Source organism: Oryza glaberrima, chromosome 2 (assembly GCF_000147395.1).
Source record: "Oryza glaberrima chromosome 2, OglaRS2, whole genome shotgun sequence".
NCBI classification, from domain to species: domain Eukaryota; kingdom Viridiplantae; phylum Streptophyta; class Magnoliopsida; order Poales; family Poaceae; genus Oryza; species Oryza glaberrima.
This window is the reverse complement of record NC_068327.1, coordinates 19850950-19993757: the sequence shown is the minus strand read 5'-3', so window position 1 is coordinate 19993757 and position 142808 is coordinate 19850950. Positions and strand designations below refer to the sequence as shown.

Genomic DNA, 142808 nt, shown 5'->3' with positions numbered 1-142808 from the left:
CGAGCAAGATAAAGAGAAAAACATTCGATTGCTTTATAAGCCGGTTGTTTCTAGGGCGAACTCCACTTAAAATAATAGTCAACCAATGTCCAAGATATTGATCCAGTTAATTTGGAAGCTACTAATCAGAATATGACTACAGTGCCATCATGCATTACAAGCTGAACATCAGGGACAGAAAATTGTAGCTACAGCATTTAAGAGGGATCACATGTCATCCTGGTAAACAGGCTGAAATATCTGTATCGACTTTTGTGTGTATTGGTTTGGATTGACGGTATGGTCCTCCCATTCTCAATTCCTGGCTTTGCCACTATCTAGAAAGTTAAACAGATAGGCCGTTGTACCACTTTAAGAGCAAAGAATTTGAAAGATAATCTGTTGTTAGCTCTTCTTGCTACAGATGATTGAACATATAGGATCAAAGTTTGAGGTAGACCCAATCACCACACTCAAACTCTCTGAAACTTCTCTTCTTATCTACCTAAAGTATCATCTGTTGTTGAGCCATCTATTGCTTTGGTACCAGTTTTTAGGATCTCGTAAGAACAGCACGCGAATTTGAAGCAACACGAATAATTTTACTCTCAGACATGACAGGATCAAGCTGTCATTGCATATGCCACCAGTAACCAGTTCATGATGTCTACAGTAAATGTTCTTTCTTTTAATACATGACACCCTCGCCTCCTCCTCACAATCTCTACCCCGGCCAGGCCAGCTAGATGTTACACGGCCAAGTTGCCCCATGATATTTGGAGTTTGGGTTTGGCCCATGTTTTGGACGTGACACCTTGCCCCCGGTTGCTGCTTACCTTCTCATTGCACAGCTTGTACATCTTGCTCGTCGTTCTCCCCAACAACACTAGTATCCAGGGCTTTCAATTTCGAGATTGGATTTTACGCCGGGGGTGACCGAAATTTCGGTAATTTCGAACATTTCTAGCCGAAATTATTTGAAAATTTAACTGAATTTGAATAAAATTTGATCAGATTCAAAAAAAAAAAAGCAAAAAACCAAAAATTTCGGGCGAGATTTGAGCATGCTGGGGGGGGGGCGAAAGTACCGAAATTTCAAAATTATGCTACTATCTTGATCACCGTTTCCTTTAGGCACGCCATCCTTCTCTGAATCCTTCCATTTCTCTAGGTCCTTGACAAAATTCAACCCAGTGTGGAGCTCGACAATAGCACAGCTGGATCTAACTAGATCGCTGATACAGCGTGGCAATGGATTTCTATTTGCCTGCCAAAAAGGTCAAGAATACTTGGCACCGGTGAGCAAACATCTTGCCCCTAATAGTAATCGACCAAGAGATGGCCTCCTGGTGTCTCCCATGCTTATAGCCGATTGCGAAGTTTGCAACTTTGCAAGCTAGCAAATGAATATGGTATGCAAATTTTCATAGAAGTTTCTTGTGCCAAAACAAATGGGAGACGTGTCTCATGAAGGTATATATGCGAACCATATATTGTGTCTCATGAAGTCTCATCCTTACCTGGTTCTTGTTCAACTATTGATACTCGCATTTGTCATTTTGAATTCAGCCATTACTCAATATCACTTCCCTGCATTTGTTCTAAATTGGTAGAACTGCATGCATACCTCCTTAGCCTAAGTCGTTGAGTCAGTTGACACACTTTAATTGAACCATATTCCAATCTTGTTAAAGTAAATGTATGGCCTATGATTCATGATGAAAGCTCAAATTTCTCTATCATCTATATTCATACTGTTATTTTGTTCTCGTATACATTTCCACAATAATATTCCTTATTTTCCAAGCATACGGCAATTCTTAACCAACCTAAACATTTATATGTTCACCGGCCCTCTCCTCGACGACTTGGTGGTTGCTATACATTTTAGCTGTCTTCCACACGTCCATGAGAGCTATCCATCCGCTCCCTTCTCTCCTTCAGATGGTCACTTTAGCTGGGAAAACCGTTGTCCTCATCTACTGCTCATCCCCTATCCCTCTCCTCTGCCAGAGAAATTGACAAGTCGGAAAGCACCAGATGGATAGAGTCTTTATCACAAAAACCAACTTGGTGGAAAGAGAGACAAGGAGATGGTCATGGGTTGATCCAAATCTCTGGCAGGCACAGCTCTGCGAGCGTTTCTTTTGGTTTGCAATTCATCTCAAGTATACTTGCATCCATGAGTAAACATAATGCCCTTACAAGTAATTGTCGGATAGGTGGCCTCCTGTTGTCTCCCATGCTTATATATAGTGCCTATATGTTGCAACTCATTCCAACTATGCACGATGCCATATAAATAGTAAACGAATGGTCCGAGAGATTTTTCTGTTCCAGTGGCATATAGTAAGTTGCCCATACAAGGCATGTGAGCTACTATATAACATGTCTCTCTTCCTTGCATAAAGTCATTGTGACATCCTGACCCAGTTCAGATTTGGCATGTGTGGCTCATGAGAGCTATGAGCGCATGTTTAGCATTACATTACTAGTTTAGCAAGGGTACCAACTTATAAAGGCTTATCCATATCATTTCTGGGTTACCCCTTAAAAAGGAAGCGAAAAAGAAAGTATAAATAGGATGGTATGTGTAAGTGTGGGTCCATCTGATGGGCTGCCTTGTGCAGTTCTGGACGGTAGGTTGTTACCGTCTCTCACCTATCTCCTTCTCAGCTATTGATTCTCCCATTAATATGTCGTTTGGTGTTCACTTCTACTAGCTACCTCCTTCCCCAAAAGTTTGACATTGGTTAGTTCAATTTTGAGCTAATCAATGTCAAACAAAACAAAGGAGAGAGTAAGTTATAATAAGTAGTTTGTTATGTATATATTATGCACTTCGAGATTGAAGCTTTTAAAAATAGCAGCTGAAGAAATAGGCTATAAGCTAGCGGTGATCTTAGGTATGAATATATGCAAATTAGTTCTTAAAAAAAGGAGAGTCGTATTATGTCGTCACCCATGTCAGGTTCAAAAGATCACTCTCATACACGCCAGTTGTTGTAAATGTATACTCGTTCCAATATAATGTTGATGATTCAACTGGCTATGAGCATGATATATATCTGCAGAGTTCACCAAATTCCGTGGAAACAGAGTAAAACATCATATCACCAACGTTGTAGAAGTGCCAAGAGTTTTTGTTCAGATTAATTACAGAAATCTTCAACTTTGAGGATGCTTGGATGACCAGGGTTCACTTTATCGGTTTAGGCCATTTGATCGGAGGTCACCAAAATTTCGGAAATTTTGAACAAAATTTAGCTGAATTTGAATAAATATTACCAAAATTCATGGAAAATGTCGGCCGAAGTAATATCGTATTGGAGGGGACCAAAATTTCCAACCCTGTGGATGACATGATAATTCCTGTATTTAATTAGGCCCAAACTAACGCTAGTGACCTGCCAAAAGAAAAGGAATTAATGTCATGAGATAATCAAGAGGGGAAATGACAGTTGGTCAGTATTGGTTTAGTCAGATTTAAGCAAAACAAAGAAATACCAGGGAACCATGAGCTTGAAAGCGTTGCAACAGGTAGCAGCAACTAATTAACTCCCACAAGAAAATGAAGACATCCTCAGATCCACTAACAATAAACGCATCACCGCTGGTCAGGCAGCAATTTATTCTTGAAGGGATGGAAATATGAAAGGATCAACATTAAGAAAACTGAAAATGATGACACACATAGTTTTCATCTTGAAGGACTGATAGTCGAGAAAAAGAATCTTGAAGGACTAGAAATATGATGTTTAGAGAACAAAGAACCTTAATCAAAAGTTGATTTAATTTGAAAATCTAGAAAGATGATTTTAGAATTAATTTAAGGGTCTTTTTTATTGCTTTCGTTGTCTAGCTTTCTTTTCATGGTTGCTAATGAGACATGCCTCCTTTCGATTGTAGGAATTCTAAAGAAAATTGGAAGTTTCAATTTCTATAGGATTGAGTGATACTATTTATCGCTTTGGATTGGAGGAAGAAGGGGTAGGGAATTTAGAGGATTTTTTCCTTTGCCTTGATTTCATAGGAATTTCAACATGCATTATGACCTTTTTTTTTCTTTCTTTTAAACACACATTAAGGAAAATAATAGTTTTGCTTTGTTCAGGAAGAATCCTATGTTTCAGTCTATTCTTATTGTGTTCCAAACGATATGTGTTTCATGTTTTCTGTGTATTTCAATCATGTGTTTTGCATATGCATTTCTATGATATTACTATGTTTTTCCTTTTTTTTTTGCATTCATGTGTTTCAAAGGAGACTAATAATTTTACCTAAAATTATCCTTAAAATTTAAAATTTAAAATATAGTAATATTATCAATTAATTAAAATCAAAAGCAATAGCATGCACACAGATAAAATTAGCTTTTTATTATCCAAGTTAACCTCTACCTTTATTTTTCCATAATAGAATGTAGCCCACCATCCTGACTATTTAAAAAACCATGTCCCTGATATCTTAGACCAAACTAAGATTGATATTTGGCCCCTACTCATCTCACTCGATGAATTAGCAAGAGAAGATGGACCAGCAGGCAACTTCGTGGTTGCTAATTACGTGACCTATAATCTATGATTCCTAGAGAGGTAGCATGTTATCTCATATATCTCTGAGATAGGTCACGTAGATAGGGAAAACCGCTATCCTCGTCTAGCCGTCGTCCCATCTACCTTTGGCAAAGAAAACACGGCGAACTCAACACAAAGCGTGATAGGGAGGCAACTGTGGCTCGATCTAGATCGCTGACAGCCATGACTCTGTCATGGCTTATCTTTACCAGCTAAACTATGAGCTCGAAAGCGCGTTTGTAACAACATGTACTCCCATAAGAAAATAAACCCATCTTCAGATCCACCAACTACAAATGCATCATCGTTGGTCAGGTAGCATGCAATCCATCTTGAATGAGTACAGGAAATGTGACGTTGGCATGCATTGTTTTTCATCATGCGATAATATATAATTACTGATTCATTATGCTAGCAACTGGTAGCCTTTATGTTTCATTTGCGATCACAATCTTTAATTTCCTCACATGTCACTGCAAAAGAATTTTACAGTGATTCAAATAACCTATTTTTTATATAGGTACTAAGCCCATCTAGTAGAGCTAGAGCCGCACGGGATCATCTTTAGGCCATGAAGCCATATGGAACAGAAGAAAAAGAAAGACAAGATGGACCGACGGCTTTCTCTTGGTCAGCCACATATCCTGCAAATACTTATCATGATGAGTAAACATCTCGCTCTTATTACTACCAGTCGTCCGCTAGATAGCCTCCTAGTGTCTCCCATGCTTATAGTCTATTGTGAAGTTTGCAGCTTTGCAAGCTAGTAAACAACTATGATTTGCAATTTTTCCGAGAGGTTTATTGTGCCGAGACAGATGTTCACAGCAGCATGTAGCACGGTTCCTACACAATGAATATAAGGTTTTATAATGCGTCTCGTATATTCTCTCACCTGGCTTCTTGTTGAATCTCATTAATGCTAGCACTTGTGGTTTCAAATTCAGTCATTAATTGATAATTCATTCGTTCAGTGCACATGGTATTGGTAGAGTTGCATATACCTCATTCTGGCCGGGTTGCTGAGTAATGACACACTTTAATTGAACCATATTATAATCTTGTTAAGGAGATACCTTAATTATAGACATTTTTTTCACCATGCAAACTAAAATTCTCTATCAAATATTCATGTCCTATAATGAGCTCTCCTATCGTACATTTCCCACAATAATTTTCGTGAATATTCAAGCATTGTATTCTAAATCAACAAACACCGATCGACACTTGGTTGCTAATTACTGGTTCGATCTTCAATTCTTCATCGTGGAGTGCACGATTCCTAATATTTGAGCAGCCAACTGAGTAGTTACTAATCATGTGGTATCTTCCTTGCATTCGCACGAGAGCTGGCCGTTGGTCTCCCCTCGTTCTTGGATGGTCAATTCAGAGGGGAGAACCGCGTTGTCCTCCCTGCACATCATCCCCCCTTCGTCTATGCCAGAGAGGGTGAACGAACTCAGCGCAAACAGTGACCGAGAGACAGTCATGGTTCGATCCAGGTCGCTAGCAGGCACGGCTCCCAAGAGGATATGTCTTGGATGATGCTTGCACCGATGAGTAAGCATCTCACCGTTGCTTAGAATCGTCGGATGTATGGCCTCCTGGTGTCTCCCATGACTATAGTGCCTGTTGCAACTTGTACTCAGCACAAGCTAGTAAACGAACGGTTAATTTGCAATCTCTTTCTGTGAAGTTTTTTTGCAGCAGAATGTAGCTAGCAGAGTTGTCCATACAGCGAATGCGAGCTATATAATGTTTCTTCGTTCCTTGCATAAGGACTCTACGTACCTAGCTCTCGCTCAACTATCAATAATTGCATTTGTCATTCAACACTGATGAGCCATTACTCGTTCATCACTGCACTTCGAAATCTAAAGGTTTTAAAAATAGCAGCCAGCAAAGTAAGCTAAGCTGGCGTATACGTATGGTTCTCGATATGAAAATAAATACTTAGTTTTTCATGACCAAAAGAGCCATGTTATGTCATTATCCATCTCAGCTTAAAAATTACTCGTAGGTGACCATATTTCATACTCGGTTTGACCCGTTCAATTCTCACAATTCAACTAGCTGTTGCCACATGATACTTTGGCAGACGCCATAGATCATTTAAGACAGTAAAACGTGTAAAATTAAATAGTTTTTTATTATTATTCTGTGATGAACAATTGGCATTGGAGATTATTTTTTTTAATATTTGTATTGATTTGCGAAGTGGTTTTGGAGATGATTGGATTTACATGTGATATACATGTACTGCTGGATATGTGGTCCGGTCAGACCAGGCATGTGCTGCCGGTCAGACCGGCGTGTATTGCGGTGTCAGACCGGCCAGCCCGTGGTCTGACTGGCCGACTCTATGTCGGTTTCGGTTTCGGGTTGTTTAGTTGGATATCCGTGATTATTTCTGGATTATGGCTTCTCGATGGATGCTATGCATATGTAATATTGTTGTTTGCTACTAACGAGTTAAGTTGGAGATAGCTTGGTCTCGGAATATGGTTTCTTTGTTTGATTCATGTGTAGATGACTTGATGCCTCGGGAGAGTATTGCCGGTGATGGATCGGGAGTTGGCTTGGGGATAAGACGATGTCCGTGACAGTCAGATATCATGCAGTTGGTGAAGATTCCATATGGCATACGATGGATGTATTGTGTGCGTATGGGATGCGGAGTCAAATTTAGAAGGAGTCCAAATTTGGTATGATTGGAGTTTGTAAAGTTTGTTTCTTGTACAAGAAGGTTTCCTAGGTGGATTAGGACTTCTAGTATGAGTTGGGTTCGTGGCTTTAGGCTGCCTACCTCATGTATAAATAGAGAGGGAGCATGAGGCTTCCCGGTATCACTTTTGAGAGCAATTGAGTTGATAGTTAAGTTAGGGTTTGGAGTTTAGTCGAGATTTTTGTAAGGAGTGCTATTGCTGCACTTTGTAAACACAGACATAAGTAATAAAGTTGTCATCTACTTTGAGAGTTCTTCGATTTGTGTTTTCTCAGGTTCGGCGGTCTAACCGGCGAGACACCGGTGGTCAGACCGGCGGCATCGCGGCGGTCAGACCGGCGGAGCAACGACGGTTAGACCGTCGGCAGCGACAGGAGCTGTTTCGGCGGTTCGACCGATCGATCTATATCGGTCAGACCGACGTGTTTCAGGCGGTCAGACCGGCGCTACAACTTCGGACAGACTGCGATTCGTCGAATTTGAGGGTAACTTTTAATTCCGTAAAAAGTTTGGGTTTTTGGGTATTTCAACCATTCACCCCCCTGGTTGGCTTAGTTCTGGTGTTTTGATCCTACAAACATCCTAGCAACAAGTGTAGGTTTGGCCAACTAAGGGGACTTAAGACCACCTTGCCCCCTCTGCGAAAATCACCCCCATACAATGCCCACGATGACGATACACACATGAGTCCGCCTTAATCATTACACTTCATTTTCGAATTAATTAAGTCTGTGTTCGCAAGAGCTAGTTCCCAACCCAAACACCCGCACAGAATACAGAGCGATCCATTAGCACGTGATTAATTAAGTATTTTCTATTTTTTTAACAAAATTGATCAATATGATTTTTTTTAAAGCAACATTCGGATATAAACTTTTAGCAAAAAACGCACCGTTTAGTAGTTTGAAAAGTGTATGCATGGAAAACGAGATTACGGAGTTAGGAACCAGCTCTTGCAAACAGAGCCTAAGGCATTTTCATGGCTGCTACAGGTTCATCCACTGCACGTGTGGTGGCGTCGTGGGGAACTTCCCATTCATGGCGACAATCTGTTTGACCCAATGGTTTGCTATTGATTGGGCAGGTATTTTCCCATCCCAGTTGACTGATTATTAAACCACATATGGTCATTTTTCCAAAATAATGTTACAATAATGATCAGCTTATTTTAGTTAGTAAGCCCATCTAACACAAGTTATAGCCATCTACGTGCCATGCAACTAGATAAACGGAAGCTGGTAAGTACTAATATTTACTACACGAGCTTTCTTGCTCGCGATTCCACCGATGGCTGCCAGAGGAATGCCCAGCAGGTACAGTAGGCAGAGCAAAAGGCCTAGTGGTTACGGCAACTGCTCTCTTTAGGGCCCCTTTGAATCGCAGGGTAAAAAAAACAGAGGAATAGGAAAAACACAGGATTCTGATAGGAATTGAAGTGTAAAATAGAGGATCGCAAAACACAGGAAAAACGTAGGAATGGTCGTTTGATTGGAGCATAGGAAAAATGCAGGAATCGGATGAGAGAGATAGACTCAAAGGAAATTTTCCAAGAGATTGGAGCTCTTGCTAAATTTTCTCCAAAATCCACATGCAATATGCCATTCCATAGGAATTTCATAGGATTTGGAAAGCTTCAATCCTTTGAATCAAAGGGCCAAATAGGAAAATTTACTATAGGATTTGAATCCTATGAAATTCGTACATTGATTTAAAGGGGCCCTTAGCAGGGAAAAAAACCGTGGATCTCTTCTTCTCATTGTCTCACATCCACCTCAACTGGAGAAAATTGATGGGATCTCACAAGAATTCAGATGAATTTGAGGCAACACGAATGATTTTACTCTCATATCCGATAGTTATTGTAGCTAAAGTGCACAAGGAAATCGTGAGCACAATTCCTTGTCCTCCTAAGTGGCCTCCTCCGCTGAACAACCTGAGTAATAGATGATTACCTTTCTTGGCCAGCTAATAGTTGAGTAATTATCAGACAAATTTAGCATATATTCATAGAGATCGGCAGTGTAGAAGTAACAGATGGAGTGAAACCACCTCCTGCCCTATATGAGGACACATGGAACACGGGATTATATATACAGGAATGCTCTGGCACAAGTTAAACAGATAGGCGGATGTACCCGCTTTAGCTACCACCAGGTAAGGACCAATTAAAGAATTTGGAAGATAATTTGTCGTTAGCTCTTCTTGCTATACAGATGATTGGACATAGGATTGGAGTTTTAAGGTAGACCCCAATCACTACACTCGAACTCTCTGAAACTTCTGTTCTTATCTAACTAATTCCTTTGTTGTTGAGCTTGATTAAGATTTGTTGCGTTGCCAGACCATCTATTGCTCCGATACAAGTTAAACAGATAGGCCATTGTGCCTGCTTTAGCTACCACCGGGTAAGGACCAAAGAATTTAGCAGATAATTTGGCGTTAGCTTTTCTTGCTACAGATGATTGGACAGAGGGTTGGAGTGGAGTTTTAAGGTAAACCCCCACTCACTACACTCGAACTTTCCAAAACTTATGTACTTATCTAGCTAAACTTTCCTTTGTTGTTGAGCAAACATATCGCCTTTACTAGTAATCGACCAAGAGATGGCCTCCTGGTGTCTCCCATGCGTATAGCCAATTGCAAAGCTAGCAAACGAATACTATTTGCATTTATTCTGAGAAGCTTCTGTTCCAAAACAAATGCTAACACTTCAGCAGGATGTAGCACGTTTTCCCAAGGCTAGCTCTTGTTCAACTAATATTCATATGCTCGCATTTGCCGTTTCAAATCCAGCCATTACTCAATATTCGTTCCTGGCATTTGTTATTGCTAGAACTGCATACCACCTCAGCCTAAGTCGCTGAGTCAATTTGACACACTTTAATTGAACCAAATTCCAATATCTTGTTGAAGTAAATGTGTGGCCTATGTTCTCATGATGATTGCTGAGATTTCTTTATTAGGTTCGTTACTGTTAATTTTGTTCTCATATACAATTGCCACAATAATACTCCCTTCGTTTCATATTATAAGTTGCTTTAACTTTTTTCGTAGTTAAACTTCTCCAAGTTTGATCAAATTAAGCAACATTTACAACACTAAATTAGCTTCATTAAAATTGACTCATAATATATTTTCATAATATATTTATTTTGTGTTAGAAATGTTGCAATATTTTCTATAACATTGGTCTATCTTAAAAGGGTTTGATAAGACAAAGTTAAAACATTTTATAATATAAAACGAATGGAGTATCCAAAATTATGAAGAACACAATTCTTAACCAAAACATTTATACCCCCAACCCACCACTTGAATGAGACTTGGTGGTTCCTGATTTCGTGGCCTATATCCTCTAGGATTCCATGAGAGCTTGCCATCGATTCCCCTCTCTCCCAGTCAGTTCAATGGGGAAAACCACCGGCCTCGTCTACTCCTCATCTCCCATCCCTCCTCTGCTTGAAATCAACAAAGCACAAAGTGCCACAAGGAGACAGTCTTGCACACAGAAATCAACTCGGTGCAAATAGGTATAATGGGATAGTCAGACTGTCAGTGTCGACATATCCATATTGATGGTCAGCACTAGGGTTTTCACTTTCGATTTCGCTCAAAATTTCAGCCATTTTGGTAGCACCAAAATTCCTGAATTTTCAGATCAAAATTACTTGAAATTTTAACACAATTTAATTGAATTTGAATATATTTTGATCGAATTCACAAAAAAATAAGAAAAACAGAAAATTTCAACTGAGATATTGCCTTGCCGATGAGGTCTGAAATTTCTAACCGAAATTACATTTACTGGTAAGTACAGCTCCACGAAGGGTCTCGAGCATACTTCCGATGATAAGTAAATTTCATGCCTTTACTAGTAATCGCAAGATAAATGGCCTCCTGGTGTCTCCCATGCTCATATTTAGTGCCTATTTCAACTCCGCGTAGGCTATATTGTAAACAAATGGTTTGAGATTTATATAGGGTGTCTCTCTTTCTTACATAATGTCTCTCACCTATATATCTCTTGCTCAACTATTGATGCTCGCATTTGTTATTTGGAGTTCACTTATTACTGGTTCGTTCACTGCGCTTCGTGAGTGAAGCTCTTCAAAACAGCTGCAGCTAGAGAAATAGGCTACATATAAGCTGGGATCTATGATTCTTTGTATAAATACAAGCAAATTAGTTCTACAAAGAAAAGTCTATTCTGCCTTTGTCCATCTCAGGTTAATTAAAAATGATCTAAGGTAGATACTTAGATAAGTCCTATTCCCTGAACCGCGGATACAGATCCTAGACCCCGAAAATTCATTCGTTCACTGCACTTTTTTTGTTGAGAACTCGGTTCGCTGCACTTGGTATTGGTTATTAATCATGTGGTATCTTCTTTGCATCCGCACAAGAACTGGCCGTTACAGAGGGGAGAACCGTGTGGCCTGCACATCATCCCCCCTTCGCCTCTGCAGGGGAGGCTGTACGAACTCAGCACAAACATTGACCGAGAGGCAGTCATGGTTCGATCCAGATCACTGGCAAGATTGGCTCCCAAGAGGATATGTCTTGGATAGAAAATCATCTCAACGATGATTGCACCGATGAGTAAACATCTCGCCCTTGCATGGGATCATCGGATGTATGGCCTCTCGGTGTCTCCCATGACTATAGTATAGCGCCTGTTGCAACTCAGCACAAGCTAGTAAACATACAGTTAATTTGCAATCTCTTTTTGTGAAGTTCTTTGCAGCAGAATGTAGCGCAGTTGTCCATACAGCGGATGTGAGCTATATAATGTGTCTTCATTCATTACATAAGGACTCTACCTAGCTCTCGCTCAACTATTAATGCTTGCATTTGTCATTCAACACTGATGAGCCATTACTCATTCATCACCACACTTCAAAATCTAAAGCTTTTAAACATAGCAGCCAACAAAAACAAGCTAAGCTAGGGTATACATACGGTTCTCGATATCAAAATAAATATTAAGTTATTTATGACCAAAAGAGTTGTATTGCGTCATTATCTATCTAACAAAAAAAATTACTCATAGGTGTTCATAGTTCATACTCGGCTTGACTCATCTAATTCTCACAATTCAACTAGCTCTGGCCACATGATACTTTGGCAGACGCTTAAGACAGTAAAACGTTCAAGCAACAAGAGTAGGTTTGGCCAACTAAGAGGGCTTGACCACCTTGCCCCTCCGTGAGGATCACCCCCACACAGTTCCCACGTTGACGATACACACATGAGTGGCCGCCTTAATCAGTACACTTGATTTTGGAATTAATGTAAGGGGTTTTTTATCACTACTCCATTGTATAACTACTCCCTCCAATATAAAAATATAGAATAGGAAGGGACGTTTCATAGTACAACGAATTTAGATAGGAGGTATGTCCAGATTCGTTGTACTGTAAAATATCACATCTTATTCAAGGTTGCTATATTAGAGGATGGATGGAGTATTTTCATGGCTGCTACATGTTCATCCACTGCGTGCCGACTAGACATTACACTGCCCAGGTTTGCCCATGATATTTGGAGCTGGATTTTGCTCATGTTTCGGACACGATGCCTTCCGGCTGCTTGGCTGCTTACCTTCTCCGCCTCACCAGCACAGCTTGTACATCTTGCTCGCCGTCCTCCTCGGCGACACGCCAACACGAGCATCTTGATCATCGTTTCCTTCAGTGATGCCATTGTACTCTGGATCATCCCGTTTCTCCAGGTCCTCAACAAAAATCGACCCAATGTGAATCTCGAGAGTTGCACAACAGCAGAAATGGTGGTTCAATGTAGGTAGATCGCCGACAGAGCACGGCTTGGCAAAGGATTTCTGTCTTCTTGCCATGAAGCTCGCAGATACTTTCATCCGTGAGCAAACATGTCGCCTTTACTAGTAATCGACCAAGAGATGGCCTCCTGGTGTCTCCCATGCGTATAGCCAATTGCAAAGCTAGCAAACGAATATTGTTTGCATTTATTCTGAGAAGCTTCTGTTCCAAAACAAATTATAACACTTTTGCACCAGGATGTAGCCGCTTTCCCTACAAGACATATGAGCTATACATATATCGTGTGTCTCTCATCCTTACATAAATGTCTCTTAGCTAGTTCTTGTTCAACTAATAATATTTATATGCTCGCAGTTGCTGTTTCAAATCCAGCCATTACTCAATATTCATTCCCGGTATTTGTTATTCGTAGAACTGCATACCACCTCAGCCTAAGCCAGGGAGTCAATTTGACACACTTTAATTGAACCAAATTCCAATCTCTTGTTAAAGTAAATGTATGGCCTATGTTCTCATGATGATTACTGAGATTTCTCTATTAGGTTCATTGCTGTTAATTTTGTTCTCATATACAATTCCCACGATATTACTCCCTCCGTTTCATATTATAAGTTGCTTTGACTGTTTTTTTTTCATAGCTAAACTTTTTTAAGTTTGACCAAATTAATAGAAAAATTGACTAACATTTACAACACTAAATTATTTATTAAAATAACTCTTAATATATTTTCATGATATATTTATTTTGTGTTAAGAATAACATTATATTTTTCTATAAATTTGGTCAAAATTAAAAAGGTTTGATAAAAAAAATTAAAGCACCTTATAATGTGAAACAGATGGAGTATCCACCATTATGTAGAACACAATTCTGTACCAAAACATTTATATGTACCCCAACCTACCACTCGAACAAGACTTGGTGGTTCCTAGTTACGTGGCCTATCTCCTATACGATTCCATGAGAGCTTGCCATCGATTCCCCTCTTTCCCAGTCAGTTCGACGGGGAAAACCACTAGCCTCGTCTACTCCTCATCTCCCATCCCTCCTCTGCTAGAGAAATCAACAAAGTGCAAAGCATCACAAGGAGACAGTTGTGTACGCAAAACTCAACTCGGTGGAAAGCGGTATAACGGGAAATTCAGAGTTATATCCATATTGACGGTCAGCACCAGGGTTTTCACTTTCGATTTCGCTCAATATTTTGGCCATTTCGGTAGCACCAAAATTCCTGAATTTTCGGATCTTGAAATTTTCACACAATTTAACTGAATTTGAATAAATTTTGGTCAAATCCACAAAAATTCGAGAAAACCCGAAAATTTCGACTAAGCTATTGCCTTGCCGGTGAGGTCTGAAATTTCGAGCTGAAATTGCACACTGGTAAGCACAGCTCCACGAGGGGATTCGAGCATACTTGTCATGATAAGTAAGCTTCATGCCTTTACTAGCAATCGGAAGATAAATGGCCTTATGGTGTCTCCCATGCTCATATTTTGTGCCTATTTTAACTCTACATAGGCTATATTGTAAATGAATGGTTTGAGATTTTTTCTGCTCCTGCAGCCTGTGCCTATACAATGCATGCGAACTACTTTATAGGTGTCTTTCTTCCTTACATAATGTCTCTCACCTATATATCTCTTGCTCAACTATTGATGCTCGCATTTGTCGTTTGCAGTTCACTTATTGCTGGTTTGTTCACTGCACTTTGAGAGTGAAGCCCTTTAAAAGAGCAGCAGCTAGAGAAATCTAAAGACTTCAAACAAGACCCAAACTGCTAGCCCCTCAGCATTTTGTGCTGGCATGGCCATTGCTGGGTCGCGACACGTCAGCCGGCGCTAGAGAACGAGTGGATTTCGCGACCTCTCGTGTGTCCGCCCTCTCTTTTATAGGCTACATATAAGCTGTATCTATGATTCTGGGTAGGAATATATACTAGCAAATTAGTTCTAACAAAAAAATCAAGTTATGCCCTTGTCCATCTCAGGTTAATTAAAATTGATCTAAGGTAGATACTTAGATAAGTCCTATCTATTCCATAAACCGGATACAGATCCTGTACCTCGAAAATTCATTCGTTCCCTGCTTTTTCTTTTAGAACTCGGTTCGCTGCACTTGGTATTGGTGGAGTTGCATACTACCTTAATCTAGGTCACGAGACAATCCACACTTTTGAACAAAATTTCAATCTTGTTGAGGAAAGACCATAAATGGTATGTCTTTTTCACGAGGCAAGCTAAAATTCTCGATCATATTCATTTACTATAGTGTTTCCCGTATATATACCTTTCCCACAATAATATTTGTGAGTATTCAAGCAGACCCTTGGAAATTCTAAACCAACCTAATACCTCTCATCGTTTGCTCTATAGCTAATAAGCCGTCAAGAATGAATGAAGCAACAAAAACTAATCTATCGGTAAAACTTTTGTTCCAGTGTTCTTACCGATTTAAAAGCCAATACTAGAAATAATTTAGGGAAATTTTGCTACAGGACACTGCTATTATGTGGTTTAGCCCTTGGACACCGCAAAAACTAACTTTTGGGGAAAACACTCCATGATCGTCGTATTTTGCCCGTGGACACCGCACCGACTAAAATAATAATTTCCGGTTGAAGAGGAGAGAGAAAAAGCGTGAAATATCAAAAACGCCCTTAGGCCCACATGTCAGGTCTCCTATATTGTATATGTGGGGTCCACATGGCAGTGACTTAGCGCGAGGAGAAGCAGAGGTAGCGACGGTCGGCGAACTTCTCGCCGGTGCCGGCGGTGAACGACGGGGTTTCACAAGGTGCGGCCAAAAGAGGATTTGTAGAGTGGAGGACTGCGAAGCTAATGGTGGTGGTCTCGTGCACAGTGGTGCTGGAATCAGTGTCGGCGGTGGCGCGAGCGGCGGTGAGCTTCGGCATGCTAGTCAGCTTCGGCGCAAGCTTCGCACAAGATGGTGGAGCCACCGCAGGCTGATTCCTCTCGCCGTCATCTTCTACTTGAGTTCCTCTCCACTTTCCCTCAAAGACCCTAGCTTGAGGCGCAAGGAACGAGGAGATCGGCCCCCAACGTTCTCAACTCCAGCCATCATTTCCATTATTGATCCCTCCTCCTCTGGTGAGAAATAACTCGATTCCTTGCGCAAGCACTGTACCCAAGACCTAACTAACCTCGACGATGTCCATGTATGTCAACTGGTTGACTGGAACGACGTGTCGCCTTCTTCCCAAGAAGAAACACCGTCGCTGAGGAGATCCACGAGCCATCGTCGCTGGCCTCTCACAGCCACTCGGTGAGCAATCTTGAGCCTAAAAGACCCTAGCTTCGCCGTAGGCTCCTATTTATTTTCTTTGTTGGTGGCAACCCTTCCCGAGCCATCATTCACCGCCAGCGCCGACGAGAAGCTCTCCGACTGCCGCTGCCTCTGATCCTCCTCGTGCTGAGTCACTGCCATGTGGACCCCACATATACAAGATAGGAGAGCTGACATGTAGGCCTAAGGGCATTTTTGACATTTCACGCGATTTCTCTTTCCTCTTCAACCGGAAATTATTATTTTAGTCGATGCGGTGTCCACTGGCAAAATACCACGATTATGAAGTGTTTTCTCTCAAAAGTTAGTTTTTACGGTGTTTTAGGGCTAAAACCACACAATAGCAGTGTCCGGTAGCAAAATTTCCCAATAATTTATTAGTAGAACTTTTGTATCAGTGTTATTACCGGTTTAAAAGTCGATGCTAGAAAAAAATTGTGATGGAAAAATCTTTAAATCAACTCTGAAATTAAGTTTTAAAATTTAAATTTTAGCAATTGGCTGATAAGCCGGCAGGTTTGCTAATCATGTGGCCTATCCCACTTACATTCGCATGAGAGCTAGCCCATTTTCTGCAAGCACTTACACGGTTACTTCATCACGGAGAAATGCCTTCCTCGTCAGTCGTCTGCGCATCATCTCCTGTTCGCCTCTGCCGGACAAGATCAACTCGACGCACTGAGATATGATCATGGTTAGATCCACATCGCTGGCAGGCACGGCTCTGCGGAGCATCTCACTGGTGGAGAAATGCTCTTTGCTCCCGGTTTTCTAACCGAGACTACGAATCCGGGACTAAAGATCGCTATCTTTAGTCCCGGTTCAAATAACCGGGACTAAAGATCGATCTTTAATCTCGGTTGGTGTTACCAACCGAGAGTAAAGAGGGGGAATCTGTTACCAACCGGGACTAAAGAGGGGAAGCGACAGTTCCTCGAGATCTTTTTTTTATTATTATTTTGTTGTTGATTTGCTAATGGCTAGTGTTAATCTATGTATTTTCTCCCGAATCGAATGAGATGCACATCCCAAATCAACATCCCAAATATTAAGTTACTTATACACATAAGTTAAATACATCACAAATCCTACACACAGATCAACAGCATCACACATCCTAAAAACTGCACACAAATTAAATACATCACAGATTATACAAATTATACATCTTAGATCTATGCGATGCAATGAATCACAAAATCTAAAAAATTATACATCCAGTGAAACACAAATTATAAAAAAAAAAAACCGAGCCGGCGCCTGGCCGCCGCCTGCCCGCACGTAGCCACGGCCGCCGCCTGACCGCGCGCAGCCGCGGCCGCCGCCCGCCTGCCCGCGCGCGGCCGCGCCACCGCCCGCTGCCCGCCTGCACGCGCGCGGCCGCGCCACCGGCCGGCTGATGGAAGACGGAGTAGAGGGGAGGAGGAGGAAGGAGAGGGGAGGAGAAGAGGAAGGGGAGGAGGGGAGGAAGAGAGGGGAGGGGAGGAGGAAGAGGATTGGATCTGAGAAGAGCAAGAGAGGGGATGTTCCAATCTTATCTAAATATCTGTCTGGGACTTAACCGATCGGATGTGGGAGAGAAATATTTACTCCCGGTTGATAACTCCAACCGGGACTAAAGATCGATCTTTAGTCCCGGTTGGTATTACCAACCGGGAGTAAAGATCACTCGATTGGTTGGGACTAAAGTGGTAATCTTTAGTCCCGGTTGGTAGTATCAACCGGGACTAAAGATTCTCGAACCCCTGATATACATCTGATAGGGGATAAACCGGGACTACAAATCATCTTTTGTCCCGGTTGGTGACTAAAGATCAAAATTTTTTAAACCGGGACTAAAAATCATTTTTAGTCCTGGTTTTTAATGGAACCGGGACTATTGTGAAATTTTATCGACCGATCAAAGATGGTTTCTCCACCAGTGTCTCCACGATGCCTGCACCAATGAGTGAACATCTCGCCCTTACTTGATATAGTCAGATAAATGACCTCCTAGTGTCTCCCATACTTAGGCTGTGTTCGTTAATAGGGATTGGGAACCCATCTCTCCGCACAGAAAACGGAGTAGTCCATTAACACGTGATTAATTAAGTATTAGCTATTTTTAAAACAAATGGATTAACTTGATTTTTTAAGCAACTTTCGTATAACAATTTTTTATAAAAAAACGTACCGTTTAACGGTTTGAAAAACGTGCGCGCAGAAAATAAGAGAGAGGGGTTAGGAACTAGAAGTTCCGAACACGGCCTTAGAAGTTCCGAACACGGCCTTAGGACAATAGCAATGCAGCTCCTCATTTGCTGGACCTCATCAGCTATGTTTCAAGCGTGATTTGAAGAACCGCGAGCGCAGGCAAGTAGCTACAAGGACATGACCTCCACAGTGCGGCCAGATGCCTCTCCCCACGCTGCAAAACCTTGTTTGGCCTGAACCGTGTGTTCCTCACTAAGCTACGACTCACGCGTAGGTGGCATGGAATCACTGTGAAAGCCCTTACTATTGCAACTCTCTGAACAAACTAGTAAACGAACTGCCGGTTTGCGATCTCTCTGAACTTCTTTTCCGAAACTCATGCTCGCACTTCGCAGCAGGATGTAGCACACAGTTGCCGAGCATATATAATGGGTCTCCCTTCCTTGCATGCCTCTACCTAGCTCCTGGCTCAACTATTAATGCTTGCATTGGTCATTCGACACTGATGAGCCATTACGCTTTCATCACTGCAATCCGAAAACTAAAGCTTTTCAAAATAGCAGCCAGCAAAGTAAGCTACGCCCCATATACGATTCTCCAATACGAAAAGAACTAAGTTATTTGTGACCAAAAGAGCCGTATTATATCATCATCCATCTCAGGTTAAAAAATACCCGTAGGTGACCGTAGTAACAAATGGGTACACTCGTTCCAGATCGTAAAGTTCCAAATGGATACTCAGTTCGACTGGTCCAGTTCTCACGATTCAACTAGCTGTAATGGCCATGGTACATCGGCAGACTGTATTTCACATGTCGGAGCTTGCTGCGCAGAAGACTTAGCTTGGTGGATATAGTTCATCCTCACTAGCAAATTGCTGCCTTGACCGTGTCCAGAACTACTGCCAAGTAGCACAATCTTATCTTAACACCCAGCTCCTTGGTTCCAGTTAGGGTTGAACTTGCGAACATCTATCCTTTTCAATCCTCTCTGCTTCAAAAATAGATGAATTGGAGAATAATGCCACATAAGCAATGTTGTCAGGATATGAGTCCAGCACAACAGCAATTCCCACTTTTAGGTCCAAACACGAATGGTGCCATCAACAGATGAAGTTAACATGCAAGCCCTTGTTGGGTGATAACTGACGCTAGTGACCTGCCATAAGAAAAAAATATATATATAGTATATGACATGGTTAAAAGCAAAAATGACAGAAAACAAGAGAAAATGTCATTTAATCAGTAATAATGGTTTGGTCAGATTTAAGCAAAACAAGGAAATACCACAGAACTATGAGCTCGAAAGCTTGAAATAACAGGTGCATCCACTAACTCCCAGAAGAAAATGTAACCATCCTCGGATCCACCAACAACAAATGCATCATCGTTGGTTAGGCAGCAATCCATCTTGAAGGACTGGAAATATGAAAGTTAAAAGTTTTAAAAACTGATAATGATGAGATGCATAGTTTTGATCTCGCAATAATAGATTAACCGACTCATTATGTTAGCTCGTAGCTTAAGTATTTCATTCACGAACACTAATTGCAAGAAAAAGTTGAACAGACTGGTAATGTAAATATGAAAATCCAGAAATTATGACTACAGAATCACCAATGCAATGGAAGCTTATTTGAGAGATACCTTGCATATATGCCCTTTGTATTCTTGTAACAGTTCCCCAGTGGACCTAATCAATGCAACAAAAGATAAATGGATCAATCACCAAAAGAAACAATTTAATGATGAAGGTGCACTTGCAGTGGGTTAGGGCCCTCCACATAGCATTTTGTAAAAATAACACCCACGAATTCTACAAAATAACATGGTCAGAGTCACAACATCCCCTGTTCAGTCAGTTTTCATAATGGAAACATGGTAGAGTTTTTTTTTTTCTTTTGGTCTGAGTCAGAGTTGAATTTTGTGGCAGCATGTACCACAAGTCCACAGCATTAAAGTTAGTGATGCACTCTAAGGACTTGCTAGGAAATAATTAAAGGATAGAAAAAACCACCCTTTACAACCATAACCTCTCCCTTCAAAAAACAAAACAACCATAACCTCTTACATTCCATATTGTACTATAACAGAAGCAGGTCTAACCTATGAATGACAGACAGAATCATAATGCAGACACTATAAGCAGTTAAGCACAAGTGCACAACAAAATCATCCAAAGTAGCCAGGTCACGTGGACCACAAGCAAACTATGGCTCCTAAACCGTGCTGTTGGTATGGATTTGTTCACTAATACATGGTGTGGCACAACAATGGCACATTAACTTCACTTGGCTTGACATTTGTTGAAAAGACCAAGGACAATGGTCCATTTGACATTAAAAAGGTAAACAGTTCCATAACACAAGTTAACTTGAAGCTTTCTTTTCCACAAAACAAAAGTAGTGTCTAACCAGATTTTGCAATACAAACTCCCAAATTGTTTCTTTAAAGGAAACTGCAGATGCAAAAATGAAGTAGCTCCACAGGCAACAACACCAACAATGTTCAGCACAGATGCAAAATATAGTTGTTGAACTCATTCTACTTGCTCTTGGAAAGCAAATTTTGCTAGCATGTTTAAGAGGAAGATGGCAGATGAGATCACTGTTGTATCAGAGCCGAGCAAGAAAGCCCCCACGGATTGACTAATTTAATAAGGGAAACAGCATGTTATCCAGTAAAGGAATGGAGGGAGCTCCCTAACTGGTGAGAAAAGTAACTAATATGTGAAATTAGTGTTAGCAGAAAATACTGTTATGTCGTCTTCCAAATTAAAAATTGACAGAAGGGTGTTGTTTTGTCACTCTTTGAAATAGAGGAGGGACTGCCGATGTTGAAGTATAAAGTCAGCTTGCAAAGAATAGTTACTTGTCTAGAAGCCTCACAGTAGAATCCAAACAATTAGCTAATAGGCAATTGCGGTCATTTGACAAAGATATACAGTTGACAGGATGCCCCAAGTTGTCGACAGTCTCCCTGTTATCAGCAAGAGGGTAACAGAAGCATCAGACACAGTGAATAATCTGTTGAAGCATGGATAAGCATCTGAATACTTCTATTCAAAAAGAGAAGCACCCAAAGTTCCATTTAGGAAAGCAAAGATAACAAATGAGAATTGGTTGAATATTGATTGTGAAATAAGAAAAGTACTTACCTACCCATGCGAATGTCAAATGTGCGGACAGTACCATCAACACTGCCAGCAATTATTTCTGTGTTGGTTAAATTAACTGACATTACACTATCTTGAAAAGTATCAATTGTCTGCACCAAGTGAAAACAATCACCAGAAACCCAGTTACCCAAGTATATGAGAAACAAAGGGGAAATAATACTACTAAAATCAATGGGTCCATGTTCTTCAACAATAATAATAATACCTGAATAGGGTCACTGCTCTGTGATCTGCAATCAAATGCACGCACTGTGCGATCATAGCCAGCTGAGACTACAACCGTGTTAAACTCATTAAACTTCACTGAATTGATCTATGGAAGACAGAATTGAGGTATGTAAGCAATATTATCAAGGATCAAAAACCTGTCACCGAGGTTGTTCTTGATCTGTTTTCAGTATCCCAATAATCATATTGACAATGTGTAGTGCTAGATTTAAAAGGAAGTATAACAACAACATTACGGAGGTATCATTACAACACACTCATTTTCACACAAGTTGCCCTGCAATTGACTAGCTGTGACTAGATCGCTAATGCTAGAGTACTGGTTTCATGGCGTGCTCTGCATAGCACAACAGCATAGACGTTGTTTGATTATAAACAGTGTGAACTGCTCTATTCCACTACAATCTCAGTCTACTGCTAATCCTATCATAAACAACCGTGCTCTCTCTGTATAGATAAAATCAACACTAGTATTGAAATAGCTGCGGCGCTCTACACACTGATAGTATGGTGCTGAAACTGCTTAATAGTGCAATTTTTCATGAGCACTTCTCACTTGCTCAATCCAACCGCGATCACCAAACAATTACAACAGCGCGGTCATCATCACAGTGAGAATTGGATCCATACCTCGCTGTTGTGGCCGCGGAACTTGCGGATGACACGGGCAGATGCGACATCCCAGTAGAAGACCTGCCTGTCCCCGCCGCACGACACCAGCTTGGCATTGTCCCTGCACAAGACAGCAAGCAAAGGATCCTCAAATTCCCCACTGGTGCGCTCCTCCAAATCAGACAGGGGAAGTTGGTGTGGGGGGAACGGAATCGCAGCGAGGAAGAGGAAGCGAAGTGGCTTACGAGGAGGAGTTGACGTCGCGGACCTCGCGGCCGTGGGACTTGTAGGGCTTGACGAGGGCGCCGGTGTGGGGGTTCCAGAGGCGGATGATCCGGTCCTTGCCGCAGCTCAGGCAGTAGTTCCCGTCCCGGTTGAATCGCACCGCCAGGACCGCCCCCTCGTGCCCCGACAGCACCCTCGCCTCCGTCCGCGGCAGCCGCGCCGCCGCCGCCGCCGCCATCTCCCCGCTTCCTCCTCCTTCCCGGCGTCGGTGACGGCGACGAACTAGGTTTCTTTTTTTTCTTTTTTTTCTTTTGAGATATAAACGGCGACGGGTTCCCAACTTGGGCTGGCCCATGGGCCGTGTACAGTGTACGAGTCGGATTCCCCCGAGGCCCAGACTACTATCCATCCGTATATCCGTACGCCGGAGAGCCCCGCCGTCGTAGACGCGAACCGGCGAAAACCAATCCAAGGGCGACGGCGGCGGCGGCGGCGGAGGGGAGAGGGCCACGGCGCGTGCGCAACACCTGCATCTTGGCGCACGTGGACCACGGCAAGACCAGCCTGGCCGACCACCTCATCGCGGCGAACGGCGGCGAGCGCCGGGTGAGCGAGAGGATGGCCGGGAGCGCCCGCGTGATGGACCACCTGGAGGAGGAGCAGCGGCGGGCCATCACCATGAAGTCGGCCTCGATCGTACTCCGCCGCGGCGGCGGCGGCGGCGGCGGCGGCGGGGGGTACGGGGACGGCCACCGCGTCCACCTGATCGACTCGCCGGGCCACATCGACTTCTGCTCCGAGGTCTCCGCCGCCGCGCGGCTCGCCGGCTCGGCGCTCGTCCTCGTCGACGCCGCCGAGGGGGTCCGGGTCCAGACCCACGCCGCGCTGCGCCAGGCGTTCGTCGAGCGCCTCCGCCCCTGCCTCGTCCTCAACAAGGTGGACCGCCTCGTCGCCGAGCTCCGCATCACCCCCGCCGAGGCGCACGCGCGCCTCCGCCGCATCGTGTCCGAGGTCAACTCCATCTACTCCGCGCTGCGGTCGCGCTCCTACTTCTCCACCCTCGACGCCGCCTGCGCCCTCTCGCAAGAACTCCCCGACCACGCCGGCGACGACGACGACGACGAGGAGGACGCGTTCCAGCCGCAGAACGGCAACGTCGTCTTCGCCTGCGCGTGCGAGGGCTGGGGCTTCCGCCTCGTCACGCTGGCCAAGCTACTAGCCCCCAAGCTCAGAGCCGACCCCGCCGAGCTGCTCAAAGGCCTATGGGGGCTGAAGTACTTCGACGAGAGGAGCAGGACGGTGGTGGGGAAGGAGGCCATGGCGGCGGCGGCGGCGGCCAACCCGAAGCCGATGTTCGTCAAGTACGTCCTCGAGCCGCTCTGGGGTCAGTACCACAAGATGACGCGGAAGCTGCGGCTCGCGGAGGCGGTGTTCGACATGGTCGTGGAGTGCACTCCCAACCCCATCGCCGCCCAGGCCACCAGGGTGGCAAGGCTCATGCCGGCCAAGACCGAGCAGCTAACGGCGGCCGCGCCGTGCCCCGCCGCTGTCGCCGCGGAGGTGGAGAAGGTGAGGAGGTGCGTGGCGACATGCAACGCGAGCACCAGCGCGCCGGTGGTGGTGTTCGTGTCCAAGATGTTCGCCGTGCCATACAGGTTCCTGCCATCCAGGGGCGTCAACGGCGAGCCCCTGAACCACAAGGGATCATCCAGCGCCGAATCAGGGGAGTGTTTCTTGGCGTTCGCGAGGGTGTTCAGCGGCGTCCTCCGTGCTGGCCAGAAGGTGTTCGTCCTGTCACCCATGTACGATCCACTGAGGAGGGGACGACGCAATGCAGCAGAAGAATCTGCAGGAGGTGGAGCTGCAGCACCTGTACCAGATGATGGGACCTGACCTGGAGATCGTCTCCGCCGCGCGCGCCGGCGACGTGCTCGCGATCGAAGGGCTCGGGCATCACGTGCTGAAGAACGCCACGCTGTCGTCGACCAAGAACTGCCAGCCGTTCTCGGGCATGATGTTCCAGGTGTCCCCGATGCTCAAGGTCGCAATTGAGCCCTCCAACCCATCGGATTTGGGCGCCCTTGTCAAGGGGCTCAAGCTTCTTAACCAGGCTGACCCGTTCATCGAGTACACCGTCTCGGAACGCGGCGAGCATGTCCTCGCTGCAGCTGGTGAGATACATTTGGAGCATTGCATCAAGAATCTTCAGGAGAGGTTTGCAAGAGTCCAGCTGGAGGTGTCGAAGCCATTGGTATCGTTCAAGGAGACCATCCAAGGAGAAAGTGCCGGTATAATGGAGAGCCTGAAAGCTTCACATGAATTTGTTGAGAGGACTACTCCAAATGGGAGATTCACTGTCAGAGTTAAGGTCTTCAGGCTTCCCAATGCTGTCACTAAGGTCATTGAGGATAGCAAAGAATTGCTTACTCAAGTAATCGAGGGGGATTCAGGAAATAGTAATGGTGTGTTGAATTCACGGTTTTCACAGGATGGCGGTGATTCTGCATCAACACTTAGGCAGCTCCTCATCAATGCCATAGACAGTGATCTCGAAGCGCTCTCTGCGCAGTTGGATGATGAAAAGACTGAGAGTTACAGGAAGATGTTGATTGGGTACCTTCAGAGAATCTGGGCACTTGGTCCTCTGCAAGTTGGACCAAATTTCCTCCTCTCACCTGATGCAAAATCAAGCGATGGTGTGTTTACCAGCCAAGATGGAAGAGAAGGTATTCTCGTGCGCTGTACATGCCATGTTTCTGAGAGGTTAGGGCTTGTGAATTCTTCTGATGCAGAAACTACAATGGGCATCGACGGCAGTCAATCATCAGCAGACGTTCCTGACCTTGAAACAGTGAAGAACAGCATTGCATCAGGATTTCAGATTGCAACCAATGCAGGACCATTATGTGGTGAACCTACTTGGGGCTTGGCATTCCTTGTTGAACCTTACATACTTCCGGATAGTGCAGATGCTAGCAATAATCAATCTGACCATTACAGCACCTTCAGTGGTCAGATCATTACAGCGGTCCGAGAAGCATGCCAGGCAGCCATCCTCGAGAGCAAACCAAGGCTTGTGGAGCCAATGTACTTCTGCGAACTGACCATACCTACTCAGCAGTTAGGTTCCATGTATGCTGTTCTTGGCAACTGTCGGGCGAGGGTGCTGAAGGAAGAGATGCAGGAGGGAACCTCATTGTTCACGGTGCATGCATATTTGCCAGTTGCTGAGAGCTCTGAATTCTCAAAGAAGCTCAGGAATGCAACTGCAGGTGCTGCCAGCGCGCTTCTGGCCTTCAGTCACTGGGAGACTGTTCCTCAGGATCCCTTCTTTGTCCTGAAAACTCGAGAGGAGATTGAAGAATTCGGAGATGGCTCAAACATTGGCCCAAACCTGGCAACGAAGCTCATGAATTCTGTGAGGCGAAAGAAAGGGACTGCACGTTGAAGAGAAAATTGTCGAGTATGGCATGAAACAACGAACTTTAGCTAAGAAAGTATAGTTATGTTTACTGGTATGTAGGAGCTAACCTGTTGTTTTGTCCTGGTAAATTGAGATATGTTAGTATACAACCAAGTATGCATTTTACATGATTATACGGCCTTGATGTACCAATGATTTTATAGTGACATATGTATAGGTGACAATCACATGACAAAAGAGTAGCAACAAGATGGTAATTTGCCGGAAACTCCTGTATATATACGTTGAAATTGTTGGATTATTCTGTGTAATACTGTCAGCTGTACGGATGGATAATCTTGTGGGTTGGGTGTATTTATGAGGAGAAGAAACCCTGCTATATTTTTTTTAACTTCCTGCAATGGTGTTTTCTCTGCTCTTTCTGCTTAGGCCATCTTGCCGGTTCCTGTACAGTATAGTTTCTTGCGATTACTGCAACAATTATGCAGTTGATCCATTATCTCTTTGCAACAAACAAAACAAACTTTCAACGTGCTGTAGTACATAACTTGGTTTATGCAAAAGACTGGCAGGATGGTGCTTCTCATTCTGCTGACTGCTGCTTCCTTGCACAATGTAGATCAGCACGACGACAATGGTGATCGAAATTCCAGTGAGAAAGATCACTAAGCATTCCACAAATTAAAGAAGTCCTCTATGTATAGAGTTTTTCTCCCGGCCTTCCTTTTGTAGCACGCGGTACTGGTACTGTGAGGTAACAATCTCCATCCGGCCGTTGATTGCTGAGGGGTACGATGGGTTTCGCGTGTGGTCCAAATAGCGTGTGCGTCTCGATATCTCTCGCTTTCCCTTCTCCTTCTGCATCTAGCGCTGCCGCAGGGCACGTGAGAAAAAAGTCGAGGTGAAGGTCGACCCCATCGGCCGCACCGCCGCAGGCAGACGCAGCAAGGGCGACGGCATCCGCAACCGTCCCGGAATCGTGGCCGCTGCAGTTGTCCTCGCCAGCGCTTCAGGAGTTGTCGCTGCCGCACGTGTCATCGCTGCAGCCGCAGTAGTCATCGTCGCGGTCGCAGGAGTCGTCTCGGCGCCGCTGCAAGGGCCGTGGCTGCAGTAGATCTCCAGGACCCCATCCGCCACACGGTCGCAGGTGTCGCGGCGTTGAGAGGAATGGATGAGGCGCCGCCGCGAAGGGGAAAACGATGGGACAAGGGGAAGACGCCAGCATCGAGACCAATGGATGCCGCCGCCGCCGCCGCCGTATTGTCCGCCACGCGCCGCCGTCGGGAGGAAGCCTAGGGTTTTGCTACTCTGCGGCACTTCCCCAAACAAACCACCGATCCAAACATCCTACCAAACGCGAAAATACGATTATACCCTTCTAATGTGGCTCACTCGCGCTTGCTACCCCACGATCAAGCTGGTACCCCGAGGTACCATGTAATCGTGACCGTTCGATCTGCCATCATTAACGGACGGGATTTTAGTACCTTGCGGTACAAAAAGAAGGACCGGAGCGATGCTCCTATGTATATATCTTAAAAGGTTTTCAGCGTGGATTGATTGGACAGATAAATTATCGTTCCGCTCTGATTTTTTTTTTCATTTGCAAAGAAGACAGATCCCCAATAACTAGTAGTATACGGTATCATCTAGGTTAAACTTCTACCAGTAAACTTGCAAACTAGATTGGAACACATCAGAGCATTAATAAGAAATCTTCACTAATGTATTAATACTAGTTCAGTACTTCAAGTTGATGAAGTATTTGGATGCTTATGGGGAGAAAAGGCACTTTTTTTTTGAAAGGAACGGGAGAAAAGGCAAATTCCAGTATGTATTATGATGATCAACTTGGACTTAGCAAACTTGTATTGCGCGTAAATTCTAAGAACTACAGAATTTCCACTTATGTTTGGACTACAAAGTGTATAAATACATCCATTTGCGTAAGCTCTTTGCATGATCAACTTAGAGGACCATATTACCATTTCACATACAGTGGCAGCAATAAACAGAACTCACATACTAACAAACTATCGTTTCCAGTCATGTGAAATCTTTTGAGACCTAAATCAAGAGAGTAAGTGTCATAGGTAGTGGGCCGAGGGGTCGAGGCCCTAGGGATAAGGATAGAGTCGGTTGGATAGGATTAGACTGGGTCCTCCCTCCATCTATATAAGGATGGTTTGTATCGTCATTCTAATTAAGCAATGAATCAAGATTAGTCCCCCCCCCCCAACCTAAGTCCCCCTCTCATCCCTAGCAGCCGTCGCCGCCCGGCTATCCTCCCGGCGGTGTTTACCCCCTATGAACCCCAACCTATAACAACTTGGTATCAGAGCCACGGCTCTCGATGGGGGAGTTATCCGTGTCATTGTGACTCGGGTGCTCTATCCCGTGACCGAAGAAGTACTCCATCAGGTGTTAGATCCTTATGGTGCTGGTGAGAAGATCTTCGTAGTTCAATTTCCATCACATGTGGAGGCCTATGCCACGTTCCTATCTCGAGCAGCTGCGGAGTATGCTCGGGACATTCTCCATGGTCAGGCAATCTACAACGATTGCTGCTGGATTGACATCCAGCTCGAGCCGCTGATTATGACCAACGAGGAGGATGCGACTAAGGAAGGGCGCACAACGAGAGCATCGCCGTCTGCAAAAGCCTCGCCTCAGCTCTCTCCACCGAAGGCCGTCATCTTGGTAGAGCAGGAGGCAGTAGGCATGGCGGCACAACATGATAGTGCGTCACTTGTGCCTGCATCGGAGGTGCACCATCAGCCCGAGCCAGTGGCAACCACCTGGGCAAAGCAGCCATGGCACACAGTGAGCCACGACGCGCCACCGGAGCCAGCAGCGGCTTTTCCCGTGATGCTGTGTCATCCCACTGCGACCTCCACAACAAGGCGACGACCTCCGTAGCGCCTGTCGCCCCCAGCGGGCACATGTTCCCGTCGTTGGTCTTGGCAACGGCGCCGTCATCGCTTCCCTCAATGTGGACAGAGGCAGGTGTGAAGGCTACGGATTCCTCGGTCAATGCTCCGATCCAATCCGCAAGAGGCACGATCTCTGGAGGTTGTTGGATTGGCGCAGCTGCTGCGTGGGCCAACCATGGCTCGATCTGAGCTTACGGGAGATGCGCTAATGCCCCGACAGTTGTGGGTGGCGCGATTTCCGCGAGATCATGATGCGGCAGCTTCGGAGCTGATTTCGGCGGCGGTGGTTGGTGTGGTGGATGGGCGGTGCGGTGTTCGCGGCTTGGATAAGAAAGAAGCGCAGCAGCGCCGTTTTTACCGTGTCATCGTCAATTGGCTATGTTGCAGCAGAGAGGAGCTGCGGATAGGGTGTTCGCATCTGTTTTAATGGGCCAACATAACCTTTCTTTTGGGCTGTTCCAGTGGACTGGGCTTCAAGTGCGGCAGCCCATGTCTTGGCTGTTGTGTTGGCCAGGTGGAGCTAACGTTGGAAAACGGAAAAAGTCCACTTTGACTCCCTTAATTTGTCACGAAATCTAATTCATGACCCTTAACAGCAAAACTGGGTAGGATGACTCCCCCAATTATTAAAACCGGTGCAAATGGACTCCCATGGCAGTATTGTGGGCGGTTTAGGATGGCGTGGCACCTTGACCTGGTCAGCAATGCTGACTCAGCGGTGGGTAGTTGGGAATAAAAGTGTCTGACAGTGGGCCATCGTGAGCTGAGTCAGATCCGAATCGGTAAAACCCCGCGCGTGCAGCTCCCCGCTCATTTTTTCGTTGACCGAAACCCTAGACCTGTGTCCTGTGAGCTTGGCGACGAAGAGGGCGATGGGTTGGGCGGCGCACGGGGCGTGTGGGCCGAGGTGGAGCGCGACGGTGGTTTTGGGCGACCGCAACTGGAGCAGCACAAGCTGGTGAGTCTACCCTTTCTCCATCGAGGTTCCCCATTGAGATTTAGGGTTCGAGACCGATTTGGGGGTGGATTTGTTTGTGTGTTAGATGTGTACTGTGCCCTCGGATTTGGTGTGTAGTTAGCATTGTTTATGTAGAACAGCAATTGGTAATCTCAATTTGAACATATTATATTGTAGGTTACCTCTCTTTTTGCTGGGGATATGTAATCCTAGTATTTTATACTATGGGGAAGTGATTTGTTTTTTCCAACTTCCATGTTAGGTTCCATGGACGTATTGAACACCCTTCCAGTTAGGTTTCACTTCAATGGAGATTTTGTTGTGTCTGGGAGGGAGAAGCTCTACGTAGGTGGAAGTGAGGCAATGTCTTACCTAGAACGGGATAAGGTATCACTGCCTGAAATAGTAGGACATTTGCGTGACCACTGCAAAGTTGGTGAAGGAACTATGCTGCATTGGTTGTTTCCAGGGAAAGATCTTAATTCTGGGTTAAGGGCACTATTGGATGACAGCGTGTGCCAATACATGAATGAGTGTATTGTGGATGGAGGGGTGGCTGAGGTGTATGCAGAGGCATCAATCTTAGTTGATCTGTCAGATGAGGATGATCAAGGAAGTGATTATGAGCTGGAGATGGAAGAGGACATGGGAGATGAATCAGATGGGAATGAGGTTGAAGAAGTTGGCCTGGAGGGTGAAAATGCAGAGGTGAAGCAAGCTGGCATGGAAGCTGAGGCTGAGGCTAGACAAGTTCAGCAAATTGAGAGAAGTCTAGTGCTGTACAGACAGCATCCTGAGACAGAAGGCACTCAAGCAACAGAAGGAGAAGAGGAACCTGAGCCATTAGCCACTCAAAGTCCTGATGCAACACATGAAGCTGAGCATTTGGGTACTGAAACAATTGATGGAAGTGAGAGTGACAGTGACTATTTTCCTGGTGATGACTGTCCATCAGATGATGAAGAAGAGGCAGTCAACATAGAGAAGAAGTATAGAGAGTTGAAAAAGAAGATCAAGGGTGGCAGGATAGTTGATTTAGATGATGTAGACATTGGTGGGAGTAAGGGCACACCTTCTATGCAAGCAGGAGAAGAAGTTGGTAATGAAACCCCATATGAAGAAAGTGACTCTGAGCAGTCCATAGAAGAAGTTGGCAGTGAAGGAGAGGTCACTACTAAGACTAACAAGTTTCCTAGATACAAGGAGAAGCCAGGTGCCCCAACATTTGAATTAGGGATGAAGTTTGGCTGCAAGAAGCTGTTCAGGAAGGCAGTAACTGCATATGCTCTAAGTGAAAAGAGGGTTATCAATTTCATAAAAAGTGATCCAAAGAGAGTTAGGGCCAAATGTGACTGGCCCAATTGCCCCTGGGTTTGTTTGCTGTCCAAAACAACCAGGACTGACAGCTGGCAGATAGTGACCCTAGATAACTTGCATGCATGCCCTCCTAGAAGAGACAACAAGTTGGTTACCTCAAGAAGAATAGCTGAGAAATACGAGAAGTTTATATTAGCTAATCCTTCCTGGCCTTTGGCTGCAATGAAGAAAATAGTGCAGGAAGAAATGTTTGCCAATGTTTCTTTGTCCAAGCTTAAGAGGACCAAAGCCTTAGTGATGCAAAAGGCCATGGATGAAACAAAGGGGCAACACTAGAAGCTATACAACTACCAGCTAGAGCTACTTAGAAGTAATCCAGGAAGCACTGTTGTTGTGAATAGAGAAGTGGGTTTGGAGCCACCAGTCTTCAAGAGGATTTACATCTGTTTGGATGCACTCAAGAAAGGCTTCAAGGCTGGATGCAGGAAAGTTGTTGGCCTTAATGGATGCTTTTTCAAGGGTGCAACCAATGGAGAATTTCTTTGTGCCATTGGAAGAGATGCAAATAATCAAATGTATCCTATTGCATGGGCAGTAGTAGCCAAAGAAAATAATGAAGAATGGGACTGGTTTTTGGATCTACTCAGCAGGGATGTAGAAGTTGGTGATGGGGAAGGATGGGTGTTCATCTCAGACCAGCAAAAGGTAACCTCTGGTTTTTGTTAATATAGTTCAATACAGTTGATGCAACTCAGCTTTGTTAATTACTGTGTGCTGTATTTTAACTTGCAATGTGTGCTTTATAAATCTGCAGGGCATTCTCAATGCAGTTGAGAAGTGGGCTCCAAGGGCAGAACACAGAAATTGTGCAAGGCACATATATGCAAACTGGAAGAAGAATTTTCATGACAAGAGCTTCCAGAAGCACTTCTGGAAGTGTGCCAAAGCCCCTTGTAGAATGTTGTTCAATTTGGCTAGGGCAAGGCTGGCTCAACTGACACAAGCTGGTGCCCAGGCAATACTGAACACTCACCCACAACATTGGAGCAGGGCTTGGTTTAAGGTAGGCTCTGACTGTGACTCAGTGGACAACAACATGTGTGAGTCATTTAATAAGTGGATTTTAGAAGCTAGATTTAGTCCTATTATCTCCATGCTTGAGAAAATTAGGAGGAAAGTGATGATTAGGATCAGTGATCAGATTAACAAATCTGCTAGATGGAACACACTCATCTGTCCTGGGATCCTGAAAAAATTGAATGTTTACATAAATGAGTCTGCCTTTTGCCATGCTATATCCAATGGGTCTAAAAAATTTGAAGTAAAACATCATGACAATAGGTTCACAATGTCAAAGAAGGAATGTTCTTGTAGATACTGGCAGTTGTCTGGACTACCCTGCCCTCATGCAATTTCATGCATATTCTTCAAGACCAACGGTCTGGATTCATACATTGCTGAGTGCTATTCAGTTGATTCATTTAAGAAAATATATGAACACTGCTTGCAACCAGTTGAGGGCATGAACTGCTGGCCAGAAGATGAAAGAGAGCCCTTGTCTGCACCTGGATACATCAAAATGCCAGGCAGGCCTAAGAGAGAGAGGAGGAGGGAACTCCATGAACCTGCAAAGGCCACCAAAGCTTCCAAGATTGGCACAGTCATGAGATGCATTAAGTGCAAACAAGTTGGGCACAACAGGTCTACTTGTGATAGGCACAACACAGGATGCAGTAGCAACTCAGCTCCTCAGCCCAACATCATTGCAGGACACAATTTGGTGGTCTCAAGCCCTCCTGGAAGCAGTGTTCAGAACAGGAAGAGGAAGGCACCTACATCTGCTACAACTAGTGCAAATCTGTCCAAGACATCAATGACAACATCAACTAGGGTTAGTCATCCCATGTACTTTGAATTGTTTTGAAATCAATTCTTCATCTAATACAATCTTTTGCAGGCACCAATGGAGCAACTTCAAATGGTAAAGGTCAATGCAAAAGCAAAAGTGGCAACACAGTAGGGTGGGTCTGCATCTGTCAACCTGCAAGCAATTGTGCCACACTCCCAAGCTTCTATAAGTGCATCAATCCAGATAAAATCAGGAAAGGCTTCTATTCCACTGTCAGCTCAGGAGCCAGCACAGAAGGGAAAGAAGCAACAGCATGTTCAACCAGCAAAGAAGGCTAAAAAAAGTGCCCCTGGACCACTCCTGCTGCTCCCCCCTTAGCAATCTGACAAGCTATGATTCTGTTTTAATGGAAACTATGTGTTATGTAATGCCAGACTCTAAGGCTCCCACTTTCAATTCATCATATCAATGTTGCCAGACACTTAGGCATTCTATTATGCTTGTTTGTGTGCTCTATTGCCAGACTCTAAAGGCTTGTCTCTGTGATGTCCTAAAACTCTTAGGCTTGTCTACTTGTAATGGCATGACTGATTTGCCCAATGTTATATGATCTATGTGACTGTTGTGGCAAAAAAACTGAGAATCTGATTGGTTTGGCACAAAATTGATGTGTGACAAAATCAGTACTTTTTTTAATTGCCACTTCTGCTTTCTGAGCAAATTCTGAGACTGACTAAATATGTGTTTGCTTGTTATGAATCTCATTCAGATTGCCATATTGCAATATTGCCAACACACTTCCAGATGCAAAATGCCAAATTCCATATTGCCATTGTGCCTGATAACAACATGCTAGATATCACATATTTAGGTTCATTACATATCACATTGCCTGATAACAACATGCTAGATATCACATATTTAGGTCCATTACATTATAAGACATATCCTCACATTGGCTGTTAACAACATACTACATATCCATTAAATTCGGAGACATATTGCAAGCCAGGATGAAGCAAATCGCACATACCACAACCAACAATGAGAGAAGCACAATTCTCTCATTCTCTAACCTACAGTTCCTATCCTTCAACACAGCTAACTTAGCTTCACTCTCATTTGCAGCAGTCCTCACTGTAGCCAACTCCCTCCTCAATGTATCCAACTCTTGTGTGGCTTCATCTAGCTCTAATGCCTTCGACCTTCCATCCTCCACAGCAATCTGAAGTTCGTCCTTCTCCCTCCTCAGATTAAAAACTGCTGCGCGCAAATCATTCAACAAATCTCTGATAAAACTGCTAGTCGGTCCTTCATACCAATCAAAGAAATCGCACCCACCACTCTGCAAAACCAAACCCTAGAACTCAGCTCAATACACCAAACTTAAACTAGCTACCAAAACGAAATAACTAACCCTAGCATTTGCGCATTTGTAGTATCGTCGACCGGGGTTGTCCACGCTCCACGAAATCCACCTCGCAGCCTTGGTCCCGCACCTGCACAACACCGCCGGATAGTAGTCGAATGGCCCAACTCGGTAAGGGATGGGCGAAGCAGATGTCCGCTGGGAAGATGCAGACGACCCCTCACTCCGTGAGCTGGCCATCCCTTCTACAGCCTCCCTCCCTCTCTACCAAGCCGCCACCGCCGCCGCCTTTGACCTAGCCGCCGCCGCCCGTGAGCTCCTAACCAGCTAGATGGGGATTAAGAATGAAGTTTGTGAAATAAAACCGGGAAGGCGCCCAACACTTTTATTCCCAACTACCCACCACTGAGTCAGCATTGCTGACTAGGTCAAGGTGCCACGTCATCCTAAACCGCCCACAATACTGCCATGGGAGCCCATTTGCACCGGTTTTAATAATTGGGGGAGTCATCCTACCCGGTTTTGCTGTTAAGGGTCATGAATTAGATTTCGTGACAAATTAAGGGAGTCAAAGTGGACTTTTTCCTTGGAAAACAGATCAGATATGCAATCAAGCTTGCAACGTGCTGTGGACTTATCCTTTCTCTCAAAGCTTTTGGATGGGGTCCACCTGCATGTGATGTCAGTGAGATAGCATGGCAGTGCATCACAATCTTTGATTTATTTACCCTTTCAATTTTTTGCAATAAAGTAATAAGCCGAGATGTAAAAGGCTTAAGTCATGTTAGGTTTTACTTAGAAAGTCGTATGAATAAGCCTAGTAGTACTGCAGCTCGAGGGCGAGCTGCTCGAAAGGAGGGATGTAGTGTCATAGGTAGTGGACCGAGGGGTCGAGGCCCTAGGGATAATGATAGAGTCGATTGGATAGGATTAGGCTGGGTCCTCCCTCGATCTATATAAGGATAGTTTATATCGTCATTCTAATTAAGCAATGAATCAAGATTAGTCTCCCCCAACCTAAGTCCCCCTCTCATCCCTAGCAGCCATCGCCGCCCGACTATCCTCCCGGCGATGTTTACCCCCTATGAACCCCAACCCATAACAGTAAGATCCAGAGATACAACCATGGATGATGGAACATAGTGTTAAAAACCTTACCAGAACCACCAAAAGGATTACCAGTACCACCACAACCTGAAATCAGAAATTATGGGAATCCAAATTTGAAATATTACCAATTCATTACAAATGCACGACAAATATAGATATGTGGAGCTGGAGATACTCCCTAAATGTTTTAAAACATGGAAATCATGTAGTAGGTTCACAAATACTGTAACATCTAGTAGTAAACATCAGTAAACAATTAGCTGACAAAGATTAGGTAACACTTTTTTATCCTTTCCACATTGTTTTCAGTATCAACAGATTGTTTGCAGAGTTAACTACAGCAGTCAGACTGCCTAACAACGAAATGAAACTGCCATGCCAATCTTTTTCAAATTTTTGGTTCTCATATTCAAGCATTGATGTAGCGTATCAATTGTCTGCACCAGGTGAAAACAATCACCGCAAACCCGAGAACATGAGAAATAAAGGGGGAAAAAGTACTACCAGAATTATATCACTGCTCTGTGACCTGAAATCAAATGCACGCACCATCCATTTGGATAAGCTATTTGCATGATCAACTTTGAGAATCATATTATCATGCATTCTCATACAATGGGAGTAAATCAAACAGAACCCACATAATCATAATGATTAACCAGAAATTAGAAACTGTGGAAGTCCAAATTTGAAATTGCTAACTCATTACAAATGCACTACTAATATAGCTATGTGGAGCTGGAGATATGCCTTACACGTGTTCAAACATAGAAACCATGCAGTTGGTTCAAACACTGTAGCATCCAGGAACAAAAATCAGTAAACAAATACTAACTGAGGAAGATTAATATGCCTATTCATTCCTAAATGTGCACTGTCAATATCGCAACATGGTTTCAGAATTGAGTACAACAGGCTAGACTGCCTGACAATAAAATAGAGCTATCATGCCAACCATTTTTCAATTCTTTGATTTACATATTTCAGGCATTGAACGTGCAGACTAATAATCAAATCAAAATTTGATACTACTTTCCTTGAACACACAACTAAAGCTTGGGCTTGGCAATTTTCAAAGCATACGTATCATGTGCAATGCAACTGATAAATCACTGCAAATTTCATGAAGCATACATTTCATACTAATTGGTAAACTCAGTCAGCATGGCAGAAGCCTGAAATAACTAGTAGCTTCTGCCTATGTACTTGTGCTGTTGTGCAGATTATGATAAACAAACAAGACAAACAACAAAGGATGCAACACTATATATTGTGGTGAACAGTGGTTAGCTTTTTCATTCAGTATTTCAGTCTAACTGAAAATTCAGAAATTAACAGAGAGCATCTGTATCAACATGAATCCCAACCAGCATGCTTGCTACTACATACAAAATGTCCAAATGACTAAGCAACAGCAACAAACCAATTCTGTCGAATCCATTGCCACAGGTAATTTCAAGCTTCTTCTACATCTACGGAAACTTGAACACACATCTAAAGCATAGTTTCAGCAGATTGCAAAACCTGGTTGCTATCTAGCAGATTACGGACCTTGGAAGAACGGCGGGTCGCCGTCGATTGCATCTTCCTGCCGCATCGGAAGGAACGCATGCGTGAGAAGGCTTTCTTGGAGCATATATCTGGACAGGACGGTGAGGTGTCCGGCGAGGGAGTAAAACCTGAGCACGTTCCCCTCGGTGCCGCACTGGAGCATCATCGCGGGGCACTGTGCCAGCACATTCCTCTCCTGGGACACGGCGAACACTGCTGCGGATACGAAGCCTTCGTCGTCGTAGCCACCGAAAACGTTGAGCTGATCCACCGGCAGCGAGATCTGCTAATGGTGTTCCCAAACCTCCCCTTCCTGAAGAACCCAGACATCCACGGTGGTCTGCGAGACGAGCGTCATGGCGAGCGTCCCGTTGATCTCAAGCAGCTGGTCTCCCTCCACCGGAATCATCTAATTGCCTTCCTGTTGATTCGGAGGAGGTATCCACCCGAAGGACTCGGCGATCGTGTCGAACACCAGCACGTTGCGGCTGTCCGCCTGCGCGCGCCAGTGCAGCCTGTGCGCGACGGCGACGGGCGGCATCTCGTAGGAAGGGGAGATTCCCTCGGCGAGCACGTCGCGGACGGCCTCCAGGTCGGCGGGGCGCCCGATGTCCCTCGGCGGCTGGTCCGGGAAGAAGCTCAGGGAGAAGACCCAGTAGCGGCAGCCGGGGCGCGTCGTGTGGTACAGCACCCTGTACTCCCTCTCGTCGATGGCGCCGTGGCCGTAGAAGCCGACGATGACGTGGTCGTCGTGGAGCGGCGGGAGGCGGCGCCACCGGCGCGTGGAGGGGTTGCAGGCGTAGAGCCTGGTGTGATAGGAGGAGGATGCCGTCGCAGGAGCCCTCGATCGTGAACACGCGCGGGTCGGCGCTGCGGAGGTCGGCGTCGGCGTGGGAGAAGCGGATGACCGGGTGGGTCTCGCGGGCGGCGACGTCGACGGCGCGGAGGTGGACGCGGACGCGGTCGGGGAAGGCCCAGTGGTCGAGGCGGTAGAAGAAGAGCGGCATGGGGTGGCGGGAGCGGTGGCGCTGGTGGCCGCGGCGGAAGGCGTCCGTGGCGATGAGGTCGCGCAGACGCCTGCAGACGCCGCTGCAGCGGGCCACCTCGGCGGCCGGCATGCGGAGGAGGACCTGGTGGAGCGCGTCCACCTCGACGCGCCGCAGTTCGCGCGGGGCACGAATCCCTGCTCCATTCGGAAAGTCCCCGTTCGCCTCCTCGTGTTCCCCTCCGTTCGCCGCCGTTGCTGCCTGGTCGCCTCCGTTTGCCGCCGCAGCTTGGTCGTTCGCCGCCGCCTGGTCATCTCCGTTCGCCACCGGCTCCTGGTCGTCCCCGTTCGCGACGATGGCCGGAGGGTGGTGGTCTCCGTTCGGCGGCGCATCCTCGTGGCCACCGTTGTCCGCCATGGCCGACGAGATGAGGCGAGATGGGGGTGCGGGTGGAAACGACCGTTGGTGGTGGGAAAAGGAGGGAGGGGGAGGAAGAAAGGGAGGGCGAGATTTGCGGTGGGGATTTGGTGGAGGCGGCGTGATGAGCTGGAGGCGACGCCGCGTGGGCTTTTTGTACTACATTCGGTGAGAGGAATAATTGGACCGGATGGATCTCTGTTTGGGATTTTACTTGGGCCACAAGTATAAGGCGGTTAGGCCTTAGGCTGAAATGGCACTGAGCTGAGCTATCGCCTGCGAACGGATAACAACCATCTCCACCCAAAAATGGGGATAAGTCACTTTGACTCCTTTGACTAATGACTGAGTATCCCTAAACCGCAATACTAGATATCTCGACCCCCAACTATTAAAACTGGTGCAATTTAACTTTTGCGACAGTTTTGGAGGGAGATTTCGCTGACGTGACGCTTTGACTTGGTCCATCCCGCTGAGTCCGCATATGGGGCTCACATGTCATTCTCTTCCCTTATTCCTCCCCCCCCTCTCTCTCTCATTCCTCTCCCCATTCAAGCTTCAGCCCCCTTCCTTCCCGGCCAGCTTCACCACAGCGGCGCGGTGGTGCGACAACGACGGGAGCAGCGGCGGAGACGACGGGGCTTTGCTCTCGCTTTCACCTCGGCCCCTTTCCCTCCCCTCTCTCCCCTAACATTCTTCTTGACTGCAACACCACAGCAGCGCGATGGCGAGGATGCAGCAAAGCTATGGCGAGCGGCTTCCCGCCACCGACGCCGTCAGCTCCTGCCCCCGACGAACGAGGACGCCATGGCCACGCGAGTGCTAGTCGTGTGACGGTGAGCGCCTCGGTGTCATCCGTCTCCCGCACCATCAGCAGCAGCAGTATAGGGGGCACGACTCATCGATGGTGCGACGGAGGAGCAATAGTGGACGCGCCGACCTCGACCTTCTGGATTAAGAAATCAAGGTAGAGATGTGCAGCGGCTGCCTCCTCCTCGCCCATCTTGGAGGCCAAGCATAGTGAGGCCATAGCGAAGGAGGTTGGGCGACGGCGGAGTGGTGTGTGTGGAGGAGGCTAGGAGAGGAGGAAGCCTGCAATGGCGAGATGACGATGGTCCAGCCCGAGCAGAAAAAATCGACAGTAAATTGAAGGAAACAAAGAAAAAACCCAAATCGAAAGCAAGCTGGGGGAGCAGCAAGTCCGAGCTGGACCGACAGCTCGGCGGTCGCTCCTACGTTAGGGTGACATGGATGGCGGGAAGCCCACAGAAAACTGCCCTGGTAGGGAGTCGGAATGCATCAGTTTTAACAATTTAGAGGACAATATATCTAGTATTGTGGTTGAGAGTCACAGATTAGATTTGCTCCACTTTTCAGGGAGACAAAGTGGACTTACGCCCGCAAAATGGCCCAAGCATTCCCTTGAAGAAAAAATGCCCAAGTATAGGCTATAGCCCCCCAGCCTTCCAGGTGTCCAGCTCAATTACTTTTTGAGTAAATTTTCATAAAAATGTAGTACATATTTGAACAAAATTATTGTAAAACTGTGTATTTTACTTATCATAGCACGAAATAGAGGTATTAATAGAATTCATCACAAAATTACATGTTTTAAATTCTACATCATGACAACTGTGCTACTTAGAAGAACAAGAATATTGCGTCTTACCACTACAATTTTACCGGTACATTTATGTGTTTACCCGTAACTATGCCTTAAGTGGTTCTAAACCATGTTGAAACTGTTGGTTCTAATAATAGGAAATTTAAGCATCGTGGAATGGTAAATTATTTTGTTCAAATATATCAATATTTTTTTGGTCTAATTTGTTAACCATAACCTATCTAAGATCGAAAACTATAGTTACTTTTAGTTTGTTATAACCATCTTAGCTATGCTCGCGAATTTTTGTGTACCTATTCGATCAATCACTACTAGAAAACGCATTATCGCCGGCGGTGGAAATGGGTCTTCGCAGGTGGGGCGGCCGTCCGCCTGTAAGCAAACGATTGTGAAGATCGCCGATCTTTGCAGGCGGGGCGGCCGTCCGCCTGCGAAGATAATTTTCGCATGTGGACGTTAGCTAGTCCGGTACACCTGCGAAAATAGGAAGTGGCCGCCTGCAAAAAAAAAACATCCACTTACGAAGATAGGTAGAAAATTTTGAAATTTGATAAAATAATAATTTTCCCATAAATTACTTTTTAATTATTTAGTAGAAATTCTTGCAGGTAGATTATTATGTACATATATTGGAAGATTATCAAGCATTTGGTACTGAGAAATTTACATATATTGCATAAATCAAAAGTGTTGCCAAAATATATATATATATATATATATATATATATATATATATATATATATATATATATATATATATATATGATGGGTTGCGTTGTATTAAACCGCAACCCACCCCCCACCCCACCCCCCGGGGCAACCCACACCCCTACCCCCACACCACACCACACCACACTAGCACATCCCTGTCCCCCTCAATTCCCGTAATGGTGTTACTAACGGTACTATCAATTTCTACTGAGTAATTGTTTTACTGGTAGTAGTGTTTAAATCGTCGTATACATGTAGTTGGTCCCACACCGTAACTAACCACTAATCAATTTACCCTTTGTTTTTGGATCTATAGAGGCAGGAAGCCGACTCGGCAGCTGTGGCATCAGGAAGCGGAGGCGGCGGCGATGGCGATGGCGTGCTATAGGGAGGAGGCGGCGTGCTGGATCTAATGGGTTAGGCGGCAAGAACGGGCATGTACATGTCTGGCGAGGAGGCGGGGACGGTTTCGCTCTCGTTTCCGTGGTTGTCGTCGGCTCCATCCCTCAAGCGAGAAAAGCAAGAAGCGCGCGGCCTCCGCCAAGGCTGCCGACGAGGCCTCCACCAACAGCACCCGCGCTACCTCCCGACGCCAACTCCTCTGCTGGATCCCCATTGTTGTATCGTTCTCCTTGGTGAGGTGGGGACTTCTCTAGGGTTTGGGGATTGGGGGATTTATAGGGTTCCTCTGCCCTCCCTGCGTATAGGGACGAATCAGAATTTGGTTTTTCTTTATTTTTTTCTTTACTTCATGCGATGGGATTTTGCATGGTGGTTCTGCTCCAGATCTGGAAGCTTCAATGGCATGGGTATCATGTGAGAAGCTCCTTGCTGGTGGATGCCCCTTGTTCTTCTGTTCCAGATGTACATGCTACAGGGCGACACGAGCTCCTGCTTCCTGCACTCCATAGGTTAGCCTGCATCGACGAGGAATACTTGAGGACGCCAGGGGTGAAGAAGGGTGTAGCCTTTGGGAGCCTTGCCGCCAGATCCGCCGTATCCAGTGGCCCCGCGCGTCCCCGACATCCCTCTTGTCGTGGTCTAGGGTGCTGCGATGTCGTCTTGCCGTGGTCTCCATTCGGTTTGTTCTCCATACTATTTTAATTGGACATAGTTTTTTTGAGTGCTCAGACTGTTGTGGGATCTATTCAATAAGCTGTAATGACTTGTTGTCTTTCCAATTGCTGAAATCTTGGAGATTTTTTTCAGTTAATTTGGCTGAATAACAATGTTATGCGATGCTGTTTGTGCTTTGATTCTTCAGGTACTAATTAGAGATATTGGAGCCATTGTTTAATTACTTTACGAGCAGTTCAGGTACTTTACTAGCAATTCAAGTGACAAATTTGGTTCACTAATCTAGTTCTAGCAGTACAAACAATTTCAGCTTTTCCTAGTTTTAGAGTTTTGATTCTGGCATGAATTGTATGGGGAATATGATTAGTTCCTGCACACTTTAGGATGAAGGTCTGGTCTCATTTCACTTGAGCAGTTCTTGCACTTCTTTTCTTTCAATTGCGGGAATGTTCAGATCATTTTTTGCTTAAAGTACCTGATTCGTTCTTAGTTTGTGTGTTTGTTGGCCTAAATCTTTCTTCCAATTGCACAGCTCTGGAACTCTTGCTGAACAGAATAGCACGAATGATTCTAGTGTAGGGAAGTTCTTATTTTTATTTTTTGTTGGATCATGGAATTCAGCACTAATTATAGGCTAACAGTGTTCTTGAGTTTTCAGGCATATCTCTGATAGGCTAGTGTTATATGGTTATTATGGGGCTCATGAGTTTTGAATTTTGGTCACGATTTTCAGGACTGCAAAATATGCAGTGAGATGTGTAAACTCTGAGATATGTCATATTTTTGCAGCATGTGTACAGTATTCGTCGTATTTTTCTGAAATTAGTACTGCATGTCCTGATTCTGAATTTTCGGATAGATGAAAACTCAAAAAGCTCGATCGGATAGCAGTTTTCTAAATTTTTGTTGTTCAAAGGAGCACATCGATTGAATTTTTTTTTCTGAACTTCTGACTAGACATGTTCGCTGTTGAACACACCCTTTTTTCTCTGTATATTTTTGACAGAACAGACATCTTTAGACTAAGACTAAGGTCTAAATTTTACTGAAATTATTAACTTCTAATTCTTGCAGGCATCAGCATCTACAGTGTGCACTCTTGCAGGTGGATTCACATCTTGATGGTATGGTGGTTGGTATTTGCTTTGTTGAAGATGTACATGTTCTAATTTTTTTGGTTGCTCATCTATATCTGAATTTTCTTTTTAATTGTGAATTCATTTGTGTTCAGGAAACTAGAAAAGAACATGAGAAGATTATGCCAGTGGTGGTGGTGCCACTGGAATGCCATCCTCGACATGTCCTTCATCAACGTTCGTCGCCGGCGGCCAACACAAAGTGTCAACCCAGGATGACGACACCACAATTGATGACAGGCTTCGGTGGCAGGCGATGCGATGCCCTCTGGATTGTGCTTTTTTTTTTTTTGGTACCGAGTGTATATGTGTTTGTAACGATGATGGCACGATCAATTGTAAAAACAAAGTCCATTATACCCGTATTCGTGCAGTAAAATATTTACTACCTTATATATCAGGCCCAATCAACTAGTAAGTAACTTTTTTACTCCCTCCATGATTGGATAATCCCAATACATATCAGTAATTTTTTTTATTCCATGAATATGTTGCTTCTTATCTATTAGTAAATCATTTACTCATGGGCTGAGTCTCTATTAGTAACGCATGTACTCATTGCCAATACGAGATGTGGCTAGCAAACGATATTCTTATATGTTAGTAACTCATTGTGGGCCAAGTCTCTGTTAGTAATGCATTTACTCATGGGCCAATAAGGGAAGTGCCAAACAAATGTTACTCTTATCTGTTAGTAACTCATTTACTAATGGGCTTTGTCTCTGATAGTAACTCATTTACTCGAGAATAGTAACTCGATTACTTATCGAAAACATACTGATAGTAAATGAATTACTAAAGTCACACATATTATTGTTGGTGGCTGGGCTAGCAAAAGGTGCGGGATTGATACATCATTCAATTTTTACGTATAGTAAATATGTTACTTATCGTATATTGCGCCACAAACAATCATTTAGTAATTAATTTACTATACGTTATTTCTAAAAGGTGCGGGGTGAGGGATGTGGGGTGGGTGCGGCTAGGGGGGTAGGGGCGAGGGTGGGGGTGGGGGTTGGGGGTTGTGAGGGGAGTAGTTTAGTTATAACGCACCCTGGGTGCGGTTTAGCGCATCCCTATATATATATATATATATATATATATATATATATATATATATATATATATATATATATATATATATATATATATATATATATATATATATATATATAGGGATGCGCTAAACCGCACCCAGGGTGCGTTATAACTATATATATATATATATATATATATATATATATATATATATATATATTACAATATTTTTTTACATTGTCACTTCAAATACGCCATCTAGTTACATTATGGCATAGCAGTGCTCCACTCCCGAAGTTGCTTGAATTTGTCACTTGTAGCTAGGGCACCCTCTGGATCGAAGAACTCTCCTTTCACATGACAGCACTCATGGTGGATGAAGTGGCACAGATCGCGCTGGACATTTGTGATGCCTGTATCGTCAAAGCTTGTTCGACGTTCTATCCTTGGCAACTGCATGCATTGAAGATAAACAATATATTAGTATCATAAATATGTGAAGCTGTCTAGTGCATAGTATAGAGACTTACATCCTCCGTGTTAACCTTGTACCTCCCATTAACCCTAAGGAATTCGCACGCGAGGGAGGGCTCCATCCATAACAGATATAGCTAGCGCACAGGATCTCCCTTCTGCGAACAAAAGGACAAAAGAGCCGGGTTGGGCGTTGATTCGCCGTTGCTATCAGTCGATCTACTCGTGCATGCTGCTTACTTTCTCGATCGATGGAATCGGAGATTCGAAAAACCTAACATCCGTAAGGAGTCTCAATCGTAGCTCACTCGTTGCCTTACTCTCCCACAAGATCACACTAAATACAATAGGTGCCTTTTCAAAAAAGAAGCTATGTCGCTCTCCTAGTTGCTAAAGAATCCGGAGCTCTCTACGCAGCTCTTTCCTCTCAGGTCTTTTCATACTTGTGAACTTGAAGCCAGAAGCTTGATTTCTTTGCAAACTGCGAGGCTTCTATCTAGATGGCGTAATACCCGTAAAGGACAGTTCCTCTAGGTTGCTTGTGACACTTCAGGACATATCATAGGAAAAAATAGTTAAATTTTGCAATTAGTGAAACAATAGGAATACATTAAGTGAGTGGAGTATTACCGGCCAATATGTATGTACCAGCAGCTTCTCCCTTGTTCGGGTCTGTTCTCCACCCTTGAACTTGTAGTAGTTGTACGCATTGTATGGATGTCGTACCGTTTGGCATTAAGGAGGATATTTAATTATGAAATATTCATATAAAAATGCAAGAGTCAGAATCACTTACTACTGTAAGATCGTTAGAAATTCTTTGTATGACTGGTGTCTATAATCGAGAGGGTCCAAGACTACCACGGTTCCGTCTTTCGGGTGGATGAGTAAAAAGATATAATGATCGCTACATATTAACAACAGCTTAGTTAGTTAGTACCGGCTAAAATAAGACATATGTGTAGAAGATAAATGTACCGGACTTACTTAAAATTATAAGTGGCCATGACGACTCTCTTATTTTGAAAGTGCAAGAAGGCTCGTCCAATGTACTTTGCGACAATAATCAATTTCTCCTTGTGCAAGCCTTCTTGTATTCAGCTATCTCTTTTAGAGTCTTGCCCTTCAGCTGGTCTGACCCTGGTGCTAGCCTCACGGTATGTTGTGTTTGACATATCCGAGTTGGATCCAAGAAGCCGATAGGTTCATTTTTCTTCTTAGCATCCATGTATTGCATCCTACAGAAGAAGTCTGTTAGTAATAATCACATGGATTTGTATTGTTCATATTTTTCATGTAATTAATTAAAACTCATACTCACATGCACCAAACAGCGACATAGTTAGCGTCCATCTTGTCCCGACGATATATGGCGTGGAGATCTTCGAAATCTATCCATACGTAACCTTCGCCGCCGAAACAATCTGTCGGTGATCGAGCTGTTATATTGCCCAAGCCTTTCTTGCTGGCATCCATGTAGAAGGTATGTAACCTTCTCATCTCCCATGGTCCTTCGTAAAGTGCCCAATCCGGCAAGAGTGCTTTCCCATATTCGTATTTTTCCGGGCAATCATCAGTTGGCAAGTATGTTGGCCCGACTAGTGCAGCGGCCTTCTAGGGGTCATCATCTCTGAGTTTGGCATATTCCTTACCCCCTCTGAAGATGGTTACCATGAACTTCTCCTTGTTCTCATCTTTCGACTTAGAGTCGTGGCTCCTAAGCACTTTAGGCACCTCAGAATTGTCAGTGGCCTTCTCAGGGACCAGGCTTTCTTGCACCTCGGGGTCTTTCGCAGGAGAAGGGTCTTCAAATATTTCTGGCTCTGTACCGTCCCATTCCAATCATGGTACTTCTTCTATGTCTGTCCCGACTGATGCCACAAATTGCACCTCTGGTTCTGCCATTATAATCTCCATTGCGACATTCGGCACTGCAATCTCCGGTGGCACTTCCGGCACTGGATTTTCCTTATGCATCTCGGGTTCCTCCGCCTTATCAGTCACCTGCCTCTTCAGAGGAGGTCTCGGAGGTTTTCCCACCCCCGGTTTTGGCACCACGGGTTTTCGCGTGGCGTCGGTACCCAATCGAAAGGATATGTCATTCTTGTGCCAGAGAATTACAAGATCGACCGCATCCCCAAGTACGAATACACCATCTGGAGTATGGAAGTCTATGTCGTAGGACTCAAGCCCTTCGTGGACCACTTGCGGCTGCACTTTAGCATACGCATCGGGTATGAACTCTTCATTATATGTTCTCCTAGGGATAGCAATGGCTGTAGCGACCTCAAGAGTTTTCCTGGAGCGTCCAATGGGAACGTGCAATCTGCTTCTCCTCAAGGTCATCGAATGGGTAATCTGGCTCAGGTTCTTTGGTTGCGGGGGCAGGCAAAAGCATGTGCTTGACGCAGAAATTAATCATTTGTCTTTCAAAATCCGCAGCCCCTTCGTCTCTTAGTTTATCCTTGTACGCATCACGCTTCTTGTGGGGTCATGTTTGAAGCCTTCCATCCAACTGAGCTTGGACGACACACCTCGAACCCTACCCTCATGCTCAGGAGTACCCAGTGCCATACTTAGCACATCTTTCTCCCTCTTAGGCTTGAAAGATCATTTCTTCTGTGCACTGGATAAAATCTCTATTTTATCGACAACGCCCAGCAGCTCCGGGTCTTCAAACGATACTTTGCCTTCATCCGTGATCTTAGGAGTTCTAGCTCTTACCCAGTTCCTTGATCTCTGTGTCCATTCCTCCATTGGTACCGGAAGCCCCGCCTTCCTCATTTCCTCCTCCTCTTTTGTCTACTGCTCCACCTTTGGTGCGTACCCCGCGGAGCTTAAGCAATGAGGAAATCTGTTCTTCTTGGCCAACTCTGAGAACTTTTTGCTCCTTTCAATTTCTTCCGGGGAGTTCTTGAACATCACAAAGTCGTCCCACTGCTTCGGGGTTATGTTGGCATACGTCGAAAATGGTGTACGGCCCATCTTCACGAAATTCTTGTTCAAGGTGTTTTTCCAACCACTCCAGGACTTGTCCATTGTTTGCAGTGCACAATTCCTCACTGGTGCCTTTCATCCATCTGGGAACTGGAAGATTTTCTTCAACTCTTTCCATAGGACTTCCTTATCCCCATCCGATACATGATCCCAGTCCTTGACCGTGTTGGGGATCTTTTCCCTTACTATTATGCCGCACTGTGAACTGAATTTCGCACGTGCAGTCTTAGGGGCTAGCGGCTCTCCTTTTGGCCCAACTTCGGTAACAACTTGAAACCCTTCATCTTTTCTATTCATGCTTCTCTCGCCCCTTATTTTCTTCGCCTTTACTAATGGTTCGCTTTTCTTTGAGCCAGTGGTCTTAGTTGGGACCTCGTCGTCTTTCGACTTATCTTTTTTCTTCGGCTACCGTTTTGATCGCCGTAGCACCATTTCCTACGAGAAGGTATATATTAAAGTTTCGAATTAGCTCGGGCTAATAGTTATCAGTCGAACAGTTTACATATTAAGTGTACTTACCCCTTCTTTAGGGGGAATGTAGTCCTTGTCGCCTTTTTCACCCTCGCCCTTTTCCCTTCTCTTCGGGCTTGGACAAGGATCACTTGGCGACGAGTACTCATCGTCCTCGTCAGCTACGTCGCTGTCGGAACTATCTGCCGGCGGGACCGTTGGTTCCGGAGCAACCACAATAGGAAGGGATGGCTCTTCCTCCCCTAAACCGTTCTCTTCATTCCCTTTAGTGCTATCGGCCATCGTTTCGAACTTCTAACATAAAAAATAAATTGTATATTAACAATCTGTCATATGAACAAATTTAAATTCTCTGAGATTGAAATATATTAACACTCTGCGAAAGTAGTTTTAAAAAATGATAAGTAGTGTACTATGACATAACTTATCATATGTTATATTAAAAACTTGTGTATATAATTGCAAAATATTATAAATTAGTACAAACTAACTTGCTAAATTAGTACAAACAAATTTGTACAAAATTTGATATGTTATTATTAAGTAGTGCACTAATTCAGAAGAACATTTCATCGACATGTTGTTTAAAAAAAATTAAAAAGGCAACCATATCCTCCACATGTTATAAAAAAAAGATTTGAACATACCCTCCCAATTTCATTCACATATCACCCACATTCCCAAATTCACATTAACAATCAACATATAACCCCTCATTCACATATCACCCACCGCTCATTCCCATTCACACCCACATGCACACACATATATACCCCCTCACAGCCACATGCACACACATATAAAAAGAAACACCCACATGCACACACGTCCGTGGACGACGAACGGCCGACGACGAGGTTCGGTCGTGGACGACGAAGGAAGGGCCGAGGACGACGTTCGGCCGTGGACGACGACCGGCCAAAGATGTCGTTCGGCTGAGGACGACTTCGCTCGTGGACAACAACCAGCCGAAGAAGCCGTTCGGCCGAGACCGCGACTGCGAGAGAGAGAGAGAGAGAGAGAGAGAGAGGTGGTGCCGGTGGTGGTGGAGCCGGCGGTGGAGCGCGTAGAGGCGCGGAGCTCACGCAGTGAGCGGCCGGCGTTTGAGCGCACAGCGGCGCGGAGCTCGCGCAGTGAGCAGTCGGCGGTGGAGCGCACGGCGGCGTGGAGCTCAACGACTGGCAGTAGAGGACGACGGTCCGGAGCTCGAAGGCCGGCGGTGGCGCTCGGCGGTGGAGCTCGACGGCCGGCACGGTGGAGCGGCGGCGCAAAGCTCGACGATCGGCGGAGGCGGAGGACGACGGTCGGAGGGCGATGGTCGTAGGCGGGCGGCGGCGAAAAATTTGGCAGCCTAACGGCGGCGAAGATCGTTTTTACTATCTTCGCAGGAGGACGGTCCGCCTGCAAAGATGTAAACCCTACTCGGCATAACAATCTTCGCAGGCGCACCGCTCGCCTGCGAAGATTGTTACAGAGCTGACAATATTTATTTGAAAATGTTTTTTAATTTATTTTTGTAATTAGAAAATGTCTACAATAGTTGTAATAAAAATGGTAATTGTACATATAAATATACAAACCTTAATATTGTTACTTTTCAAATGTAAACCTTACTTAAATGTTTGAAACATTAATATTACTACTTTTATTTTTTAAAAAAGTTTTCAACCAATTGGAAGTGCACATAAAAAATTGCTACAAAATTTTGAAACCTCTTTTAAAAAAACTTTTAAAATATAAAAAAACTGTAAATTTTTCCCTACAAATGGTAATTGCACATAAAAATTAGTACATACTAATATGCAAAATGTTAAGTACAATTGTTCGTCAATTTGCAATATGAGCAAACATATCCCCTTACATACCATCATTACATAAGTAAGAACTTCTTATATGCTTACATGCCACTCAACAATCATTACCCTTTAACATTTTTGCCCACACCGTTCGTGCACATGTAAGGCTTCATGGTCTTCTGAGTAGATGCCTCGACATGCTTAATCTTTTGTACAAACTGATTATAAAGTGGCATACTATCGTATTGATTGTAATCTTCGATATCTTCGACCCCATCCATTCCCAATATCTTTTGTTTTCCTGGTAGCACTATCGCTTTCTCAAATTTGAAGGGTCTTTCACATAAAACACTTGTGCCACGCGACTGGCGAGTACCCATGGGTCATCCTTGTGACCCACACTCGCAAGGTCAACAACAGTAAGATGAAACTTATCAACATTGACTCTGTTCGGGTATTTTACCCACTGGCACTTAAATATGGCGAATTGCATTGTGTGTCCATAGTCGATTTCTCATATTTCTTCAAGAAACCCGAAGTATGATTGTTTTTCCCCCGCTTCATCAATTGCCTCCACACAGACACCGCTGTTTTGCATACAGGTCTTACTATCTCGGGCTCTTGTACTAAACGAGTATCCATTAATGTCATATCCCTCCCAAGAATTTACTGTAGTTAATGGACCACAGGCAAACCGCTTCATAGTTATTTCATCGGTAGTTTGTCTCTCATGTAAGTCTAGGTCTCGCAACCAATCTATGAAGAGATGCTTGTGTTCTTTCATTATCCACTCAGTTGTGCGACCCTTATTGTTAGCTCGTAGTAGTTCGATATGTTGATCGATGTAAGGCTCAACGATAGCAAACTGATGAAGCACGCTGAAGTGAGCTTCTTGAAATGATTTGTGATCATGGGTGACAAATCTCTTCTTTCCTATGGTTCCCCTGCCACTCAATCTGCCCTCGTGTCGGGGCACAGGTACTCCAATTGTATTTTCATCTTTGAGGTAATCAATACAGCACTCGACAACCTCTTCAGTACTATAACCCTCAACGATTGATCCCTCTGGATGTGCATGATTTCGGATGTAACCCTTCAAAACCGCCATGTAACGCTCATATGACCACATTTGATGGAGGTACAATGGGCCGAGCGCAACCATCTGCGGCACTATGTGAACAGTGAGGTGCTCCATTATATCAAAAAATGACGGAGGGAAACACATCTCAAGTTGGCACTGTGTCTCATGTGTGTACGGAGATATGCTAACTCTTCGTGACTAATGACCTTCTGTGACACTGCGTTGAAAAAGTAGCACAACCTTGTGATAGCAAGCTTTAAATGTTCCGGTTTTATGGCCCTTATTGCAATTGCAAGAAACACGGTGAGCAAGACATGACAGTCGTGTGAATTATAACCAGATACCGACAAATCTTTCATGGAAACTAGTCGACTGATGTTTGATGAGAAACCTATGGACACTCTGACATTGCAGAGTGATTTGCAAAATCACTTCTTCTCCTCAGGTGTCAGTGTGAAACAGGCTGGTGGAAGATATACTTTGGCATTATTCTCTCCTTCTTTAGGGTGTAACTCTTACCTGATTCCCATCTCGACTAGGTCAATCCATGATTGCAGACCATCTTTAGTCTTCTTCGGCATGTCCAACAATGTTCCAACTATGTTGTCAAACACATTCTTCTCTAGATGCATGACGTCTATGGCATGCTGAACCTCCAGATCTTTCCAGTACGGGAGGTACTTAAAGAATATGGAATGCTTCTTGAATGGGGGAGGGAGTTTATCATCTGGCTTCGTACTATCATCTGGCTTCTTACTATCCTCTGGTTTCTTAGTCTTCTCGGGTTTCTTGCGTTTTGTCCCCTTTGATGGTTTCTTCGTCACTTTTCCAAATTCGCAAACAATTTTCTCTGTCATTGCACACACTTTTTCCCCGGATGTAGGTTTTGGTGTAGGATCACTCTCTTCAGTGCATCGAACTCCGCCTTCATCTTGCGGTACTTGTGATTTGTGCGTAGGAACCGCCGGTGCCGCATGTACACAAGCTTGTTGGAACCCGGGAGATACCTATAGTACGTTTCATTCAAGCAGATCACACATCCTGTTTTACCTTTAATTTGAACAAAAACTGAAAACATTGCTGGATAATCGTTAATGCTCACGAAGATGATGGCCTTCACTGTGAAGCATTCTCTTAAGTACTCGTCCCACACTTTCAATTCCTCTTTCCATAAATAAGCCATATCTTCCAACACTGGTTCAAGAAATACGTCAATATCAATACTAGGCTGACGGGGTCCCTGTATGAGGATACAAAGTAATACGTATTTTCGCTTTTGACAAAGCCAGGTAGGAAGATTATACATGGTGAGAAGCATTGGCCAAGTACTATGTGAGCTGCTCATGTCTCCAAAAGGATTAACTCCATCAGTACTCAGGGCAAACCTAATATTCCGTGGGTCTTGAGCAAACTCTCTATACTAAGCATCAAAGTTTATCCACTGACAAGCATCTGCCGGGTGTCGAATCATCCCATCCTTCTTGCGCCCTTCTTGATTCCAACGCATTAGTTCCGTATCTCGCGGATTTGAGTATATCTGTTTAATGCGGTCTTTGACAGGAAGGTACCACATCACAAGCTGCGGGATTTTTCTCAGAGTTCCCTCAGTTGTGTCAGACGGTTCTAGGCCAGTATTGCTATTCGATTTGTAACGGCTAGCACCGCATGTTGGACATTTATCTAAAGAAGCATACTCTTTCATGTACATTATGCAGTGATTAACACACGCATTAATCTTTTCCCCACCAAGTAAAGGGGACATATGAGTTTCTTCGCTTGATATGTGCTGGATGGTAGTGAGTTAGGCCTCGGGAGTATTTTCTGTAGAAGTTCTAGCAGACTGTCGAAACTACTATCAGACCATCCATGTCTCGCCTTTAACCTCATAAGTTCAAGAACTGACCGTAGTGTTGTGAACTCACTGTCACAGCCCTTCGAGTCATCGTACAAAACTTCCTTAGCTGCCTTCTGTAGAACTTCAAAGTTATATAAACCTCTAGCCGACCCCATCAGCACCTCGGGTTCTGCATGACATAACATTTCCTCTAGATCGATTTTGTCCTCACCAAAACCATCGTCGTGCACCATGTCTTCAACTTGTGTCGCAACTACATTTTCAGGCCCGTCCACTTGTTCTTCGCCATGGCGTGTCCATATTTCGTACTTCTCCACAAATCCACGAGTTACTAAGTGCTCCATCACTTTAGAAGCATCTTCCCAGGCTATTTCATTCTTACAGTCAGCACATGCACAAAGTATCTTCCTCATATTCTTCTTTTCAGCGTGTGCCTTCGCAATACCAATAAATTTAGACACTTCATCCCTATATGGAGCCAAAAATCTCAGCCAATGATACATTATCATCCAATGCCGCCTTTCCATATCTCTAAAAAAAATTAACATAAAAGATTTGCACTATTAGTACCAAATTTGTAGGGTTTATTAAAAAAGCATATCGCTATTCAAAACTAACTGAAGGTGAATTATAAATTAATAAAAAACAAAGTTTATTTTAATTTTTTTTACACAGACATGCCAAATTAGTATATTAGGAAAATCTAACAAAATCATACCATCGGCGTATTAAAAATAATACAATTATTTTTTTGATTAAACCAAATAAATAGACATTAAAAATTTTGTTCTCTCTCATATATATATATATATGTATATATATATATATGTATATGTATATATATATATATATATGTATATGTATATACATATATATATGTATATGTATGTACATATATATGTATGTGTCTATATATGTATATGTATATGTATGTGTATATATATATGTATATGTATATGTGTGTGTGTGTATATATATATGTATATATATATACATGTATATATATATATATAGGCAACATATCCTATGCACACATGCCCTCACGTGTACACACGTGCACACCAACTAAAAAATGTCACCAAAAAATCTAGAAAAAATCATACACATATTTTCAATTGTATTACACCTAGGGTTAAAATCTTAACGTCAAATTCATTATATTTTAGCCGTAACAAAAAAAAACAAAAAATCTGACAGTTTTAAGGTTGCAATTTTGTCAGAATTTTATCTTTTTTGTTATTCTCTATGTAGAATGAATTTGAAGATGCGACTTTGCACGTAGATGTAATACTATTGAAAGTACATGTATGAATTTTCCTAGAATTTTTTGTGATAATTTTTAGTTGGTGTACATGGTGTGTACACGCGAGGGCCTGTGTGCATAGGATACGCTCCCATATATATATATATATATATATATATATATATATATATATATATATATATATATATATATATATATATATATATATGTCAAGATCTAGATCTAGATCTAGGTGGTGGATGTGATAGCAAAATAAAAAAAAAAGTTGAGAATTTATGTTACCACATTAAACCACTACAACAAGAGACATCAAGTATTACACATACATCTAACATTAACATATCAAAAGAAAGTAAATAAAAAAAACATGGAGCTTTTCCTTCACAATTTTGCATGCATAGATCCATCACAAATTGAGGTCTAAAAGCTTAAAAAATTGCATACCTAGGGTGGAAATGAGTAGATCTAAGCACCGTAGAAAAAAAAATCCCCTGAAGATTTGAAGTTCAAAACCTTCCCCCTATATTTAAGTCACTTTAGGAGAGAGAAACACCGGATAGAATGAACTGGGCTCGAGGTGAAAGAAGACTATATAAGGGCATTATCGCAGGCGGACCACATAAGCGGCGCCTACGAAGATCGATCTTCGCAGGCGCACGTCACCTGCCGCCTGCGAAGATCAATTATCGCAGGCGAACCACATAAGCGGCGATAACCTATCTTCACAGGCGGACCGCCCCCTCCTCCCCGGGTATCGTCTTTGCCGATGGGGTTTTGCCTCCGAATGCCACGCCTGCCTGCGAAAATGGAACCCCTACATTGCCGATAATGCGTTTTCTAGTAGTGAATAAAAGATATTATTTTAAGCAAATACTGCCCACTTCACTCTTTTTCAATGTACCAGCATCTCACTCTTTTTCAATAGGGTACCAATTAGGCAACTAGCAAAATGGCCCATGCTTCGCGATGGCTGAGAGCAGCCTACCACCAGTGTTGCAACTTGCAATCGCATCCGTACGATACAGACATACAGTACGCAAAAGTGAAAGAAATGACGGCCATTCATCAACATCAGAGATACCCCCTCCGTCCAAAAAAAAATCAAACCATGAGTTTGATTTTTTTATAGAGTAGTAGAAATAATATGATAACATTTGCGTATATACGTATATATGGGACGACTGCAAATCGAGCATCTTTTTTTTTTCTCAAAAATCAGGCAATGTTTAAATGCTGCTAGGAAAATGTTTCGATCACTAAGAGTTTGTTCGGCTGCAAGGTACAGCACCTGCCTTGCAGCCGAACCGCAGCCTATGGCTGCTTTGTTTGCTGTATGTTGTAAGTCGGCTGGCTGTATGGTAGCGCTGCGATAGGCAGCCGAACGAAGCCTATATTAAAAATGTGACTATTAAATGATAAAACATAATTTAGTCATGATAGAAACATATCATTCTCACAAATGAAACATCAACAAATTACAAGAGTCATAAACAAATATATAAAACACCATCGAAGTATCAAATGTAACATTTCGATCCAACCCAAGAAATATCCAAACACATCTATCTATCTATTATATACTAAAAGTCCATTAAATTTCCTATAAACGCTCTCAAGCCGCCACGTGTCACTTCTACAAACGCTTCTAGACCGCCACGTGGCAATGTCTAACCGATTTTCACTTAAATCGGTGGACCCAATAATTTGGACCATTAGATTAGATTACATGTATTATATATTTAAAAAGAAACAAATACCTGTTCACCAGAAAAAAAGAAAACAAAAGCATATGTACTCCATATATCCATATATAGGTACGTACGTAGTATGCAAAGACTAAAAAACAATCAATAATCTTACCTACTGTTCATTGTAAGGAAAAAAATACACACAGACTTACTATAATAAAACAATAAAGCAAAAAAAAACGTACGTACGTACTACCATTAAAAATCGATTATTTTTAAGATAGATTTTTTTCGACTATTTAAAGATAAAACCTATTACTCTATAAATTTAAGCAAATATAACTGTCGATTTTGACTTAAATGGGTGAATCTAATATTTTAAACTATTAGATTAGATGTATATTATTTTAAAAACTAATACCTTATTATTCTGTGTACGTAAACGGGAGAAATATGAAACTGTTAGGCTAGAAAAAGAAAGAAAACACATAATCTCATCATCGTTTTTCACTTAAATAAGTGGACCTAATAATTTAGACCATTCGGTTAGATTAGATGTATTTTATTTAAAAATAAACTAATACCTTACTGTTCACCAGAAAAAGAAAAAAAACAAAAGTATATACTCCATATAGGTACGTACATACATAAGACTAAAAAACAATCAATCTTACCTATTGTTTATAAAAAAAAACTATGCACAGACTTACTATAGAAAACAATAAAGCTAAAAAAATATACATACATAGTACCATTAAAAAATCAATTATCTTTAAAAATGGAGTTTTCTACTATTTAAATATAAAATCTATTACTCTATAAATTTAAGCAAATATCACCATCGATTTTCACTTAAATTGGTTAACCCAATATTTTAGACCATTAGATTATATGTATTTTATTTTAAAAACACCATATTACTCTGTGTATATGTATACGGGAAATATAAGTAGTCAGTACGTGCATATAACCTGGGAAAAGAAACGAAGTTTACCTACTGTCCTTCGGAACCAAGAAAAATCTACTCACGGTGGTTTTCTGAAATAGTATTTTCTAAATCACTTACTATAAAAACAATAAAAAAATGTGTATCATTGGAAAAAGATCGATGGTCTTTTGAAATAGTATTATCTACTATTTGAAGATAAATATATTGCTCTACAAATTTATGTAAATATACATAGTTAAACTAAATTTATATTATAAATATGAGATATCCCATCAATGATCTTTATTCGTTCTATCTTAACATATGTCAAATATCACTTGATGAATATACAACGCTAATTTAAATCTACATTTGTAAAACTGAAAACAACACAATTTAGTTGTTTCATTTTACACCATTAGATTAGATTTATTATTGACAAATAATACAGCTCTCCTATATACGGATACATGAAAAATATATGAAAAATATATAACTGTTGACTGGAAAAAGTACTCCGTACGTAGAGATGATTGAAAAAAAAACAATAATGCTTACATATCGTCTGACGGAAGGACAAAAAAAAATTAGTACTTATGATAAAGTAAAACAATCGAAAGTCTTTAAAAAAGATTTTTCTACAATTTAGGGATAATACCCCTAAAAAACAATTTAAGGATAAAATATAATAATCTTCAAATTTACACGAATGTAAATTTAAAATATCCAATCAATGATTTTAAGCGTTCTATCTTTTAAATTATTTTAAAATTATATATCCAATTTTTGATTCAGTTGTATTCCTTTAAATAAATAAACTGTTACTCCCTCCTTCCCTAAATGTTTGACGCTGTTGATTTTTTTAAACATGTTTGACCATTCGTCTTATTCAAAAACTTTTGTGAAATATGTAAAACTATATGTATATATAAAAGTATATTTAACAATGAATCAAATGATAGAAAAAGAATTAGTAATTATTTAAATTTTTTGAATAAGACGAACGGTCAAACATGTTTAAAAAAGTCAACGGCATCAAACATTTAGGGATGGAGGGAGTAATATCTATAACCCTAAATGCATCACAAATATGGAGCCAACATGTAATAATTAATGTTATGATAATAATTTCACATCACATTTTAGTGTAAGAAACCACTTGACGAATATATATCGCTAATTTAAGTGTACATATGTATTATCCAAATTACTAAAGGTGTCTCATGTGATTAGAACAATAGGTGCTGAAAACAAAACAGACACTGAACTAACATGCACTACCCTATAGATATTTGTCAAAGTATGATACGTACTTTGGATTATCGTGATAGTATTAAAAAAAATCACTTTCTCTCAGTTACATATAAATTCTTCTATTATTTTGGAATAAAAGTTAACTCCTTCGATTTATGTGATGGTGGTAATATAAGTAATATAAGTGTATGTTTGATTAGATGAAGTAGTATCATTAGCTGTATTTTTAATAGTAAATATCTTTCATTAATATATAGTAAAATTAAAATGTTACTTAAAGTCATCTATAACATACACAATAAAAAAAGTTATATAGAGTTGGGAAACTCTAGAAATTTAAAAAAAAAGAATCACACATAACACAAATAGATATGAACTAACTCCATTATTGTAACATATTTTTTCTAATAAATTTAAGGATATTAACGCCCAAACCAGTTATTAACGAACATACGTTTAAAATAGAGTCAAAAAATATTTTAAAAATATGATCCACACATAAATATTCGTAATAAAAGTTCAAACAATATTAAAAAAAACATGCCCGCGCATACGGGCTACCTTCCTATGACAGAAACTTCGAAAACTCATAAAATTGTATCTGTACGATCTGGTATCTTCCTCCTAACCGAGACATAACCCTACTAGTCTATCGATGTGGGTAGCTGCTGCTCCCTAGGCCTTCTTCACCTCGTTGTCGTTGGTCCCGAGCCCCCTCTCTGTGCCATCTTAGCTAGCGAACGGAAGCCACACGCAACCTCCAACTCCACATGGGGTCATCATCTTCGATTCCTCCAGCTGACCGACGATTACCAGAGTACGGCGCTGGCGCTCCACACGACCCCATAACACATGTGCTTCCCGAACTGCTGCGCTACCTTGTCAGAGGCCACCCCTCCTGCAGCCAGCCATGCCACTGCATTCATTGCGCCGAAGCACGTCACGGCAGTGCCCGAGGCCTCCATAGACAAGCGGAACCACTTGCCGAAGAAGTCATTGGACCTCGCCGGAGATGCATGGTGAAGGTGCCCCAACTGCTCACAAACAAGGCGAGAAGATAGAGAGAGAAATGATACGGAGAGAGGGAAAGAGAGAGAGAGAGAGCACAGGAAGGAGGAGGGGAATGGATAAGGATGTAGAGGGAAAGAGATGAGTCGAGAATGAGTTGGAGAGCGCCATCCCGTTTTACAGTAGTTTTGCACTAGTAAAAAACTATTTTTCCAGACGGGCTAAAGTGGTTTTTACGCCGTCTGCTTGAAAGGGCCTCCAAAAATCGCTCTTTTTCCAAGCGGATGGCGCAGCCATGCACAAAAGTGTGATTCTCACGTGAGGTGCTTATGTTGTCCGCACGCGAAAATAAAAATTGCAAAAAAAAAAACTAGCCACCACCACCGGGCGCGCCCCCCGCCATGCTCCGTCGTTGCCGCCCGCCGGATCCGCGCGAGGGAGCCACCATCGCCTCCTTCAATGCGGGAGCCTGCCGCCGTGCTCCATCGATGCCACCCGCCACCCGCCGTGGACCGTGCCGCCCGTCGCGAGGCTGGCGGAGGCGGATCGGCCCGCCACCTGTCGTCGGTCGCGCAGCCCGCCGCCTGTGGATCCAGTCATCGTGGGCCATATTGAACTAAGGATTGGCTAAGAGCACGTAAAATAGCAATCTTGTGCGGAAGAATGAAGAGTTACGCATTAAATCCGAGAAAATCATTAAGATGATAGGTTGTTGGATTGAAATATGTCTATCAAAAATAAATTTTTCAGATCTAGCAATATGATAGATGAAGGGAGTATCTAATAGTTGGCTATATTATTAAACTTGCTCTAAAAGTGACAGGAGTAGCTAAGAGCAAGTTTAATAGTATAGCTCACTACTAGCTTTAAATCATCTATAGCCAATGTAATAGCCAATTCATACAATAGTTTACCATATTATTAATACCTGGTCTCATTTGTCATACACACATTATGTCTTAGAGTCCGTGCTGCATCTGGCTATAGATATGTAGCCCGTTGCTTTTTTCTCTTTTTTTATCAATTTAAAATATTTTTATTGTTGACTTATAGCATGTTATTGTACCTGCTCTATCGTGACAAGAGTAGCTGTAATGAGTGGCTCCTATTCTACTTGTTGGCCTTTTTCGTGGAGCACTCCCATTCCATCCAATGCCTGTCGACCAAGCCGAGCAGAAGGCCTCGCACTCTTGACCCTCTCCAGAAAGTGGACTGCGGGACTGTCACGCGTATATCTCCTCGTTTGAGCCTCGTCGATTCGTATCAGAGTCAAGTGTCGAACATACATACGTACTATTATGTTACAGTTTAGAATATAAAGTTATATTGATATAATAATAAAGTAAGGTTGCGTTTAGTTCACACTAAAGTTGGAAGTTCGTATGTGTAGGCAAATTTTGATGTGATAAAAAAATTGGAAGTTTGAAAAAAAACTTTGAAACTAAACATGGCCTAAGAGTTGGACTCTATTTTAGAATCAGAGAGACGAATTTGTTGCAAGTTGTAACCGTATGACAACTTAGCATACCGAGAGGGAGCGATTGCCAGCAATGTCTGGTCAAGGGTCTTCGTAACTTTGATACGATGTAATATGCTGTGATTGGAAAAAGAGCGTCCGTAACCAGTGCTCCAAAAATATAGGCTATGGCTAAATATTGTTAACAAATATCGTGTCTCCCTGGAGGGGCATTGACTACTGCGACGGCGGACCGCGGCGACAACGGTGGCGGCGGATAGGATCGGTTTTGGGGATTTTTATTATTTTTTCGAATTTGCAGGCGGCATAAGGGACTGCATACATGCGGGTGTGCTGCCGCATGCAAAAGTGCCGCTTTTTATATACTCCCCCGTTTCAAAATATTTGACGCCGTTGACTTTTTAGCATATGTTTAAACGTTCGTCTTATTTAAAAAATTTAAGTAATTATTAATTTTTTCCTATCATTTGATTCATTGTTAAATATATTTTTATGTAGGCATACAATTTTACATATTTCACAAAAATTTTTGAATAAGACGAACAGTTAAACATGTGCTAAAAAGTCAACGGTGTCAAACATTTTAAAACGGAGCGAGTACAACTCTAGGCAGATAGATGGTCCAACCGTACGAGAAATCAGTTTTATTCTTATGAAAAGATTATTTATTTAAAGTAGTGTAGCAAACCATAACGGCTTATCGAAGAATATTAAGGGGAGCATAAGGAGCGGGTGCTCGCGCATGTCACGTCGGATTTCGCTACGGTAGCTACAGTATGCGAGGGTTGGATTTTTGCGAAAAATACTTTATTAGGATTCGAGGATCACATACATCAAGAAATTAAGCTGAGAGAAAGAAAATACACAATTAATAGAGACATATAAGTACTGTCGCCGTCTTCATGCATGGTAAATTAACACACAAACACATGTACTCCCTCTGTTTCACAATGTAAGGCTTTCTAGCATTGTCTATATTTATTTAGATGTTAATAAATCTAGACATATATATATACGTATGTGTTTAAATTCATTAACATCTGTATATATGGATAATGTTAGAAAGTCTTAAAGAACATGTGAGTAATAATAATCGATGTACGTATCGAGAGAGTCTAGAATAGTTTCTCCTTGTACGACCTAAGCTGTTGAACGAAAGCGTCGATGCACCTGTCGTCGCACTCCGCGTCGGCGACCACCTCCTGCAGCTTCCTGGCGTTGGCGGCGAGCACCGCCTTGCTTTCCTCCTCCACGACGGCGGCACGGACGGCTCCGGCGACGCCGTGCCGGTCGAAAGCGCCGTCGCCGGCCACCTTGCCGCCATCCCTGGGCACCTGCACCCCGGCCCTCTTCACCCCTTCCAGGTAGCTCGCGATCGCGAAGTGGTCGAGGAACAACGGCAGCATGACGAGGGGGTGGCCGAACCGGAGCCCCTCGATGACGGAGCCGTAGCCGCAGTGCGTCAGGTAGGCGCCCACGGCGCCGTGCGCCAGGATCTTGAGCTGCGGAACCCACCCGGTGTGCACCGCCCCGCGCCCGCGCGTGCGCTCCTCGAATCCCGGAGGCAGGAGGTCGTCGTCGGCGGCGTCGGCGTCGCCGCCGCCGTGGGGCTTCCTCAGGGCCCAGAGGAAGGGCGCGCCGGAGAGCTCCAGCCCGAGCGCCAGCTCGCGCCGCTGGTCCGGCGTCAGGGGTGCCTCGCTCCCGAGCGCGACGTAGATGACCGACTTGGGGGGATGCCCGTCGAGCCACGACGTGCAGGCTGTGTTGTCGCCGTCGCCGGCAGCGGCCGCCGCGTCGAGCTGCGGCGGGAGGAGGCCGATGGGGACGGCCGGCTTGCCGAATATCCCCGACAGGAGGGGCACCGACTCGGGCTCGAACTCCACGCAGCTCCGCACGGCGAGGAGCTCGCATCTCTCCAAGGCCGACACGAACCGCCGGGCCATGGCGGAGGGGAAATGGTCATCATCCCCCGCCTCCGGAACGCCGAAATGCGCGCAGGTCGCCGCCGAGTACGGCATCATGAGGACGCAGGGGACATCGCGGTCGGCGGCGGAGGCGGCGGCCCAGCAGAGGAGGCTGTCGAGGATGACCCAGTCGACCTTGCTCCTGCCCGCGGACGCGTCGTCGAGGAAGGCGGAGAAGGGCGCGGCGAGCCCATCGGAGGCCTCCCAGAACGCGTCGAACTTGTCGGCGGGGACATCGGCGGTCGCCTCGGCGCCGTCGGGGAGGCCGTCGACGCGCGGCAACGTCAGCTCCACAAAATCGAGGCGGTGATGGTCACGACCGGGGAGGCGGGCGATGTTGCGCGGGGTGGAGACGAACGACACGTGGTGGCCGCGCGAGGCCAGGCGGTCGGCGAGCTGGAGGCCAGGGAGGAGGTGGCCGAACGCCAGCCACGGGAAGACGACGACGTGCAGCGGGGAGTCGGCGTCCATGGCGGGCGCGGTGCAAGTTTTGTGTAGAGAAGAGTTAACGGCAGTTGGTTGGTGGCAGAGTGCAGATTGCAGCAGCAAACCAACCAAGGGATATACTCCTATATCCTTTGGATTGGGGAAGAAAGCCCTATGGGTTCCCTGAATCGCTTTTAGGAAAAGGTAGGAAAACGACCATCCATTCCGAGCTTCTCTCTGTTTTTTTTTCTCTCGAACGCGTGGGATCGAAGAAATCAAGGTACTGTTTGGTTTTGGGACAGTGTGGGATGGGCTATCCCTATTTTTTGGTATGGGATGATTCTGTTTTTTTGTTTGGTTGTAAGGACAGAACGAACCCTGTTTTTTTTGTTTGGTTTGAGAGATATAATAGGATGGAATGATCTTATATATTGTTTGGATGGAGGGATAAAGGTGGGATGCTTGATAAGGTTACCTATTGATATTAGTTGGTGAGGTTACCCCCAATATGAACACTTGCAAAATTATACTTAAGTCATGAACACCACTATTTAAAAATATAAGGTGAATTGCGTTTGTTCACAAACGATCAAGCTCCATAAGTTATTAAAAAAAAACTCCATATATGCCCATACAGATTGCGGGCCTTGCGGCCCATCTTGCAGCTTTGCTGTTCACACATATGTTGTTGCTCTTCACAAAGGACATTGCGCCAGCAGCAGCAAGGCATCATGATTTGCACCAGCAGAAGGTTAACAGGGATGGAGAGGATGAGGATGAGCAGCAACCTCGCTACTGCCTTGCGTCGTCTCTCGCCTGCTCGCGTGCCGCTTCTCCCTGCACGCGCCGCCGCCTTGCCCTTCTCGCGCCTCAGCTCGCGCAGCCGCCTTGCTCTGCTCGTGCGCTGCCGCCTCGCTCTGCTCGCGCGCCGCCGCCTCGCCCCTGCTCGCGCCTCCGCCGCCGCCACTAACCCTAACCCTAGAACATACTCGTGAGGAGGAGAAAAGAACGAAGGGGAAAGGGACGCGGTGAAAATATGGGTGGGGCGCCGAGGGTTACCGCGCGAGGCGCGTGAAATCTCGGGCGCGGAAGTGGGATGGCGCCGTCCGCCACTTTTTCCCAGACGAAACGATCCCTTGAAGGAATATTCCCTTGTGGAATCATCTCATCCCTTCTAGTCTCTCAACCAAACACATCTAAAAATAAGATCATCTCATCCTATCCCGGGAAATCCCTCAAACCAAACACTACCCAAAATAGCTGATCCAGCCTCCTGCTACACGAGGCCGCGAGCTCCTGCAGGCCGCCGCTCTTGACGGGACGTCCGGACATTTAACTAATTGCAATAATTAAGAATTCGTCGCTCGCGGTTTGTGATATGTGGATTTCCATAGATAGCATATGGGTTTAGTGATAAATCTTTTAAAACTATTTGTAAGAGTGATAAATACTTTATTCGTTTTATAATGTAAGTCTTTTTAGCATTTGCTCATATTCATATAGATATTAATAAATCTAGACAAATATATGTGTCTAGATTCATTAACACATATATATAAATATATGTGTCTAGATTTATTAACATTTATATAAATATGGGTAATACTAGAAAGTCTTACATTATAAAATGGAGGGAGTAGTTAATTATTCCACCCTTTTGACAGCTTGAGCTCCGTCGTGTGGTGTTTTATTTAGGAGTTTGTGGTGCTGCGCTTGCTTCTCTGACTGATTGGAGGCTAAGCTACTTTGTTGCAAGAGTGTCGGTGACTGACACTATTTGCACTGATGCTGATTATGTACTTCCTTTGTAAAAATAATAAAAAAAAGAGTGCTAGAGCATGTTATCTCGTCGAACCGTATAGTCTTGAGTAGCGTTATTTTTCTCGGTGCAGAAACCCACGTGCGGACCATAGCTAACTCCATGTGGCCATGCCTCGTCCCTGCATGCATCCGCATGGCACGATGGGCCATGCCTACTGCATGTAGAAGTAGCTTGCAAGAACCACCATTTTGAACTGCTGGGGATTTTCTTTAGTACGTGTCTTTTAAAAGAGTGGACAACTTTTTACTACTTACCACTGTCAAATATTAATGTCTTTGTTCTAAAAATTTGGTGGTACATTCATAATAGTACTAGGTACTAGTGATGATGCATATAGGTACCGGTGACGATTCGGAATTGCTAAATAACTGTCGAATGGTTTTTGAGCCTAAAATTATGCAGATTACTAACCATGGGATTTGCTTTGCGATTCGTGCTTCGGTGACCTTAGCTCTTCTCCTCCAACTCCGACGACACCTTCTCCAACTCCGGCAACCCCGACAACAGCAATGGAATTAGGGTTTAGAGACCCGGGTTGGGATGGGGGTGGGAGAGGGAAGAGGGGGGATCGCCGGGCTTAGAGGGATGGCCGTGGGAGGCGGAGGACCGGCGGTGGGCGGTGGACACGGGCGGGCACGAGGTGCCGGTGGCGACACCGAAGCCGCGGGGATGGAGGAGGGCGGTGGGCCGGCGTCGGCGGCGGGGGCAAACGGCTAGGAGACGGCGGATCCGGCGGTTAGTGGTTAGGAGGCTGTGGCTAGTGGTGGCGAATCCGGCGGCGGGATCGGAAGCCGCCGGAGATGGGGAAGACAGCGGGGCAAGGGCACTCGCGCCGTCCGTTGGGGAAGAGAGGGGGTAGGGGGTAGGGGAGGAGGCCGGTCGGGGGGAGGGGAGGAGGAGGCTTGCCGGCGCCGTTGACCCCTTCCAGCCAGCCGGCGAGTCCGGGCGGCGGCGCGTGAGGCGGCGGCGGCCTGGAATGATGAGGGGAGGGAGAGGGGTTAGGGTTAGAACTGCAGCACGAATCTTAAAACGATCCAACGGTCTAGAATTCGCATGATTTGTGAGGTGTTTTTCTGTCAAATGCCATCTAGACAGCCCCTTAATTCTAAATACTAATGATAATACTAGTACATGTTAGGCACATGATAGATACCTCTTGCAGGTACCGAAGTTGATACCTCTCATGCCGATGACACTTGCATGTACCAGTAATAGTACCTCTTAGGTATCATCACCAATGATAATACATGATAGATATATTTTAGGTACCAAGTGATGATCTCTCTTAGGTACCGACGATGATACCTATGTGTACTGGTGATGATACCTATAGATAAATATCAGTCATGATAGCTACGTGCAATCTTACTATATTCTTATTTTTTTATTCATAACCCTCCGATTTAAAGCAGATATTAGTGGTGTTGCAAAAGAGTGCTTTGCAAACAAGTTTCAAAGAATAGAGGGTGGGAGGAACATACCCCTCAAGGAGGACTGAGAGCCCCAACATCGCTCCGATGGGGTGACAAAGCCTAGCGGTGCCACATCCTCATCTCTCTTCCTCTCATCCCTCGCCGCTGCTAGAGCAACACGGTGGGAGCCCGTTTGGCTGCTAGGATACCGGTTGTCAGGCTCTTTTCCTCCTCTCGAACTCCACCTCATAAGGCAACTCTTGTAGCTTGTAGAGAGGTTGCTGCATCACTAGGGACGAAGCAAAAGGGCAGGGGATCCGGAAGATAGAGGAGGCAAAACTGCTAGTCAGGCAAGGCGTGTGGAGAGGAGTCCAAAACGAAGGGCTAGTCAGCGGGAGGACCAAATCCAACACATCTCTGGTTGGATTCAACATCCCTTTGGTTGGATCTGGCGTTTCCCAACAGGATCAAAGTAGCACAGAAGGGGCGGTGGCCTGCAGCGAAGAAGCTCGATAGACATGGCGGCGACCGTCGAGGAGGCAGGACGGGCTCGTTGTTCATCAGAGGTGGGTAGCTTGTGTTTGGGGTGGCCAAGACATAAGACTTGTCACAACCTAGTTTTTCAGGTTTCTCTCACTTTGGCACCCATTCTAAGGACTGTAACCCTCATGTACCCCAAGCACTTTTCTCTACCTTGAGCTGGAGGTGAGAAGAGTCTTAGAAACCCGTGTTATCTTGGCAATTACAAAATATATACTTAGATGCATTTTAGGATTTTTCATGGCCTTTAATTATTTCGATACCACACTACATTCATAACAACATTCATTTTAATAGCAGAACCAACCGTGACTAGGGTGCCGCCCACCTCGGGTTATCTTATCAGCCAGGTCTATATTCATTCGAGAAATGCGGGGGTTATACTCTATTTGTTTCCTACCTTCCTTTCTCGATCGAGGTCAGGGAGGAGGTGGCCAGCCGAACGGGAGGAATGGGAAGACGTACGACGACGACGTGGAACGTACGGGGAGTTGTCCCTGGCCGCGCTTGCAAAAACAGCTTGCGAGCGCAGTAGCGTGGAGGAGAGTCCGAGCTAGAGAGAGTAAGAGACAGAGCTCACTGCAGCAACTAAATAAAATGTTCAAAAAAGGCACAAAAAGTATTTATTAATAAGTGGTCTACAGCGTTGATACTCGCCTTGTTCCCTGAAAGCATGTGTTGGAGAGGAGAAAAATGGAAGATAGACAAGATCCGTAAAATAAAATTAGCTATTATTGTATTATTAATTAAGTATTAATTATTTGAAATTTTAGAAATACATTAATATTATTTTTAAAAATAATTTTTCTATAATTTTATTAAAAAAATAACATTTAACAGTTCAGTCAACGTGCGCGAAAAACAAGGTATTTAATTAGGTATTTCTTCTCCTTTTCTTATAAGGAAGGAACACATCTTAAAAATCAGAAAAAATTCCATGGGCACCCTCTACTATCTACTATGGTTCTATTTGTTTCTCTTTAAGATATAGGTTTTACATCGGTTTTTGTTAGCACATATTTTAAACTGTTAAATAGAATATTTCGTGCAAAAACTTTCTATATATAATTTCTATATATAAGTTACTTTAAAATATAAAAAATATTATTTTTTAAGTTTGTAATAATTAAAAATCAATTAATTATACGCTAATTGTTTTATAATTTTCCATGTCCTAACTCTTCATCTTTAATTAATGCAAATGAACACCACCTACATGGGGGACATATTTTGGTCAATTTTGCTACAGAACGCTATAACTTCATGGTTGTAACTCCCAAAAAGTATATTAGGAAGGTTGCTGGTGGACCGTTCATGAGTTACAAATCACAGCTTAATGAAAAACAATAACTTATACAGCACCAGTCTAAAAACAGTAATAAAATATACTATTACTAAATATGTACATTACCCTTGTTTTCACTTAGCAGCTTGTAAAGTTGCATTTATTAGTGCCTGTTTAGGTGGTAAAAAAAATTTTGCCCCTCATGTCACATCAGATGTACAAATATACATTTGAAATATTAAATGTAGTCTAATAACAAAACAAATTACAGATTCCGCCAGAAAACTGCGTAACGAATTTATTAAGCCTAATTAGTCCGTCATTAGCAAATGTTTACTATAGCACCACATTGTCAAATCATGGCGCAATTAGGCTTAAATGATTCGTCTCGCAATTTCCTGTCGAACTATGTAACTGGCTTTTTTTTTCTAGATTTAATACTCCATGCATGTGTCTAAACATTCGATGTGACAGTGCGAAAAATTTTGTTTGGGGAGTAAACAGGCCCTTAGTATCTTTCTAAAAAGAGAATCCGAAATTCGCTACTGCATTTATTCAATGTGTGAAAGGACATGTAGTGTGGTTGCAGTGATCTGAATAGCACCTTAAGATCTTGAGGTCAAATGTCTATAGGAGGGGTTAAGTTTCTAATTTAAAAAACTGCATATATCCGGTTGGATATAAAGGGGGTGAAAAATACCCTTGTAAAAAAATTATGCAGTGACTATTAATAGCAAAGAACAGTTTGTGCATCTCTCCCACTCGACTCCAACTCGTCCGGCCCATGAATCCCATGATCGAGGAGCCTAGCCCCTCCCGGAATTCCCGGCCATGCCGAAGCCCAAGGCAAAGAGGCCCACGCCGCCACGGGCTCACCGGCGATCCCCCGCGGCGGGCGCGGGCGGGCTGGGCCTGGCGGCCGCGGCGTACGTGGGCGTGGACTACGCGCGCCGCCACCTGTCGCCGGCGTGGTGGCGGTGGCACGGCCGGCTGCAGCCGGCGCTCTGGGGGGCGCTGGCGCTGGCCGCCGCCGCGCGCGCGCCCTTCTACCGCAGGTGGCACGCCGAGCTCCGCGCCGCGCCGCGGTTCCTCGCCGCCATGGCGCTCATGCTCGCCGCGTTCCTCTGCGAGGCCATCTCCGTCCGGTTCGTCTCCACCGTCCTCGGCCTCCAGTGGCACCGGTCAGTCCCTTCTCCCTTCTTCTTCTTCTTCTTCTTCTTCTTCTTCTTCTTCTTCTATCCGGCCGCAGCGAAATCAACGAGGGTTCTTTCTTCTTGGTGACATCATTTGTTCGCGTTTTAACGCTAATCATCATGGAGCCTGTGGATCGCGGTTGTTGTGATTAGGATTTTTCGAAGAAGGATGCTCTTGCAGCGGTTACTCGTTAGCAATGTGTAAACCTGAGCATTTATTAACTGTGGTTCAAATGCTTGATTTGGTTACCCGCCAATAAAAACCATTTTGGTGAATTGCTTGCTGGTAGGATTGGGTTTTGTTTTCGTTTATATTTTCTTTATCAGATGATTTGCAAGACAGGTACTTTTTACCTCTGGTAACGGATTGGTGTGAGAACTGAGAACTGTAGATAAGACATCAATTGTTTCTGAAATCTAACATAAGAGTTTTCTTATGTGGGTTAGTGCATTTCTACTAGTTCGTGAAGATTAAGAATCTGTTCTTAGTCCATAATGCTTCGAAACTTAGAGTTTTATGGATCCTAGTGGTGCTTTGGATAGGAAATAGAATGGTTCTTTTAACTGTTTATGGGGAAAACACAGAAATCTACTAACTGTTTATGTGCATTTATGCAACATTTTGTTCCATATATAACCTTTTTCGCCTTGTTAGTTAAACATGTAGTGAGGTTATCACCTTCATTTTTTTTTCATTTCCATTAATGGTATGTGTTTTACTCCGCCCATGAAATTGAACTACCACTAGAAGATATTACTAGTAGTGAGGCAGTGACAACTTTATGTCCTGACCAACTTCCTCCCTTTTTGCTTATGCTTATTTGACTGCACTGTTTATTCTGCACTTTTGTGCCATAAAAATCTTAACAAGAGATAAACTAAGACTGGTCCATTTTTTTTCTCCACAGATCTACAGCTCCTCTTCCCGACACTGGGCAGTGGCTGCTTCTAGCATTGAATGAGAAACTTCCGCAAATTGTGGTTGATCTCCTCAGAGCACCCATCATCAGTCTTCATCACTATCTGATGTTGTTTATCATGCTGGGGTTTTCAGCTCTGTTTGACTGCATCAAAGGTCCTGGACTTGGAATAGCTGCAAGGTATATGTTCACAATGGCAGTTGGACGTTCGCTGCGGACTGTAACATTTCTTGCTACGATTCTACCATCTGCGAGGCCGTGGTGTGCTGAAGCTCGATATCGAATACCTGATCATCCTCATCCTTGGGCACAGAAATACTATGCTCCATATGCTTCTGATCCTGATGCGATCCATAGGGTCATACAAGAGGATATGCCATATGGTCAGCACATCCAACTTATAACCCTTACTGATATGGCTTCTTATATTGGCCTGCAGTAGCTAATGTTCTTCCTTCCTAATTATAGCTTTCGTCAAAGAGTACCCTGGTGAGTATAGACCTAGTTGGGGACATATGAGCTTCTTAGTAGACATTTTGAGGCCAACTGTTGAAGAGGGGTCCTCATGGTATCATTTTCTGAAGAAGGCAAGTGGTGGCTGCAGTGATCTTATGTATAGTGGGCACATGCTTGTTGCTGTCCTCACCGCTATGGCATGGACGGTAAGCTATGGCTATTTTGTCTTCCAGTTTGTCACAAGTCACGACCAAGATGCATTCATTTATTCTTCTTATGCCCTGCTAAAACCAAAACGGAATTAATTGGCTGCACGTTAAATCGAAAGAATGTTATACACTCATCAAGCCATCCTTGCTATATGTTATTTTAAAAAATGCACATGGTTATGCCTGCTTTTATAGTTTCATGGCCTGTGTCAATGCATCATTAATTGGACTTATTTCTTTGCAAGTGACATCATGAACCAGTTTTAAGCATTCCCTAACATGCTCTGTGATAATTATTGTTAAATCAATCAAGCACTACATTTATGTGACAGCTAGGACTCTTGCGGTGAAGAGTTCAGTTTACCCTTGTCTATTTTCTTTTCGTAGGCATGGCCCTTCCTCCTGATGATAACTCCATCTTGCTTAATTTCTGAGTTGGTCTGTTACTTACTGTTCAATTATCATAATAGATCCTTTTTCCATCGTCACAGGAAGCATATGGGGGATGGATCTCTGTTGTTATATGGTTTCTTGTCCTCCACAGCGCTCAGAGGGAGATACGGGAGCGCCATCATTACAGTGTTGATTGCATCGTGGCAATCTACGTCGGAATCCTCTTGTGGAGGATGACTGGTTTCATTTGGTCTGCGATAGACAACAGTCATGCCAGAAGGCTTGCAAAGCTCGACAAGGTTCAGAACAGACTATTTCAGGCTGCAAAAGATTCAGACATGGATGAAATAAGGGGTCTGCTGAACGAAGTTGAGCTGGCTGGCCAAGAGAGGAAGGGCTTCTCGCAGCGCATCATCTTGTCTTTCTCCTCAGCTATGATAGTTTTCACCCTCTCATGTGTTCTCCTAGCATTCACACTAACCAGCGATGGATGATTTCTTCGCAGCCTTCATACTTTCAGTTTCATATTGGCAGATTGAGTTTTACATGATCCCAGCACTAGATTTTTTTGGTAGTGTAGATTGAGAGATTACGTTGATGCTACTTACCTGGTAGTTGAATTAGCAGTGAAACTTGTTTCAGGGGTGCTCTCTCTTGGCACTAAATTTTTGTTGATATCTGTAGCAAACAAAATGTAGATACTTGTGAGGAAAATAAGGATTATCTCCTGTGTTGCAGTTGTTGAGAAGCCCTTTGCTAATGAAATGAGATGGTGATGATGATAATGGTGGTGGATGTTTTAGAGAATTAGTGATGGGAAACCATGTGAACCATTGATGCAATAATGCATTTTAATTTGTTTTTTCAGTCCAAAGAAATGGTTCTTCCCATGGCAGCCTGACCTGGAACATGGAAATGGACCAATGACTCCACGAGAATGTGGCCCGCTTGTCACCAAAATCATCTAATAATATGACTTGGAAATATATGCTATATTCTAGACTTAGTCAAGCTAAGCTGGAAATTTTATTTCTAGACTCTTATTAAGCTGGAGATGTCTCTGTCAATTGATCGTAATTTGGTTTGAAAGTCAGCTCATTTCTACATCGTCAGACAAGTATTAATTGTAGTGCTTCTGGTGATGAATTTTGTGAACCATTTTGAAGGAAAAGGAAAGGGATAAGTTGCAGTTAACTTGTAAATTGCCAGACTGATACACATATTATCTATGCGCGCGGGAGATGATTTCATACATATATACGAGAGTATTTTACAACTGAAAAATGTCAAGTTTCAGATATATTTACTGTGAGTTGTTGTTATCTATTGATCGTAATACAGGCAGAAACTAGTGGAGTTTTCTTTTGGACAACTAATCCTCGAACGTGCGCAAGGCGTGCATTCAGACCCTTGACAGCGTCTCAAAGTGAACGAAAACCAGGGAAAGGATGGCTAATGATATCTACTACTCCCTCTGAATCCAAATGGAAGTTACTTTAGCCTTCTCAATTCTTTCCTAGATGTAAAATGTAAATCATGTTGAAACTCCTTTTTTTAATATTTTTTTTGCCAAATAATTGTTATCCTCCTCACAAATAAATTGTTCATCTTTTCTAATATGGTCAAATAAAGGGCAAGAAAATTCTTGTGTACAAATCAGACTGAGTATACCGTGTTTTACGTAGACGGTTCTGTGGTTTTGCATCGTTCCCGCGGTTACTTCCAGCAGTAGTTACTTCCAAATCAGCATTCTGAATTTCCGAAGCCGTGAGTACTTCCAATTCTTCGCTATGAGTTAGTTTGTAGTATTCAGATTTAGGGATGATTCTGCAGAGACAGTGTACCTGACCTGACACGCTTTCGATCTGCCTGGTATGCATGATGATCTCTGGTTTCAGAATTGGTCCAAGGGGCTCATTTCAGAGAAGTCTTGAAATTCACGTTGTCATCAAAGGAAAATAGGACGGTTGGCCACTTGGCATAAATCACACTGTGGGGCCATGAGTTGTTGATCTAATTAACTAGGGCCTGTTTAGATGGGACTAAAACTTTTAAGTCCCTATCACATCGGATGTTTGGATACTAATAATAAATATTAAATGTAGACTATTAATAAAACCCATCCATAATCTTGGACTAATTCGCGAGACGAATCTATTGAGCCTAATTAATCCATGATTAGCCTATGTGATGCTACAGTAAACATTCTCTAATTATAGATTAATTAGGCTTAAAAAATTTGTCTCACGAATTAGCTTTCATTTATGTAATTAGTTTTGTAAGTAGTCTATATTTAATACTCTAAATTAGTATCTAAATACAAGGACTAAAGTTAAGTCCTGGATCCAAATACCACCTAGGTACTGGAATTTGCTAGGGGTTAAGGTACAAAAGTGGTTCGGCGGAAATATTTTACTCACGATAAAAGTAGAACGACTTGAAACAAAAGAAGAATTTGTAGTTTTGAACCCACAGGTGCAAGTTAAAAAGATGTGCGTGAACAACTCATGCAGTTTTACTGTTCATTTTCTGAATCTTATTTGTATCCTTAGCTCTGAAGAAATCAAGAAACCGAGTTCAACCTACCTTGTCCTGTCGGGCTGTCTCTATCCGGGCTGATAAGAACCGAGGGAGTGTGACAAAACCCAATCGGCCAATCCGCGTGTTGATTACATTTCCAAATCCTTGGTCGACGCTAACAACCATTGTCCATGTCGATGCTTAGCTGATGAATCTTGACTTTGTTTGCATGTCCTTCCACCAATTAAGGTGAAGATCTAGCAGATGAGCTGTAATAGCCATCACACGGCTTCATTCCTGAATGACAATTCAAGCAGTAACAAATTAATGTACATCATTGTACTGGGTACAAACAACTAAACGTATTCCGTAATTTCAGTAACTAGGTTTCTGAATAATCATGGCAGTTAATTAGTAGTAGTAGAAATGATGTATCTTAGGTCTCCAGCTGGCACGTCCCATTCGGATAATTGCAGTGGCTGACTAGCTCTGGTTAATTAATTAAGTGGTGATCGATCGAGCGCACAATTACGCGGTGAGTGACCATGAACAAGTCTTTATCAAATTAAACAGACCATTCGCTAATTAACCTAATTAGATGGATATATCCATTATTCCAAACAGTATATCTCTCTCTTGATTCCTTGAGACTTTTGAGGGTTCATAGTTCATACCTGCAACAACAACTGCGCGTAACACACACCACACGCCCAAGTACGCCCTCCCCCTCTAAACTGAGATTTGAGGCCCAAACTAATGTTATTAGCAAGTAGCTGATGCTAGCCGCTCCTTGCTATAAATACATGTGCTTTGCTAGTTAGCTTTTGCACAGATCAACACCGGCAACCGACTAACTCTGTCTGAAGGAAGCTAAGATTATTAATCAGTGAGTAGCTAGCCATGGCTGAGGAGAAGAAGCACCACCACCTGTTCCACCACAAGAAGGACGGGGAGGAGGAGAGCTCCGGCGTGGTGGACTACGACAAGGAGAAGAAGCACCACAAGCACCTCGAGCAGCTCGGCGGCCTCGGCGCCATCGCCGCCGGCGCCTACGCTCTCGTAAGTCATTAATTAGTACATTTGACCACCACTATCACAAGAAAATCGATTTTCGCAGACGTATATGTCCTCCCCCACTTTAACTAACCTATATGTTTTAGCCGCTTGAAAAAATCGATTATGTAGTGGTGAACTATGATCTAATGATAACTACCTAGCTATAGCTGATTAATTAAGAGATTATTAACGGAGAATTGATTTGTGGTACGTCGTTGCAGCACGAGAAGCACCAGGCGAAGAAGGACACGGAGAACGCGCACGGGCACAAGGTGAAGGAGGAGGTGGCGGCGGTGGCCGCGCTGGGCGCCGCCGGGTTCGCCTTCCACGAGCACCACGAGAAGAAGGACGCCAAGAAGCACGCCGCCGACCAGTACTAGATCGATCCCGATCGAATGAACGAAAGAACGAACGATTTATATGCTTAGTTACTTTTTCCCCATAATTACATGTACACGCATTCATGTGGTTGATGGCTTTGCTTCTTCTTGTTCGTCGTCGTCGTCGTCGTTGCTTGTACTTCGTTCGTGTTCATGTACATTTCTGTATCCGCACTGAGTATTAAATAAGTGCGTTTAAATTTGTGCTGCACACAGAAAATTTGGTTTCATTTCTTTTTTCTTCTTTCAAAAGAAGGGCGTAAGACACGGCTAAGCTTGTGAAATGTGCAATATCTCACATTCTCACCTAGGCTCTCCGGCCTATTAATTTGCATGGTTGAGAACTTAGAGATCAATCAATACGGCGCGTGTCATTTTCAACGGACTGAATTTGCATGCATGGCATGGCGCTAGCGATATACTGACTGTTATGGAATATTATTTTCGAACATAAATTCATTTCTTGTGAATCAATTAAGTCAGAGTAGAGATAAGATTTATTTCTCTTTTAAGACACCTCTATATACAATGTATAAGGACAGGGTAAGAAATTTAGCTGCTTCTACTCAAGAACGGATCAATACTTAAAAAAAGAGCTACACCCCATATCTATGTCTCTTCTCAACTCATGTAATGTTTGTGAGAGCAAAGAGAAGGACACGATCTAATACTGTAGGAGGAAAAGAATTCGGTGATCCACTATTAGGCGTGTTAATTTAAACACTGGCCAGGCACGGTTGGTGGATCGATTGTCGAACGATGGGCCGGATGGTGCCAGCAATGGGCCCCTGTAATACTAATGAATAAGCCACACAACCCACATATGAGATGTGATTGAGCTAATTCGTCTTGGCCCAAAAGAGACAAAATCCGCCCTTCGATCTTCAGTAGGTGTAAGTTCATGTAGGTCAATTTTTATCTTTCAACTAAAATACCAGATATAATGGATCCCTCAAATATTAAAACCGGTGTAATATAGGTCCCATGGCAGTACAGCGGGTGGTTTTGTCTGACGTGGCAATTTAAACAAGTCAACAGTGTTGAGTTAGCGTGGGTCCCACGTATCAGACCTCTTTCACCTCTATCCCTCTCTTCCTCCCTAGTTTCCATCTCAGCGGCGGCTGGTGAGGAGGACGGCGGGCTAGTGGCGGGTAGTGAGGCGAAGAGAAGACGAGAGGAACAACATGTCACCGGCATCAACGTTGGGATGCAGTCGGTGCAAAGGAGGAGGCGACGAGGATGGGAATGGCTTGTCAACCATCATCGTCGCCACGCTGACCAACGACCTCCCTCGGGAGGTTTTCCTCCTGCTCCCTACCGGCGCCAACCTCATCCGCTCCTCTCTTGTCTGCAGGCCCTTCCTCCGCGTCGCCTTCCTCCACCGCTTCCGCCGACTCCACGACCCCCTCCTCCTCGACTGCCTCATCCACCACCCCCGCCACACTGACCAGCTAGCCTCGGTGTTGGTCCCCTTCTCCCCCGCCGCCATCGTTGTTACTAGGGCTGGTGATGTCTGGGATGGCGACTTCTCCCTCTGCTTCCATCTCTGCGATGGTTGGTTGGGCGGCGGTGGCACTGGCGCCGTGGCGGTTCTTGGACTGTCACAATGGCCACGTCCTACTCACAGGAGCTCGTCATCGCCGACCCATTGGCTCCCCCCCCCTAATTGCTCAGCTTCGACACCATGGAGAAGAGGGAGGACGGCGGCATTGGACATTCTACCTGCTCACCATGCGCGGCTTCTGCGTCGAGGTGTAGGCTTGCACAGAGGGAAGACATCGCCTACATGCTGACATGGAATGCGGGTGGAGCTCGTCCATCTCCTTCCTCTTGGTGTCGCGGCGCCGATGGTGTACCGCGAGCTCCATCACGGCAACCCTCCTCGCCAACTCCGATGGCTGGGGCCTAGGGGCCCTCCTCCGGCCTCGGCTCTGGACTGCCACCGTCCTCCTCACCACCCGACGCCAGCTGTTGTCCTCCTCATAGGGGGGGTGAAGAGATAGAATTGAAGAGGTGACATGTGGGCTCACACTAACTCATCACTTTGGATTTGGGTAAATTTGCCAGATGGGACAAAACCACCCCGCTATTCTGTTATAGGATCTATATTGCACCGGTTTTGATACTTGAGGGACCCGTTATATCTGGTATTTCGATTAAAAGATGAAAATAGAACTCGCTAACAAGGTAAGGGACCTAAAATGAACTTATTCCTCTCCAGTAACGCAAGCACCACACGACAGAGTGAGCCCAGTGGACCACCACCGCTAGGGGGTGGGCAGAAAAATACCGAACCAAAAAGAACGAGACCGAGACCGAGAAATTCGGTCCTAGGTAGTGAAAAACCGAATTTTGTTCGGTCAATTCGGTTAGTCTCCTCGGGTAACCGAATAGACCGAATTATCAAAAAATGTCTAAATACAACCTCCAATCCACTATGTTTAATAGGATTAAACTCTAATTTTCACATCCCTACTTCTTCTAGGCATCCAACCTAATAAGAGTCTTTACTCATAAGTCCTTACGAATTTTTTTTGTGTGATTTTTGTGTTGAAATTTTCCATTATTTCTTTGCATATATGAAAATGTTATTGAATTTCGGTCAGGACCGAGACTGATACCGAAAAGACCGAGACCGAATTTGTCGTTCCTGACATTTTTTTTCACTGAAATTCGGTCTTCACTTTTCAAAGACCGAAAATACCGAAAGACCAAAGACCGAGACCGAAATTTTTGGTTAGACCGAATGCCCACCCCTAACCACCGCACTCAGTGCACGGGCCGATTAATCGTGTCAAAATTGATTAACTATTTTCTTCTGAAAAATAACGCCATAGGGAAGGATTTTTTACACTCCTATGAACTTTTTTACATTGCATAAATGATAGACGCGTACACCGCTGCACAATTGTGCGCACAGGACTACTGGTGATTGTGCATCGCAAATCCGTAACATTAAAGGTAATGTTTAACTTTAAGAAATGTGGCTATAAGGATTTTCATTAAATCCAAAACTAATGTCACCTTAGTACCATAAGTTAACGGAATTTCTATAAAACGTTCGATATTTTTCTCCCCAAAACTTCTAAATTTATGACCACTTGATGGCTTTGTGATCGTGCAACTATGAGGAAAAAAATTCGCAAACGCTCTTGTCCCTACCGCGATGACCAGTTTTGTTCAGTTATATGCAAAATTACGATAAAGTTTAGTTACAATGTTATTATACTTCAATTACGCTATAGTTATATTTAAATTTTATTAATATAATCATTTGAAAGATTTATAAAAGAAAATGTTCAATGTTGTATAGCTACTCCCAAGTTAAAACCTAGCTTTACTACTCTAATCATTCTAAAATATCTATTCATTCTAAAATATATCAGGAATTTTAGGGTTCGAAATTTATACCATAATATAATTATTATGTATTTTGGGGACGTTGAATCCAATACACAGAAATCCATATATTTTTAGCCATTTAGATATTTGGGAGGAGTATAGGCATTCAAAATTTAAAATTTTGATTGCATAGATGATTGAAAAGATGGTATTTTCTCTTAACCATATTATACTTGCAAACAACATAGAAATGCTTTTATTTTAGAACGAAGAGGTATATGAACTACCTCCGTCCTAAAGTTATTTGGGCAAAAACTCTCGTATTTTAAAACAGATATATTTTATTGATGCAGATTTCGGTAGTTTATTTCCTTCCGTGAAGAGAGATCACTGAAGTTATACTTCCGTGTTATCTAAAAACTAATTGACAAGGCCACAAGCTAGGTTTAAATTTTCGGAAAAATAAACACGATATTTCGTGGTTTCGATATGGGATGAAAGTAGATTCCGAGTGCAAATTGAAATGGTTTTTGAGAGTTCAAATTTCAAATAGTAAAATTTGACCCAAATTCAATAAAATAAAAAATCATACCGCTTTCAGTTAAAATCCAGTTCTCCATCGAAAAGTTGAACCTGGTCACATGCATCCTAACTCCTAACTCCATCCCTCCAAGCACATGATGGTTATTATCTCAGTTTCAAAATAAATTCATTTTTCACCCATCTAACACATCCTTACAAAATCAAAAACTATAATACCCCTACTTTATCAAACCTTAATACAGCTATTACTCTACCTCCAATACAGTTATTCCCTACTTTCACTAATTTTGATGCAATGATTGCTCTAAACATGAACTTATTTGGGACAAATGGAAAGAGCTAAGAGCCCCTTTGAATTGTAGGAATAAAAAACATAGAAATAGAAAAAACACAGGTTTTTATAAGAATGCAAGTGCAAAACAGAATATTGCAAAATACAATAAAAATATAGGAATGCCTATTTGATTGGACCGCCAAAAAACACAGGAATTAGATGAAAGAGATAGACTCAAAGAAAAATTTCAAGAGGTTGGAGCTCTTACTAATTTTCCTCTAAAATCTTTATAGAATTATTCATTCCATAGAAATTTCAAAGGATAGGATATGATTTAATCTTTTGTTCAAAGGCAAAAATTTTCAATAGAATTATAATCCTTTAAAATTTTTATGTTTTCCCTACAAATAAAAGGAGCTCTAAAATCAGACTTATTATGGGATGGAGGAAATAGAAGTCAGCACTACTCCCTCTGTCCCATTTTAAACGTAGCCACGAGTTTTCGTGTCCAAGTTTGATCGTCCATCTTATTTAAAAAACTTTTAGAAAAAATTAAAAAAACACAAGTCACACATCATAAAGTACTATTTATGTCTTATCATCTAATAACAATAAAAATACTAATCATAAAAAATTATAAATAAAAGAGGGCTGCTGCAAAACGGTATTCTGTTGCAACGGGATAGATATATTAACTATTCTCTTGCACGAGTATCACATGTATCAGGTCCTAGGTATCACAGGTACCGGGTAACAGGTATCACAGGTATCATGTACCATGCAGCTGGTACCACAACAGGTATCATGTATTGTCTTATAGAAGAGTATCTCGTTCCAACGGGATACCGTTGTCTAGGTTTTCTGTAAATAAAAAGATGATCAAAGTTGGAGACTGAAACTCATGGTTGTGTTGGGACGGAAGGAGTATTAAACAAGACGATGCAATGATTTTGTTTTGTCCGTCCGATTACAAGCGCATTATTACCATGGTAATCCTCACACCCGCATCATGGCACCATGATTGAGTCCCTTTTCAGGCAGCTTCTTCTCCCGTGTCCGCCTCTCTTCTCACACGCCGGCTTCCATCCGATCGTGTATACATCAATCGTAACAAATGTACTAATTTGACGATACTCCGCGGGCTTAATAATTAATCCCTCTGTCCTAAAATATAGCAATTTGAGAGTGGATAGAACATATCCTAGTCCAATGAACTGTCCAGATTCATTGGACTCGAATATATTACATCCAGTCATAGATTGCTATATTTTGGAACAGATGTAGTAGGAGTTTTTGCATTGCAATTGGCCTGAAGCCATAGACCGTCGTCATGTTTGGCACAACTCCAGCTCTAGCTGTTGTTATTGGATCTGGAGCTTAACCGAACAGTTTTAGACTACTTTCAGCACCTAAAATAGAGTAAGAGCGAAGCTGAGTGTAGCACTTTCATAAAATAAACAAGTGATGTGAAGCTGGATTTTAGCTGCTCCACAATTCTACTCAAGACCCACTCTTGGAACTAAGGCTCTGTTTAGTTCCCAAAAACTTTTTCTCAAAAACATCACATCGAATGTTTGGATACATGTATGAAGTATTAAATATAAATAAATTAAAAAAAACTAATTGTACAGTTAGAGAGGAAATCGCGAGACGAATCTTTTGAGCCTAATTAGTCCATGATTAGCCATAAGTGCTACAGTAACCCATATGTGCTAATGATGGATTAACTAGGCTCAAAAGATTCGTCTCGCGGTTTCTAGGCGAGTTATGAAATTAGTTTTTTCATTCGTGTCCGAAAACCCCTTCCGACGTCCGGTCAAACGTCTGATGTGACACCCAAAATTTTTTTTTTCGCGAACTAAAAAGGCTCTAAATTTTAGAGTTGTAGCTCTACCCACGGTTGATGACTGATGAGACAGCCGAGTTGACAGTTGACAGCGGCGGTGCGCGTGCCGGCCATTGATGTCGCAATTATCGGGCCCCAAAAGCGTCGTCCTCGTACTCCACGCGCGCATCGGAATCCCACGCCTCTGCCTGCCTTGGGTCCCAACTCCCAATCACACCCAATCACCCAACCCAAAAAGTTGAATCCATTCCAACCGCGAGCACTGCACCATCTCCGCCCCCCGTCTCCTTGTCTGCGTCGTCACACTCCCACACTCACACACACCTCTCGATTCATTATTGATTGATTAATTACTCGGTCACTGCAATCCAGGAGAGATTAGAGATTAGTGTAGCCGCTCCTAAGAGCAAGCACAATAGCAAACTATAAATCAGCTATAAATAAATATCAAGAAGAGAGAAAAGCAGTGGGTTATAGATTTATGGCCAGCTACAGCACAGACTCCAACAAACATAATAACAGGTGGTACAATGTAATAATAATGTAGTATACTATTTATATGTAACTATTGTATAGATTAACTATTAGAGCAAGTTCAATAGTATAGCCAACTATCAGCTCCAAAACAATAGTCAATACATACAATAGTTACCTACTACACTATTGATATTTGGTCCCACATGTCATACCCACATTTCGTCTCGTAATTCGTGCTGCAGCTGGCTACAAATCTGTGGCTCGCTGCTCTTCTCTTTTATCTTTTATCTTCTCGAAATGTGTCTATAGTTGGCTTATAGTCTACTATTTTTACCTGCTCTTAAGTTAACTATAGTTAATTTGTGTTAGTAGTTGGCTATCCTATTAAACTTTGCTCTAATTCACATGGAGACGAAGAAGATGATCTACCGATGCGGGTCACTCAGATCAGCGAATCCAGGCCGCCGATTAACATAACCCTTCTGCCCATCATGACGGCCAGAAAGTCGCAAAAGGTGTCACCTCTCTCCCTCGCTTTTGTTAGTTTGCTACAGGATTTACTTGCTCGGCTGATAGCACACTCTGCCCATTGGGCTTTGGCCCTTTCCCTTTTTTTTTTTTCTCTCTTTCTCCTTTGCTTGCTTTTCAGCCTGTACACCAATACATCCACGCACACAAGTCGCTGCGGTGTAGTGAAGCGCAGTGCATGCGCCCCACCACCTCCTGCCTCCCTCCCTCCCTCCTCCTTACTTGCTTACATTGCCGCCACCGCCACCTCACAGTCTCACACTGCCATTGCCGGAGAGGAGGAGGAGGAGGAGAAGAAGAAGAAGGAGAGCACGAGGTGACGAGACGAGGCGGCAATGGCGGCGGCTGCGGCATTGTGCGGCGTCGCGTTGCTGCTGCTGCTGCTGGCCATCGAGGTACGTTACGTGCATAGGGTTGGTGGTGACAGGTGATCGCGATCGATCACGTAGTAGCAGCGCGAGCTGACTTGCTTTTTGGGCGACGTGTTTGTTGCTCAGGTGAGCGGTGGCGGCGGCGGCTACGGCGAGGAGGAGAAGGTGCCGCTGTCGGCGGTCATCGTGCCGGACCCTTCCCCGGAGCTGCGGGAGCCCACGTCGCCGTCGCCGTCGCTGGCGCCCTCGCCGACGCCGGTGTCGGGAGCCGGCGGCGGCGGCGGCGGCGACGACGACATGCGGCCCAGGCTGCCGACGGAGCGGTGGCGACGTGGGAGTGGGAGTGGGCGTGGCGAGGAGCGACACACCGGCGGCGGCGGCGGCAGCCACCACGCGCACGGGCACGGGCACGCCCACGCCCACGCCCACGCCGCGGCGCCATCGCCGTCCTCATCGTGGGCACCAGCGCGCGCCCCGTCCCCCGCCGCCTCGTCGGCGTCGGCGGCGGCGCCGGACCCTGCGGCCCCGGGGCAGAGCGGCGGCACGGCGTTCATCACGAGCAGCCCCGCCGTGCCCGTCCCGCGCGGCGTCACCGACACGGCCACCATCCTCCCCATGCCCACGCCCGGTGACAAGCACCAGGTACGAGTACAAGCTATGTCTGCCATGCCATGCAATGCATCTCTCCTCTTCTCCTTCTTTCTGCCAATCCTTTTGCCCTTTCTATTTCTCTCTCTTTCACTTTTTTTTTTTGGTATACAGTATAGCTTTCGAAATGGCACCAAAGTTTTGAGCATCTTTTTAACTCACCCTTTTTGCAGTCTTCCGATCCACATTTGCTGAATTCCAAACACCATTCAAGTTTTTCTTTCTTTTTTTTTATTTTGAACAACTAAGTTTTTCTTTCAAATGTAGGCGTATACGTTTGCCTGGTTGCTGAATTTGTGTGTGTTTTAATTTGCAGGAAGTGGGGGCAGCAGCTGCTTCTGCTCGAGCCGGTATGGCACCGGTTGTGGTTGGGCTCATCACCATGATGGCGTCTTTCTGGGCATTACGCTAGTTGTTCTTTATCTATAGTAGCAGCAGCAGCCGTAGTGAGGGTAGTAGTAGCAGAAGAGAGTATCAGTGATAAAAGCTTCTTTGTTTATGTATGTCCTTTCACTCATCTCAGTTTGTCTTTCTGCTCTGATCATCTGTAAACAAAGCTCGCCTTCCTTTACCTACATGGCCACGTTCTTGTCTTCCTTTTTCCGGATTAGCAATGCGCACTCGCAGTAGTCACAGAGAGGAACTAAAAGTTGGGTGTGGTTGTGGCTGCTTTGAGAGAAAGCAAAAGCATTTGCATGGTACTAGTGCTCACTTCACAGTATATACTGAATCCCTGCCGGTATAGTTCTCACCACTCAATTGCACAAACAGCAGTTGGCACATGCGCGCGCTTTCTACTTCATGTCATGGGGAATTCGGTAAACTAGAACGCATTTGGTAATTGATTTTTTCATGCACTCAATGTATTATTAGAGTATCTCTAACAGAGTTTTTAAATGGTTCTTCAAGTCAAAATTGAACAATTTTAATCAAAATCCGGTCTCCAACAGCCTTCGATGGTCAAGCCATCCGGCTAACCAAATTGCTTCCTTACTTGCCAAACTTGGAGAGCCATTTTGCCTTGCCATCCGTGAACCCCACCACTACATCCCATCTCCTGTCTCTCGCATAGGCCTCCGACGTCTCTCTATCAATAGCGTTGCAAGATCCACGGCTTGCGAGGAGCGAGCAGGGTTAGAGCTCCGGCCGACGACGAGCCAGAGCATGCGCACGTACCTTGAAGCGGATGGAAATGCGGTTGACAACAAGGCCGACCACGTTGAGGACAAGGTAGTGGGTGAGTGCGGAGACATCGCAGAGGACGGACATGATGAATTGAGTAGTCAAGAAGAGAGTAGAGGCTGACATATGGATCATGTTATATTTCGAATAAGATGATTGTTAGAGTGAGAGTAACAAGTCTGACTTATCAAATCAGTTGGAGAGCTAGCTATACGGGTGTTTGGTGAACCTGATATAGGTAAGTTGTTGGAGACTTGGAGTTGCTCTCAGTGAATAGGACTAAGAATAGTCCCAGTGCAAGGCACTATCGGTGTTTTTTCATATTCCTGTCACCTGAATACCACTAGTACTCAATTTCGCGTGAACAAGTCTAAAACAACTTTACATTTAGAGGAAGTAATGGACAGATCAAACTATAGCAGCAACCCAATGGGCAATGGTGGGCACCTATCAGCTTCAGTATTAGTACTCACTCGACAGTCGACACTCTACAGCAAAACAAAGTAGTAATAGGAAGAAGAATGATCAATCAATTCGGTCACGGACGCCGGGCGGGCCGGGTGGATGGGGCGCGTGGGCGGAGCAATGAGCCCATTTGTTCATACAAAGGTGCGGCCGCATTACTGGTGCTAAAGTCCACACACAACATCACCGCCGAATAAATTCGGCAGTAAATGATGTTTGTTTGGGCTGAATTCGTTGATTGGTTGGGCCGCCAGGCCGGCCATAGGCGCCCCAGCTCGAACCATGTTAAAACTGAATTAAATATCAACACCGCTTATGTGTTCTTTTTTTCTGTTTTGTTTTGGGCGTGAAAGAACAAAGGAAGTTTTGTTAGAATGATACTTCTTCCATCATTTGACATGTAGAATCTGGTAAGAAATTTGAGACATTAACTTCTCAATTACTTAGTTTTTTTATAAAAAAAATGTATGTGTATATTTACCTTGAGAAGTTGTATGATGGTCAAAATTTTAAAAGTTTGATTGAATCCTATCTTAGACATGTAAATTATTTTATGACCGGATGGAGTGGACTTTCAAAACTTTGAGTCAATAACTTCTCAAATACTTAGTTATAAATAAATTGTACTCCTATGTGTCTATGTGCCTTGAACAGTTCTACTATTTCTCGTCCAAATAAAATTCTATCTGTTTTAATATATACTCCCTCCATTTCATATTATAAGGCGTTTGATATTTTTCCTAATCAAACTTTGTTAAGTTTAATCAAATTCATAGAAAAATTTAGCAACATTTAAAATATTAAATTAGTTTAATTAAATCGAGCATTAAATATATTTTTATAATATGTTTGTCTTGTGTTAAAAATACTTATATATTTTTCTATAATCTTATTCAAACTTAAAGAAGTTTGACTAGAAAAAAATCAAACGACTTATAATATGAAACGGAGGGAGTAAAACTTATTGTCAAAATTTTAAAAGTTTGACCAAATTTTCTTAGACTTGGAGATTAAATATTTATGACTGGATGAAGTATTTTTGTTATTAAAAGAAAAGGAGACGTGTTATTTTGAGGCTTTGGAAGCATAATCCAGACTAGCACATTTTTTTTAGATAAACCAGACTAACACATAAATTGGAAGTCCAATCAACACATCTCTAAAATAATATAGAGCTAGTTGCTAAATACTAAATAGTGCATACAACTGGGTTTGTATGTCTAAATTGAAGTTAGGCTATAAATTTGTAGGATGGTACATGCATGATGCGTGCCAAGTTGCCAACCATGCTCTCAATCACCAAATTTCTCAGTTTGTTCACAATTGTTTCAGCAACAATTAAGGGTGCACGAAGCTCCTAAATTAGAAGCATCTACTTCACTCTGGAGTAGTAGTATTTTCTAATGACAAAGCTTCAACTAAAAACTCATGCACTTTCCTGGATAAGAACGAGCTGTTCTCCACAGAGTGCCCTGCTCCCAGATTCTTGCCTAAGTACTCCTACTGTGTAATTTCAGCATTCACACGCTCCAAATCACAAGCAGTATACTGAAATGTTCAATAAACTGAATACAGATTGATAAACTCACCTAGGACACAAAACACAAAAAGGAAAGAGTACCAAAACTCTCAAATATCTGTGCAAGCAAGCACGATATATTTCAAACAATCTCAGACAATTCAAATGTGCATCCAGGCAGTTTCAAACAATCTCAGAAACAAGAGAAAGGGAACAAAACAAATATGCCTTGAGAGTTCAGAAAACGCTGAACTCGCGGAAGCAGAAGCGCAGAGGCGTCAGTTTTCATCAGGCGCCGCTGGAGCTGAAACATCACCAGCAGCTTCTTCCTTGCTCCTCTCCTCCTCATCATCAGCTGATGATGATGGTGGTGGTGGTGTTGATGATGCCGCGGCGGCAACCTGAACCGAGCCAGGATCCACGCGCTTCTCCTCTTCCGCTACCTCCTGCGCGCCGCCGCCGCCGCCTTCTTGGCCAGCTTCTGCTTCCGCTGCTTCTCCGGTTGTCTCTTGCTCGGACGCCGCAGGCGAGGAGGGATCAACCACGGTGACTTGCACTTGCTCCACTGCAGCTGCTGCTGCGGTTTCCTCTGCTTCTTCTCCCGCTGCTTGTTGCTCGGGCGCCACAGGCGAGGGCTCAACCACAGTGACTTGCTCCTCTTCTGCTTCTGCTGCTGCAGCTGTTTCTTCTTCTTCTTCTTCTTCTTCTCCGACGGCTGCGCCTTGCTCGGGCGCCGCAGGCGAGGTCTCAACCGCCATGACTTGCTCCTCTTCTGCTGCTGCTGCTGCTGTTTCCTTTTCTTCTTCTTCTTCTCCGGCTGCGACTTGCTCGGACGTCGCAGGCGAGGGCTCAACCACCTCGGCTTTCTCCTCTTCTGCTGCTGCTGCTGCTATTCCAGATTCAGCAGCGGCAGCCGGAGATTCAGTTTCCACGGCCTTGGTTGCCTCTGCACTTGGAGCTGGAGCCGTCTCTGATCCCTCGCTCTCTGCATCCTGCGAGAAGAAGAAGAAGAAGAAATCTCAAGCTCAAGCTTGCTACTGACGCACAACGAAACGGGCAGAAACCGAGCTGTTGCTTACCTCCTTGAGCAAGTCGCTGAGAGACCTCCGGCGACCGGCTTCAGCCGCCTCGCTCTCCACGGCGACCGCCACCACCGCCGCCGCCGCCGGAGCCTCGTCGACGTTCTTCTCCTTCTCCTCAGCGGCCGGCGACGGCGACGGCGCCACGGCGGCGTCCTCCTTGACCACCGGCGCCTCGCCGCCCTTCACCTTGAGGTCCCCGGGCTTCGTCGCGCACGCCCCCATTGCTGTGCTCCCAAGAACCAAACCACCACACCAGCAGCTAGCTCACCGGAGACAAGGGAGACGACTAGACTAATGACAACTCCGACGATGTGATAATCACGGAGCTTTAGGCGTGCATATGTACTCCAGCGAATGTGCTTTAGCTGGTGCTATCATCGAGAAATGCAGAGTTTTTTTTTCTTCTTTTTGGGTCTCTCCGACAAATCAGACGCCATGGCCGGGGGCACAGGACCCAGGAAAACCTCAATAAACAAAAGTCGCATCACACACGCTATATTCCTTAAACCTTATGGTCCATATCATATTACTGGCAGTACAGCGAAAATCTGCACACCATGGAGTATAATACAGTGGTTACATGTACGACAGTATACGTACATGATTGCAAGAAATAAGATGATTGGCAGTGTGCAAAGCCGTTACAACCAATCCATACTCGAATTATTCCTGGGCCTTTTTCATCTCTGGAGTCTGATGATGGATGGCATTGGCATGCAAGGCCAGTCGTACATACATGTCGGACCTGAGTTGCATCATCAGTCGCTAGAATTAACAAAGCACTGCTCTCTCCTCCGTCCCATTTTAAGCGCAGTAATAAGTTTCTATGTCCAACTTTAATCATCCAATTAAATTTTCTTAGAAAAAAATTTAAAAAAACATAAGTCACCTATAAGTACTATTCATGATTTATCATCTAATAGCAATAAAAATGCTAATCATAAAAAAAAATTAAATAAGACGAACGATTAAAATTGAACATAAATAATTAGTTGTGCTTAAGATAGGACGAAGGGACTATTAGCAAGCACACACGCTTCATCCATGTCCATGGCAGGGTTTCCCTTTAGAAAGCTGCTATACGTACGATTATTTGCGTACGATATTTGTAAGATGTAACGTTTGCCAGCCAAATCCCATGGCATTTTCTGGCCGTTTCTAACAAAGCAACACATGACATCCACAATCTGTTAGCAATCATATGATGATCGTCCATATAAATCGTACATATAGTATTTTCCTTTCCGTTTATCATCGGTTACCATATAGTTATCGCAGTAACCATGACTTACCATCGGTGCGGTAATGGTAAGTGCCCAGTAACCTTAACAAATTTATAAAACGTTAAATGAAAATTTAAAATTTTCTCATTGTTCAACATGGTTGCCATGCTTATCGCTGGTAATGGACACCTTCTGAACACTTTTGCTCATCCAAATAGACTCAAAATTTGTACGAATTATGGGAAAAAGAAAATGCCCCAAGCCAAGATCCGAATCATTTCGGACGTTACGGAGTGCGCCTCAACTTTGGGACGAGGCAGCCCGGTTGGTAGGCTTTTCTCCTCACTCTACTTCTACTTGTTCCAGTTCGTCCTCCAACTGCTGCCCTGCTTCTGCTGGGCATCTGCAGGACAAATCACCAGAATTAACTGACACACAACACACCTGGGTTCATGTGCTCCCCTTGAGCTTTCGCATATGAAAAAACAACAGCAACAAAAAAAAATTGGTGCCTTTCCTCCGTGTTTTTATTCTGCCAAACCAACGTCGCATTCGTGTGTGGTGCTCCATGGGACCTTTTTCTGGCAATGTGATGGCCAAGTGGCTTCCAATTGTTAAAATCTTCCTCCCAATCATGCGCCTGCACCAGCATTCCAGCAGGTCTCCTGTCTGAAAGAATGGTCTTTGTGATTCCTTTGCTCCACAGGATCATTGAATCATTGATGCAAATGGGTATATATAATATACTATGTGAATGCATCATTCGTGCCTGTATTTTCTTTTTGGAAAATGATCACTCTCATGACTCTAATTTGCTGCTGTGGTAGTAGTAGTTGTTGACAGGAAAGTCATTTATCTTGGTAACAATCATGAGCAGCTTGTTTCTCAGCTTGCACTATTCAGTTTCAGTCAACAGCAAACAGAACTGAAAATAAAAACCTGGGGGACTCAGCTTCCTCTTTCAACTGATGATGATATGATTCACAAATTACAATGGTGTGAGGTAATTTACCAATTCAAGAATTTCTCAGACTTTGCTGGGCATATCACACTTACCTTACATGGCTGGAGAAAACAGCCAAGAATTTCTCAAGCTTGCTGGACGTATCACACTTACCTTACATGGTTGGAGAAAACAGCCGCAGTTGGAACGGAAAGGTGCCACCTGTTCATCAGTTTTCACTGAAACCAGGCATTCTGTCCACCACATCAGAAACCAGAATGGGATTATTATTATTACACAAAAAGACCACAATCGCATCAACAAGATGCCACAATCTGACCACACACATAGAAAACAATACTGGTACAATACAACTAGATTAGTGTTAATTTAGAATGGGAGAAGAGCTGTAGTCCACCAGTTGCCACAAATGCAGAACCTGCATAAATGGTAGTAGCTTATAGAGCTGAATTGCGGATACTGGTTGCCTTGCATGCTAATTCAGAAATATGGTTGATATAAGGATAGGAGTAGAAACTGATAATATCCTAAGCATCTGTGAAACACTTCTCGGCGACTTTCAACCACCTTAAATAAAACCAACCTGGAAAGTATGGTGAAGATAGACTTACTGATGTTCCACAAGTGCATTGTCGTATTGAGCCATGGCCTCATGTTATCACTCATCACACACCATCTGCACAGGCCATGACAGAGCCCCAACAAATTCCATCCAAAGTAATAAGAGCAGCAAAATAAAAGTAAACAATTTGAAGAAAAAAGACTCAGAGGTCAATAGCAACACACAAACAACTGCAGAAAGTTAACAGCAGGCATGTACAAGGACGGCTTAAACATTTATCATTTGAAAGGCCAACTAGTACCAAGTTTAAACACTTAACAACTGGAATAGCCATTCACTTGACCGATTGCAGTTAGCTAAGGTAAAATTCAAACAGGGACACAGATCAATGTATATATAAGACCCTAAATCTGCAAGCTCCTGCAAAAGACAAAAGGATCACCAGCAACTCTAACCATTTCTAGTTCTATCATTCCAAGGCTTCAATCACTAAAAATCTTCTTTGGTTTGATACCCATCTCTATTTCTTTAAGCTTCAGCTCCAATTCCAACCGCTCATTCTCCAGTTTCATCTTTTCATTCTCCAGTCTCATCTTCTCCAATTCCCTGTCCTTCTCCTTGCTGAACCTCAGCCACTTGAAATGCTTCTGCTCAATTTTCAGCATCTGAGCTTTGATCTTCAGGCGGCGTTTTTCAAGTCGAATATCACGCATACCAGGGGTAGAGGGACTCTTTTCAGCAGTTGGACCACCAGATCCCTCAGAGAGCATTTTGTTCATGTCAATAACAGCAACTTCTGACAGATTAGACCCAAAATGCGTCTCCTCCTGATCATGCTTCAGCCTCTTGGCACCATGAATTCCATGGTGATGATCTTCAGCGCTGACCTCCAGATCATCGAATTCTTCATCTTCGTCGTCATTGTCAGAAAAATCCTCATCATCATACCCAAACGGGTTCTTCTTTGCATGCTCCTCTCCACTCCTAAGCGCCAAACGCAATGACTTCTGAAGGGCGGGATCATCAAACAGACACATTTTGTTCCTGTTATGGTACGAGCACATCTCCTCATAGTGCAGATGCTTTGAGTTCAGGTGCTTCCTAGCCTCCTCTTTGAGCTTTCCCGAGAGCCGCATCCCTTCAAGAAGCTCGGGGTGCTCGACGACCTGGCACGCCGTTCCCCGGCCAAGGATCTCGGTCATCCTCTTGTACCTCTTGTTGAGATCGTTGAACTTGTCCTCGCACTGCTGCGGCGACACCGGGAAGCCCCTCTCGGTCATCGCCGCGGAGACGAGCCTCCACTTCCCCTTCCTCTTCAGCATGGCGTGCTTCCTCCTCGCGGCGCTGCCCGTGCCGTAGTCCATGTCGACGTCCTCGTCGATGTAGGCCACGGCGGACACCAGCAGCTTGACCATGCCACTGATCCACTTCACCCGGTGCCACTGGGAGGCCTCCTTACCGCTGCCGCCGCCGCCACCATGGTGGTGGCCGTCATCCACGTCCTCCTCGTCGCTCGGCGAGGTCTTGACCACATTGCCCAAATCCAGCATCGGGTTCCCGCGGACGGGGACCATGCCCTGGTGGTGGTGGAGGTGCGGATCCTGGGCGAAGTGGAACGGCGGCGGCGGCTGCATCGTCGCCTCCAGATCGAAGGCGCCGACGCCGCCGCCATGGCCATGGACAAGGGCTCCTCTCGGCGGCAAATTCCCCTCCATCTCTCCCACTGAGCTCCCTCCCTCCCTCACTCTTTCCCCCACAAATTCCAAAGAGAAGCTCACACGAACCGCGCCTAAAAACCTCAAGCGGCCTCCGCGAAATCCGCCCAAAAGACGCGGCTTTTCTTCAACCGTTTGCTGCAGAAAGGCAGAAACGGCCGAAGATTACAGCTTTTTCTCCTCCTTGGTGATGAAGGGGTGCACTCCACCGGAACGAACGGATGGCAGCTGTTGCAATCTGCAGCACGGCAAGAAGCCAGTAGAGGCGACGCCAAGAACAGCCACAAAAAAAACAAAAAACAAAAAAGGGTTGGCACCGGAATAGTGTTGGGGGGAAGGAATCCACCGCGTGACAAAAATCAACCCGAAATCAGATCATACCACGAGAGATTTCAACCTCCTCGCAGAATCAAGAAGCAGCCTGAAATGCGATGCGAGCGCTCGAGCACAGGAGGAGGAGGGGGTGGTAATCTTGGTGGGAACAAAAGCGGCGGTAATGGCGAATCTAAGCGAGGGATTGCTGCAAGATTTCTCCTCCTCTCTCGCTCTTCTCCCCCCCTGGGGCTCTGGCTGGTTGGTGGCAACTGGAAACAAACAAACAAACACAGAGAAAGGAAGAACGCGGAGCAATAAAGTTTGCAACTAAAATACGCACAAAAGATGTTGGTAAAAACCAAGATATTTTCAAGATTGCACCAAAAAGGGGATAAAAGATAAATAAACAAACTAGGCCAGAGAAAATCGACATGGATTTTTATATTATGGTTCTCTTCTAAAACTTATTTTATAAACAAGCCTTAAAAGTTATGGACCTATAGTTTATCGTCGGCGAGCTTGGTGCCGAGATTTCATGTGTTGTGTCAGATACGTTGGAGCCAAAGCCGGTGGTGATGCAAACATGGTAAAGGGGTCGGTGTCAGGTTGCTTGGCGCCGATGTCGAGCTAGTGCCGGCGAGGGCCGAGCTTCAAGACTGTGTGGTCAGAGGCCGAGCTTGGGACGAAGGGAATGGATGTCGACGCGGACCACCAACTGGACGACCATCGCTAGCGGCGATGCTAGCCACTTGCCTTTCTCCTCCATGAGCATGCCAATGTGATTTGACGCAAATGATTTTGATTTTAACTGCATCCTCATTGAGTATGTCCACTAAGATTGGCACCTTCGTGGTTTGCAATAATGCGGCCTTCGCGTCGAACCCCTCAACATGTGACGTAAAGGGGCCAAGAAGCAAGATCAATATTTGGTCACATACTGGTAAACGGCGGTAAGGGAACACAACTCTTAGAGTACACGTCTAGTAACGAAGGACTAGCTACCGTGAGATGTTGCACTCTCTTATGTCTACCTGGTGCACAGTGTCACGGGATCTACCATGGGCTCAAGCTAGATCGGGTATGTCGGCACCGCCTTGTTGAAGTCGGCCATCATCTTCCTCAGCTCGTCATGCTGCTTCCCTCCGTGATAACACTCTCTCGTGGCCCATTTTTTTGGTAAGGGGATAACTCTCGCTTTGATCGAGTGCGACGTTTGCGACGTGGCTACTAACTAGAACAAGTACAGGACGATGTCGTACCAACCATGACGTGCCGTTGATGATCCCTGCAATGCAAACTAGAGAACACTATAAGAACAAGATAATGCAATCTAAATATTGCGAATAGGTGACTAAGCACAAATAAATAGTTGCGATTGAAGTGGTAGATCTAATCCCGGCAAATCACCAACTATTGGGGGCTCTGAACCTATAATCGCTGACTAATCGAGTGAGGGACTAGAGACAAGTTGAATGACACTTGGCAAAAATTCAACTAAACAAAACTTAATTGTTCTAGAGGGTGTACATAGGCATTTATAGATAAAACTAGAGCTAGGGTTAAGTGCTAATTCGTGGAGGTGGAGGGAGACACTTTCGAGATGGGTCTAGTCTATTACAAAGCCTAAGCCCCCAAGTTCGGTTTCAGCAATAACATTATCTTGTTTTAACGATTCCCGTTGACTCAATATGATTTTGGATATGAGATAAGATGCGTTTGAAAGGTGACGAGGTATGTTTTCCATCAAGTCCAAGATCACCTAAATAGGAGTTAGCATGAAGGTGCTAGGTTCGTTTGAAGTCAGTACTGTCTCCAGAGACCGAAATGGACTCGGACTCGGAATTATCATTGTAACGTGTAAAATTGCGTGTGTATCCGAGGAAGTGATGTCCTCATCACTCCGTCCCTCGCTACAGAGTCCTCCAGCTCTGGGAAGAAGTACGGTACAAAGGCGTCCATCGACGAAATGCCGCCCACGCTGTTTCAAAGCTTGGCCTCCGCCTGCACCAGCTCAATGTCGATGCCAAACAGGAACAGCCCGACGATAACACCTTGGAACATCAACGCTAACATCTCCAGCATACGCACATGTATCATCGCGCCAACCTCGCTAACACCGAGCTAGGGATCCGTACCCGAATCGGTTTCCTTAGGGTCTACTCCCTCTGTCCCTTTAAACTTGACATTCTAGCTTCTGGTGAGAGTACCAAGACAATGTAAAAATAACCTGTACTGCCCCTATACTTCTATCATTACTACACCTTCATGTCTGCTGGTTTGGGGTGAGAGAGCAGTGAGTGGTGTGGCAGAACGTCAGACTAGCTGAGCTCTGGCAGAGTAGGTCTGAACTACGAAGACAGGCTCCCAGCGACACTCTTTGCGGGACATTGCTTCAGCGCTAAAACGACCTCCTTTTCGGGACGGAAGGAGTATTTATGAAATGGGTATTGCAGAAGGACCATAGTGTAAAAGATCCAGTAAAGTCGAGGAGGGGTCCGTAGGCAAGTTGGAGAGGAGGGTGACGTGTGGGATTCGGTGCAGAGCACTTGGCGCCGCCGCGCCGGCCGCGCCGAGAGAGGGCGCGCACGGCGCACACACGCGCGGACCCCGCCGCGCGCAGGTAGAGAGAGACGGCTTCTCCTTGGCCGGGCGCGGTGGCGCTGACGCCGGCGATGAATTGACCGCCGGTTCATGGGGGCTCATTGAACCGGGCCGGACCGGCCACTGCTTCTGCAGGAGATTTCCATCTCTTTTCTTTTCTTTTTCTCTCCTTTTTTTTATTTTCATCATAATTTTCTTCTCCGTATATGCGAGTGGAGTGGACGCCTGCAGGAGGAGGCAAACGAGGCGTCGTTTTCGGCTGATCTCACCAGCTTCGTTTTCCTCCTCTAATTTAATCCCTTTTCTCTTAAAAAAATCACTCTCTTCTTTTGTTCTTCTTCTCTCCCTCTCTCTAACATGGACTAGGTTTATTTGGTTAGGTAGATGGTGGTGGTACGAGGCTGCAGTAACAAAGATGGTTATGGCTGACACCAACTGGAACTTGTATTTTTAGGATTCCACCATATCTTTAATTAATCTTCTTCAGCTAACCAAATCAAATGTTGGCCGGACTGTTCGTGCGTGTGGCTGGCGTCGTCTTCTTCGTGCCGCTGCTGCTTTGTCCTTGGAGTCAAAACACAAAACATGCGTGCATGCAAGTACTACTACTAATTACATGAGCACTTCGGCTCTGATTAATTAAAGAATAGACGAGTAGTAAAAAAATGGTTGTTCTAGAGAGAGCCAGTAGAAGAAAATGGCGTGTGGCGACCATGCATGAATCATGATGGGGTTAATAGCCCATGTGCGCACGGAAAACCAACCCTTGCTTCTGGGGGCTCGATTAGTTTTGGGGATTATCCCTGTCTTTTTCAACGACACCTTCTTTTCAGTCGTCGGCATGGCTTGTGATTAATTGTGATTAAGTACAAAGCTCCTATACCTAACAATGACTGTACTTTTAAGTTCATTGCCTATTGAGCACGTACGTACCCAAGGCTGGACCAGATGCGTCAGCACTAAATCATTTTACTGTGTGATAGCTGCGTCAGCTCACAACACGCAAAGGGCAACCTGAATTCTTCTTCTTCTTCTTCTTCTTCAGGTTTCTTTTCTTCGATTTCTTTTCCTACATCAGTGTTAGGCATGTCATCAGTGACTAAATAAGCCATTTGCCCAGCTATAAACACTTGCAGATTCAAAGGTTGGTCTCTCAAAATGGAGAGATGACAAAGGTTGGTCCCTAACACAAAGATCGACGGACGTGCTTGTTGATGCTTCTTGCATTTTCAGATTGATCCGTGCTGTTCCCTGTCAGGAGCTTGTTAATTAATCTTCGCTCGTGCCCCTTTTCCTCAGATTATTCCTGCTCCAAGTTCCGAGAGGGAGAAAAGAACTGGATGGATATAAATCTCGATCGTCAGCTAGTCTGTAGACTGTAGCGTGGATTAGAACAATAGAGCTTGCAAGTGTGCTTCTGCCGGAAAATATTTTTAACCAGCCAATGTTTCAGGATAAAGTTGTGCTACATATGACTGTAGCTGCATGCTCTGGATTAAAGTAGTGCAGAGGGAACATTATGTCGTCATGTACCCATGTGAGGTTATAGTCAACAATAATAAATAACATAAGCGCTTAAACATACTCCCTCCGATTCATATCATATGTCGCTTAAACGTACTCACTCGTAAAAACATTGTGGTTACCGCAAGATATATTATGGTTTTAAAAACTAAAAAGATTACCGTACGTGATAACCGCGATAACCGTGCGGTTACTGCACGGTTTTGTAAACCTTCTTAGTTGTGGTTTTGTAAAACACACTATTGCATAAACGATTTTTCTAAATGAGAACCCTTTAGGTTCCAAGTGGACCATAACTGCTTGCACCTACCAAAAATCGTTTCCTGAGAAACAATTCATGGGCCGCATGTGAAAAAACATTATGATTGGCCGCTTGCAAAATTAGATTTATGTTTTCAAACGGACCTCTTAAGCGGTTGCATGCAAAAATACATTTTCCTCCTCACTTACCCATTAGCCTGTCCACCTCCTCTTTTTCCTTCCTTCTCAATAACTTTGTTTCCATTTCAATTTCCTTCTCCCCCTCCTCCACTTTCCCCTCTTCCTCTTTCCTCCACTTCCCGATTGGCACATGGGAGAGACGACAACCTCGGGGGCAGGTGGTGCCGGCACACGGAGACAGCCGCCGGCTCGGGGGCGCATGGATCCGGCGGCCTTGGGCGGATCCACAACCTTCGCTCTTGCGAGCGACAATGGCGGCCTTGGACTGGGTGGATCCGCAGCTAGCACCCATAGGAGTGGCAGATCTGCCCAGTCCGGGGATGCCGGAGCGGTTATGGCGGTGACGATGATAACGATGGCGGTGGCGGCTGCGATGACGATGACGGCTTCAGGAGCTAGGGTTTGGGGATGAACAGGGGAGCTGAGGTTTCAAATTTGTTTTTTAGAATTTTTATTATTTTCGCATGCAGTCGGCATAAGTGACCCATGCGAAAATCCAATTTTTCCATGCGGTTGCACTGCCCGCATGAAAAAAGCTGATTTTCGCTCACATCTGGGTGAATGCGGTTGTTCTGCTCGCATGGAAAAATCAGTTTTAGCCGTATGCAAAAATTCTTTTTGCACTAGTCAATTATTGGTCAATCGGTTAATCTTGTTTTGGTCAATTTTTTTGAAACAATTACTAAATTTTATAAAAAAAATATTAGCATCATCCATAACACCAAATTAGTTTTTATTAAATCTAACATTTAATATATTTTGATAATATATATTTTTCATCATAATTCAAAAGGACTTATGATGTAAAATGGAGGGAGTAGTGAATAGTAGTAGTATTGAACTGTTGTTGATTTATGGTTTCCTCCCTTGAAGTCCATGCTTTCGCAGTTGCACTAGCTACTGCTGCGCATGGCAAAAAAATATAGAGGAAATCCCCTATATAACTCTAAAATTTTACCCAATCATTTCCATGCCTTCGAGTTTTGCTCATTTCCTTATATCCCGAATTTCAGTTTGGATCCCTTCATACCATTTTCATTAATTGACCGTTAAATTCATATAAAAAAATCATTTTTGTCCTTGGGTATAAAGAAACATATATATTTATGGGGTATATTGTTGAAGGGTAAAAAGTTGTTGCATGAGATTTTTATATCTGTGAGTTTGTTATGTGAGATATTATTTATGGGATAAATTATTTGTAGATATAACATACAGAATTAATATTTATTTATTAGTTATTAAAAATTATTTATGTGGCATATAAATAGATTTGTCTTATACATATAAAATTATTATTTTTTGAACTTTGACCAAGCTTATAAAAATGAAACAATATTTATAACACAAAACAAACAAATTATCAAAATATATTCAATGTCCTATTTAATGAAGCAATGTCACATTTAGTGAAACTAATTTGATGTTTCTTTACTTGAAAAACTAATTTGATGTTGTGGATGTTGATAATTTTTTTTTCCTATAAACTTAATCAAACATAAAGGAATTTGATCAGAAAAAAAAATCAAAATGACTTATAATATGAAACAGAGGAAGTATAATAAGTCTAGAGGCCATTATAGCTTTTTGGGTTTATGATTTCCAACATCTGGAGCCAACTTGAAATGCGCATCTCAACTTGTTTCGTTCAAACATTCATTTGAAATTAACGTCATATTAATTTCCCTCGACTTGTCATCGAGTTACGAAATCGTCCTCCAACCACAAAACCGGATATATGACATCCCTCAACTTACAAAACCGTTCACTTTAGATCCTTCGCTGGTTTTAACCCCGGTTTCGTCCGACGTGGCGACTGAGTCAGCATATGACCAAACGTGGGCCCCACATGTCAGTAAGCCATGCGATCACCTCTCTCTTTCTCCCACCTTCTCTCCCTTCTTTCTCTTCTCTCCCTTACTCCTCTATCTCACTCTTCCGGTCTTCCCCGGGCAAGCTGGCCGGCAGGGCGGGGCGGGGCGAGGCGGGACGGGACGGGAGGAGGGCGGCAGCGGGCAGCGATGGCCGACGCGGCAGCGGCGGCGGCCGGCGACGGGCGGCACAGGAGAAGGAGAGCCAGCGGCTCAGTGGCGGACAACGACGGGTAGCGTGGAAGAATGAGAGGCAGCGGCTCTTCCTACCGCCTCAACGGCGCCATCCACTCCTCCCTCCTCCGCTGCATCCTCCCATTCTCCCTATCTGGCAGTTCGTCCCGACGGTGCGGGTGTCGTATCGGCAGATGCACTTGAACATATACTCCACGTGGATGCATATGCAGTGGAAGCCTCCGGAGTTTGCGCGCACGTCGGGGAGCACGACGAGCAATGTGGCCATCGCGCTCACCAGGCTCAGCGGCCGCACCGCGGTGCTCGGCAAGGTCGGTGACCTCTGGTACCGCCGCTTCCCCTTTTCCCGCGTCATGGCCGCTGCCGCCGCCGCCGCGTCGCCGGCCGCCGTCGCTCTCATCCTCTCCCGCTTCGCCCCGCCATTTCCTCCCCACCCGCCGCCCGGCCTCCCAGAGAATAGAGAAAGAGAGAGGATGGGAAAGAGAGAGGGTACGTGGCATCCTGGCATGTGGGCCCACGTGGGTCCCATGCTGACTCAGCCGCCACGTCGGATAAAACCGGGGCCAAAACCAATGAAGGACCTAAAGTGAACGGTTTTTGAAGGTTGAGGGATACCATATATCTGGTTTTGCAGTTTGGGATGATTTCGTAACTCGATGACAAGTTGAGGGACCTTCGATGTACTTTTTCCCAGCTCAAAATAGCGGTGGGAATCGGTTCGGCCCCGCCGCCATGATCTGCACCATCCCCAAGCCCAATAAATGGGCCCATGAAGCACTTGTCATCACCCACGGGGGAAAAAGTACACTGAAGGTCCCTCAACTTGTCATCGAGTTACAGAATCGTTCCCTAACCACAAAACCGATACAACACATACCTCATCTTACAAAACCAACAAAACCAGTGCAAAATAGGTCCCTCGGCGATTTTGACTCCGGTTTTGTCTACGTGGCAGCTGACTCAGCGTGGGACCTTACATAGGCCCCACACGTCAGGTGACCACGTCAGCATTATCTCTTTCCTCTCTTTTCTCCCTTCCTCCTCTCTCTCTCTCTTTCCCAGTTTTATCGACGTACGGGCCGGCGGCCGGTGAGGCGAGGTGGGAAAGGGCGGCCGGCAACGGGCGGTGCGGTGGCGCCGCGATACGGGAGAAGGGGCGACGCAGCGGCGGTCGAGATGTCAAGACCGTTCTCGGCGAGATGACGCGAGCGACGGGAGGGGCTCTTCGAGGTTCACCGGCGCTGGGGGATGACGACGGCTTGGGGACGTCGCAGCGCGGCGCCCGGTAGGAGGCCGCCTCGGCATGCGCGAGCAGGAGGAGCGCCGGCACAAGGCGGCGCGCGCGAGAGCGGTTGTGACGGCGACATCTCACCCGCCGCTGCTCGCCCGCCCCTCTGCTCCGCCCGCGTCCGGAGCCGCTGCTCGTCCGCCGTCGCAGCTTCGCGGCCGCGCTCGTCTGCCGACGCCGCCGCTCCACCTGCTCCGGCCGCACCCCGCCGCCCGCTGCAGCTCCCCCTCTACGGCAAAATAAAAACGAAAGAGAAGAGAAATGCGACCGGGGGTGGGAGCGCGACGGCGGCGCGGCGGAGCGGGCATGAGGCGTGCGCGGGGAGCCAGATGTCAGCGTGGAACGCATGCGCGCGGAGCTCGTCGCCGTCGGCGAACTCAAGCAGGCACACGACGCGGTGGCGTGCGGCGGTGTCGGCTCCTCCGCCTCCCACGCCGCCGCAGCCGCATGCCGCCAACGATTCGAGATACTGCGCCGACGGTAGCGACTTGATGGCACGCCGTTACTGCTGCACTACTGATAATGGTAGCTCCTAGTCATTGAATTGTTTTCCAGGTTTCAAAATGACTTGATTGGCCAAGTATTTCTGACTGAACCGGCAATTTCTTTCCTGAAAGTTTTTGTTGTTAACATAGATACTAGTATCTGAAGAGATTTTTGTGAGCATATAATGCCATTTTTGTTTGGCTGCAGAAATCTCTACCCAACAACCAGCATCAGTCGCTACCGATTTTTGTCAGGACTGAAGCTAGCATTCAAACGGCACAACATGAAGCAGCGAACCAAGTCACTAACTGATGCAACCGCAATTCAACGGCGGCAAGCTGAGCCGCGCTGCACCAGACACCGTTGCTGCTGTTGCTGCCACCGCCGCCAGCGGAGGGCGACGCGAAGGGGGACTCCTCCTCCGCCACGGTCACGGTCACGGTCATCGTCACCGCCGCTGCCGCCGCCCCCGCCCCCAGCGGTGGCGGGGGACGGGTACAGCTGGAGGAAGTACCGGGAGCTTCTTCTCCTTCGTCGTTCCACCCGTCGCTCCGCCTCGTCCTCCCGTGCTCACCCTCCCACGCCACCGGCCTCCGTCGCCTCTCCACCTGCTGCCATGGATGACGACGGCGGCGTCCTCGCTCTACCCGTCGGCGCCATACGCCTCCGACTCTCTCCTCCACAATCCCCCGCCGCTGCCATGAAGCCCCCGCCACAACCGCCGCCTCCCTTCTCCAGCGTAGCCGCCGTCACCGCCGCCGCGTCACCCGTCGCCGGTCATCGACGCCCTCCTCCTCTCGCGCCCCGCCCCGCCGGCCCTCTCCCCGCCCTCCTCATCGTCGTGCGTCGCCGCCGTCATGCGCAGAGGAGAGAGAGAGAGAGAGAGGAGGAAATGAGAGAAGAGGGGAAAGTGAGAAAGTGATGACGTGGACACCTGACAAATGGGGCTCACGTGGGACCCATGCTGACTCAGCCGCTACATCGGATAAAACTGGAGTTAAAACCACCGAAAGGGTTTTTTAAGTTGAGGGATATCATATATCTGGTTTTATGTTTGGAGGACGATTTTGTAGATGACAAGTTGAGGGACCTTCGGTGTACTTTTTCCCCCATGGGGCTTCCTGACACGGCCCATTTACAGGTCTCCAACCTCGTCGCCGCGGCAGCAACGGAGGGAAAAAAAAAAGACACGAGACGCCAACAGGAAAGCACTTCGCCTCGCCGCGCCGCGCCGCCCGTTGCCGCCGGCGATGAGCTCGCCCTCGCCGGAGCCACCCCCCAACCCTACACCTGTCCCTCCTCCTCCTCCGCCCGCTCCCTCAGGTCTCCCCTCCCTCTCTCTCTCTCTCTCTCTCTCCTCTCACCCCCTTCGCTCTCTACCAAACCCCAAGCTGCTCAGGTTTTTTTTTTTTTTTGGGCTTCAAAACCGCAAGCTGCTCGGGCGTTGGACCTGTCGATGGCTTCGGATTTTAGGTGGAAGGAGAGCACCGGTCCCTCGAATCGTAGCATTCGCTTTGTACGGCCCTAACGGTATCGTTTTTGGTTGCAGATGTCGTTGTTGATGTGCGCTTAGCTCAAACCCTAGCTGTACACTCAAAATTGGGTCTGAAATTCGATCTGTTTTTTTACTCAAAGTTGCAGGGAGAATAAAGAGTAAATGTTTTATTAGGGCTTCTTGAAGAATGTGCAACGCGATTGGGTGTTGCAGGGAGAATAGTGCACTAGTGCCGGTAAATTATTGCCTTTCATCAAATTGTGGCATTTGCGGTTGCAAATTGATAATAGTGCCCAAGTAAGACCGTGCCAACCGCAAGATATCCGTTATGTCTGCACATGACTTTCTAGTTGATCATATTCTTGATTTTCAATTGTCCTATGCAGATACGTTTGCATTTTGATCATGCTTTTAGATTTAAATTCCTTCTTAAAATAATTTAGGTAACACAGCTGTTGAGGACAGCGAAGCAGGTCCTTGCATTCCCAGAGTCCAAGCAGCGACTGGAGATTATACACCATGGTTAGGGCAAGAGTTTGCGTCTGAACATGAAGCATATGAATTCTATCGGTATTATGCATGGAAGTTGGGCTTCAGTGTCCGAAGAGAATATGCAAACAAAAGTAGGAAAACTGGTGAAATAACCTCAAGAAAGTTTGTTTGTTCAAGGGAAGGATTCAAAGCCCCAGATAAACGAACCAACCATACGAGGACTCCACAGCCTGATACAAGAACAGGATGCCACGCTAATTTAGTCATCAGGCGCAAAAATGATACTTCAAAGTATGAGGTATATGCTTTCGAGGCACAGCATAATCATCCCTTGTTCATTCCATCCTGTGCAAATCCACTGCAAAGAAAGTTAAGTGATGTTCAGTCTTCTGATGCTGATAACTCTGGTAGTGTGACACATACTAGCGAACCTGAAAGCAGAAATTCCATTCTTGCCAAGAACACTGTTAATTCCCCAGAAATCTCTCAGCGCTCTCTGCATACTAGGCGGCAGCGGGAAATTAAGTGTGGGGAAGCCAGTGCTCTGTTAAACTACCTCCAGGATCAATGTCGGGCAGATCCTTTATTTTATCATGCTGTACAGCTGGATGCTGAAGATAAAGTTACAAACATTTTCTGGGCTGATGCAAAGATGGTAATTGATTTTGGTCAATTTGGTGATGTTGTTTCCTTTGATATTGTCCCCAGAAACAACATGAATCTCCGACCTTTTGCTTCTTTTGTTGGATTTAACAATTATGGCGAGACTGTTTTGCTTGGAATGGCACTTATGTACGATGATAGCCTTGAATCATTCCAGTGGTTGTTTGAGACCTTCTTGCATGCAATGTCTGGACAAGCACCGCAGACTGTCTTTTCACGCCAAGACGCAATTGTAGCAAAGGCCATCTCACTGGTGATGCCTGACACATGCCATGCCATATGTACATGGAACCTGAAGCAGACTGCAAAAAGTAACCTCAATCACCTTATTAGAGGGGATTGTGGTTTCATAAAGGAATTCAAGGCATGCATCAATGATTATGAGGAGGAGGTGGAGCTTTTTACTGCTTGGGAAGCTATGATCAGTAAATATAACCTTCACAGTAATGTGTGGTTGCAGAAGGTATTTGAAGAAAAAGAGAAGTGGGCTAGGCCATACACAAAGTGGATATTTTCAGCTGGGATGAAGAACACACAATTAAATGAACGTCTACATTCTGACTTTCGGGATTATTTGAAATCTGATGTAGATATTATTTCATTCTTGAAGCATCTTAAGAAATTGGTCAATGATAGACGGTACATAGAATTGGAGGTTGAATTTAGTTCGAGGCTCAAGTTGCCAGACTTCAAGATTAGAGCTCCTATTCTGAGACAAGCTTCTGAGGCCTATACTGGTATGATATTTCAGCTTTTCCAAGAAGAATACGAAGAGTTTCAGTCAGCTTACATTGTGACTCGTGATGAAAGTGGTCCCAGCCGTGAATATATTGTTGCAATTCTTGAGAAAGAAAGACGGTATAAAGTTCATGGAAACCCTTCTGAGCAGACAGTTACATGCTCATGTAGGAAGTTTGAGACACTTGGTTTCCTGTGTAGCCATGCTTTGAAAGTTTTAGATACAATGGACATAAAGTATATGCCTGATAGGTACATCCTGAAGCGATGGGCCAAATATGGAAGGTGTTTGACTGCACCGCAGGTTGAAGGTCGAAAGGTTCAGGCAGATACCACATTAGAATTTTCTAGCCGCTATGAATATTTGTGCCCGGTATATGTTAGGCTTGTTGCTCGAGCATCAGAATGCGAGGAGTCATACAGAGTATTAGATCAATGTTCAGTAGAACTGGGTAAGAAAATTGAAGAAATCCTGCAGAAACAAACAAGCATTGATGCGTCAGCTCCTCAGTCTGATATTGAGGATGTAACAATATCCTTGTCTGCGAATGGTACTGACAATGAATCAGAAAGAGCACTGGATTATTCAAGCAGCACAAGACCGAAGCGACGAAAAAAGAAAGGTCGTAATGCTAAAAGCCAACGAAAAAGTTGTATTGAGAAAGGTTTACAAAAGACCAAGAAAGTGCAACCAGAACAATCCCCAATACAATATACCATGTTGGATGCTACTCAACCTGGAAATGTTCTATTTCAGGTAATTTCAGCATTGTTGTTCATTATATGGTGATGGCATAATGTGATAGTAATCACAAACTGATTTTATTCTAAACGGTAGCCAGTTGGCTGTGATACCAAGAACCTTTGCTTTATGTAAACTCGCATCAATCCTATCTACAGTCATTTCAATTGAGAATTCCTGTCAGATTATTCTTTTTAATGTCATATGAACTCCATGGAAAATTGGAATCAGTCACAAAAACCTGTAACATCAGGTTGTTTCTTTTTCTATTAAAATTTTATATTGAACAAGTTATTTTTCATCTCAATTTTGTAGTTCCTAAGGCCTTCTACAGCTTTTAAGTTCTGCAGTGCAGAGGTTTTCTATTTAAAATCTTATTCTATACCACCATGTACTGTGGTCATAACTTATAGTAGCTCAAAGGACTATGATTATGGGTAATTTGGGCTGGAGAATCTTGAATTCACAATAGTTCATGCCTCAGCAACGCTTTAGTCCAACATTCCAATGCCGGGCCAATTCATCACGCCATCTGCATTCTTTTCAATATATATGCTGGGCATGGATGTTAGATGTACCTGAAGTTGTGTAGCCTGTTCTAACCCTGAGGTTAGTTATTGTATGCAACATGGTTAATTTTTAGTTCCTTTTTTTCATTTTCAGGGTCTTGACATTTCTAATCCATTTCCAATGGGGCAACTGAATTATGGAGGAGTGCAGCCACAACCAGGCCTATGCCCAAGCTTACCTACTGTATCAAGAGTATTGTCAATTGCCTGTTACACTCTTTTTGATAAGAAATGGCGCCCCTTGCACCGTATCTGAATATTGAAAAAAATTACTTACACGGTCATTGCTTTCAGGAACTTGGTTTTGCTGCATACCTTTCTCAGCCATCAAGTAACAGTCAACATAATCAGCAGGTATAAATTGGTAAAGTTTCACAGTTGTCTCTTTCCTCACTTTCATGTTGATGAAGCTTTGAAGTTGCCACCTCCTTTCTTTCTAATTTAATAAAGTGTTTAGATTTTTAACTCTCGTGTAGCTCCATGCACTTTGGATTTTGCACTTGGCAATTTAGATTCTGAAAAAACTATACAAGTAGAGCATTTTAAGGTACGTTTACATGCAGATATGATCAATTTGTGCTATACGAGAAAGAAAACTAAATCGTCTTACCTTTCATCAAAGAAAGAAAGCTGATCTATCAGAAAACTAAATCGTCTTATCTTTCATCAAAGAAAGAAAGCTGATCTATCTTTACATAATTTTTGTAGCACACGTATACATGATTATATCTTTACATAATTTTGTGTGTGAATATAGGTCAACATGCTATAAATGTTTTTATTTTCAGAATTTCCTAAAGTCACAATGTGCAAGAATTGAAAAATGGCTGTAGCTACACATCAACACATGGGTGTAGCAGGATCTTTATCTTTAATTAAACTCAGCTTTTTGTTAATCATGGCCCACGTCACTGCTCTGTTGGCCATTAAGCTGTTAATGGATGAAGTTGCTAGTTTATTTCTGCTGTTTATTGTCCATCTTTTCAGGGCTTGTAGAAATCAACAGCTCTGTTGAAAGTCATAGTGCACATTTGTTTCAATCTTCAATATAACTCTTGGGACAGAACTGGCCCTGTTGAAGATCAAATCAACTTCTCAAATTCATATCAGTCAGTAATTGAGGCTACCAAGAACAGCCATTTACCTGGGTACATCCATCAGCAGCATGTTCTAACGATTAGCAGTGATAGCGGTCACCAAGTTCCAGAGTGACAGCCACTTGGTGTTGTGTTGATTAGCAATTTGAAGGTTAAATTCTCCCGCATATCGCTCATCAATTGTGACATACCAAGGACATTGAGAGCACATCCATGATCCATTGTCAGTATAATGCCAACGAAGTGTTAGCTCTCTTGCAATCGTCAGATGGTGGATGGTGCAGAACTGTAGACTATTTTGTAGCCTGTATGTGAACATGATTACATGAACCATGTAGGACTAGTCTGTAGAACAGGGTAGAGAATTAGAGATGATATCTTTGGATCAGTCTTATGGATTTGGAAGGATTAGATTCATGCCACTCTTATAGTTGCAGGTTTAGAAATATGCCATTATGATGGGGATATGTCAATAGCATAAGCCCATTTGTACAAGCTTGTCACACTTGTGCTTTGATTGTATAAATGCTAGGAGATGTGTCTATTTTGTCAAATTAGTTTCTCCTGCTGACTTGCCTAAATGTTAGCAATTTGATGAAATGCAAGTAAAACGAATTCATGAAACAAGTTTCTGCATAGATACGGTCCAACATATTAGCACAAAACAGAATGACATTCCACTTTGAAGCATTCATTCAGTTCAGAAATACCAAACGGCATAGCATTTCCATTAAGATTAGCAAACCACAACGATTACAGCATCACAAGATAACAACATAATTAAAGGCCAGGTTACCCATCTAACCCGACGAACACATCTCCTAACCTACCGACTGAAATCTGAAAAAAAGGTGCCACTTTGCCAAGAAAACAGAAGAAGCCTCCAGGCCAGGCAAGGCAAGGCAAAGGGCTAGGCCCCTCTGACCTCTGATGCGGCGCGCGAGCTGGATGTCCTTGGGGGCATTGATGGTGACGACGCTTGGCGTGGAGCCGTGGATGACGCAGAGGTTGGTTGGTGTCTCCCGCACCAGCTTGCTTCCTCGGCGCCTTGCCGCCGGTGGAGACTTGCGCGCCGTCTGCTTCGTTCGGCGCCATCTCTCGCCTGACTTGAATTATGTTTGTGTTTACTTCCCTTCGAATCTATCACATCAAATATTTGCACGTATGTATAAAGCATTAAATATCAACGGAAAAAACTCAATTGCACAGTTTGTATGTAAATTGCGAGACGAATCTTTTGAACCTAATTACGCCATGATTTGATAACGTGGTGCTACAGTAAATATTTACCAATGATGGTTTAATTAGACTTAATAGATTCGTCTCGCAGTTTACATGCAGAATATATAATTTTTTTGTTATTAGGCTATATTTAATACTTTAAATGTGTATCCGTATACGTTAATTTTCTTTTTACAAAACAACTAAACACGGCCTTAATTAGCACTCATCAGTTTGAGCTTTCTTGAAGTTTCAATACGTGCAGTGCAGTGCAGGCTTGAGAGAGTCAACCTGAGCTTCTCTTTCTTAGTGCAAGCTACTTCGCTCTCTACCATTGCCAACGGATTTAAGTTGTCTGTAGTGTCTGACACATGATAGTAGGGGTGTGTTTGGCATCCTTTTTCAGACCCCTCCTTGTTTTTCACGTGCACGTTTCTAATACTGTTAAACGGTGTGTTTTTTAAAATTTTTTTACGAAAGTTGCTTATAAAAATAAAATTAATCCATTTTTGAAAATAAATTAGCTAATACTTAATTAATCACATGCTATTGGATCGCTATGTTTTCCATGATTACTGTTCTTTGTTCTTTATGGAAACAAGGATGCCCGAACAGTCTCTTCGATTCACTCCAAAAAAAAGGCCAAAGATGCCAAAAGTTACGTCAAAATTTTTGTTTATCCGCTCCAAAACATTATTAGCATGCTATTTTTTTTACAAGCCAAATCAATCTATAACTATAAATACTTTGTTATTACTATTTCTTTTGGTATAGTAAAGTACACAATTCAAGAGCCCATACGTTACAATAGAAAACAAATTGTGTTTCTAGCTTATTAAATCAATTAAGCATATATTTAGTCTAAGTAGTACTTTTATGATTTTCCTTATTAAACAAGTAGTTGATTTCAAAATTTGGGGAAAGCCAAGTGCGAAAAAAGAGATAAATCATTGAAGTATAGACTGTGGAACCCAAATGATAATGGTAGGGGTGGTGTGACAAAACGAATAATACCACTATACCACTATAGTATAGACATAGCCTGGCATGCAAATACTCTGTAGAGGTATATCTAGCTGTGTTGGTGAACCCTTTAGATTTACGTCATGGTCAAAATTATGGCATATGGCAACATCTATCTGTATGTTTGTCTATCTATCATACATAACTAATATTAATTGATTGCTTTCATTGAGCTATTAATGTGTTCGTTCATCTTATGGCAATATACCGGTAGCCAATGTCATGGAGTTTCTGTACAGTACATCCACAGATGACCTGTGGATGATGCACCCTAGTAGGAGACGTCATGCGTAACTGTGACGAGCACGAGGGAAAGGTGCTCCTCATTCTACGTGATGGTTGCATCCTCCTCATTCTAAATGATGGTTGCATCATCATTCTACGAAGACAGTGGGGTAGGGGCACTGTGAATTTTTTTCTTTCGTGATGAACTGTCGGCATCAGTCCTCCATTTTTTTCTCAGTGGTCCACGCCGGCGCCTTTGACCTCAACCCGTCAGCTGACGAGGCAGGGTGTCAACGCCACATGAGGCAGAGAAGCGTGCATGAGCATATGAAAGCGGCGGCGGTGAGCGAGACTAAGGATGGGAAGGAGGAAAAAAGATAGGTTTTTGGTTGTTGTACAAATCTCAAAGCGATCAAATAGACCAGAATTTATAAAATTTAGTTTTTTTTCTAACAAAAGCCGCAATCCCTTATAATAATTAGATGTATTAGAATACATTGATATATTGGGTTTCTGGTTAAAATTTTGTGTTCAGCATAACCCACATCCTGGGAGAAAGTTATAATAAACCTTTTGTAGTGCAATGCATTTTGAAGTAATAAAAGCAAGTTTAATTATACACAGTTCTTAATTACATTGCAAGGCAGAGAAAGGGTCATTTGTTGTTAGGTAGAGTACAAATCAGGCCAAAAGCTAGCAACAACAGAGTGATATGGACCGAGCTCAGCACTTCATCCCATAGGGTCCCTCGACACATTTCTTGAAGATGGTTCCGGGCGGCAGGCGGCCGTAGGTGTGGATGAAGTAGAACATATCGTCCCCACACCCATTGTCGAGATCGTTGAGCAGCGTGTTGTGTGGGCACGCGACCTCCTTGAATGCGTCGCAACACTCTGTCACCGATGCCGCCTTGCACTTCTTTCCTAGCTCGGTGAATGGCCCCTTCATCTCGTCGAAAACCGCACTGGGCACATCCCTGTGTGGTGTGCCACACGACACACCATGCATGCACGCGTTAGATCACCATATATATCGCCAAGCTATTAACCACACGTACATGGACGCTGTAGTATGGTTCAGGGTTTTCAATTTTGATTTCACCGGAAATTTCGGTCATTTTGGTACAACCGAAATTCTTGAAATTTCGGGATTTTTGACACCTTTTGGATTGATTTTTTTTTGAAAATTTAACATAATTTAACTAAATTTTAATCAAATTTGTAGAAAATTGAGAAAAACTGAAAATTTCAGTCGAGATAATCACTTGTACGGGGGGGTCCGAAATTTTGAACCAAAATTGCAACTACTAGTATGGTCGATTACCTAGCGGCGCCGGCGCGTTAGCGGCGCCCATCAACTTGCGCGAGGTCAACTTGACCGCCTTCAGGTCGGAGGACGCGAACTCTGCCGCTGGAATGCATGTCCACAAGAGTGTGCGTGATCAATATGTGCACCAAAAGGAAAGGCGATATGTGCGGAGTTAGTTAGTTTAGCTGATCAGTATTTTTTTTTTTTTGCAGGAGTCATGCATGTGCTACTACTTGCTACGGAGTCTGCTTCGGTGGGGGGCAATTGGGTCATCACGATGACCATGGACAAGGCGACACAGTAGAAAATAGTGGCACCGATGGAAGAACCCATGCCTGTCAAATTTAATTACGAGAGCAAATTTAATGGGAGGAAGAAGGGAACGCTTTTTATTGATTGGTTAGTGAAAACTGACCAACCATGGAGTGTTTTTATAGGCTGTGAATACATGGTGATAAGATGTGGTTAATCCTGGTTTAGTGTCTATCGTGGACCTCATTGTTTTGAGGGCAAGGAGAAGTAGTATTTTTTTTGGCAAATTCAGAAACAACGGCACCTATAATTAGTTTGTGGTTCTCGATGGTTTCTAAGTATACAATGAAGGAGATTTTACCATCTTTGAGAAGTACCAAGCACCACATGTTATTACTAGCAAATCTTGCTTGCTTTAGATGGTGAAATGAAAACTATGAAGTTACTTCAAATGAAGTAATTGCTAACGGAGTCTATTATTAAGTTTTCAAATTGAATCATTGCTATAGAAAACCCTTTCGGTGTCGGTTGTCAACCCCACATGGGTGCAGGATTTGGCAATTTGCACCCGTCAGGCTGCACCGTTGACTAGAGTCTCGGCTCGATTTGTAAAAAAAAAAAGTGGCTCAACACGATTCGAGCCAATGATCCAAATCCACTAAAAATAAATCGAAAAGCAAGTCACAAGTTCATCATAGAAATTAAGCCATGATTGGAATTCCTCAAAAAATAAATGAAATAGATACGCAACAAAAAAAATCACAAAATAAAACATCACAGAACCAATACTGAATTCATCACATGGATTTGGAAATTCAAGACCACTCGCTATCGCTGGTCACCGTGAAGAAGTACAATCACCCACTGCCCCGCAAGACAACTGCTGGCGACAAGATGAGAGGGATAGAGGATGGGAGGAGGGAGAAGACAAAATAGGGAGGGTGCACTGACCTTTAGCGTCGAGGACGATGCCTGCCATGGAGCCATCGCCAATATGTTGGACATTAAGATATAAAAAGTAACCTGGACAAGGTCAAGGTAATGGCTATTGAATGCCATTCACCCTCAGCTTCGCACTCTTCCCATTGCCATGGACTTCACCTCTGTAGCATGAGCATGTCCAATGAACCTGACACAAGAAACTGGCTCCGTCGCAATCACAGGCATCACTTCCTATCTAAGTACACGACCTCAGGGCCCTTCCTAACCAGCTTCAGTGAATTCTGCGCCACTGGCTCCTGCTTTTCCTCATCTCATTTCCTCTTACCATCCTGTTGCCGACCGGCACTCTCCTTGGGCTCCTCTCGCTCCCCATAAATGGATGGCTCATCATGTTCAAGCACCGAGCGCTACGGCTTTGGCACCGGCAAAACCTCTATCACGGCCACCAAATCCATCATTTCCATTCATAGGAGCTATGTAAAACCTACCCAAGCTGCATCAGCCACTCTGCTCTCACCTCGCTTGTTCGGATTCCACACCATCGCTAACAAATTGTACTATACCCAAAACCCCACAAAAAAACCTCCTAAAAGATCGCACACCAAATGAATAAATGCCCATTCTATCACCAACTCCACCAAATCAACCCAACAAAAGTAAGAAATAAACCAAGGAGATGAAAGGCACAAGAGCCAAAACCTCACCGTTGGCAACGATGTGGAAGGTGACAGCGACAGGGGGAGAGGTGGACCACACTATGGGCTCGCCGGCGCTGGTTCACGAGACGGGTCAAGTAGACGTCGCTGCATTGGAGAATACGCAAGCAGCCAAGCAGAGGAAACAAAGAGGAGAAGCCCTTATCTGTGCTAGCGAGGTGACAGGATGGAAAGAACGAAGACCGAGGATACTGATCATTGATGCTGGGGATGGAAAGGCAACTTATGCGGTGAGACGGTGATGCATCGTGCGTAGGGTGACAATAATGTGGGAGCCGCGCGATGAGGGGAGGAGATTGTAGGACTTCTTTTCCGAAGGACATGACATTTTGGGAAAGGTAGGAGGAGAAGGGAGCAGATCTGAGATGTTGGATGATTTTGGGACGTTGGATTTGATAAATGAAGTATGAAGTATGTAGGACCGTGTTGGTGAACTATATGGTAGAATAAGCTATACCAATGTAAGATGAGTGCAATTAAGTCACTTATTTTTCAAATTGCTCAAACGAGTCACCCATTTTGTTTCTGAGATGCAAATAACATAAAACATATGTTGTGTGGGACGTTAATCTTCTAAATTAGATGTCATATTAATTTCTTTCATAAAGATGACTACAAATAAGCCAATGGTGTAATAGTATTGATAGTAAAATCTAGTTTAAGATGAATTCAGTTTTTTATTGCTAAGCACTATGCGATTTTGTTGACCTGAAATCATATGCATATAGGAGCTCATGTAAGAATATGGAATTTAATTTGCATTTTCTAAACTTGAAACTTGCAACCTTGCTCTACCCATACGGTTCACAAGTGCATCATCTTATACCAATAGGGTTTTTAATTTAGCAACAAATATTCCATGTGACATGTATTCTATAATATTTGCACCCTCAGCACACAAGTTGAGCGATTTACTTGAGCAATTTACAAGATTAACGACTAATGTGCACTCACCTTACAAGTTAAAGTCATAGTACCCATGGTACATGCATTTTACTGCATTTGGTATGCTAGGTTTAGACATTCTCTTCTTTTCATGATGGTTGCCCATACATGGGCCAACAACCGGTCAACCATAGCCGAAATATCTTGGTACTAGTTGATACTTCGCTTTGTTGCGGAATATGTGGATGAATGCATGTTATACATTATAGAAATGGTAGATGTATATATCTAAATAATGTAAAAATGATGTGAAGATAATAATTTGATATTGCTTTTATATTGAGTTCTAAATTTTTTTAAAAAAATGTAAATGATATGTCATATTTGTATGATATTTAAAATACTCTAGATAATAATTGCGAGTGGGTGATGATGCGGCATACTTGCATTTGATTTAATGTACTCTAGATAATAACTGTTAGTGGATGATAATACGACACAGTTGCATGTTAAATTTTAGGAGTTAGTGAACATCATCAAATTCATAATAAGATAGATTTCGGTTTAGGGACCGTTTTGGAACTCGACGAAGAATGAGGGATCTCTTGCGAACGTTTCCTACCTTTCTGGCTCTCCCACGGGCCTACTAATCGGCCCATCTCAGCAGCATCCTTCCCATGCCTGCCCACAGGGCCCGGCCCGGCCCACCCAAGGGTCCGGAATCTTCTTCTCCTCCACCTCCTCACCCCTCACCTCATCCCTCCCTTCGCCTCCCCCCATCCTCCTCCGCCGCCGCCGCCGCTCTCCTCCGCGCTCGCCGCCGCTCCGGTAATCCTTCCTGTCTACTAGATCCGACCGATCCCCCTCCCCCGCCGCCGTCGTATTCTGCTGATCAGCGCGCTGTTTATTTTTCTCTCTCTCTCTTTCCTTCTCTGATCGCCGCTGTTTTCTGCAGTTGGAATCCGGATCTTCCTTCGTCGAGGTGGTCGCGTCGCCTCGCCGGGCGGCCGTCGCGAGCATGTGAGTCTCTCACCTGATCCCCGTCCCCTTCAATTTTTCTGTCTTGCTTGGTAGTCGATCGATCGGTCGGTCGGTCTCCTGTTTGGTTGGAACGGATCGGGCGTGCTGCATTGGCCATGCGTTTGGGGGATTGATTGGTTTTGGTTTGGAACGATTCGGGCGCCATGATCCGGAGGAGGATTCAGTGAACTTTTCGTCGCGGTTGCTCCGACCGAATTTTCACGGCCGTATTTTTCTGTCGGTGGATGGTTTTCGTGTCGTGGGGAGTTGCAGCGAATGGATGCGATGTAGCCACGCGTGATTCTTGCGAGGTCGCAGGGCAGAGTGATGGATCTAGTAAAAGAAGTGAGAGTTTTCCTATCTGATTATCTCGTCCTCCATATGTTTTTGTTTATGCTGTGCTAATTCTGGTTGCCCAGCACCCATATCCAATTCCCATGTCATTCATGAAGCCTAGCATTGGCTATAATTGATTAGGTTCCTTCTACATCTGCATTATGATGCTGACGCTTGAAGTTCTTTTGATTCATACTTTAGCAAAGCACACCTGCAATGCAAACACTCTTATAGTCTTATGTGATGATACCTTCAGTGCAAAACTTATTCTGAACACCGAAAGCATCAAACTATGGTGCTTACCATTTCATAGTTTAGCAAAGCACATTAGCAAACTCTCCTGTGTGCTGTTAACTTAAGTAGGAACTGATTCTGAAGATTGAAAACGTCAAATATTTATACTAGTGCCCATGCAGAAGTCAGTTTTGATTGTTCAGTTCTATTGTTTTCTAACAGCTGGAGATGAAAGCTACTCCTTTCATATCGATGTAATTAAGAGAGAGTTTAACACACACGCTGACTGCCGATGGGGATCAAATGGGTGTGGGCACACACTCCAGTGCCTTGCCATCTGCACTACACCTATACAGCTTCTTTTTATTGTTGCGGTTTTATCGTTTTCTCATCTTTGTGCACCATGCGTGGACACATCAAGTAACTCTAGATTGACCAAAATGCAACTTGCTTGTTTCTGAAAAAAGGTTGACTTGCTTTAAACTATAGCTTTACTGTGTACAATCTCATTAGATTAAACCGGTGTATCATATTTTGCGTTTGCATCCATGTTTTATCCACTGGTGGTTAAAAGGCACTATTGGGAAAAAGAGAGTACTGCAGAATATTGTGATTACTGTTTCCAAATTTAGATCTTATTGTTTGATTTATTGAAATGCATGGCAAGTACCCGGTATTGCATTTGGAAACTTGTCCTGCATTTTATGGTTTTCCATCAAAGATATTTGTGGTAGTTATAGAACAAATAGTGCGACTTTTTGTTATTATATTCCTGAGCTTGTAGCCTTGCACTCTAATTCAGGTCGGATGAGGAGGTATCTGACCCGAAGGCACTCCTAGAGGATCGATCGAAGGCTAAGTGTGTGTATCAGTGGTATGAATATCAGGTATATGCTTTTTTTTTTCTGTTGGTGAACTCTCATTTTGTTTTTATGGTCTATGTGCCCAGCTATCTCAACTAGATAGCAGTATTAATTTGCCATTAATATCCAACCAATACATTTGGCGTTTTGTGCTTAGTTTTCAACTTCACAATATTAATGTATCAGTACTGTTATCTTAATGTAGTCAATCCGAGCATTATTTGGAGAAGCTCCATGCTATCTAAATTGCTGTACATTATTGCTTTCTGAATACCTATTCTTCTGCACCTTTGGTTCTGCTGGGCCTGGATCTTATCTTATGCTACTCTATGTTGTGCACACAGAAATGTGTCAAGAGAATTGAAGATGATGAGACTGGTCAGAAGCACTGTACTGGTCAATACTTCGATTATTGGAAATGTGTCGACAAAAATGTGAGTGCTTGTTGCCTATATATACAGTTATTTATATTTGAGTGAATTGTTGATCCAAAGAAACCACTTGTCTCTATTTTCTATTTTAACCTTCTGAAAATCCCAGCCAACTAAGTGAACAGGTATGGGTACTTAGTACTCACATCAAAGAGATGTACTAGCCATGAAATGTCAATATCTACTTCAATCTTGACTGGCACCTTAATAAGATCCACCAAAATTGGCGACCTAGATATTCTGTTTTTCTTCTGATTCCTTGTGGATAATGGTAAAAACTATCTTGCTCATGTTGGTTATGTTTTACCATGCAGGTTGCCGAGAAGCTTTTTGATAGCTTAAAATGACAAGGAAAATGTTCTCTCTTGCTACCGTTTACGCAACAGTGAGAATAATCATATTGTTTCTGCGCCCTGTAGACATGTCAGGTGCTTAATATCTGTAAGAAAAAAAGTTTTGCCTGTCGGATAATACGACAGTTTTTCAACCACCACTTTACTTTTATTTCTGCCAGAGGCATTGAACTCTCTACATCTGGGTTCGTACTGCGTTATTGGCTCATGCTTTTTCCCTTTCGGTTCATAATTGATATATCCCCAGATTGTGAATGAGCACGGAATGCTGTCATTTGCCTTTTCCATATTGCTTGTCTTGTTTTTTGCACGTATGCCAGTGTCTGGATTTGTGTACCGGGTTAAAAAAACCACGAGCTGGCAATAACGATTTCTTATCTTTGGTGTCTACATAATCCGAGTAGAATGCTCCAAGATGTTGTGATTTTGTGGAGTATATTTCGAACTGTTGTGCCATGATGTGTACTCTATGTGGGACTATGAATCCATTTTGCACTTCCATTATTCACTGTTGGGGTTCAAATTCTCGCAAGATACTGATTGGGTTCAAGTTCTCGGATGACGAGGCCCATCTGGTATGTCATAGAGGAGGCTGGTTGAACTGCTTGCAGCTTGTGCAAATGGCGACGCAGCGACAGCTCATTTGCTGACAAAAGAGACCACTTCGATCCGATTTTCTTCAGCAGATGTGCAACGTTAAACCAGTTTGTCCCAGGTGAATTCTCCATCTGGATGCTGGATGCGTCGCACACATATTGTTTCTGACCTTTGCCTTCAGTTTCAGTGGTGTAACGTTGTGGATCATATGGTAAGTGGCCGGTGTGCCCTGCACACACGTTACAAAAAGAGAGATTCTGATTCTCTGCCTCTCTGGTACTCGTCCAACTCGTGCGATGATGCACGCTAACATCTTTCGTGTACGACAGTACGAACGAAAATGCAAGGACATGGACGGTGCCGAAGCTCCTTTTGGCAGTGCGATAAGGTGTGGCACCTTTTAGGTGTTTGGGTGCTTGGTTTACTGTTTTTCATTTTTGATCTAATTTGCATTGTATTACTGTGTGTCCAAAGAGTGAAAATGTTGCGAGGGACACGATGGTAGGATAACATACATACATTCGTGAAACAAAATTTTGAGCACAAATAAGGGCTCAAATGTTGTATTGATCATCATTGTTGTTTTGTTTCACAAATGTTAGACAATATACGTTATCCAACCATAGTGTTCTTCACCTTAGTGGAGTCGTGCAACCACTACTAGTATACATCAATGCTGATTGCTCGGCTAATTGCATCCCATAACTGTGAAAGTCAGAAAGGAATTGAAGAAGAACAAGATCCGTGGGAAAATCAAAGACGGCTTATGTGCTATCCTCCAAAGTGAGATTTCCTACACCATTATTTGGTAGTTTTGCCACTGTACCGGAATGTCCCTTTCATCTGAAAAGGCAGGCAGGTGCCATGAGCAATTGAAGACTATCACCATAACACAGGCCATTTTCCCTTGGTCAGTAGCTTGATTGGTTAACTGGGCCGAGCTCTTTTTGTTAAAGTTTTTAACTCAACCTTTTTCTTTTTCAGGTGCATGTTTTCAAACTATTAAACAGTAGGTTTTTTTAAAAAAAAATTCTATATAAAAATTGCTTTAAAAAACCATATTAATTATTTTTTAAAAATATCTAATACTTAATTAATCATATATTAATGAGTCACTCCATTCTACATGCGCGAGGGATGAGTTCCCACCAACAAGCAACAAAATTAGCCTAAGCCAGTGGTGATCCTCTCAGTTCTGTATTCACCTCGCTATTGTATACTACTCCCTCTATCTCATAATATAATAGATTTTGACATTTTGCTTGCACCGTTTGACCACTCATCTTATTCAAAAAATTTGTACAAATATAAAAAATGAAAAGTTGTGCTTAAAGTACTTTAGATAATAAAGTAAGTAAAAAATTAATAATTTTAATTTTTTTTTGAATAAGATGAATGGTAAAATGTCAAAAATCATTTATATTAGGGGGTGAAGGGAGTAGCTTTTATGATGGCACCCCCGGACATTGCTATTGGCTAACGCAACTTTTAAGCATGCACACACTGCACCTGCTCTCAGAAGTAACCATTCTATTCATCCAATACCGGAGATTATGATTTGTTTCAAGGAATCTCATGTTTTGTGGTAAAATGTTTCAATAAACCTCATATTTTATTTTTTTTATTGATATGATTATTTTGACATAGATTCACATCAGTTGACTCAAAGTAGACATCCCCTGTCTACTCATCTTTTTTTTTTCTCAATTTTGCACTACACAAAAAATTGTCATAATCCTAACCTGATAATGATAGGATAATCGGTTAAATATGTACGTAAACAATCAAACCACGATGTGATAATGATCAATGCTTGTTGAAAAGTATATACGTGGATATGCACTTAAAAAAATGTCATTCAACTTTTTTCATTAATTATAGAAAAAATTATTAGTTAAATAGAACAATATAAACTTCGTATCCAGGATTTTATGAAATATTTTGCCCCAAAATGTGGGGTTCCATGAAACAAATTATAAAACCTAAGGATTTGTGTCATGGACACCCCAAAATTTGGGGTTGGGGTTTTGTGAAACTCCCTCTTGAAGAAACGTTGGAAAAATGTAGGAATAACCATTTGAATGAAGCACAAGGAAAAAAAATGCAGGATCAGAAAATAGAGATAGACACAAAAGATATTTTTGTTCCTAAGAAATTAGACTTCATGTTAAAATTCCTCTAAAATCCCTTTTTTTTAGCCAATCCAAAGGAATTTCATAAAATTTTTTGTAGCTATTTCTTTTATCCAAATGACCACATATGCGTAGGATTAAAAATCTCCAAAATTCAAGAATCCTTTGTTCCAAAGGAATCTTTATTCCTTATTTTTTACCCATCACCATCCTCAAAAAACTTATGGCTCCTTTAAATTAAAGGAATTTTATAGGAATTCTAGAGGATTCAAATCCTAAGGAATTTTTTCCTAAGTAGGTTATTAGGAGCATAGGATTGCATATTGCCAAATTCATTTGGAGTGCATTCCTATACCCTTAAGTAAATAAGGTCAAACCCCATTTTATTTTTCCTTTAAGAAGTTCAATGCATCTTCTATCTTTATCTCTCCTATCTCTCTCTAAAATCCTTCCATATTCATGTGTTATTTTCCTTTCAGCTCTCCAGACATATCATCTTTCAATTTTTTTTTGTGTTTTCAATTTCTACGGGATTCGTTTACATTGCATTCCAATCTTATGTTTTTTTCTATTATCGTATTTTTTTTTAAAAAAATCAACCTTCCAAAAAGTAGCCCTTAACTTGAAGAACATCAGTATATTTTTAATGAAAAGTATATTAGATACGTAAGAAAATATGGTAGATTTTTCTTAAATAGTACTTGTAGAACATTATAATATATCATTAGAAATATCAAATAGTTTACAATAGATAGTAGTGTTCAAAGTTTTTCCGGTAAGGTATGGGATATACCATAGGTTCTGGAACTGATGAATGGTCACAAATTAGTCAAAATTTGGGAAAGAGTTGCGGCTAAGAGCAGGTACAATAGCAGATGCTATAAGCCAACTATAAATACATATCAGGAAGATAAAAGAAAAGAGTGAAGAGTAGTGGGCTACATATTTATAACTAGATGCAGCACGAACTCTAAGACACAATGTTTGTATGACAGATGAGACCATGTATTAATAGTGTAGTATATATTCATAGGTAACTATTATATAAATTGGCTATTACGTTGACTATAGGTGATTTGGAGCTAACAATAGGCTATACTATTAAACTTGCTCTAAAGGGTGTATTCGAGACGAGAGGTTGGGAACCTCTCACACGCACGGAAAACGGGATAAAAGATTAGCAAATAATTAAATCGGTTGTAATCGACAGATCTAGTACTTGTCACCCTCTAAACTAAATACCATTCACCCAATGATCTATAGATTAAAGTATCTTCCCTCTGTTTTAAAATATAACTATATAGATTTCGTAGTAATAGGATACGTCTCATCCAACTAAAATCTCTTATATTTTAGAGAGGTTTTACAGTGTTTGTGAGGTACTTAGAGGTATTAAGAGGTAGAGTAATATGCACCGTTGATCAAGAGAGGGGCAATGTATGGAATAAAAATTATCATAACCAATGAAAATGAAGTAATTAACTAGTGAAATATTGCCATTATTATCGAATATATTGAATACCTTGCTTCGTTGATCGTTACTGTACAATAGAGAAAATGTAAATCTACCTAGGCATCAATTAGATCTACACGGAAAAAAATCAGGCTGTCTTCTTTCTCGTCTCCCACATCGCTTTGTTCTTACTAGGGTTTGAATTGGTTCACTAGAAAAAAACAAAGGGAGAACTATCAACATGGTTGAGGATTGAAGCGGAGATGAGGTCGACCGGTCAATGGCAAGGCGAAGCGCATCCGCTAAGATTCCATTAACACAGTTGATTACTGATTTACATAGCTCACAATGTCATTCAGTGTTCTCCTCCCCTGTTCTTCTTCAAGGGTTTGAATAGGTGCACTCGCAAGGAGACACGGTCGTCATGGTTGAGTATTTGTGCAATCTACAACGAATATATCTCTGGATATTTGGCATGTGGTGCGGACGTTGCAGCAATTGCATGCCTTCTAAAGTGGCATGCAATCCGTGGATGCATGCATGCACATATATGCCCAATAAATGGACATGCAATCGAGGGTGGTTTCCATTTTATCATATATGAGGTAAATCAGGGAGATGGTTATTTTCAGGTCAATATTGTCAATATTAAAATCTAAGCGTATGGATGACATTATAAAATAAGTTATTTAATTCCCTAAGACATAAATTTTTGTTAATTAGTGAATTCTACAAAACTTGTAAATAACGAAATGAATGATTACTGTGCGAATCTGTTCTTAAAGGAAAAAAATGTAAATCTCAAAAAGAACACGTAAATAACGTCATGGAGATGACAACTACCAGTACCGATGCGGTACCTATATACCAAGAACTAATACTTAAGACAATTATATCCTCTATCTACTAGAATATTATCTTTTTACCCTTACTATCTAAGTACATGTGCCAATATTTAAATACTTTTTAAGTGGTATCTTTTATTGTGGAGCGTTGGATCTTTGCCTTTTTGGAATGCAAACACAGTAAAACCTCTATTTCTTGGTACTGAGAGAGTACCACTTAAAAGAGAGAACCATGCATATGCATGAGTTGAAATGAGAAGACTCGAATAAGATGCGCCTCTAATCCTCGATCGCAAAATAACCCATTCGATGGACCGAACACCCAGAGAAGCAAGTAACTCACAAGTTCGCCTCTAATACAAATCTTGTTTATCTACAATTACGCCAAACACCACAAAACTAACCTGCATAATAATAATGCAGCCAATAATTATTGTCTAGTTTAAAAATCGTACGGCGTGACGAAGCCTTCCGGCCGGAGAGGCGCGAGGAACGGCCGGACCGGCGGCGCGGCGAACAGCGGCTGCCGGCACGTCGGGCAGGTGGAGCGCGCGAGGAGCCAGCGGTCGACGCAGCGGACGTGGAAGCCGTGGTTGCACTTGGGCAGCACGCGCACGCGCTCGCCGGGCTCCAGGTCGGCGAGGCAGATGGCGCACGCCGGGCTCGGCCCGCCCGCCGCCGAGTACACCATCGTCGGCATCGCCCGCAGCGCCTTCCGCCGCACCCCGGCGGCCTGCGCCGCCGCCGACGGACCCAGCTCGCCGTCATCTCCCGCCGCCGCCGACGACGACGAAGACATCATCATCCGGCCGCCGCTCGAGCACCGGAGCGCGCACCGCACGATCGAGTTGAGCCCCAGCGCGCAGATGAGCGCGCACAGGAGCACGGCCAGGATCATCACCACGTTCGCGTCGAAGCTGCTCGTCCCGGCGGGCCCCGCCACGACGTCGCCGCCGGCCGGCGCCTCCTGTCCGGCAATCACCTGGCTCGCCCCGGCCGCGGCGGCGGCGGCGGCGGCGGAGCTATCCCCGTGTCCGTACGCTGGAGCCAGCAGCATCGCCCTCCTCGAGTACACGTAACCTTCCTGCATTCTCTTCTTTCTTCACCTCAAACACTGAACTAAACCTCTCTGCTTAATTCCTAACCAATCTGTGATTCTATTTCCTTTCCTTCCTAAGCAAAAATCCCTCTTGTTCTTTGGAACACAAAGACTGTAACTTCTTGAAGTCTGTAGTAATTGGTAAGTCTTTGATGAGCTGAGGCTGAGCAAGTATATATAGGCACTAATAAACAGCAACAGTGAAGGCAAACAGATTTAAGCAGTAATTACTGGGTGGTGAAGTGAGAGTAAGACTGAAAGCAGGGAGCTAATGGAGGCAGGGGCTTTTGGGCATGCAAAGGTCAGAATGCTAATCACTACAACTAGTAGCAAGCAAAGCACATTTGTGAATTATGATCACTAGGGTGATGGGGCTCTACTCTGCCTGATTGGATTAACAGTGGTGGCTTTTCTGGGCATCAGAGGGCACTAGCTAATCTAGTGTTGTGGCACCAGATCTTGTCTGCCTGATGATACTGGTGTAAAGTACTCCCTCCGTACTCGTAAAGGAAGTCATTTTGAACAGCGATACGGTCTCCAAAACACAACTTTGACTTTTTATTTCTATAAAAATATTTATTGAAAAGTGATATATGTATACTTTTATGAAAGTATTTTTCAAGACAAATCTATTTATATAATTTTTTACATTTTCAAACTCAACAATTTGAGAGTTATTCATGATTTATATTCCTAAGGTTTGACTTAAACATTGTCCTAAACGACTTCCTTTACAGGTACGGAAGGAGTAGAGAGTGTAATGAAGCATAGCACACATGCAACAAGGAGAGGATTAGAAAAGGAGAGAACACTGAATTATTTGTGTAGTTGCATCTCTTTTTGCAGAGAGATAAAATAAAAGCTGTTTTGGCAATGTGGGGGAGGATGTATCTTTGACCTTTGCTTGGCCAAGTGGAATTGGGGGGTCAAACCAAGTCAGTCTGGTCCAGGAAACAGAGCAGATAGACATGGTCTTTGAGTCTTCAAGATTGGACAGCACTATAATTCCTATTTGTCCATGCACTGAACCTGAATTATGAAAGCCTTGATCATAGAAAAGCCTTAATTGTGAAGCCCTGAAGGCTAAAAATGTAATGTTATGCTGCCAATGTAAAGCTTTCTTGTGTAAGATAATTACATGAAACATTCTTGTCCCTGCAGTGAAGGAAAAACAACTGTGGTCCAGATGAGTGAATCAGTGAAGCACCTAGCTTTTGGGGAGTAAAAGTTTCAGTAATTGATACTTATTAAATCATATCTTCATGGGCAATCATGGAGGCAGTAAAATAATGATCAACGGGTCACATTTGTGCAGTATGCATAATGGTGAAGATAACAAAGCCACTACTTACCAATCATGGATCATAATATTTGCAATTTGCAAATGTTTAAGCCTCCACTCTGAGAGCACCTGGTTCCATCATAGCTGACAACTCCTGATGTGTCACCTTGCCTTTGCCCAGGCCATCAACAGCAATCAATCCTACTTACAAAGCATAGGTCAAATTAACTTGTGGTTACTAGTTAGCCAATGACAAAGTACTTTTACTGGTCAATGGCTATCTGGTTATCCAGTGACAAAGTACTTTTACTTGTCAATTAGGCAATAGCTAAGAACTACTGAGAATGAATGGACTAGTCCAGAAGATCTATAAAGGAGAAGTAATTGAAGGGATATTCTAGCATCTGTTGGCTGTGGCTTAAGGAATGTTTGCCACAAGCACATTGCACTAAGACCCTGTTCAGCTGTTCTGTCTGAGATGATGCTGCTTGATATCTACGTGTAAGTCATTAGGTCATCATCTTTCCAAGTTGTCCCTAAAACCTATCTAACTATCTGCTTTATTATGCTCTAGTATAGCCCTTGTAACCTCTGCATTTATTTTGTGTGCTCCTTTTGTTTATTTGTGGGGATATGTAACCTCTGAAAGTTATAGGGGGGGACTGAAATGTTTCAGAACTATAGGTTAATCAGGTACAGCTTGCAAATACCTATCCGAATAGTAGGAGGAAAACCAGGATCAGAGAGAGCCCCACGAAATTATAAGACAATGCTAAACAAGTCCAACAGCATGAAATGCCTTGTATTGCATCTGAAGAGGGAAGAAGTTGATACTGGGATTACTGTAACATGAATGCCTTTTAGAAGCAACTGAGGAAGATCATACTTAAAATACAACCTCACCGATTCATAAATTTGCATATCACTGTTTGTGCACCACCAACTCTTCTATCTCCAAATGCGATTACTTTCGATAAAAAGTTTTTGTAAAACTAAAGCAATGGTGACCTTTGTAAGTGACTTCGAATCACATCCTAATCCATCTATCACATCTTGATATCCAGATTTTATCTGTCTGCTTTTCGCAAAGATTGTACAAAACTAAAATATTCAGATTGGAATGGATGATCGGGCTAAACTATCTTAATTACTTCCTTGGTTTTAAATTACTTATCGTTCTATGTTATACTGAGTCGAACATGTCCATCTTTAACTATTAATTCTTATAAATCTGTGTAGTTTAATACCATATGAACTGTATATTATAAAATTATTTCTCATAGTGAATCTAAAATATAAATTTTATAATATTAAACTGTATGAGTTTAGAAATTGATGGTTAAAAATTAAAATGTTTAACGTAAGATAAATATAGAACAATAAATAATTTGAAATGGAGAAAGTATATATTATTGTAAGATCCAATGTTGTTCATATCTAATCCTTTACCCACCGCATTGTATCAGCTACTTCATTCATGCATTGCTTGTTCAGCAAATTTAAGTTGACATGCACACTTTAAAAAAGATTATCCTTCCAATACTTGTGACTTGGCCAACAACGAGGAGGAGAGCAAATGGAGGATAAATGGAGACGCACTCAGCAGTTTGATGGTGGCTGTAGCTGGCCCCACAAGCTCAGAATTTCAGCTAAAAACGAATGGATATAGCCACATTACGTGCAGGAAACTAATAACGACTGTCACTAATCATGAGTGTTACTAGATCAGAAGGCAACAGAGCAACCAAATAATGAAAGTGATAGATGCCATTAGAATTTCTTCTTTTTTTTTTATCTGGCATTTCAATGCTGCAAAATAATGTCTGATTGTTAGCAACTAGTATATATTTTATAATAATTGCTATAAAAAAGGCCACAATCCTAATATTAGTAGACTTCAATTAAAAATCTACACGTTGGGGTCTCATATGACAATTGTCTCCAAAAAAAAGGGCTAATCTTGCTCCTAAATCTCAAGCCATCCCTCTGAATAAACAACTAATATTAACATGCAAAGCTAATCCAATCAGTGAAGCATATCCAGAAAATCATCTGCTTTTGTTGAGCTTTCAAGATCGAGTAGTCCAGGATAACGATGAAGTAATATATTAGTGCTTGCAAAGCCTCCCCAGTCTTATCTGATACTTGTTGAAAGATTGCCCTTTTTCGCTACTTGTTGGCAGGTCAGGATCTCAATGTGGATACAACACGTTGTGCCAACTACGGCCTAGACAAGATTGAGGATTAGCAGTAACCCACTTTCTTTCCACATTAGGCCTAATTAAACTTTTCAACTCGCTTGACTCTAGACAGCGAAATCTGCTGGGAGCCTGGAAAATGAAGGTATGACTGTAAGAGGTCAAAGTTACTACTACCAAGTTACCATCAGGAGCAGTAAAAAGTTTCTTCTTGAAAAAAAGATGCAAAAGTTAACTTCCACAGTTAGACGTACTTAGTTTTTTTTGTTAAAAAAAAAACTGATCTGGCCACTTAATACAAAGTAAAGTAATCATGTCTTGCTTGCAACCTTCCACTTTAATTAAAGGAACTACGGCTAAGATGTGGCAGGCAGGTGTAGCGTCAGTCACAATCTGTTTCCCTTCTATCACTAAGCTCTTGTTTAGATCTCAAACAATTTTAGTCAAAAATATCACATTAAATATTTAGACATATGTATGAAATATTAAATGTAGAAAAAAAATAATTACACAGTTTACATGTAAATTACGAGACGAATCTTTTGAGTCTAATTACGTCATGATTTGATAATGTGATGCTACAATAAACATTTACTAATGATAGATTAATTAGACTTAATAAATTTATCTCGTAGTTCATACGAGGAATCTGTAATTTATTTTGTTATTAGTCTATGTTTAATACTTTAAATGTGTGTCCGTATACTTCAAAAACTTTACACCCAAAATACTAAACACACCCTAAGTTTCAGCAAAGCCAGCAAAACCCTAAGTTTCAGCAAAGCCAGCAAAGCACCAGCAGCATCTGAAGTTCTACAGATTTTACAGTCTTTGCAGAAGCATCGAAGAATATAGCAAATGGAACCATCACATCAGGCAAATGGAACCATCACATCAGGTAGAGAACAGAAGAGGTAAAGATGATGCAATTTTCATCCCATCAATTTTAACTTAACTGTAATATCCTGACGATAACAACATTATAAGCTGCACTGACTGCATAACGCATTATTACATACAGAAGGCATCGGGGTACAACACAACGCATTAGGAGTACTAACTTCAGGCCACGACAACAACACAAAGCTACACTGCAACATGGCTCCTTGTTATAATATATAAGCTCCTCTTCACTTCTTGTGGATGCTGCAGAGGCAGTTCTCCTCGCCTACGTCTTTGGTGAGGCAGGGAGGCTGGCATGATCCGTCCTGGTACCAGGTCGCCCGCTTCTCCGTCAGCTCGTTCAGGAAGTAGTCCAGCTTGTCGATGGTCACACTGGGCATCACCACGACATGAGCGATGTTGCCCTCGCAGGCGAGCTGCCACCTCCGGACGAACTCCTCGTCCTTGGGCCTTTCGAACACCACGGTGCTGCTCAGCTCGTTGAGCATGGCGCCGATTCCAGCTTCCTTGAGGCGGTCCTTCAGGTAGTGAGCGTTCCTCAGGCACTTCTGGACCTCCTTCTGGAAGCCCCTGTAGCCTTTCCTGTTCAGGGTGTACCAGAGGAAGATCGGAGCATGGCCGTTCCTACTTCCCATGATCGTCGCATCTCTTGATGCCAGATATTCAACATTGCTAGAAAGACGATTTATGTGCTCCAGTCTTGTTATCTGGACACCACATGGCATGGGACATCCTACAAACTTGTGCCCGGAAACGCTCACACTCCCGATAGGCTTCTTAAATGATACCTTAGGTGCCTAGTGAACAAATTTACATATATACCACATCAGGGGAATGAACTATTTGAAACCATTAAGGATAGCTGTGCAACAGATAAGGCACAGGAGGGACTCAGCGGGAAGAAATGGAAATTACCTTCTTGACAAATGGTATCATCAGTCCAAAAAGAGCACCGTCACAATGGATATAAAACCGATCTTTAAAGCCACCTTCTTCAAGTGTTTTAATAACCAAGTCAAGATCATCGACAGCCCCCTTAACAGTTGTTCCTGCATGTTAAATTCGTTTTTAAAACAGTCCATATGTGCTACAAAAGCACTAAGCTGGGACATGGAGGAATGAGACCAAGCTCACCAATGTTAACATTAATAATGGCAGGTTTGTCTCTGTTTAGCAATAACTTTCTCTGAAAATCTTCACAATCTATTTCCCCAGAAATAAGGGTGTCCACCTTAACACAATCCATCCTATACATCCTTGCTGCCTTGAATACTGAATAGTGAGACTCACGGGAAGCATACAGGATTCCATCAGGGAATACCTCTCTCCTGAAAAACAATTTGTTGAGAAAGATTCAGTACAGATTTTACAGAAATGACATTTTGACAGGAAAAAATGCACTTTGCAGTCAATAGAATAGGGTCTCTTCAACTACTAACCCAACAAGAATACCATGCAGGTTTCCTTCTGTGCCACAGTTTGTAATGTACCCCCAGTACTCATTCTTTTCCAACTCCCAGATGCGAGCAAACCAATCCAATACTCCCACCTCAAACTGCCTGGAATGTACACCATAGTTGCTCTCGATGAAGGGATCACCAAGGTTGTTGATGGAGAAGTGTTGCAGCTGGCCAAGTGCACCATAGTCGAAGTCCAGGTTATACGGGTAACCTTCATCAGAACAAATGGACATGTGAGATTAGCTTCAAAAGGAAGAAGGATTATGTGATATTTGAATGGGTCAATTTATCCCACTGGATTCCATGTTTATGTCTATGCTACCCTTTTCTAATTGATGAATTGTTCACATTACACAGTATTGTTTTTATTCCGAAAACATGAGTTGCAGCTAGCAGCAAGTGATTTAGTTCTGTAATTCCTCAGAAAATTATTGACTAGAGATATGGTAATATAGAGAACACAAAATTGTTTGAAGCACCCACGGAACCGGAATCGCCCCTTGTTCCAAAGAGGAGGCGGCCAGGTTAAGCTCATTTTAGAGAAAGAGCTTGACTAGCAGAGTGGCTTTCATTTATGATGTTGAATGACATTATACAATTATATATGATGTGTATGGTCCCGAAGCTTTGCAAGACCAAACATACTTATTGTATTGAAGAATTTCCAGTTTTTCATTGCTGAACATTGAACTTCTTACAAAATGTTCATTATAAGTTTGAGGACAAATTTTGTAAAAGGAGTTCATGTGCAGCATTGTAAGAGTTTCATCAATTGGCATGCACATTAAATTTGTAGTTACTAATCCAACATGGACATACCTAATTACATATGCAAAAACCTCTGAATAAATAAACAGTCAATAAATATTGGCACATGCCTAAGTTGACACTGGCAAACCAATTGCAATTTGCTTTCATTAAAAAAGGGTCAAGAGCAAGCTACTGATAAAAAATGCCACCTTCTTATCCCCGTAAACAAAAACATGTGATGCTCAATTGCATACAGCGCGTGCTTACTGCTACAGTGTGTTGTCTGTCAGTGCTCGCGTATGCAACCTCATCCCAATCATCAAATTCGATTCCACGACGAATGTTGTGGAAATTGAGCACATAGCGCTTGTGTAATCTTACACGTTGCGCGAGTGAACTTTTAACCATTCCTTATAAGTATAGGTGGCAATCAAATTAAGCAACAAAAATGAAGCATGCCGATGATGTCTAATTCGATTACGCACGAAAGAATCGCGCGATTACCACCTGATTGAAGGTTCCCCTGTTCGGTTCACGAGTACACGACGAGGCATTTGCAGAGCAGAGCCGAATTTTGTGAAGGCGTCATTTACTTCATAATTTCTTTTAGAAAAAAAAATGTAACATCACAAGACGACAACCTGAATGTCACGATCTGGACAGCAACAGCAAAGGGCAGCGCCAATCCGCCCCCAAATCGCCGCGCCCACACGCACACGTCACCCAGATCGGGGCCGCCGCGAACCAGATCGGGGGGGAGGGAGAAGGAGGTCGGGTAGTAGCAGGGGAGGGGGAGGGGGCGGGGCGTACATACCGAGGTGGTGCTTGGTGCGCTCGACGAGGTTGCGGCGGTAGAGCGCGAGGACGCTGGCCATGGCGGCCTCCCGCTCCCCGGTCTCCTCGTCGTCCGCGTCGGGCTCCTTCACCGCGAACGACGCCGTGTGCACGTTCCTCCCCAGCACGATCTCCCTCCTCGTCGGCGACCCCTCCCCCTCCTCCTCCGCAGGCCTCGGCGGCGATTCCACCTCCATCGCCACCGCCACCGCCGCCGCCACCGCCTCGGGGCGCATCCCCTTCCCGACGCCGTTCACGGCCACGGCGGCGCCACCCAGGTCGACCAGGCCGTTCCCGACGCTCCCCACCATCCTCGTCGTCGTCGTCGTCCGCCGCCGGTGGAATCTTCTCGGAGGCGCGGAGATTTTGGGGGACGAAAGGGGGGGGGGGGGGAGCAGCCGCGGCCGGAGGAGAGAGAGAAATAGTAGAAGAGGGGTTACGAGGGTTTCGCGGGGGCCTATTTATAGGAGCTCCGCGAGAAAATCGCGTCGTGTCACACTGTAGCCGCCTCGGCTCGGGCTCGGATCGCACGCGGCTTTCACGTTCTACACAACGACGCTGACGTGTGGGGCCCAGGTGAAGGCCGGCCCGCCGTGTCGGTGGGCGTTTGTCACGGAGGAGGGTCGGTGCATCGGTGCGAGTCGGTCTGAGCCCGACAGGTGCCACGTGGCCTGCTTTTTTTTCTTTTTCATTTTTTTGGGTTTTTTTTTACAGAGAAAGAGAGGGGCTCTCTCGTTTTGCTTGCCCTGACATGCATGGCGCGTACGTGTGGAGCTTATCGCTAAGATCCGGATTTGGTGATTTTTTTAATGAAAAAAATGGACAGTTGGATTTGTGGTCGACCACGATTGATAATCACGCTAAGAGAAGGTACAATAGCATACTATTAACCAACTATAAACATATCGAGGGAGAGAGAAGCAGTGAGCTACAGATCTGTAGCCAGCTACAGCACAGACTCCAAGATAAAATGTGTGTATAATAGGTGGGACCATGTATTATATGTTTATATGTAACTATTGTATGAATTATCTATTAAATTGACTATAAATAATTTAGAGCGGGTAGTTATTTATACTATTAAACTTGCTTTAACACGTGAGAGGATCTGGTGTAACCATGATTAGATCTTGTTTTAACAAATCAATGATAATCTCGCATCTACTACTAGTAGCAGCAAAGTTACGCTTAGTAAGCAGCAATTTATTTAATTGTTACATTAAGCAGGATTTGTGCACAGTACCAGTAGCGCACTGCTCTACGGCTTCGCTTGCAATTTGCAATACTGTGGTGTCTTTTTTTTGTTTTGTTTTGTCGCGACAAGTCAGTAGCGCGCTGTAGCGGAGTAAACTACTATAGTAGTATCTCTTCGGCCCACATGTCTGACAGGTGGGCCCGGCGGGGTGTGCGGGCCATGGAAAAGGGGAAAATATCGAGATTCCTGAATCCGGTGGTGGGGCCGAGCCCGTGGGAGGCGAAGCCGCCACCACGACCACGCAGCCAGCGTGGGAATCTTCTGGGCCCACCTCAGGTCACGCCACGGACGCGCCTCGTCCACGTGACGTGGCGCCAAGCGTGTGGGGTTTGCTTTTGCCGTTGCCCGTTCACGCGCGCCAACGGCTGCCTCCTCATGTCTGTCTTTCCCTGTCTTCCTCTATGGTGGGGCACTGCTCTTCTACCTACCTGCTCCCTCCGTTTAAAAAAAAAAATTTCTAATATTCCAATGTAAATTTAATAGCGAGTAAAAATGACCAAAATACCCCCTTATTATTAAATAAAATAGTAATAGTGATAGATAGGTAAAGGGTATTTAAGAGATAAAACTTCTTATTTAATGTGCAGACAGTAGCTAAGATGGTGAAAGTTGTTTCCTGTGAGACAAAATTCAAACCACAGAAGTTGAGTTTTTTTTTGAATGGAGGGAGTGCTCCATCCGTTCGCGGTACTTCATCCATTCTAAGATGTTAAATCAAACTGGATAAATTTTAACAAATATTACACTAGCAATATAGTTTTGTCTTAAGTATTACGTATATTATATCATTATATTTGTATTTTAAAATACTTTTATGTGATATTAATTTTTTTAGTTGTTTAATAACATACTATAAAATAAAGTAATGATCAAAGTATATTAGTAAAGGCCGTGTAAAAAATATATGCCTTAGAATTTAGAATGAATGGAGTATAATACAAAAGATTATGTCATTTTCTATATATTAAGAAAGTAACAACATTTAATAGTTCAAAAGAAAATAGGTAAGAGGGTATAAATGGGAAATAAAATAATACAAAGAAGTCGATATGTGAATAAAATAGGTAAAATTTGCTTCAGAACGCTCAAAGTTTATGATTTTTATTGTATAACACCCAAATAGCTTGTATTTGTTATAGGAATCACGAAAACATGGTAATTAGCTGTTAGACACTGAGCATATTACTTTATTGTATCCGATCCCAATGGAGAGAATCTTTTAAGAAAGACAAGTTTGCCCATAGGGTATCTTTCTTTATAAACCGATCAGGTTTAGTTCGCTAACAACTACACCAGTGAGAATGACTGCATCGAGGAAAGTGGGAATGGACTGAGCCTGGTTCGAACGAGACCGAGCCATCTTACAAGCCGATGGACACAAGGGCAAATATGTACTTTCCATATTGTTTATCTCTCCATTGCACCGGATATAATAAAATAATGCATTCAGCATCCAACAATTAATTACCATGCTTTCATGGTATTCTACAGTAAATACATGTTATTTAGGTGTCTTGCAACGAAGATCGTGAACTTTGAGTGCTACTCCCTCCGTCCCATAATATAAGGGATTTTGAGTTTTTGTTTGCACTGTTTGACCACTCGTTTTATTCAAAAATTTTTGGAATTATTATTATTTTTTTGAACTTACTTTATTATCCAAAGTACTTTAAACACAACTTTTCGTTTTTTATATTTACATAAATTTTTTGAATAAGACGAGTGATCAAACAGTGCAAGCAAAAACTCAAAATCCCTTATATTATGGGACGGAGGGAGTATATAGCAAATTTTATTAAATTATAATAATACAAGAATAGATGAAAACTAATATGTTGTCTTGGGAACACAAAATCTCAAACTCGTATATTATGGGTCAAACTACATAGGTAAAATCTCTTACATTATGCCACAAATGAGGGAGAATTTTTTTAACCTTTTAATTTTAAAAATAAACTCTCCAAAAATTAGTTCTAAATGTGAAGATATTTTTTAAAAAGAAAATCAAAAGGTTCAAAATTAATGAAAATTCACCTACGTGCCACCTCACTCTCGTCGACGTCAGATCACTGGTGCACGATAACGTCCGAGAATCAAAATATCAATGTGTTTTCACTCGAGATTTTGGTCCACGTGCTTTTCTGTTGTTTTACATACTCTGGCCTGCTAGCACAACATATCATAAGGAAAAAAAAATCGTATTCTCCATTTCAAACAATAAGACATGCATTTCCAAAATATAAGAACCTAAGATCGCACGAGACATTTTCTAGTACTACGAATCTGGGACAGGCTAAAAAAAGACTCATCCTATCTTACGTTCTTATATTTTGGGATTTAAACTGTATTTAAAGGGTCCATGGTTTTAGTCTAAAGAATATGTGTTTAATTCTCAACAGACTCATATTTTTTTCTAATTATTTGATAGCCAAGTTTTTTCTTGGTTATCTTTAATATTACACTTTGATGGTTAACTTGTTATAATGTATTATAAAAATATTAACATCATATGGAATAATTTTCTAATATGATACATAATGCTGAACTACATACACTTATTTAGCTTAATTATTACAAATTGTTGACTTTTTAAAATCATGTGCTTGACAGGGCCGAACCGAAGACGGAAACCAAATCTCCCGTGTCGCTCTCTCCAGGGCAACCCGGGAGGCGAGGCGACCGTCACCAAGGCCAGCCGTTCCCACGCGCACACCGCCTCGTCGCCACCGGCGACGCTACGCCCGGTGGGGCGGTGCCGCCGCCGGCGCCCCCCCTCCCCCCACCCAAACGCCACGACCTCCTTCCACCGTCGCCTTCTTCCTTTCTCTCTTTTCCTTTTCCACATCCAAAACTCTTCTACTCGGTGTCTTGTCTCCCAGCCCTGTTGCAGCCTCCGGCGACGGCAGCCGGCCGTGGTGGTGGGTGGGGGATCCGCCTCCTACCACGCCCCTCCTCCCCTTCGGTCCCGTCGGAGTTGGAGCTTGCCGACGGCTTGCTGCTTCCGCCTTCTGGCGAGGTTGTGCGGTGGGGATGGGCCGGACGGCTTGCTACCTGCAATGTCGTGCGGTGGGTTGCGACTCCACGTGTCGCCGGTGGCCAGATTCACCTTCCCCGTTTTGGTTGGATCAGCAGCGACCGAGGGGCTGTGTGTAGGGCGGTAGTGGATGAACTCGGGCTGCTCCACTGTGGAGTCGTTGGGTGTGTGCGGCCGATGTGGTCGCCTTAGTGACAACGCTGCCGTCTTTGCCAATGTCTGCTCAATTCCCTTTTCTTCTTGTCTACCCGGCGGTTGGAAGCATTTTGAGCCTTGCCACGACCAGCTCAGCCCAAAATTGCATGTCTAGGAGTTCGCTGGTGCTTGTTGCCTCCTCTAAATCTCCTCAATTCTAGCATGCTTCTCATTCGTTTACTTGGGTCTGTCTTTTCGTTGGCACACATGCTTCTCCAGCGGTTGTGATGCTCCCGATCTAGGTTCTTCTCTCATATTGATGTTCCATCCACCAGCAAGATCCCCATCTGTTTCATTTCTCTTTTGTTCAGCCCCCGGATCGCCTTCACCCTCTCCGCTTGGGTGTCCCTAACTGCAATGTTCAGCGGCCCTTCCTCCTTTTGGACTTCCTTCCCCCGAAGGGCGTTAAACTGGCTAGCAATTTGTTAAAGCTCGATTGAAGACGACTTCTTGAGGGTGGCCTATGACCTCATCCTTCAGTGGCCTAGCCTCCTTTGGGGCTTCCTTCCCCAATTGTTGTTAGTGGGCATTGATTCAAGCAGCGACATGACTAAGTCGTATTTCTGACGGCTTGATGTGGAACCGAGCCGGCATGCGCGTGGCAGTGATGCCCTCTGGCACCTTCGATTCCTGGTGTTTCAAGTCTGCATGCGAATTGGATGATGTCGAATTAGGGTTCTAGCATTAGTTTGATTTGGAATTTGGTTGGGTGTTCTTGCAGGTGGCAAACGTCAAAGCTTCTCCGCTTATATCTATGCATTTGTGTGTGTACTTAGTAGGGATGTTGTGATGCATTTGTATTCTCTTTTCTGTATATCTCCGTGTATTCTTTTTTATTATCCTCCAGCGCTTCTGTACTTGCGCAGACGAAATCTGCCCTGTGTAAGATCGTTGGAAGTAATATATTTAGGTGGGCATTAATTCACCCCCAGTGACCAGTAAAAAAATCATGTGCTTTCACATTTTAGGAGAGAAAAAGGGAGAGTATATAACAGTATAGTAAACAGCTAAGCATGTGTGACCGAATATTTTAGGACATAGGGAATACGCAGTTAGGCATGTGTGTGCGCATATATGCGGATGCTATTCCAGAATATTTTCGAATTTTACTTAGTACCAACCAATTTTAAGCTGCCTAGATTTTAACAACATAGCAAATAAAGGAAGCATCCTGCGAAGATTTTGGTATATATGTTGCCCATGTGTTTCTCTCCCATGGACATGCATACTTTTAATTAACGTCAAATCAAACAATCAACTTTAACTCTACATTCTCAAAACGTTGGTTACCAGTTTTGGCATGACATCAAAAAACAAAATGGCCCATCATGATTTTTTTTTTGCCTTTGTTTCTTAGGCCTCTCAAGTGCTCCTAGCTGGAGCGTTCATCAGTAGTGCCACGGAGGATTCGCGTCGACGTGGAGCGGGCGACCGCGTCTTATATAGGTTTCTCGCCCCCAAGTTGAGCGACGCGAAACTTCGTTGCAGCGAGGGCACGAGTGGAAGGGGAAAAGCGAGGCACGCGCGCTGTGGGCAGCGTTTCTTCGCTGCCTCGTGCCCTTGCGAGCCTGTGGAGGGGTAAATCCCCAAATCACCCTCCAAAATCCCCACGACATCAGAGATGCTAGCAATTTCAGATTGAAAAAACATCCATCTCGAAAGAATAATCAAGAATAGAAACGGATTGTATCACAATTATTCTTCATTAAAATCTGAGAAAGAGAACATAGATGATAAAACAAGAAAGCACAAAATCCTTTCTCTTTCCCAGCCGGCGGTGGAGGAGCTGGAGTGCGGCGGAGAAACCAAGCAGAAAACACAAAAACGCCGCCAAGAACGCTGTCGACCGCGCGCCCTTTCTTGACCCGCCACCAAGAACACCGAGGACGAGCGTGCCCTCCTCCTGACCACCGCCTTGGCCAGGTCGATGCCGAGCTCTGCCGCCACGCGAGTGGCCGACGGCGAGGCGAGGCGGCGCCATCGACTCCGCGCGCCTTTTCTTGAGCCGCTGCCAAGAACACCGAGGATGAGCGCGCCCTCCTCCCGGCCGCTGCCTTGGCAAGGTCGACACTGAGCGGTCGGCGGCGGTGGCTGCCGCACACCCTCCTCCTCCTCGCGGCAGCGGCGGCTGCTGCCATGCTCGCCGTGTCCAAGTGCTTAGGGTAGAGAGCGGTCCTCCCATCACGGTCACGCGCTTCCAGCGGATGGAGTCGGTGGAGAGGAGGCTCGGCGGTGGAGGGGAGGATTAGGAGCGGCAGAAGAGGAGGAGGAGGAAGAAACGCGGATGAATCGAGAGGAGGGGAGGATAGGAGCGGCAGAAGAAGAGGAGGAGGAAGAAACGCGGACCGCTCGAGGGTAGTTGAGGAATAAATTCGTTCCGCAGACCCGTGTCCATGCGCTTGGGGTTCCGCCCACTGTGGGCCCTGTTTCCCCACAGTAACTTCATCCAATTAAGCCACACATATATGAATGCTTGCACTGTGGGGTGAGTGTCTTTGGACCAATTTTTTGGGCTAGGGGTACGGGCCCCATATGACGTGTGCTAACAAGTAGCAACTGAAATTATGTTGCCCTCTAATTCACGGCACTATATACGTACTGTACCTACTTATGTACCTACATCTTAATAAATGGCAGGCTATCTAGGATGTGTATATACGTGCCCTCAATCTACTATCTCTCCGTCCTAAAGTATCGATTACCTCTGCGTTTTAAAATATGCTCCCCGTCTCTGACACGATGCCGTTAATTTTTTTAAACATGTTTGATCGTTCGTCTTATTTAAAAATTTAAATAATTATTAATTATTTTCCTATTATTTGATTCATTATTAAATATACTTTTATGTATACATATAATTTTTACATATTTCATAAAAAATTTTAAATTAGACGAATAGTCAAATATGTTTAAAAAAGTCAACGGCGTTAAATATTTAGAGACGGATAGAGTAAAAGATTTTGAATGGATATTTTATTATATATTTTAAGACGAAATGAGTATATAACAATATTAGCGTGTAATGAAGTACGAACTTTTGTGTAAGCGGAGGGAGTATAGGATTATAATGAAAAGTACGGCTTCAGCAGACGATTTACTTAAACTCTAAGCGTACGAATACGATTCAGGTTGAAAACTAAAAAGATGTTTTGTATAGCTGCCCTTGATATTGAGCCATGTATATACATTGTTCGATTACAACTACTCCATTCCAAAATATAATAATTTTAGCATTTGGAATTGATCAAAAAATATAACAATTTCTACACTAACATTCTATTCTCAACTAATTACAACGCCCTCCACTATTCAATTTTTACATATTTAATTCCACATACTTTCTCAATAACTGTGTTCACCTTTAAAAATTCTTATCCAATTACAATCTTCACATATTTAATTCCACCTACTTTCTCAATAACTGTGTTCACCTTTAAAAATTCTTATATTCTGGGAAAGGATAATACTAGATTACTTTCTCATCATAAAATATATCAACTTTTAACATTTATAATCTATTTCAAAATATAACAACTTCACTTCTCCAAACCAACTATAACCATCTCTAATTTATTAGTTCACATACGTTATCATCTCAACAAATCACGGTGATTATCAATTTAACTTTCACAGCCAAATAAATTATACTTACAAAGTAGTACTTTTTAACAAGAAAAATGTTTAAATGTCATTCTAAAAGTTAGGGACGGTATGGTACGTCGTATATTTATTGTAAGTTTTTTTAACTTTTAAATAAAAATATGATATAATTATACTACAATTACACTATAAATGTACTATAATTACAGTACAATTATATATATAAGTTGTATGTAACTAATAAAAACATGTGTATCTTATTCGAAAAAAAAAATAAAAAACCTGTGTACGATCGGGTGGATACTGCTGATGCATCTGTACGGGCAGCTACCGTCCCAAAATACGGAGTATAAAGAACAGGGCGAGGTGGAAGGGGGTACTGATCGTATAAACATTCGTATTTAAAAGGGAATTAATAGCTTGGAACGTACATACGTTAAATGTAGGCAGCCAAGGACGTACAGATACCGTCCCAAAATATAAAGAATATGATTAGAGATGGATATGAAGAAAACATGTAGAATTATATTGAAAAATATTATGAGTGGTTGAGATGATGAAGCATATGGAAAAATTAAACAGAAAAAATTGTGATTGATTAAAAAGAGAACATAGATAGATACTACCTCCGTATTTTAATGTATGACGCCGTTGACTTTTCGATCAACGTTTGACCATTGTTTTATTCAAAATTTTTGTATAAATATAAAAATATTTATGTCATACTTAAAGAACATTTGTTGATGAATCAAGTCACATTAAAATAAATGATAATTACATAAATTTTTTTAATAAGACGAATAATCAAACGTTGAAAAAAAGTCAACAGCGTTATACATTAAAATATGAAGGGAGTAAGTTATTATATTTTAGAACAAACTTTCGAACAGAGGAAGTTGTCTATATACTACTATAAAAAGCCACTAGTGGTGATGGTGGCTGGTTTTGTTACCACCACTTTTATACTGTTTACATATATTTATCGATACTGTACAATAATTTAATATTTATTTTGAATCAAATAAAGTAAACAAGTAATACCATGATATTTGATAAGAAATACTCCCTCCGTATTTTATTGTATGACACCGTTGACTTTTTAATAAACGTTTGACCACTCATCTTATTCAAAATTTTTATGCAAATATAAAAATACTTATGTCATGCTTAAAGAACATTTGATGATAAATCAAATCACAATAAAATAAATTATAATTACATAATTTTTTAAATAAGACGAAATGTCAAACATTTGTCAAAAAGTCAACGGCATTATACATTAAAATACGGAGGGAGTAGTATATTTTGCTTATGCTATTATTATATATATTTTTTCTTTTAACCATAGTAAAGTATGCTATTTTGTTACTCCCTCCATTTCATATTATAAATCGTTCTATTTGTTAAATTTTTTTAAGTTTGGCTAAGTTTATAGAAAAAATGACAACATTGACAACACTACATTAATTTCATTAAATCTAAAATTAAATATATTTTAATAATATATTTAGCGTTAAAAATACTACTATGTTACTCTATAAATTTAATTATGCTAAAAAGATTTAACTAGTTAGAAAATTAAAACGACTTATAATATAAAATCAAGGGAGCAATACAGTACTCCATGAAAGTAGGCATGAGCAAAATCAGTCACATGGATGGACGTACAGTTTGGTTTGTCTTTCCTTGGCAAGGTAGGCATGGAACTCGTACACTCGTACTAAAGTAGTAATAATAAAATTAGTAGTACAAGTAGAGTAGAGTTGTATTTTCTTCATTTTTAAAATATAAGAGATTTTAATTGGATATGATACATACAGTACTACTCAATTTTCAATTTTCAGTACAGATTTATAGAGTTATAGTATTAAGATATGTCTCAACTATTCAAAATATCTTATATTTATATTTAAGACATAGGGAATATGTGAGACCGGGGGTTGCTGTTGGCGCGCGTGCGCCGGTGGCGCGCGCGCCAACTGCTTCCGGCCCATCAAGCCCATCAAACCATCAGCCATTTTTTCCTTTTCTCACGATTTGTTTTTCCTTTTTCTTTTGCGATTTTTTTTTTCGTTTTTTTCTGATTACTTTTTTTAATCTTTAGCACACTTATTTTTTTAAAAAATGTTTTGAGCTGAAAGTTTTTAAATCTTAAATTGAAAATTTTTAAATCTGATTTGAAAGTATTCAAATCTCGAGTTGAAAGTTTTGGAATCTGAGTTGAAAATTTTCGAGTTTGAGTTGAAAGTTTTCAAATCTCGAGTCGAAAGTTTTCGAATCGGACTCGAAAGTTTTCAAATCTCGAGTTGAAAGTTTTTAAATCTGAGTCGAAAGTTTTCATATTTTTTCAAATCTTAACTTAAAAATTTCAAATCTGTACTTGAAAGTTTTCAAATCTCGAGTTGAAAGTTTTCAAATCTGAGTTGAAAGTTTTTAAATCTGAGTTGAAAGTTTTCAAATCTCAATCTGGACAAACTTTCAAGTCCAGATTTGAAAAAATTCGAAAACTTTCAATTTGAGATTCGAAAACTTTCAGATCGAGATTCGAAAACTTTCAGATCGAGAGTCGAAAACTTTCAACTCAAGATTTGAAAAAATTTGAAAACATTCAAGTCCAGATTCAAAAATTTTCAACTCAAAATTTAAAAACTTTCAAACTCAAGACATGCTAAAAGATTAAAAAAATAATCAGAAAAAAGTGTGAAAAAAAACGAAAAATTGGTAAATAAAAGAAAAAAAAGGTGGGAGGACGCGAGCGCGCGTCGGCGCTGGGCCCTTTGGGCCAAAACGCGCACTGCCGGCATGCGCGCGCATTAGCGATTCCGGTGAGACCGTGAGGGTGCAGGGCACGAGGAGTCTAGGATCGAGTAGGCAGTGTTGTGAAACAAATCTCTTGGAGATAAGTTTCTTGTGGGCCAATCCGAACCGGAGTAGTGATAAGATCTATCTCCTCCTAAGACCCCTATATATACAGAGGCAGGGTGTGACATCTATGGCTGATGGCTGGCTTGTACTTCAGATAATAACTATAATAAAGAGAGAGCTGCACCCTATATCTGTGTTCATTGTCTACTTCTGCAATGTTCTTGAGTGCAAAGGGATGGGCGCGGGTGTTCTAGATCATCTCACGCCTCTACTGCTGTGGGAGGGACAGGGAACGGATCCGGTGATCCGCTAATAGGCCCGTTGGTTTACAACACGTTATCAACAGCTCTCCGTTCACCGGTTTGTCGTTCCAATCTATTGTTGTTGTTAGATTAATAATTACAGATTGATCTGCTATGGTATTGCTTTTGTCTACAGTACCATCGACGTTGTCGATCTGATCGGTCGTAAACTCGTAGCCACGCCGCCTTGTGTGCTCGTGCGGCAGCTGCGCGGCCGGCCGGTCTCCTCCACGCCACGTGCACGAGAGGAGGCGCCGCCCAGGCCAATCGCCAACACAGCGAGTACGTGAAGCGATGTGGTCCGCTGCACCACGCCCGCAGTCGGCGGGCATACGACGCGATTTGCGGGCTCTCCACGTACGTGCATGCAGCTGCGGCCTGCGGGCACGCCTCGGAGGCGTGCGCACCGCTGGCCTGGGAGTTCGACCGTCTGACATTGGTTCATGCCATCGATCGGTTGTGTGTGTGTGCACGCCGGTCACAAGGACCAAACGGCGAGCCAGCCGCAAAAGCCCAGCGCCTCGCATGCATGAATGAATTGGTTTGCATGCACATTGGACAAGCAGATCGATCGACATGCAGCTCACATCTACTTAGTTGAAGTTAATTTGTTGATGCTAATTAAAGATTGATTTTTTTTTTGCCTGTTTACATGTCCGGCCGGAGCTACGACGCGTGCGGTCGTACTGACCACGCGCACACATGTGCCCAGGACTGCGCGCTTGGACTCGCCGGATGGCTAGCCGCGTATGTGGTACGCGCGCACTACGCCCTGTAGGAGCCTTGCGATGCAGGTGTACGTGCATATTTTTTTGGCGAGCACGTAAACTGAGGTAATTAGTAAGATTAGTTTCTAAACTAATTTACTAATATATAGATGCATCCGGGCATGTGTCTATTAAGGTATGCGGTCTATATATGTTTTTATGATTGATTATATTTTTCTCGTTTTTATCATATTATGGATGCTTTGCTTGCAGTAGATTTGATCCTGCTCTTGATCTAGCGGTAGATTAATTTCCTGCTTTTGATCTATATGCATCTATTTTATTTGATGAAAACTGGAGAAAACCGTGTGAGAGAAATCACTAAAATTGATGGGAAACCCTGGACTGGAGATGTACCTAATTCGGCTGGGCCAAATCGGCCGTCTCGCCCGCCTCCCTCGCATCTCTCTGTTTCTCTCTTTCTCTGATGATGCCACACCGGGAACACGGTGACATAATCTCAGTCCGTTTTGCTAGACTTGGAGACGTGTCAACCGTCGTTCGCCGTCGCTATTGGGTACGCCGTCGACCTTGTGTTGATGCCGCCACGGGAAACTGCCGTTTCGGAGAAAGCCCTAAACCTATGTCGTTGTTGCCGCTGGAGTTAATGCTGAAGCGAGGCACCGCCGCCGTTGACCTCCCATCAACGCTGCCGTCGAGCCGTGGTGGGAGGATGATGGGTCATCGCCTGCCTGCTACCGGATTAACCTCCACCGAAACGATATGGCCGGATGCAATTTGGTTGTCGTTGTTGGGGTCTCAGTTGCTGTCGTTGAGTTCGCCTCGCCGCCGTCATGAGGATGCGCGGGTCGACGCGAAACTCCGTCGTGTGCCACCGAGCCGCCACCGCACCAAATTGCCACACGGGAGTGATGTCGTTGCCGCCGTCCTGCCAATCGGGGTAGTGGATGGGTCGTCGATGACCTCCTCGCTGTGCGTCGGCCTAAATCCCTTCAAAGTCGACAGTCAATGGCCTCCAA

The 142808-nt window shown here is 43.5% G+C and overlaps 11 protein-coding genes and 3 pseudogenes across 13 annotated transcripts; 6 read left to right on the top strand and 8 right to left on the bottom strand.

The window, feature by feature from the left end:
• Nucleotides 1–19196: 19196 nt before the first annotated feature.
• LOC127764551 (uncharacterized) lies at nucleotides 19197–23120 on the bottom strand. The gene is made up of 8 exons (XM_052289444.1): nucleotides 22842–23120; nucleotides 22615–22717; nucleotides 21962–22069; nucleotides 21736–21845; nucleotides 21450–21557; nucleotides 20226–20271; nucleotides 19866–19997; nucleotides 19197–19737 (listed from the first exon to the last, which is right to left on the bottom strand). Exons 1-8 carry the CDS (start codon nucleotides 23057–23059, stop codon nucleotides 19657–19659), a joined length of 906 nt encoding a protein of 301 aa, XP_052145404.1. The 5' UTR covers nucleotides 23060–23120; the 3' UTR covers nucleotides 19197–19656.
• Nucleotides 23121–23174: 54 nt separating this feature from the next.
• On the top strand, nucleotides 23175–26513 carry LOC127762574 (uncharacterized; annotated as a pseudogene).
• A 10811-nt stretch (nucleotides 26514–37324) lies between these two features.
• LOC127761084 (uncharacterized) lies at nucleotides 37325–38735 on the bottom strand (annotated as a pseudogene).
• Nucleotides 38736–41343: 2608 nt separating this feature from the next.
• On the top strand, nucleotides 41344–43502 carry LOC127762573 (uncharacterized). The gene is made up of 4 exons (XM_052287070.1): nucleotides 41344–41710; nucleotides 41857–42151; nucleotides 43222–43279; nucleotides 43379–43502. Exons 1-4 carry the CDS (start codon nucleotides 41507–41509, stop codon nucleotides 43500–43502), a joined length of 681 nt encoding a protein of 226 aa, XP_052143030.1. The 5' UTR covers nucleotides 41344–41506.
• Nucleotides 43503–61414: 17912 nt separating this feature from the next.
• LOC127761847 (UDP-glycosyltransferase 91D1-like) lies at nucleotides 61415–63249 on the bottom strand. The gene has a single exon (XM_052286179.1). The coding sequence runs from the start codon at nucleotides 63047–63049 to the stop codon at nucleotides 61730–61732; it is 1320 nt and encodes a 439-aa protein (XP_052142139.1). The 5' UTR covers nucleotides 63050–63249; the 3' UTR covers nucleotides 61415–61729.
• A 5645-nt stretch (nucleotides 63250–68894) lies between these two features.
• On the top strand, nucleotides 68895–72172 carry LOC127764772 (protein PHLOEM UNLOADING MODULATOR-like). The gene is made up of 4 exons (XM_052289686.1): nucleotides 68895–69244; nucleotides 70165–70559; nucleotides 70645–70838; nucleotides 71333–72172. The coding sequence occupies exons 1-4, from the start codon at nucleotides 68895–68897 to the stop codon at nucleotides 71726–71728; spliced, it is 1335 nt and encodes a 444-aa protein (XP_052145646.1). The 3' UTR covers nucleotides 71729–72172.
• A 2265-nt stretch (nucleotides 72173–74437) lies between these two features.
• On the top strand, nucleotides 74438–75401 carry LOC127764773 (abscisic stress-ripening protein 1-like). Its single transcript, XM_052289687.1, has 2 exons — nucleotides 74438–74813; nucleotides 75032–75401. The coding sequence occupies exons 1-2, from the start codon at nucleotides 74655–74657 to the stop codon at nucleotides 75188–75190; spliced, it is 318 nt and encodes a 105-aa protein (XP_052145647.1). The 5' UTR covers nucleotides 74438–74654; the 3' UTR covers nucleotides 75191–75401.
• Nucleotides 75402–82297: 6896 nt separating this feature from the next.
• LOC127761856 (uncharacterized) lies at nucleotides 82298–83788 on the top strand. The gene is made up of 3 exons (XM_052286188.1): nucleotides 82298–82595; nucleotides 82698–83213; nucleotides 83536–83788. The coding sequence occupies exons 1-3, from the start codon at nucleotides 82536–82538 to the stop codon at nucleotides 83629–83631; spliced, it is 672 nt and encodes a 223-aa protein (XP_052142148.1). The 5' UTR covers nucleotides 82298–82535; the 3' UTR covers nucleotides 83632–83788.
• Nucleotides 83789–86385: 2597 nt separating this feature from the next.
• Nucleotides 86386–87923, bottom strand: LOC127761641 (uncharacterized). The gene is made up of 2 exons (XM_052285965.1): nucleotides 87465–87923; nucleotides 86386–87377 (listed from the first exon to the last, which is right to left on the bottom strand). Exons 1-2 carry the CDS (start codon nucleotides 87687–87689, stop codon nucleotides 86664–86666), a joined length of 939 nt encoding a protein of 312 aa, XP_052141925.1. The 5' UTR covers nucleotides 87690–87923; the 3' UTR covers nucleotides 86386–86663.
• A 2546-nt stretch (nucleotides 87924–90469) lies between these two features.
• On the bottom strand, nucleotides 90470–92588 carry LOC127764213 (uncharacterized). Its single transcript, XM_052289066.1, has 2 exons — nucleotides 92313–92588; nucleotides 90470–92169 (listed from the first exon to the last, which is right to left on the bottom strand). The coding sequence occupies exon 2, from the start codon at nucleotides 91929–91931 to the stop codon at nucleotides 90699–90701; it is 1233 nt and encodes a 410-aa protein (XP_052145026.1). The 5' UTR covers nucleotides 91932–92169; nucleotides 92313–92588; the 3' UTR covers nucleotides 90470–90698.
• A 7229-nt stretch (nucleotides 92589–99817) lies between these two features.
• LOC127762889 (protein FAR1-RELATED SEQUENCE 7-like) lies at nucleotides 99818–107019 on the top strand. Of its 3 annotated transcripts, none has more exons than XM_052287418.1 (6): nucleotides 99818–100691; nucleotides 100860–101975; nucleotides 102591–104797; nucleotides 105446–105544; nucleotides 105646–105705; nucleotides 106339–107019. In XM_052287418.1, the coding sequence occupies exons 2-6, from the start codon at nucleotides 101903–101905 to the stop codon at nucleotides 106345–106347; spliced, it is 2448 nt and encodes an 815-aa protein (XP_052143378.1). In that variant the 5' UTR covers nucleotides 99818–100691; nucleotides 100860–101902; the 3' UTR covers nucleotides 106348–107019. The 3 variants fall into 3 exon arrangements, with proteins under 3 accessions (XP_052143378.1, XP_052143379.1, XP_052143380.1); XM_052287419.1 differs by having other exon boundaries at nucleotides 100860–102182; nucleotides 102288–104797; XM_052287420.1 differs by having other exon boundaries at nucleotides 100860–102382.
• A 2550-nt stretch (nucleotides 107020–109569) lies between these two features.
• On the bottom strand, nucleotides 109570–110558 carry LOC127764779 (GPI-anchored protein LLG1-like; annotated as a pseudogene).
• A 10844-nt stretch (nucleotides 110559–121402) lies between these two features.
• Nucleotides 121403–122642, bottom strand: LOC127764063 (RING-H2 finger protein ATL72-like). The gene has a single exon (XM_052288887.1). It carries the CDS (start codon nucleotides 122372–122374, stop codon nucleotides 121727–121729), a length of 648 nt encoding a protein of 215 aa, XP_052144847.1. The 5' UTR covers nucleotides 122375–122642; the 3' UTR covers nucleotides 121403–121726.
• A 4142-nt stretch (nucleotides 122643–126784) lies between these two features.
• Nucleotides 126785–130213, bottom strand: LOC127762999 (serine decarboxylase 1). The gene is made up of 5 exons (XM_052287553.1): nucleotides 129791–130213; nucleotides 128206–128437; nucleotides 127901–128094; nucleotides 127682–127815; nucleotides 126785–127563 (listed from the first exon to the last, which is right to left on the bottom strand). The coding sequence occupies exons 1-5, from the start codon at nucleotides 130119–130121 to the stop codon at nucleotides 126994–126996; spliced, it is 1461 nt and encodes a 486-aa protein (XP_052143513.1). The 5' UTR covers nucleotides 130122–130213; the 3' UTR covers nucleotides 126785–126993.
• Nucleotides 130214–142808: the final 12595 nt, after the last annotated feature.

Bases quoted from the DNA above. Each gene is read 5' to 3' on its own strand.
- LOC127764551 (XM_052289444.1), bottom strand. From the start codon at position 23,059: ATGGCGGCGGCGGCGGCGGCGCGGCTGCCGCGGACGGAGGCGAGGGTG. The intron at 22,070-22,614 runs GTATGGATCCAA...TGTCTTCCATAG, and splicing joins TCCGCGGCCACAACAGCGAG to ATCAATTCAGTGAAGTTTAA. The intron at 21,558-21,735 runs GTAAGTACTTTT...TGCTGATAACAG, and splicing joins TTTGACATTCGCATGGGTAG to GGAGACTGTCGACAACTTGG.
- LOC127762573 (XM_052287070.1), top strand. From the start codon at position 41,507: ATGTACATGTCTGGCGAGGAGGCGGGGACGGTTTCGCTCTCGTTTCCG. The intron at 41,711-41,856 runs GTGGGGACTTCT...GTTCTGCTCCAG, and splicing joins GTATCGTTCTCCTTGGTGAG to ATCTGGAAGCTTCAATGGCA. The intron at 42,152-43,221 runs GTTTGTTCTCCA...TAATTCTTGCAG, and splicing joins CTTGCCGTGGTCTCCATTCG to GCATCAGCATCTACAGTGTG.
- LOC127761847 (XM_052286179.1), bottom strand. From the start codon at position 63,049: ATGGACGCCGACTCCCCGCTGCACGTCGTCGTCTTCCCGTGGCTGGCG.
- LOC127764772 (XM_052289686.1), top strand. From the start codon at position 68,895: ATGCCGAAGCCCAAGGCAAAGAGGCCCACGCCGCCACGGGCTCACCGG. The intron at 69,245-70,164 runs GTCAGTCCCTTC...TTTTCTCCACAG, and splicing joins CTCGGCCTCCAGTGGCACCG to ATCTACAGCTCCTCTTCCCG. The intron at 70,560-70,644 runs GTCAGCACATCC...TCCTAATTATAG, and splicing joins ACAAGAGGATATGCCATATG to CTTTCGTCAAAGAGTACCCT.
- LOC127764773 (XM_052289687.1), top strand. From the start codon at position 74,655: ATGGCTGAGGAGAAGAAGCACCACCACCTGTTCCACCACAAGAAGGAC. The intron at 74,814-75,031 runs GTAAGTCATTAA...ACGTCGTTGCAG, and splicing joins CCGCCGGCGCCTACGCTCTC to CACGAGAAGCACCAGGCGAA.
- LOC127761856 (XM_052286188.1), top strand. From the start codon at position 82,536: ATGGCGGCGGCTGCGGCATTGTGCGGCGTCGCGTTGCTGCTGCTGCTG. The intron at 82,596-82,697 runs GTACGTTACGTG...TTTGTTGCTCAG, and splicing joins TGCTGCTGCTGGCCATCGAG to GTGAGCGGTGGCGGCGGCGG. The intron at 83,214-83,535 runs GTACGAGTACAA...TTTAATTTGCAG, and splicing joins CGCCCGGTGACAAGCACCAG to GAAGTGGGGGCAGCAGCTGC.
- LOC127761641 (XM_052285965.1), bottom strand. From the start codon at position 87,689: ATGGGGGCGTGCGCGACGAAGCCCGGGGACCTCAAGGTGAAGGGCGGC. The intron at 87,378-87,464 runs GTAAGCAACAGC...TTCTTCTCGCAG, and splicing joins TCAGCGACTTGCTCAAGGAG to GATGCAGAGAGCGAGGGATC.
- LOC127764213 (XM_052289066.1), bottom strand. From the start codon at position 91,931: ATGGAGGGGAATTTGCCGCCGAGAGGAGCCCTTGTCCATGGCCATGGC.
- LOC127762889 (XM_052287418.1), top strand. From the start codon at position 101,903: ATGAGCTCGCCCTCGCCGGAGCCACCCCCCAACCCTACACCTGTCCCT. The intron at 101,976-102,590 runs GTCTCCCCTCCC...AAAATAATTTAG, and splicing joins TCCTCCGCCCGCTCCCTCAG to GTAACACAGCTGTTGAGGAC. The intron at 104,798-105,445 runs GTAATTTCAGCA...TTTCATTTTCAG, and splicing joins CTGGAAATGTTCTATTTCAG to GGTCTTGACATTTCTAATCC.
- LOC127764063 (XM_052288887.1), bottom strand. From the start codon at position 122,374: ATGCAGGAAGGTTACGTGTACTCGAGGAGGGCGATGCTGCTGGCTCCA.
- LOC127762999 (XM_052287553.1), bottom strand. From the start codon at position 130,121: ATGGTGGGGAGCGTCGGGAACGGCCTGGTCGACCTGGGTGGCGCCGCC. The intron at 128,438-129,790 runs GTATGTACGCCC...GTTCTGATGAAG, and splicing joins GCGCACCAAGCACCACCTCG to GTTACCCGTATAACCTGGAC. The intron at 128,095-128,205 runs GTTAGTAGTTGA...ATTGTTTTTCAG, and splicing joins CTGCATGGTATTCTTGTTGG to GAGAGAGGTATTCCCTGATG.